The 135,189-nt window shown below is 43.0% G+C and overlaps 4 protein-coding genes across 16 annotated transcripts; 2 read left to right on the forward strand and 2 right to left on the reverse strand.

Moving 5' to 3' along the window:
* Positions 1–1,701: 1,701 nt before the first annotated feature.
* Positions 1,702–7,790, reverse strand: rcn1 (reticulocalbin 1, EF-hand calcium binding domain). The gene is made up of 6 exons (XM_071907073.2): positions 7,298–7,790; positions 6,005–6,198; positions 5,713–5,891; positions 4,152–4,212; positions 3,437–3,636; positions 1,702–3,263 (listed from the first exon to the last, which is right to left on the reverse strand). The coding sequence occupies exons 1-6, from the start codon at positions 7,516–7,518 to the stop codon at positions 3,156–3,158; spliced, it is 963 nt and encodes a 320-aa protein (XP_071763174.1). The 5' UTR covers positions 7,519–7,790; the 3' UTR covers positions 1,702–3,155.
* Positions 7,791–37,852: 30,062 nt separating this feature from the next.
* pax6b (paired box 6b) lies at positions 37,853–49,599 on the forward strand. 12 transcript variants are annotated; one of them, XM_071907050.1, is made up of 12 exons: positions 37,853–37,877; positions 38,721–38,750; positions 41,300–41,430; positions 41,783–41,824; positions 41,914–42,144; positions 42,528–42,693; positions 46,324–46,482; positions 46,946–47,028; positions 47,134–47,284; positions 48,155–48,267; positions 48,642–48,783; positions 49,514–49,599. In XM_071907050.1, the coding sequence occupies exons 1-12, from the start codon at positions 37,865–37,867 to the stop codon at positions 49,597–49,599; spliced, it is 1,347 nt and encodes a 448-aa protein (XP_071763151.1). In that variant the 5' UTR covers positions 37,853–37,864. The 12 variants fall into 12 exon arrangements, with proteins under 12 accessions (XP_071763151.1, XP_071763139.1, XP_071763140.1 ...); XM_071907038.1 differs by having other exon boundaries at positions 38,727–38,750; XM_071907039.1 differs by having other exon boundaries at positions 38,727–38,750; positions 41,914–42,129.
* Positions 49,600–54,950: 5,351 nt separating this feature from the next.
* elp4 (elongator acetyltransferase complex subunit 4) lies at positions 54,951–105,493 on the reverse strand. Its single transcript, XM_071907086.2, has 10 exons — positions 105,316–105,493; positions 103,229–103,264; positions 99,281–99,402; positions 98,182–98,316; positions 96,569–96,705; positions 93,713–93,797; positions 91,141–91,329; positions 86,681–86,789; positions 84,480–84,586; positions 54,951–55,794 (listed from the first exon to the last, which is right to left on the reverse strand). The coding sequence occupies exons 1-10, from the start codon at positions 105,491–105,493 to the stop codon at positions 55,666–55,668; spliced, it is 1,227 nt and encodes a 408-aa protein (XP_071763187.1). The 3' UTR covers positions 54,951–55,665.
* A 126-nt stretch (positions 105,494–105,619) lies between these two features.
* On the forward strand, positions 105,620–121,119 carry immp1l (inner mitochondrial membrane peptidase subunit 1). 2 transcript variants are annotated; one of them, XM_071907088.1, is made up of 7 exons: positions 105,620–105,675; positions 113,023–113,133; positions 113,245–113,333; positions 113,518–113,644; positions 119,959–120,069; positions 120,679–120,771; positions 121,008–121,119. In XM_071907088.1, the coding sequence occupies exons 2-6, from the start codon at positions 113,029–113,031 to the stop codon at positions 120,757–120,759; spliced, it is 513 nt and encodes a 170-aa protein (XP_071763189.1). In that variant the 5' UTR covers positions 105,620–105,675; positions 113,023–113,028; the 3' UTR covers positions 120,760–120,771; positions 121,008–121,119. The 2 variants fall into 2 exon arrangements, with proteins under 2 accessions (XP_071763189.1, XP_071763188.1); XM_071907087.2 differs by lacking the exon at positions 121,008–121,119 and having other exon boundaries at positions 120,679–120,835.
* Positions 121,120–135,189: the final 14,070 nt, after the last annotated feature.

Here is a 135,189-nt window from a genome sequence, read left to right on the forward strand (position 1 = left end):
TTGTTTACCTGTTTCTGTGACTCTCTTTATGAAATATTCAACGTCAGTATTACTGTCATGTCACCCTATCGCAAATTTATTTAAACCTGGAAAACGACAAAATAATTTGTAGGAAAATAAAAATTCAGGACCAAAACATTTGAAAAATAGCCTTCCAGACATTTTTGGCTTGCACAGTCGAGGTCTGAGAGTAGATATGAGCTACTGGCAGTGTTGAACTGCTTGAAGAAGGTCCTACATTACAACTGAATAACACAGCCCACTCATACATCGCCCTGTCCCTTGTTCCTAATGAGCTTTATCGCGTTGGTCCCGCTTGACTTGTCTTGCTAACTGGCACACATATATCCATATGTTCCACATGAGCAGGCAGAGGGGACAGGCTGGGTGGCAGGGCCGCTTTCTCAGTTACATGTGAGAGTTTTACTGCAACAGCCAGGAGCAACAGCAAGTCAGCTTAACTCCATCTCTAGTGTGTGTGTATATGTACTGCAATTAGTCATTAGCAGTGTTAACAGCATCCCCTTATCCCTGTGTTTAATGTTCACTGAGTCAAAAAGTGGAATACAGATTTACAAACATTTGAAGAGCCCTTAGTTGACACCCAGTGTTCTGCTAGTCGGCTTCTCTGTTTCCATGTCTTGGTCAACCTGATTTGCTCATGTGGAGATAAGCACATATGCACACACACACATATGCACAGAGACAGCATGGGTTTAGGAGCACTTATCAAGTCAAGACAAAACACAAAGGGACTGACTATTCAAACCCTCAACGAAATGGTGGCTTGGTGTCTGACAAAGTACAACCTGAGAGCCAGTGAGAAGAGGCGGAATGAGTGTTAGAGCAGGAGCCAAAGAGGGAATTTGTGAGAGAAAGAGAGAAGCTAGCTAAATGTATACCAGTCCGGAGGGTTGAAAAGGTGTAAAGTGTGTGTGTTGTGGGCTGGAATCCGATTGCTGTGGCTCTCTGTCGGACCGTGAATGAACAGAGTACTGTGGCTTCTCCGCTCGTTCCCATGCCCTCTACAGGCAGGGAGACAAGAAAAGTAGGGCACTGCTCAATCTAGACCTGGGAAGGACAGCATTTCCACTACATTTATTTAGAGGAAAAAAAAGAAAAGTGAAAGTCACACACTCATGAGAAAAAAGGAACAAAATCAAAAAGGCCAACTAATGCAATAAAGACTGATGTTTATCTGCTAATTGTGAGGAACCTCTTGGCAGACATTCTTCTCCATCTCTGCACTACATGTATTTGAAATATACATTAATTTTGTGGGATTTGTAAGTAGTATTTGGCAGGATCAGCTGTCCCAGCCACAAGTGATAAGCTGCATTCCCTTCTCTGTCTACTAGTATTTGGCAGAAATCAGAATTTTTTGATGATGAAATGATGAAATAATGAATAGAAAACATCATTTTTAAAGTCCCTTTCCCTATGCAGTTACTTGAACAAAGCATGATATTGGGCAGATTCATACATTACAAAGAATCAGCTGATCACACTATTACACATAATAAGGCCTCAGCTATGTCCATGGTAATGATCAAAGAGTTTCAAAGGTTACTTGTTCAAGAGATATCTGCTGGTTTTCCAGGAAAACAAAACATTCTATGTGAAGAGACACTAATCATGAAAAAAGTGTTTTCTATCTCCATGCTTGAATATGCAAAAGTTATGAAATTGTTATTTGTTTTTATAAAAAAATCTTGACACAACAATTGTAATACTTTTTTCCACCTGTACTTAAACGTTTATTTGGACGCAGTTCTTCAGTATTTGTAGTGCACAATAAGATACATTTTGATGTGTTTGTGCTCATCTATGATGTGGACGATTATGCAGCTGAGCATTGGACAAAACAGAAAAAAAAAAAGAGTAAAAGAAGGAAGAAAAGGTTGAGAGAGATTATCTGATGGCCAAAAATGGAAATCATATAAAGTCTAGTTGTAGTTTGTACTTTTCATGAACTGCATAGCACTCCTAAACATCTGTCACCAAGACTATTCATTAAAACAATTAATTTATGCAAAATGGAATAAAAAAAAAAAACACAGACAAAAGAGGAATTTCAGAAAATGTGTCATATGTTCAAAAACATCAGGCTAATATATACAATGGCAAGTACAGTAAGTTGGTAGATTTGACACAGCAGACAAAGTGGGAGTGATGTAACGGGACACAGGACGTCCCATCATGTGAGAGGTGCATCCCCCTCAGGCCCTGGATTCAAGCACTTCCAAAGACAACATCTTAATTAATTTTGATAGTTAAAAGAGGGTAAAACTAAATTCTAACACAATCAAAGGTCAATAAAAATTTAATATGAAACATATTATACATGCTGGCCTTATGTCTACCAATAAATACATTAAAAACTAAAAACAAAAACAAACAAACAAACTTTCACAGGCTATACTAAAGGAAAAACACGTGCAAAGACCATGCCATTAAGGCATCATGTTAGTAACAGTTCTTAAAGCATTTAACTACAGGAAACTAACAATCAAAAAGTATTCAAATTATTTGGCCAGGAAAAAGTGTAAACCAAAAAAAACACCAATTGTGTCTGTAGTATAAAAACAATGTAAAAGGATCTTCAGTTGAACACTGTATCCCTCCCAGACCTAAAGTCCTCAAGTTATACGATAAATAAATAAAACCAGAATAAGTGTTCTGAGCTGTGCTTTCACATTAACATCACCAACAAAGAAGACGCTCCTGTATATCTGTTAATTTGTGTAAAGCTCAGTTTTCAGCTTTCATAGTTTTTGATAAAGACTATCTACACAGATCACTGAGGCAGCTAAGCCAGCAACATGGCTGCAAGGCACCATCGATGGCAGTTAGAGCAAGTCTGCTGGGTCTGGCTTTGCTCCTGAATGTCAGAAACACAACCAGGCCGATATAAACACCAAGATGGACCCTTAATGTTAGTGGTAGGACCATCGCTTGTCCCTCCTCTTGTTTGGTGTCTACAGTGTTGGGTGTGTATCCAACACTGTGACATCTGTCCCGCTATTGTGAGGAAGGGATGGAGTGGTGGTGGTGTGGTGGGAGGCCACAAGAGTGCGTGACTCTGTCTTCGAAGACAAAGCTGTTCGAACAACCCTCCTCACACACACACACACGTCAGAAGCTGCACTGAGAACTCAGAGCTCATCATGGTTCCTGGTGAGGTCCTCTCCATAGTTGGTAGCTTGACTTCCCACAAACATGTTCCAGTTCTCTAGGATCTCCTCTTTGGTCAGCATCTGGTCCTGAGAAGGGGGGACACGCATGTTGCAAGATCAGCAAGCCTTGTTTTAAGAATATTCGACATGTATAAATATAAGAATAACCAGATGAGCTTTGTTAAATCTTAAATACAAGATGGCAAGAAACAGCACTCGAGCAAGTTGATGGAGGTAAACTTGGTCGAAACATGTTCTACCTTGTCCTGGTCTGACTCGTAAACCAGATGTCTGGCCTCGGCCTGGGCGTGGTCGTAGTCTTGGGGCAGGATCCAGTGGCGGATCTCTTCCTGATCCATCTTCCCATCTTTGTTTAAGTCCCGGAAGTCTGAGAACTGGTCCCTCTCAGTCTTGACCCAGTCTGGCTCCGGACCGCCATCCTCATGGGCAAACATGTCAGCTGGAACAACAAAGGAGCACAGGGATGAAGACAAATGAGGACAATGGCAAATGTAAACCACAAATATAACTTGCACATAACCAAAAACTATTCAGTATTCAGTGATATATATGTGAACATCAGTCACAAATACAGTTTACACCTTAAACGTACCTTTGTGATCAGTTTCTAACAACTGACATAAAAAACAATCTGATTAGGCAAAGCAGATAACCTTAGTAAAGACTATCTGACTATTGGAAATGTAACTGGAAATTCTCAAGATTGGGGAATGGAGGGAGCAGGCTTATGTCACATGCAAGCTCACAAGCTTTCCCAACAAACACAGCTTTGATTCCATAATTAGGGCATCAAAGAGCATGAGGACTTATGGGATGCAGGTCCAAACGGATGAAGGAACCAAAATGTACAAAGAAAAATAATACTTGTGTAGATAAAACTCCTATGCTGCCACATACGAGTTTTAAAAATGCGAGTAAATCCGAGAACGGTCATGGCTGACGCTGACGACTCACCAATATACTCATCCTCATCCACATGTCCGTCGCCATTCTTATCAATGTCCTCCAGGGTTTCCTGCACGCAAAAGGAGGTAATGATGTCATAAAAGGGGGACACAAGGGTCAACAGTAGTGGGACTTTCACTGAGAGCAGTAAAACAAACACGTCGCCCCGGGCGGTACGAGTGAAACTATGAGGCTCTGCTTACAGCTGGGCTGGCAGAATGACACTACAATCACGGATCCACTGCTGATGCCAGCCAAAACCCCCCACGCATTAAAAAGATGCTAGTGTTCAGAGATTTACAACTTGTCTTCCTTTTAAAGTGCAGGCCCACGGTTTTCTCTGTGATTACCTGTATTTGACTATCTGCGGGATAAAGGCTGGCCTTGTGAAACGACCGTGAAACAGCAACCACTCACACACACGAATGCAATGCATACAGGCGCAACACATGCATGCAGGTACACACACATCCAATCACATCCTTCCCTGCAGGTTAGATGCCCTCCCTGAACCTTGATGAATGTTTAATGGCCATTTAGCTTCTCTAGCCTAGTGGCTGACTAATAATAAACAGGAACATGTGTTCATTAAAAATATAAAACCTATAGACCAATATAGACCTCTGTAAACACTGGCTGGTGTGAGAGATCTCCTGTACATCCCATGAGTGTGTGTGAGCTCTACCTACATTAGGCACATCAGATCATGTAGAAATTGAGGAACACTTTCGCTTTTAGGTCTATTTAGGGGCTTTTTCCCCGACGCACACATAACTTTAAGTCGTCGTTTGTCTTGCTGATCTATAATCATGCCCTTTCCAAAGCTGCAAAGTGTCTCTTTTTTTAGAATTACGTTTCTTCCCATGACTAGATAAACCATCAAGGACTCGTCGTAGCAAGGTTGTGTAAGAGATCTGTGTTAAAGTGGCTTTGGATGTTTTGGGAATCCAACCCCTGGCTCTTGTGAAACACGCGCCTCTTATTATCTTTAGCCAGACTAACCACAATCAATGAAGATGCGACTGCCTGAACGGGTCTTTGGTAACATTCGGTAACATCTTAAAAATGAACTATTAATAATTAACTCTGTCAAATGGGTTGTACAACTTTTATGAACACAGAGGCATAGTGCATTACTTCGACCGTTTGCCACGCAACTGTTCAGCACAGCCAAATTTATATTTAAAGATCGAGTCTTAAATGGGATAGTCGGTCCATCCCACTAGACCTGCTCCAAAAAAATATAAACTCAATCATTTCCGGGCCGAGTTAAAATTTCATTAGGGAGTTATCCAAATGTAGCACATTTATCCAAGCAGCCCATCAACTTAAACAGATAAATAGAAACTCCAATCTGTTCCTGGAATTAAATAATACTTCTAAAGGGGCAGACAAGTTGCAAATCCAACTTGAAGAAACTCTTTTTTTTCCTCAAATACAAATTTTAATACCTAACACTCCTCAGTATGCCTTCTATACCAATTCTGTGAGAAAACGAAAAAAGACTGACACCTCCCGGTCTGACTCTTTCTAATCACACTTAATTACCATGTGGTTACAGTAGGCTTACCAGAACCACGATATCCCTCATGTGGTCAAACTCCTCGGGGTGGAGGAAGGCTGTGAACTCCTCTCTGTCTGCTGCCTGATCCCCATTCGCATCAGCTGTTTTGAACCTCCTCTCGTCACGAGGAAGCATCTTCTTAAAGCTGAACTGGTCTGTTGCATCCTCAAACTCCTCTGGGTTGGCTGTGAAGATGAATGAAAGACGAGACAAAAGATTACAATAAACTTGCAAACACTGTGCGTAATAAAGACATCCTAACAAGGTCACTACGTGCCAGAAGCGAAGGAAATCGTACCGAGGTAGTAGCCATACGTGGCTTGCTTGTACTCATCCCATGAGATCTTGTTGTCTTTGTTCAGGTCGTAGTCTGTCCACACCTTGGCCACGTTCTCATACACGTAACGCTTCTGCACCCGCTTGATCCAACTCTTGAGTTCACTGGTGGTGATGTAGCCATCTGCGTTGCTGTCTATCCGGTCCACTATCTTACTGTGAGGCAAAGGGAATACACACATATAGGGCCTTGGTTAGTGTCGTTTATTTAAAGGATTGAAGCATCAAAAATCTGACATCAAAGCAAATATGGATCTATTTGGCATATTCTGAAGAAATGACAGAGGACATGACAAGTGTTGAAGTGGCAAGAAGCATTCATTCACTCAAATCTCTGCCATTTCACTTCCAGCCCATTGATAAATTTAGAAAAACAAAGTGGGCTACTATAACTACTGACAGGCAGAATATAAATAAATATTTGGTAGGCCCATTTTTGCTGTAAGGGACCTGGACTCAATGGAAGAGTGCACTAGACTAGTATAACGGATGGGCTAGTCCATTTAGGAAAGATGCAGTGAAGTTGTAGCGTATTCTTAGATCTCGGCTGCCACGTTGTGATGTTACAAGGATCCTCCCACTCACAGCACTACAGGAAAGGGATTTCTTTGGGGAAAACGCCCATTTAGCCAACGTGTGTTACATGGTGCCAACTTGTCATCCAAGCAGCGGCGAAAATATCACTTTGTTGAGCTACACTAGAACTGTATGGAAAGGCACACCGACGTCAGGGACACGTATATGCAACGTATAGGCTACGCTGCAGTTTGCCACAGCAGCACTGTATGAAGATGCTGACAGCGCCTCTCACGACTTCACTCCAACTTTCTCACCTACAAATGGTTCTTTAATGAGTGATCTATAATTAAGACTAGGCAATTAACCCCGCGAATGTGTGCGAATGGCAGCGGCATAATAATGCACAGTTATATCATGGAGGTTTGCTGGCATGCACACATGTTTCTCAGGCAGCACTCGGGCTGAAGTTGTGAAACTTTAATATCCTTAGCCTGAACAGTTACACGCAATAGGCTCCAGCAGGAGATAAGTGGGCGTGCGTGATTTACGAAAACAAAAAGGACCAATGCAGACTAAATGTGTGACAATGTAACACTGGCTTGGTCCCAGAGTGTCAACTAACCCCCCTGATGATATTTACACGACTGTTTGCTACAGATAAATGAACCCTAGGCACTACACAGCTTGTCTAGGCCTACATCCCTGGACTAGTGAGAGTAATAATGTTTTTCCTTACCCAAGCCTGTCCTTGCTCTCCTCAGGAGTGAGCTGGTCAAATGTTGTGGCCTCCTCTTTGCCAAGAAAGGCCTCATGGTCGTATTGGTAGCTTTTATTGTCTTCGTGGGCTTGCCTGCTCAGCTCTGGGTCATGATGAACCCTTTCCTTTCTTAACGTTGGCTTACCATGCACCGCAACAGTGCAAAGAAGCAAAGCACAAACGCAGCTGTAGACGTCCATCAGTTAGGGCTAAAGCTGGGTTTTTCTGAGGTCAAGTCAGCTGTTTCTGAATAGGCCTGTGACACTATGCAATGCACAATGAGCAAGCGGCAGATGTAGCCACTTGGACTGCTTGTACCTCTACACACTAACCTCCCTCTCTTCAACAGCGGAGAGCAACAATGTTGCAGCGGCGCCGCATCCAACAACCAAACCTCTGAGCTGTGCTAAAAAGCCTACAGGTCCGGGGAGAACAACTACAACACACCCGGGGACGGTTTTTCGGCAGTCCTGTCTGGTTTGCCGAAATAAGGATGCAACCAAACCGGGTTTTCTTACCGCCTTACGTACAGCCAGTCACAGTGTCCGTTTCAGACAGGGTTCAGCCCCGTCCAGCGGTAGTGTCTCTGCCATTGGTTCAGGGGCTGTCCGTAACACGAGAACACTCCAGGCGCCACGTTGCAAGCTGACACGCAAACTCACTGGCGCTGTGGAGTCGAGCGTGGATGTCTGAGTCCAAACCGAGACAGAAACACGAGTAGTTTCTTCTCAGGTGTCCTGCAGCTCCACGGCCCAGGAGGTTGGTTTCATATCACACACCTAAGCCTCACTTACACCAGTTTACAATTGAGACATTGGCCGCAAAGGTGTATGACTGTGTGTATGTGTATGTGCGCGTGCGCGAGTGTGCATAGGACTTAAATAGGGCTCAAGCCCTTGGTTTGCCCTGCCACTGACAAATATGCCACTCCCCAGAATGTGGTCACCCACATAGTTTCTAAACTAAAAATAAAAACAGCGTATCCTTAGAAACCGGGACCCTACTCAAAACATGGCACCCCGACCATCCTTAAAATGGTTTTAGGTGTATCCTCCCCACCCAACAGTTCTGTACACAGTACAGTGATGGTGTGTGTGTGTGTGTGTGTGTGTTTGTGTGTGTGTTTATGGCAGTTTATGGCAGTAATCAAGACCACCCCAGCAGAGACAAAGACCTTTCCTAGACCAAATCAGGAGCAAGTTGTATCTGTTTCAAGACAATGAAGTGAATACTGTGCAAGTAGTTATATTAATGATACTACAGTAGCATACATTTATTTTCTATTTGGAATATACACAGTATAGGCTCAAAGCTGCACAACACAACCTCAGAGTTAGGCGAGGGATAATATTTGGATTGTTGAACATCATACAAAGCCATTACATCATTCCTCAGTCATTCTGAGAGTGGGAGAATGAATTTCTTTGATCCAGTATATTATGATGACTCTTTAGGTTTAAGACTGCTTGCTGCCTTGTGGAGGCTTGCAGCCTGGTTAGTGCCACAGAAAGTTGCCAGCCTCTAGTAGCTATTTCTAGTCCAGCAGAGGAAAAGTTTTGACCAACTCCTGCTTGTTCCGGTTTTTGAAATGCAGGCCGGCACTGGCGGGAGAGGGATTACTTGAAAAAGACAGAAGAGTGTGTGTATAAGCGTGTGTGTGTGTAGTTGTTTGACTTTGTATTGTCCATGCTTGTAATGTTTTGTTTAGAGAGAGAGAGAGATACAGAGAGAGAGAGAGTGAGTGAGAGAAAGAGAGAGACAGACAGAGAGAGGGGGGGGGGGGAGAGAAGTGCGATTGTATCTCCATTAGAAAGACTAAAAGAATCACATTACTCAGATGCATCTCAACATGCTGTAATATGGAAGAGCAGAGTCTGTACCCTGGAAACAACTTGCTGACACTGCCATGCCTAATCCTCCTTCGTGGGCAGGAGAAACATGTATTTTGCCATTCATCATTAGCATAATAAGCCAGCACATGGCACTTTGCTGTTTTGCATAAACTGTACACCCCAGTTTATGATTATAAAGGGACCCTGGGGCTAACTAGCCTTTTTATTCAATTAATGAATAGTTAATGTATTTAAATTAGTCTTGCCTGGTCAATTTGAATCAGTGTGTTGTGCAGACATGAAGAAATACAAATGTGCTTTCCCAGTGAGACACATCTCCTTACAGTTACTAAAAAAATGGTATTAATTGACAATATATACATACTTTATAAAGTTTGAGATATGTTAAAATAGTAGTTCTGTTGGTATAGGAGATACATCTCATGACTTTGAATTTCAAGTTGAAAAATCCTTTCTGTTAACATTATTATTATAGATTTCTTTTTTTTTTTCCGCATAATGTCAGTGGTGCTAATCTCACCAGGATTGGTTCGTACCATATTTGTTGGCTTTGGACCGATCAATACTGCCACTTTGGGAAGTTTTTGAGGTGTATACACGGTAAAGGTAATCGAGAAGTTAGAATTAATCTCAGACAATAACTGCATGGATGAACAACTCTGGGCATTAACATGTTGGAGAGAGTAAGTGGATGGGGGAAGAGTGGCTTTCAACATGAATATTTCACTGAGGAAGAGAAAAGGGGAGGGGGCTGCAGCTACAGGGGTGTTCAGTTAACCATGAGATTACACACACTGCAGAAGGCATTTGGTTAATGTGATTAAGAAAACCCTATGGTGGGAGACACAGAGCATTAGTGTCCAGGATATATAGTTCTGTTGTGGCCTCTTCCTGCCCCAGACTTTATTTCCCCAACATTTACTAATTCTTTTTTTTTGTGCAAAATATCTTTATAGTTTGTTTAAGCATAAAAAGAGTGTATGAATGTCTAAGTGCTTACTTTGGATTGATATGTGGATAAATAATTGAGATCTTGCACTGATATATGGAAGTGAATTTGCTTGTCAGTAGAAAGTGGAATGCGTTTCAAGATCTTGCTTATTGGCTGTTGGTGGAAGTATGCAAATCATTTACCTGAAGGGAAGGCCTCCCAATTGAAGAACTCACACGTTTTATTCCTATAGTTTATAACGGCCCATTAAAAATTTGTAAACATTAACACTTCTCTCCTTAAAGCTGCTGTACATAGGTTTTATAAATTGACATGTGGTTTGAATTAAGCAAAAGTAATCTCCATGTTGGGTGAACATGAATGAGTAAGATTATATGTCAGAATCTGTGTGATATTGATAGTGTCATTGCTCTGCTATTTGCATCTGACTTATTGAGTAAAACTTTAGAGCTTGAGGACTTCACTCCGTGTTGTCAATCAGCTGCAGCTCATAGCCACTGGCTGGGTGTGTAAGGAAGCGAGGGGAAAGCGTTCATCTTGTTTCTCTCTCCTTTTTTCCTTCAAATTTACCTGCTGCGGCTTTAAGCCAAAAAAGCAGAGAAAAATGCTTCAAACTTGTGGCGTGATGACAATGTAAAACGGGTTGCCTCATAGATAATGAACTGGAGACACAGAGACTTTGAGTATTATACCCAAATGTTATGTTAGTTATATCTGTTCTGAAATGTCCCCTTACCCATAGAAAATCCCCTTTGTCCTCAGACAGAAGAATATGTGCTTTTTTATGTATCAATGGAAACCTGTAAACTTTCCTGAAATGGAAACTCTTGAGAAAAGTACCTCAAAACTTCCCTTAGATACAGTACTTGAGTAAAAGTGACTAGAGTGAGTAGAGTGACTTTCCACTCCTGCTGGTGGCTAAAAGATGATGCTGGTGATTACATTACCATTTGCTGATTTCATCAAAGCATCCCAACCCACATCATCTATTTGTGTAAAAAAAAAGGGCATTTAGTACATGGTTATTCCAGTCAAATCTGAGCCTTGTTTTATGACCCTTGAAACTACAATGAGATTGTCTATTATTGTCTACTATTCACCTTTACTCTTTATTTTCTTCAGGCATGCTGAGTTCAATACCTCCCTTTTTTCTTTCCCCCATAATCGTTGAGCTTTGTCATAATTTTGACAAAGACTCCTGTTGAAATGCATCAAGCCTGGGTATTTTAAAAGAAAAGAGCACCGTTAAAAGAGAGCAGTGGCTTCAGTCTGTTCTTGGGGCTGCTGTCATCCCACAACAGAATTATATTAATATTAGGATTTTGTCTTTTTGGACGAGCACCCCTGTCCTACATAACCCTTGTGTGAACTGCTGGCATGTCATTCTATCAGACTTACACAGACAGTTTTGTGTCCCTTTCTTTTTCTACAACAGTTCTCCTTCAGGTTGGCGGAGGAGTTGAAGTAGAGAATGTGGATCTGACTGAACAATAACAGAGAGTATGGAGTCTCTCACCATACAATTACTCTCCACTTTTTCCCCTCTCCCTTGTGAATTTTCATAGTTATAATAACTCACCGCCCCTACTATTCTAGATAGATTAATAAACTTCTCATTGCTGCCGCGTAGGAGAAAAGAAACCTTTGCTCTGTTTAATGACAACTGTAAAGTGGAGGCAATCATGGGATGCCTCCCATGACATTTCCCCGTTCCTGTCCGCTCCACTTATCTTAGACAAATGGCCATGCCAGGCCACTATCGAGATGAAGCGTTTTCCCCGAGTCATTACGTCTGTCACTGGGGCCATTTCCATATTGAAAAATCTGAAACAATAAACGACGCCTGAGCCTTTAATAACTGTGAAGGAATCATATTTGGAAAATTGCATTGAAGCAATAACCTTTTCTCCCTGTAATTAGATGACAGAGAGGTCCTGGTTTTAATTAAGTCAGCAATTTATAGTCACACAGCCATACCTCAACGTGCTGATTAGTATAGGAGGGATCACAGAACAGCGTTGCCTCAATTTGAACAGATTTGATCTAGTAATTACTGTGTTATATGGCAAAGGCCGCAGCAAGTCTCAGACTCAGGACTCTGTTGATGCGGTGCTCTGTGAAGCATAGCCCTTCCCATCGTTACTCGAGCTGCAAATATGTGGCGAGCAAGTGTCTGTCTGAATAGGTCTTCAATGGGGGTCATCAACAGAGGACATAATGTTTGAGGAGGCATATTAAGGTGGAATTGTGGTTGTGACGCTCTGTGGATGTGTGTGTGTATGTTAGGGGAGGATTTGTTGGGGTGCAGCATCATTTTATGCGGGATCTTAATTTATCCTCCTGGTCATTGTTAACCATTAACATTTGCGCGAGGGGGCAGAGCAGTTAAGGTTGCTGTTTTAGTACTGTGTTAATAAACATGGCAATTTACTCTCAATTTATGTTCTGACAGGTCGTAATGAAGACCATGAAAAGAAGATTAGCTGCAGACCGTCTGGGGAGCGTCGTCATGAGACTGTAGGGACCAGCGTTTGTTGTGCTAGCTGGCACCCTCCAGCTTTCCCTAGCCCTCCACATGATTGACATTAATGGTCGGGTTTTAGGAAAGAATGTTAAATTTGTGTTCTCTCTGTTGGGAATATGATATTTATCACATTATAGAGACACGCATCTATAGCTGATCAGAACAATAGCACATGGCAGCCCCCTTGACACATCATTAGTGACATCAGACAGATGCTTGTGATCTGTGCAACTAATTTCATTGGTTTCTCTGGCTAACCATGGCAGTATCTTCACAATGTGGCAAAGGGCTATGTTGTATGTATGGAAGAAGCCCACCTATAGGGAAAAGATTAGAGAGATTTGTAAGTACTGAATTGTATCCTTTTGTTTTTCTTTATGTTCCAAACTCATCTCTTTTTCCTTGTGTATTAATATTTGTGGCTTACAACATTTAAAGTCAGAGTCATATCCAAAGTCATCCCTGATGGGGTGCAATGCATACATAAGCGCAGGTTTGACCAATGCTATGACACACCTTGAAAAAATGGTCTTGGGGTGTATGATGTCTTTAAAATTTGAACAGGAAATGCACACACCTGGTAGTGATCGGAGCAGCGGGGCACGGCGGCCCCCTGCAGCACCTCTCCCAATCTGAGATGCAATCCCACAGGCCTAATGGGAGAATAGGGTTAATTAATCCCGGAGGACATCTCAGATTGACGAAGGGGCTCCTCAGCCCCCTAGATCTTCCCTCAGCAAAGGTCATACTTCGCAATAAGGGAGCGAAGGATGTGTTGCCCCTCTGAGGACTTCCCATCCCCTCCCTCAAAACATCTCATCTCATCTCCTCCCTCAATCAGCGCAGCTAAATCGCCTGAGAACAAACCCTGGAACACAGTTGGATATTAAGTGCTAATACTAAATGCCGTCCCCAGGCCTCGAATCATCCATAGATCTGTGACGAAGTGCCCTCAAAGGCGATGGGGTCTGGTGCTAAATGTCCGCCATTGGCTAATCATCATTTGTGTGCTGACGCTAGATGCTAAACACTGTCTCTAGGCCTTGGCTGCGTGACTGTGGCCTTTGATTTGTGGGTCATCATTTGGGTGACATTCTCCTCTGGTCCAACATTCCAGTCAGTTGGCATTACAGTACATCCTTTACACCTTCTCCGCACTGTGGCGTGCTTGAGTGAAACTACGCACAAGCGCGCGAACGTGCCACACACGCCATGCCCAGCCTTTTTGCCACTGCTGCAGGGTTTTCCTGTGGTAGCAGACACTCTCCTAGCTAAGAGAACGACTACAGAGCCACAAGGACTTTAATACCATGTGATGTGAAGGGGTTTGTCCCCATAGTCTAATGACCCTATTTCTGTGTGTGTGTGTATGCGTGTGTGTGTGTGTGTGTGTGTGACAGAGAGATTGACAGATCAATATACTGCTGTACAACAAAATCAGTGTGTTACATAAACAAATGAGTGTTCAGCTGCATTGAAATACTGGAAATGAAGGCATCCATTATGTTCTTAAGTATCTGTATTTTCTCCCAACATCTCCTCTCTACTAGGCCTTCTGCTTGCCCACTGCAGGTTATCTACAGCATCCACATACTGTTGTTTGAATTGTCTGAATTGATTCCCCACCTCCATCCAACAGATAGGGTGGTGGAGTGGTTTTGGCTGCAGAAAGAGTGTCTCCCCTGGGCTGCAGCGCAGCTCCTGTCCCCTTCTCTCCCTGCAGCTGGAGCTACCAGAGCCAGATGCTCCATAGCTGCACCACCCTCTGTCCCCCCTCTCTCTCTTCCAGGAGGATGGTGCCCAGAGAGGAGGATGACAAACGCCTCTGCCTCCTCTTACTGACGGTTTTGGACGACCTGACTCCAGCCCCGCACTGTTCCAACCGCCAGCACAAGATGTTGACTTAATGGAAGGGGGTTGGCCGCGGATGGGTCCATATGCGTTTGTATTGGGAAAATATGGCAGGGCGGTGTGTCTGTGTATCTGCGTATTCAATAGGGTTGTGTGTATGTGTGTGTGTGTGTGTGTGTGTGTGTGTGTGTGTCTCTTCACCAAGCCCAGACTGCCTACATCCATCATGCCATGCCGCTCTGGCAGAGAGTGGGACTCAGACAGCTTCACTAACACACGGTCAGTTAAATTGCCTGTTAAATTGTCCTGGTCCGTAGCTATCTTAGGTGTAGATAAAAACACTGCACTTAAAGCATGCACTTAAAGGCAGAAATTGTCAAGTAAATGCCAGCCTCCCTCCATGCATAGAGAGAGAGAGAGAGAGAGGGAGAGAGGGAGAGATCCTCTAAGGGGACCACATTTCCATTACAAGACAAAATACTGCGGTAGACTAAGGGGAATTTATGTGTGTGTGTGTGTGTGTGTGTGTGTGTGTGTGTGTGTCTACTGCAGAAGCCACAACTGTTAGCCTATTTAACAAGAGTTTTTTGTCAAGCTAAAATATCAGTAATCTTTTTTATTTTCATCAATTCATGTATTTTATATTCAGATTTATATTACATGTTATAAACTATGGGATACCGTATGTTCCAACACTCCTTTTGGATATTTACAAAATAATCCATTCAGCCAGTAGGCCGGCCATATAGGCTGTGGGCCCACCTGATCCGTAGGCTAAATTATGCACGGGCAGCAAGACCCTAATACCTTTTCATCAACCTTCAGTGTGCTCCCTTAATGAGGAAAATAACGGTCCCAATCCGATACGTTTGACATTTCTCTCTATGCAACCAGATGGAAAATTAATTCTCATTCTTTTAACATTACTGGAATATTACGGATAATAGCCTACTTTTGCTGTTCGGCTGCAGAATATCACCTGGAGCAGAAAGCTTCTGAGAAGTGCTCTGCTATAACCAGTGATGTAGAGGTAAATACAAAAACATGGGTAAACTGTGACTTCCAGTCAGGGATTATCATAAGGCAAAGATCCACAAATACAAACAATATTATACTTTAAGAAAAACATTCATTTGTTAGAAGACGCTATCCTTATATAACTTACATCAGTTTGATACCACTTACTGAGATGCTATGAATTTATACCATAAAGAACTATGTCAGACTAAAAAGGTGGCTAAAATCTAGGTGGGGAAACTGCAAGTTCAGTCAACACACCTGACACACACAGTCAAGCAGAGCTGAAACTACACTGTACTGTATAAGGTTAAGCACTGGATCCAAACACCCACATCCCAGACTTGGAACGACTTTATGCAGTGAAATGATTTTAGTTTTTTCTCTCCACCTTTTCTCTGTAGTCTCTTAATTACCTTAAGTTGTTGTTTTGGGCCTGGAGTTTGCCATTTGTGACATTTACATTTACTTCTTTGAAAAACTTTATTTCTTCTTCAATCGTGAGAATTGTGATTTATTAAATTTACATAGCCATCGAGACTGTAAATGTGAAGAGTTACTGACACGTGTAGGCCTATATTTTCCACTCTGCTCAAAATTATCATAATCATTTCATAAATAATCATAAAGATAGAGTGCCATTTTCTCCTTCTGTAACGCATTTACCATTTTCTGAGGTTTATTGAAACAAATAGTGTGGAAAATGTTATAAACTATTATATTTAAGGCCATGTACAGTGGCATTTGTGGACTTATAATAAGCTTGATAAGCAGATAGGGATACAGACCCCCAGTGTAAATTCAGTGATGTGAGGGGTCGTCCCTATTGACGCTTCAGGGAACTAGATATTTACATTAACTGCATCAAAGGACAATGTATGGCAGTCATCATAAAAACATCAATATTTATTCGCTGGTGGAAATAATAGTCACTAGGACATTAGTGCTTGTATAGACCCAGTTAGCATCATTAAAGCTGAGAAAATATTTCTATTTAACACCATCTCCAAGGTGAATGAAGATTATAAAATCCTCAGATAGAGAAAAAAATTACACATCTTGTCATCACATCAGTTGTAAGAGTATTATTTGGCAACCATTAAAGATATACGTCTGATTTTCCCATTCTGGTGGTCTTGATTTAAGGTGGGAAAACCAGAGAGATATCTCTGATGAATTAGCCAGTTTTTTATCAGCCTGGGACCTGTCCATAGTGACCAGTCAACAGTAAAGCCAGGATTGGGTGAACCTCATTGTCTTTTTCACTGAACTATACAACTCTAGAAGATTGCTTGTTTGATACAGACCCCGAAAGTCCTTCGCTGAATAGATAGTTTCCTGGCAAGTGTTTGCAGTCTTTGAATGGCCAAAAAAACACTGTCTATATCCTCAAAAAAATAGATTTGGTTACAGATGGCAAGATTCCCTGTAGGAAGTCTTTCATGTATTTCCAAGTAAAACTACAATCAGTGATTATTCTGCATGAGAGCCACAGTGTCAACCTATTACTAGGCCTGTATAGGGTAAGTTGTAGGTGATGGCGCCTTAACATACCAAATGTTAACTAAGCATTCAGGTTTTCAGTTAATTACATAATCTAATGTCAGCATTGAAAGCACAGCCTGTGGACTGGCTTGAACAGCGATATGAGTCAGTTGGCCCAGTCACGTCTACCTGACCGGGGCACCTGAATATAAACAGTGCAAGGTCACTATTGTTAAGCCGTTTGTAAATGAGCCCAGCAGCATATATCAATACGAGACTACACAACAGAGGTGACAGGATTCTTGCACACAAAGCTTTGTGTACCTCTAAGTCGGCGCTAGGGGGCAGAAAAGCTCCACAAGTGGCGATGATGGTGCACAGTGTGGTTGGCAGTGGGGACCGCAGCATGTAGGCCAAGTTTTGTACTTTTTTGTCATCATCTAAGTCCAGTTTTGTAAGACAGTGGCTCATAAATTTTGTATTCCAACTTCGTTTTAATTTAAAAAGGGTTGTATTAACTTGTGTGCAGCAGGTTTTGCTATACTGGCGATTTATTCTGACCCCATTCATAATTACCTATTAATTAAAAGCACGCCCCGCCCACGAGGTACGCAGAAGACAAATTATGTGCGTGACAAAGAGCTATAGTAATCGTATAATACATTTTAGAAGGATACTATACAAAATATTACAACAGAATTACAAAATACCATGCAGCTACTATATCACAAAAATATACCACAGAAAATCTTATAGTAACACTATAGGAGATAAAAAAATAAAGTTACTGTAAACTCACAATTGAGTTCCATAGACACAACATACGACCCTATAGAAATAGCCTATTATAGGAATATTTCGTCAAAGTATAGGTGTGTGTGAGTGAGTGCGTGTGTGTGCGTGTGCGTGTGTGTATGAGAGAGAGTGACAGAGAGCGAGAGAGAGTGGGAAGGACTTCCAATATATCAGTGCTTTACTCTTAAAATTGTACCTTAGTTCCACATTACAACAGTTTTTTTTCTCCCTCTGTTTTTTCCTGCCATAAGAATACCTCTCCCAAATCATTTGTTCAGGTGAGGACTAAGGACGCCATTTGTTAAAAGGAGAGGCGGCGAGGTCGAGAAGCCAAAGTGCAACTGCCTTGCAGGCCCGCTCCGCTCCTCTCCAGTGGTGGGAGAGCAGGCAGGGAACTTTGCGGGGGATTTTGGCTAAATGTCTGCCCATCTGTTTGCCCATCTGAAGAGGGGCAAATCCTGCAGTAAACTTTCACAAGGCAACTTATGGAGGAAGTCTGGGCGTGCGTGTGCGTGCGCGTGCGTGTGTGTGTGTGCGTGTGTGCGTGTGTGTGTGTAATTGACTATGAGAGAGGGAGAGAGAGAGAGAGAGAGAGAGAGAGAGAGAGAGAGAGACAGAGCGGATGAGTGGGGACTGACTGGCTGAATGATGAATATTCATAGCCCCACTTGACACACAAATCTATTGTATTTTGTATAATATGTAGGCTGTGGTTGTGTACTGTAGGTAGGCCTCAGCAGTGGGTAAACTACCAGGTGCAGATAGGCAACATATTTCGTGCAGCCTATGGCATTTGCAGGTTTGAACCAGCTGCATGAGCAAAACTATAACTTCCATTATTTGCTACCTTGATTTCTTGCTATTCGGTCCGGTGCCAAAGGTGAAGTCGGTTGTTTACCTTGGAACATTTGTGTGCGATTTTTAATCAGGCTGAACTACTTGAGCATTACATCTAATCTAGAACTTTTTTTTTTATTTTGTTTTGTTTTTTGTTTGTTTTTTCTAATGGGAACTGCTTCTGACCGAAATGCTTTCCCTGAACTGAGAATCATTACATGACACCAAGATATTAGACTAGAAGACATTAAGTAGACCTATAAACTTTTAGTTTTTTTTCCTTTTAAATAATATTTCAGTTTAAAATCCAAACACACCTATAAGCCTTTAAGTAGGATTTATTTCGTGCTCAGTAATCCTTTGAACAGCAAGATAAGGACTATGGAACATGTGAAATGATTTCGATATAGTAACGTGAAGTTGCGTTAAATTGTAGGCTGTGGGGCTGTTTTCAACCATTAGCGCGCGTGCTCGTGTGTGTGTGTGTAATAATGATATTGTGTCCCTTATTATCAAGTCTCCGTGGCTGTTTGGACCCTCAGATGTCGGGCTAGTGCTCAGGCATCACACTAATGCAGGGTGACCGGGGGCTCTCTCCTGCGACAAAACCCTACAGCTGTCCTCAAATCAATAGATGTCAAAGAAATATGAAAACAAGCATCTCGACCGCCGCGACTCCCCTCACTAAATGGGAATGTGCTTCTGTTCTCAGGACGAGGGGTTAACCCAAACACTATGCTCTATGCACAGTAATGCAGTGGAGGGTAAACCCACCTAAACTTGGTGTACCTGCCTTTTTATTTTTTTTACAGAAATAGAGTTTAGTCACATTTTTATAGGCTGACATAAATCTTTATGACATTAATTCGTGGTACAAGTCATAGTAAGTAGTATAAAACTTTAGTAAGTTATATGGGGAAAGAGACTTTAGAGGAATATGTTTGATTTGTGTTTATATCTGTGATAGTGATGCGTTATAATGATCACCAACCGCAATTAGTCTAACAATCTTTTTCTTATTATTCACCGTTACATCTATGCCCAAACTTCTGTGTGCGTCTTGAATTGTGAGGTGCCTTTTTTTTTCTTCCAGCAACGCAGGAGGAGGGTTGCATCTGTTAGGGTCCAATGTTAGTCTTAATTACTGGCCTTCATGTTCTCCATGGCCCTCAACCGTCTTTAATTAAAACCTTGATTAGGGGGGAGGAGGTCTTGGGCAAAGACTATTACCAGATGGGTTTCCAGCAATAATAATAAAGACTTTATCCTCTGCCGCCGCTGCTGCCTGGGCCATAATGCGCGGGGCTCGCTCCCCGTTCATATCAAAGCACAGCAAGCTGAAAGGGGCTGTTAATTACGCTGTTAATTACTTGTCTAATTACGGTTCGTTTGTGATTAGATTTAGAAACGTTTCATGGCCTGTACGTAGGCTATCTGAGAGCAGTAGGCCTATAGCATTGTAGGATGAAATGTAGGGTGGAAACACAGTGGGGTGCCGGTGAATGACCGAGGCCTAAGGGATGGAGTGAATAAAATCAATAGTGAACCGGTGACCCGAAAAATATTACACGTTTTTTTTTACGGAGAAGTTCTCAATGTTTAAGTTACACGTCGGCTAAGAAAGTGTCTTCAAAATAAATCATCTGCTAAGACAATTTCACTGGTTTCTTTCCTCGTCTTCTTTGTCTCCAAGCTATTTTCATGTGTAATTTTTCTTAGATTTTCCCTTCCTTCTAGAGTTTGCTATAGGCCTTAGTGAGCCTATTTTGGTAAAACACAAGAGGTCAGCTCGTAGGCTATCATAGCTTATCATATCTCACGTTTCAACGACGAGCTCTTTCATGACCTTTCAGATCCCAGAGATCCCCATCTAACCCATATTTTCAGTTTAAAAGAACATTTGCAATTTGTAGGGGGGGGGGGGGGGGGGGGGAGCCAAATCAATAATGCATCGTGTCATAGAACGGAGAATTGCATATTAGGGTTTTAAGATTCACCACATTATGAATATATCTTGCCAATGGTCTGAAAGTCATTATGAGTGCGCGCAGGCACGCCGCCGCCCTTTTATATTCAAGACAGAGGAACTTACAAATAACAATCAGTTCAATTATCCTCAAAATATTTACTCCAGGATAGGATTTGTCATCCAGACAGAGAGAAGGAGGGAGGGAGCAAAAAGTGATTTCTTGCTGCACTGTGCGTCCATTTTCCAGACGGTTTGTCGTCGTTATTGCCTGATTTAGTGTGTGTTGTTTTACATAGCCCAGTTATCTGTGTGAATTCACATACAGCGCTGTGCCGCTGCATCCATTTATACATATCACCGAGATCTGCGCTGAGTTTGTCACATTTGGTGTTTTATGTTCCGTCTCCCCTTTGCTCGGAGCTATAGGCTCGTTTGTAGACGCTCTTAATGGCCTATGCGCCACACTTGCGTTTCATTTTAACATTTTCTGTGAAGACTCCCCCTTTTTTTGGCGTTGTTTCAAAAAATAGTTTGGTGGATCTCTCTCTCTCTCTCCCTCTCTCTCTCTCTCTCTCTCTCTCTCTCTCTCTCTCTATCTATCTATCTGCTCATAGCCTACACACACACACACACACACACACACACACAGAGAGAGAGAGAGAGAGAGAGAGAGCCTATTTTGAATGGGTCTGGGTGCTCTGTGGCCGCTGTGGTGCCGACAGTGTAATTACCTCTGCTGTGTGTCTTGCTCGGAGACTCCAGTCGGATCCGTGCAGCAGGTGCTCTTCCTTCCCTCTGACCCTGCGGAGACCGACGCAGAAAAGTGCCAAAGGGCAGGTGATGGCATTAGTGAAATTATGTCTATTTTTACTCGTACATCCCGCCCCCTCCATCAGCACAGAAATGAGCAGGGGTGAATGAGATACTTCACAAAAGCCTCGCTGTCACCTGTCACTTACACCGGGCTTATTGAACCGTTTCGAGGTGCGTGCGGATCCATGCAAAGTATTTAATCATTGTCATCATGTAGGCTAGTGGAGGCTAGATCCAGCTAAACTCTTATTTATTTGCAGAGGAGAGTTTTCCCACCTTTTTGGGCTGAAATAAATCTGTGTGATTTAATCCGTGTGATTATTTTAATAGACTATTCATGTTGCGTATCAAAGTGATTGAAGTTATGTGAGGATTGGGTTTAAAGAGGGAAACTAATGCTTTTCTGAATTTTTTTTATTGAATTTTGTTTATACTGGTGGTTGTTTGCCTTATGATGATCACAGACTGGAAGTCATGGTTTACCCACCTGGCCGTTACTAAGTCAATTCACAACAGTTTAGTTTTGCGATTCAAAATTCTGCATGGCGTGTTACTGTTTCAGCAGCTCATCAGAACATCACGTTTGCAAGGCTCCTTATGTTTACCACGAAAAACAAAATGCTGATTGTAGCCTAGTCACCCCGTCTGGCTCAGCTGATAATGTGATCATGCATCATAGTAATGATCATTAGATCCTGGCTTCACAGAGCAACCAGAAACTTAGAGCGACATAATTTTGCCCATAATGGGTCTTTACAAAATGGAAAACTTAAATGTTCTTAATAGATAAATCTCTGGAGTATTATCAAATACCCGAAACCCGGTTAGACAGCCCACCTAAGGGGTCTCCTACAACCTAAAGGACCTTTAAAGGTTCTCAGTAGTAGCCTATGTTTTACTTTGAGCATAGCATTAGCCCTAGGGATTATGTATCATGACCATAACAACCATACCGTGTGTTGGCAATATCGCACACCATGAATTACACAGAAGAATGCACATCCTCAGCGCTGAAAAATGTCCTCAAAATCATTTAGTCGAAAGCCCCTACAGAAGTAATGGAGAACCCTTTTCGATGTAGACCATTTCCAGAGGTGTTGTCACCTACAGCCCTTTATGTACAAGAAAATACAAATGAAAAATAAAAACACGAAAGTTGTGTTATTACATGATTCCAATTTTATAGTTGGATTTGAACTCAAACCCTGTTTTCACTTCTATAGGCTAATATTAAATAAGCTACAGAGATAGCAGCAAATATTCCTATACATGATGGAGCAACAGTATTGGCTTTCTGACTCACAGCACATTTTCTTACAAGGCTTTTTATCGTTATAGTCTATGAGAAGACATAATGTTAAATCGCTAATATAAAGCAAATGAACATAGATCAAATGGAGAGGTTACTGATTATTATTTAATCTTTTGGCTCTGAATCTAACAGGAAAAAATATAATGGGGAAAGGGTTCGTTTCATAACCCCTTTAGAACCAAGAATATATAAATTAGTCTTAATATATGGCAGGTCTATTTGTGAATTTCTTATTTGATATGTAGGATATTGGCCAACTAGTGGGTGTGATTAGTAGAAATCAATTTTACAAGTGAAAACTCAGACACCCCCTCTCTTAATTGAGTGATTTCTCACTCACTAAAATTATGCTCAGTATGATTACATGAGAGTGCATTTCCCAGTTGTCGCTGAGATGGGAACACTGGAAAAGAGCTCTCCCCAAATTGTGATTGAGGCTTCACATGTTGAAAAGTCAGTTTTAATTTAATTGTGTTTGTTAGTCTACATTAGTCTATATTAATTACTCGTTGAAGGCAACAACAGAGAAAGTCCAAGGTCGAGATGGTCAGTTAACTGCAAATCATACGTGTTATATAGATACAATCCTCTTTGGTGGTGCTGAATCCAGGCCAACACCCTTTAGCTGATGCGTAATTTACCTCGCCGTGCGTAATTAACTGCGTCGCCGCCAGACCCCGGTATGTGTAACACTTTATTTTGAACGGTGCAATACGTTTCCATTAAACGTTATTAAAGCGCAGGGAGTGACGAGCTCTCATTTGTCTTGTCAGGACATCTGACAACCTCGTTAGCTCCCATTTTCCCCTGTCAGCTCACAGCGCGACACGGACACTGACTTCAGCCACTCCTGGCAAGTGAGTGATAAATGCGCCTACTCAGCCCTGCGCAAAACAGCAGCATTATTGTTGCCAGCACGAAGCATCAGAATCAATCACAGGCGAGTCTGCTTGGCAGGTGTCAATCTTGCGTTTTTAAATCCAGCCCACTGTCAATCTTTAATCTAATTTCAAGGGTCATAGATCTGGAGCATATCCCCTCGTTAGGACTTTCTCTCTCCACTCTGGCTAGGCGGAGTGACCATGTGCGCCATCACAATTACAGCATGCGTTTAGCTTTAGACGCAGGCCTCACTAGTAGATTAGAGGTGTAGCAAATGGAATTGTTATGAATATTTGTGGGCAAATGGAGGATCTTGTTATTTTGCAAAAAAGGGAGAAGAACACTTAATGGCATGGGATCTTTCCGCTCGCTGCACTTTCAGATGCAATTGTAGATCGAAGTCAGACTTGTCACGTTGAGCCAAAGTGAATTCCTAACATCCAGGACGTGCCTGTCTACTCCGGACAAATTGCATCCAATCACCCCGGGGGAATTCGGCTAATGTCTCGATCCAGGGCCGGGGAGCATGGGGAGAAAACAAATCAAACTCTGCACACAGAGCGTGTAGGGCTTATTAAAACATTTCACACAGGGGGAGAGAGAGAGAGACGGGGTGTGTGTGCGCGTGTGTGTGTGTGTGTGTGTGTGGGTGTGTGTGTGTGTGTGTGTGTGTGGGGGGGGGGGGGGGGGGGTAATTAGGCTATACTCTTTGGACACTGTATCTATCTTAAACTGAACTGAAGAAACCAAATGATGAACCTTAACATCTCTGGACCCACATGCCTCTCTCAGTCAGCAGTAGGCCTGTAGCAGTTAGTCACATCATGCCAGATCCGTTGCTAATTCGACTAATCGAGGCCTTCCTTTACATTATATTGAGGCTACATGTCACATGATTTTCGACGAGAGTAAACATCCTAACAAACCTCAGTCTATTATTTCAGGTACAGATAACAAAGCACATCGGAACCTGTAGGGCCTATTTTACAGCCAGTTTAAACTTGTTGAGGTTCAGATACAACTTACCTCCTTGTCTCCATTGCAATTAATCCTAATTTAGATGGATGAAATGCCGCTTTGAACGCAATATCTGCTCCCTGCATGCATTCTCTGCTTTCTGGTAACGTGCTCGGTCCCCTGGACATTTTTCTCTGTGTGCTACAGCGGCAGTAAACAATAAGCTCATGAGGCGTAGGCTATAGCAGCATAATGTTCTGCATGGCTAGAGAGGGGAGGTCGATCATTACACAATTTGTTTTAAATTTGATCAGTCAGAGCGAGCAAGAGATTGGCATTCCCTTGAAAGCTCGTGCAGGGCCCCTAGTTTTAAAACATGCTCCATAAGCCAACTTCCCTATATACTGTCTAGGCCTATTCACATCCAGACCAACATGCAACGGGAAATTATGTCATAACTTTAAGTTTGAAATTCGCTTACGGTGATTACTAAATAAGCAAAATTAGCAATTCAACCAGGTATTGCAATATGCAGATATTTATTCATTCATTCAGTCATGAATGTTTAGCTTCAAATTTGCCATGCTTTTAAGGATTAAAATAAAATAAAAAAAAGAACTCAACAATAACTGTTGTAGCCTGAGGAGAGAGAGAGATTGAGAGAGATAGAGAGAGAGAGAGAGAGAGAGAGAGAGAGAGAGAGAGAGGGGTGGGGGGGGGGTGGTGGTGGTGGCGGCGGCGTAGTGCTGCATGCATTTTGAAGCGTGGTGACGGCAGAGGGAAAACCGGCTGGACAGATTTGCGTTTACGCCTGATCTGCTTCTGGAGAGCGGGGCTGTGTGGGAAGGGAAAGGGAGCACCTGGCTCGACCGCTGTATCCCATCTCGTTTTATTGACAGCCTGATAAGCGGGGAGCAAGCCGTGCGGTTTCCAGCGCGGATGTCGAGCACCCTGCTGCGTTGCACAGTATCAAGGCCCCTTAATGGTTGTTTCTCCAAATAATGGCCCAAACACAGCCAGTCCTGACTGGCCCGTACCTGCGCTGCCCCGGTCTCTTCCTGAGAGACAAGCGGTGGCGCGGTTGCCCATTTACTCACTGTCTTGTTCAAATTGACACAAACATCAAAGGTTGTGAAATGGGATTTGAGGCTTTTAGCCTGCCTTAGTAAAAGGGAAACTAAAGCCCCATTATGAGGTACGGATGACAACTTTATAGGGCTATAGAAATAAAAAACGTTTTTAGAAATAAAACATGTTTTTATTTCTAGCCTTTATACAGGGCATTTTGTAATGCAGGCTAAAACAGTAGAATTGTATACCCTACATAACTTATATTTATGATAACAGTTTTTTAATCCTGAGAAAGGACGGCAGTAAAGACTCAAGGGGTTACACAAGTCTACCAGGACATGCTAATGTTTAATACCAGACCCTTGGAAATTGGCCTATAGCCGAAATACAGCGAGAGTAACCAGCGAGAGTCATTTGAGTGGGACTAGCCTGTACCCATTCTGCCGACACCTGTTGCAAACTGAGCATGCTCAGATCCTAAAAAAGAAATCGGACCTATACAATGGCCGTGCCTTAATCCGGTGTGGCCTAGCACCTCTGTCTAATAGAGGGTGGAGCACCGACCCATAAACTACCTCCACACCTGTCCGGTGTCAGATCCTCCTGCTCCACAGTTTGCCCCCTATACCTATCAGCCAGGCTACACAGTAGGCTGTAGGTTTGGCTTCATCCAGATGAATTTGGATCTACATAAACTTGGCTGTGTAGGCTTGTAAAAGACTTATGCATCCTTTTCTTCTTGCCTTTGTTGCCTTGATTTTTTTCAAACAACTGGTCCCACAATGCAAGATTTAGAGAAAAAGAAGAATAGCACTTGAACAACTGAAGTGAACAATGTCTTAGTTACATTTATTTTGCAGCTCAATTTCCATCAAAGCCCCAAACCGGGGTTTTTTTTTTTTTATTATTAATTTGATTGGCATGTTAACAGTGAGGACCTTGAGAAGATGTGAGAAAATAGTAATGGCTATGTCTTCATAAATCTAATATTCATAAACAATACCAACTTGGACAAAGCTTTTGCAAAGTCAAAATGCAGTGTAACACACCTACTATTTACCTCATGCCAAGAGTTCCAAAACAAAACGCCTCAAGACCATGACTGGATTTTACTTAGCGGGACCAGGCAACACCTTTGTTTACATTTGGATTAAACATTTTTGCCTCGAAGTGTACTATTCAGTATATTCAAATCCAGGATAGGCTCAGTGAACCTCTTACAGTAGCCTTATTTGTTTCTCGGCTATATCACTGAAAAACACACCCGGAACAAATGGCCTAGTGGTTGAGGAAACCGTCCTTTAACCGGAGGACCTGCTGGGTTCAAAACCCCTGAACGGCAAGCATCGCCCTGCCTAAGTGCTCTTGAGCAAGACACTGACTCCCTACCGGCTCCAGGGGCGCTGTTCTGTTAGCTGAGCCTATGATCTGTGGAGCAAAAGAGAGCTTCTCTACCTATACAGACAAATAAAGTATAAAAATGTAAAGAAAATAATAAACACAGAGAGTAAATAGCGCAGCCTATCAAGTGTCCCAGAGTGAAGAACTGTTTGCTGTCCGTCCATGGAAATATTAGACTTTTTGGGTCAGTGTGGAACAAAAGAGAATTTCCTATACAGGGGTCAATAAAGATATGACAATATAAATAATACAGTAAAATGAAATGAAATGAAAGGACACACATAGACACAGATTAAATAATAAAATAAAATAATATAAAATAATATAAAATAAAATAAAATAAAATTTGAAACAACACACATACACACAGATCAAATGGCCCCGAGTGAAGCCGTGTCAGCTGCCCGTCCATGGGAACAGAAGACAGAGTGGGACAGTGCGGGCCGGTGTGCTCCACATGTACCTTGTGCACTTCCCCGTTCTGTGCGCCGTGTCCTGTCCAAGGTGTGACGTCGACCCGTCGCTCCAGCCAATCACTGCCAACTTTGAGCCTGATGCTGAGGGAAAGTTGCTGGTAAGAGCTGCAGCTTTTTTTTCCCACTCTCATTGACATTTCAACTCTACGACGGATCGAAACGTAGATAGGTTATAATCGGGAGCTATACGTTTCTCTCGTTGTGACACAGAAGACAGATCTGGAGGGAGAAGAGACGAAGCGCATTTATACGCACAGGATAGCGGTCAGTGGTCTGCTGCCTTTCAGCCGGTGAGTTTTGACGGACGTTTGAATCGGATTTTTTAATATTTAAAGCACTGACACTTATACAAAATCTTCTTGTGAGAATATTTGACATGAGAATCACTGTGAAATTGCATGCTTGTGCTTTGCCAAAGCGCTCCAAACTTTGACCGGTGCGTTGAAAATGAGGTACAGACTTGCATGTGGATGTAAATAGAGGATAATAACCCACATGCACTGGCAAAGTTAGGTACAAATGACTGGTTAGGTGGTTCCACGTTACTGTGTGTAACCACGGCGAGGTAGAAGTGACTTCTTTTTGTTGTCATCTATCAAAGACTAGCGTGCAATTAGCGATCTTCACTGAGGTATTAAGCGCACGTCGCTCCTTAAAAAGCGGCTATTATTCTGAGATTTACGCCACGGATCTAAAGGCGTCGACCTATACAGTAAATTGAATGTGTAGGATCTACTCAACTCTACTCGACCCCTGTGCGCATTGGAAATTGCGTTGTCCATCACCAGTGGAATATCTCAATTTGTAGGCTACAGTTTGAGACCAAACTGCGCTTCTTCATCGCCCTGAATTCCCCATGCTGTTGGAAAAAACACCTTGATATTTTGTCATAACACGTTAAAGTAAAGCAGTTATGGATTATGTTATGGTATAAAATCAGAAAAGTGTCAACCTACAAACAAAACAGAATGTCAAGATATCAGGTATTTTTTTCCACACATGCAGGGAAATCAGAAATCATCCCCTTGGGCTTCTCAGTCAGATTGATTTATCCCTTTACAGGAGCTTGGGCCTGATATCTGTATAGGCTACTGCTATATATATATTTAGACTATTTATATTTAGATATTAGGTTTTTATTTTTCTTGCGAGAACATAAAAATGCAATCTGATTTACGGACAGTAGTTGGGAGTCTTTGCATGCCTCAGGTCCAGGCGCTTATATGTTTGGGTCCAGTGTTTTCTCCTGTCATGCTTGCCGAGCAGCCTGTGACACCATTAGCCCCGATGATTACCCCAGCCTTTTGCCAGGAGAGGGCTTCTGTGGACCATAATACACCTTCTCTGGGCTACATAAGAGATCTCCAATCCTCTCCATATCCCCCCACAAAAAGGTCAATGAAGGATCACGCCCTGTCGAAGTTGGACAAGCAACCTAAAAAAAAAAGAAAAAAAAAAAAAGAAAATGCATGAACTTATTTGCTGCACATCCCACAACACATGGTCTAAAAACAAACTTGCCTTCACACAGTGGAGGGGAGGGGGGCATGTAAACCTAATTCAATTGACAATACAGTATTTGTATTTCTTATATGCTTGAGATATTTATTTTCATGGGACATTGTTTGAAAAGCTCCTCTGAACCTGTGAGTTTGTGCGTGTTGTGTATGTGGAGGCTCCTGTTGGCAGAGATGACAAGTATTTTAGGCCTTTGGCATTTAGGCCAGGCGTGATGACCATCTGCAAACATTTCCTCGTAAGGACGTTGGATTTGTTCATTTACGCCGCGATGGAATTATGTTTTCTTTTTTTAATTGAATGTGCAAAGAAATAGAGGAGCAGACACTAATAGAGAGCTTCTGTTGCGGTGCGCGCTCCAAGTGCAGCACGCCATAAAATAAGCAGATTGATGAGGTTATCTGTGCAAAACTCGTGGAAGCATGTGATTGTTTAATTCTTGTTGATAATAACAGAATTATACATTTCGTAGAAATCAAGTGCAAATAATGATTTATGCAAATAAACCGCAGATATCCCCATAAATCTCTTTGAAGTTAATAAATCTGACTGTCCAAGGCTTTTTGATGAATGAGATGCCATTTCACCAAGAGTTCAGCTTCCAGCTATAGGCAAATTTAGATCAACGTTTTCACGAGCATTTTAATTACAGTGAACAACACACAACACAAAATATTATTAATAATAATAATAATAATAATAATAAGAAGAAGAAGAAGAAGAAAAAGAGGAAGAAGAGGAATTGTGATAATAGCCTAATAGCAATAATATTAGCAATAATAACAATAAAAAATAAAATTGTTGTTGCTGTTATATTGCTTTAATCATATAGTAATAATTTAATTCAACAATATAATCCGATAGCTGATAGCTAAAATTAGCTAATAATAGCATTAATAATAATCAACAATAATTATAATAACAATAACAACAACAATAATAATAATAATACCAACAATAATTAATATTAATAATAATAATCGTTGTTATTATTATTAATACAAGTACAAGTAATAATAATAATCTAAAGTAGGCAAGAAGGGGAAGACAGTTTTGAAAATGGATTTGTTAATTGGCTCAGCTCAGTTTATAAACCAGGTGAAGTTGTTGTTAGGCCTATAACTATAATCACTTTTAATGTGCCACAGTCAGCTGTCTGACACTCTTTCTGCTCAGGAGGTGATTTGTGGGAGACAATAACTGTAAGTCATATTATAAATGTGCATGGAGCAGTGTCCTGCAGAACAAACAGGGGGTTGTGTCCAGTGGTGGCACGTCCTCCCTGAAGACTCTTCTGCCCCAATATTACAAAATGACAGAGATGATAAAACTCCCTGGGTCATCTCTTTTTCTTCTGATCTATAAATCAGAGGGACCCAGCTCAGTCACCTTTCATGTTTTGTAATATTTTCCAGTAGACCTCCCCAGTGATGTCGTGCTAAATCAAAAGGTGTGTAAACTATGACCTCCAGTGGGTGATCATCACAAAGGCAAACAACCACCAATATAAACAAAAATCAATCATGGTTTTCAGAAAAAAAAAACATTTTTTTTTCTTAAAGGACCAAATCCCTATAGATTCAATCAGTTTGACACCACTTACTATGTAAGCTACACCATGAATTTATCTCATAAAGATTTGTGTCAGTCTGTAAATGTGAATAAATTGTAATCCACAAATAAAAGTTAAATTTGGTGGGTTTACCCTCCACTACATCCCTGTCCCTGTCCAAAAACAACGTCATTGTTTTCCACCCCAGCTCCCTCCCCTTATGATTTTTTTTCTCTCTCTTTTTTGTGTTTAAAAGTTTTTAGAGGGGTACAAATACCACTTTGCCTCAGGGGAAAATAGCGACAAGATTAGGGTTTCCTTTCAGAGCCTGTGACATTAGTTGCTGCTAATCCGAATTGGGCTAATTGCTTTTCCAACATCAGCCTATCCCGTTTTCAGACACTTTTACAGCTATCGAGGCTCCCTTACAGAAGCTAAAACAGAGGAATAAGAAAAAATATATGTTTTTTTCCATCAAGGTTTTTATCTGAGTCAGAGGATAACTGCTGATAAAGCTGTAGGCCTGCTTGGCATGCAAGTGAGGGCGAGGAAAAACAGAAATCTCTTGAGAATAGAGACAACGAATTAGCTCTCGGAGCGGATTTACAGCTTAACTAAAGAAATCAATAACCTATTGGAGGTATTGTTTCCAAAGAAAACTACTTGACACACTCATCGGGGAATCTGTCTTTCAGTGAAGCAGGTTAGTGGTGTGAATTTTTGACAGCTGCAGTCTGTAACAAGTGAGTGGCAATAACATTTACACTACAAAGTGATGAGCAGGCTATTGCTAATACACGAGCATTTAAAGAAAATCTACTATGTATGAATCCAGGCTGTTTTTTTTTTGTTTTTTTTTACAGATCACATTCCCATTAGCATTTCATCTGACGAGATGTCATGTGCATTTTAATTTCTTTGCACAAAACAATTTCAGCATGCAGTATCTTTTTACACAATTGAGCTCGTGTGAATGTGTTAATGTCAAGTAAAAGTGTGGCGTCGAGAAAAAAGATGATCATATTTCGATTAACACTTGTATTACTTATGACTAAAAAAACAATAATGTGACTACAGAGCTTTGGGTTGGTACTTCAGCAGTCCCACAGCTCACATGCAGCTGGCCATGCCACAGTCACTATGGCTGACTGACGTGAGGACGCATGTAGTGAAACTAAACACTGCGGGGGGCTGCAAGTTTGGCTCTGCAATCAGCACTCCACTGGTTGTGCTTTATTGTGTAGATCATGCCAGTCTACCAGGCATAAACTCAGTCCAGGTAGGTTACTTTTTTTCTGATCATCTCCGGTGGGTAGAACATTATATAGGGCAAGTGGTTCCCAAAGTGGGGTCCGGGGACCTCCACAGGTCCTTGAGGGGGGCTCCAGCACACCGTGGAATAGTTAAACTTCAGTATTATTTAATTGAGACTGCATAAGGATGACTGTTTTGATTGGAGGTTTCACTCTCACTTTAAGTATTGACAGTTATGCAGTTCTACTACATCATAACCAACCACAACAATCTTTTCAGATGGACAAAATCGTATCAAATGGAGCGGGGGAGGAGGATGGGGAGGGGGGGGGGGGGGGGGGTTGTTGTCTAACGCATAGATGCATAGCCCATCTATTTGGGGGTCCTTGACGCGAAAATGTTTGGGAACCCCCTAGCTGATACTATAGGCTGCGGCCATTCAAGGTAGGCCTATAGGCTAAGCCACCAGTCTAAGTGAGTAGAAACAATGCAGAAGGAGAAACAGATGAATGTGCTCGTTTAGTTTACGGGTTGTTTGATGGAGGAGTATTGGCCAGAGTGTTGTTCCTCACCGCGGGACCCTGGGTGACAGTTTGAGCCGGTCCTCTCAGCTCATTATCTCGCCGGCCCACTGAGGGCCCCATTCAAGCCGGGCAGTCCCTCTCCCTCTCTCTCTCTCTCCCTCTCTCTCTCTCCCTCTCTCTCTCTGGCAGCGTCGTTTGTCTACTCATTGAACCCATAGTCAGGAATGCGATGGTTGTTAGGGAGCCCTCTTTCACCTCCGAAGTGGTTTATTGATGAGCTCTGACTTCTCCTACTTTTTCACATGTCAAAGGAAGTCAAGTGTAGGCCTCCATGACTTCATTTCATGCCCCCCCTACCCCTCCGAAAAAAAAAAAAAAAAAATCACAAAAAAAAAACAAGAGCTCTTTCGCTCCCCTCCCCCTGCTCATGTCGTTCCCTCTCTCTGCCCTTTCATGCACCCCCTTTTTCTGCTTTAGTTTGGCTTCCACGTCCATACAGCCCTCATTCTCTTCCCTTCGGTTCTCCTCCTTTGGAATGAGCGGCGGGGATCCTCAGTGCGGAGACTGGTGCTGCCCAAGCTCCGGGTGTATGCTCAAACACGGGCACAGAGGGGTTGCTTTTGGGTGCGTTGAGGTGTGCATTAATAGCCAGTCATTCAACCAGCGCAGTTTGGGAGCGTGTGGTCATGGCTACACAGTCATTTGCTTTACTTTATTTACGCGTGCTATTTGCTGTCAGGTCGCAGGAGTGACGTTGCCTCGCCTCGCAAATGTGTCCATAAAAAGCAGCGGAGCTTGCCTAAACGCGGCGCTCTTTAGGCATGTTGGTGTGTGTGTGTGTGTGTGTGTGTGTGTGTGTGTGTGTGTGTGTGTGTGTGTTCTTGTTGACAGGAGGGGTAAGTCTATTCAGAGAAGGTGATACCCAAAAGAGTCAACAAAAGCACGTGGTGAAAGTTTTCATTGTTTTTAGTGGGTGAGAGCAGCCATGCCATTTTCAAGTGCACTAGATACACAAAGTAAACATGTTCCCATTTAGAGCTTATAGGCAGCGAGGAACTCTTCCCAGCTCAACTGTCTTTAGTTTCCATGCAGCAGCAGAGGTCACCTCGCAGGGTGTAGAGGAGCCTAAACCCCCCTAAAAACTGTTTAACCACTTTTTTATTTGCGTAAATAGAGTTTACCCACCTGTTTAGACTGATCTAAATCTTAATGTCATAAATTAATAGTATAGCCTACATCATAGTGAGTAGTGTAAAACTGATGTAAGTTGTATGAGGACATGATCTTTTTTTAAAAAAAGGTGCAGAAGTTAATGCCTTTCTAAAAGATATTATTGTTTTTTGTCTTTATTGGTGGTGTTTTCCTCATGATGATCACTGTCATAGTTCGACATGCACCTTATTATTTCCCTCTACATTAGACACATGAATGCAGGGCCATAACAAGAAAGCAAAGATGGCATTTGCACCATTTCGCAAAACTTTTAAACACTATAATTATCTTACTTTAGATGCAGCTGTGTACCATTAGACATATAAAGCATCGACTATCCTACTTGGCGAAATACACACTGCAGGTCTTCGTAGTTTTAATTTGGTGGCATTAACTCGAACATTCACGTGTGCATTGCTCCACTCCTAGTTTCACTTCCCTAGCAGCGCAGGCTTCCCTCAGGTCGGAGCTGAACATGCCTGAGATTCCCTGCGCGGACCCAATTCAGCCTGGAAGAATAGAGCTTTCCGTCCAATGGGCATTTCCGAGGCAGTTGCTTTGCATAGGGCAATATTCAGCAAGTGAGCGCAGGGTATTTGCATGCGTGGGCTGATTAGTGGGTTGGGAAGACGAGACTCCCTCTCGCTCTCTCTCTCTGTCTCTCACTCTCTCTCTCTCTCTCTCTCTCTCTCTCTCTCTGTGGCTCGGCCCCGTTTCCCGCTTTGGCTGTGGCGCAGGGGGAAGTGTTTATATGGGGGATGATGACAGAGGTCGGGTCGCGCTAATGGGCCAGTGAAGAGCGGTGGAGGGAGGCGAGGCGAGGCGCACACAGCAGACTAGGAACACATACATTAATACACTTGTTCCATCGCCAATCAGCATAGGTGTGTTCATTCTCTTACCCCCACCCTCCTTCTACCACCACTCTCCCTCCCTCTCCCTCCCCCCCCCCTCTCTCTCTCTCTCTCTCTCCCTCTCTCTCTCTCTTTCCCACTCTCTCTCTTTCCGACTCTCTCATTCGCTCTCTCACACGCCAGCGCACATCCTCGCCAAACTCCGTGCGTCCTGACATCTGAGTTCACTGTCAATCTCTGTCTCCTTCGCAGGGATATCCCCTCCGTCTCCGCCGAAGACCACTGGAAACTAATTTTTCCTCTTCTAAACTTCCGAAAGAGACTGATCCTGATCCGCATTTTTTCTCTTTCTGTGGCGTGGAGAACTATAGGCTATAATTTGCCAAGGACTTTGACAAACGACGCAGGATGCCCCAAAAAGGTGAGATCCTCTCACTAAAAGTTTGTCTGTGCTGCTAAATCACAGCATTAATATTTGGTAGCCTACATATAATACATTTCGGATTTATTATTATTATTATTGTTGTTATTAATATTATTGTGATTATTATTATTACTGTAGGCCACTGACTATCGGACAGGCTCAGGCTCAGTGTTGAGGTTGGATGTATTATCGTTGGGAGTGTGCAGCCTATCTTCTGACTGGACCCTCAAAGTGCGAACAGCCTTTAGCTTCTCTGTCTGTTTTATCTGCTCGATTTTGTTGTTGTGTTTAGGCCTACGGATAGCTTACCGCTTATTTATGACAGCAAAGAGTAAAAAGTCACGTTGGGCCAGGACAGTGATCATCGTGGAGAATGGGGCGCAATGACCCGTTGAGGAAAGGTGTCAGATTGATTCATGCAGGCGAGTCACCCAAGCGCCTTCTCAAAAAAGCTCCAAGAACCACTTGGGGAGGAGGAGGCCCTTTTTTTAGCTGTTTTGTTTGTGTGTCAAACACAACTTATATTTTTCTTCTTTCTTCAAGCCATTTCAACCTATGACAGCGAATAAAATTACATTTGCATTTTAGCGGCTAGGCTATAGTGTTTATTAGAATAGTGAGACTGCCATCATGACAGGCCTATAGTAATCAAAACCTTAATTTAATTTATTCACACGTTCCGGTGTTTTAGTGAACATAAAATATGGCTAGATATTTTGGCTGCATTTACAATATTTTGTCAAAATATAAAATAAAACATGTTAATTTATTTACTTTTAATTGTGCATTATTTAAATGTGTCAATTATAAGATAAATTCAGTATAGTTCAGCTAAACAAAATAGACTGATAGCCTAAAATATGTTGAAATAAATTTAGAATTGTTGATCTTCTGAGCTGAGACTAAATAATTCTTTGTTGGCTACATACTCCGAATAATTACAACTAATAATAGCAAATAAATAGGCCTGCTTATGAGTGGGAAATGTTTCAAGACAACTTCATGTCTGCCCTGTTAGCCTGTAACTTACCATCGTGCTGTTGCAGAAGCAGGGCCTAGCCTATATAGACTATTTCTGCATATGAATGTTGTGAGCGCAGGACCCAGCAGCCAGAATAACCATGTTGAATTAAGACATTGTTGTTACGGATTACTAAAGGAAAAGAAATGCAGATTAGATCTTAGTTAACCTCAACGACAACAACGTTTGAGCTTTCGACCTTAAATAAATGATTAACCACTTGGACCTTACGAGGCTAAAAGCTACAAACTGGACTCCACTTTCTCCAGGAACTAAACGCGCCGACATGATAGATATTGTTACTTAATTGGCTGTTAGTGTGTGTGTGTTTTATAACTGTCCGTTTACGCATAGATACTAATAATATTTGAATTCCTTGTTGGTTGCTTTCCGGGCATTTTAGGTTATGCTAAATAGGCTAACTTAGGCTATGTGGGCCAATGTGATGGAATCTGAATTTGATTAATGACCGAGCAGCCTATTTTGTTTAAACAAGAAAAAGGCTGCAATCCAAACGCAGTGCGGCCCAAATGCATCTCACAAGACATTGCTTGGACTAAACACAGTGTGTTAGACTCAGTATTAGACTATACGACTCAGCACACAACACAACTTTGCGTGGAGGGAGAAAATGAAACTTCAGACTTTTCCCTCCCTGGCCCCCTTTTTATCTGTCCCCCATTCAATAGCTTCTTTATTGCATTTGTCTTTTCCAATTGAGCGCCCTACTGAGCTGTTGTGTCTTTAAAACCGCTTTACAACCCGCACCAGCAACACAAAATAACTACCAAATATTTAGAACAAGAAATTACTTTTTTACAAATTTTATTTCTAAAAGCAGGGCAAACAAAACCCACATTCACGCACTAGTAGCACCGGGGTCACGGTCGCGTGTGTGTGTGTGTGTGTGTGTGTGTGTGTGTGTGTGTGTGTGTGTGTGTGTTCCCGGAGGGGGTGGATGCATGCCTCCGGCTCTTTGTATTAATCTGAACTTGTTGGTGTGTTTAGTGGGGAAGCTGTGTGTTTCTAGTCGCGGAGGCCGAGTTTTCGCCCCGGGTTTGAGGTATACGGAGGCAGAAAAGGGGGAGCATTGTTGGAGTCCAGCAGGCTTTGTACACCAGCTCTCTACCCCCTCCTGGTTGGGACTTTTGCAGAGCAGTGAGGCGAGGTAGACAGCGTGTGTCACTGTACAGTTTCCCCGATAGAGTCCACAAGAGGAGGGTTATCTAGTTAAAAAAAAAAATAAAAAAAAAAAAAAAGAATTTATAAGCCTCTTGCTGAGACACGATGAGAGTTGATTGCTGTTTATGAGCCCGTAGAAAACAAAACAAAACAACAACAACAAAACCTTTGAAAGAAACCCAGGAAACGGTGCGTAATGCTATAAAGGAGTTGTAGGCCCAATATCATGGCGAGGCTGTTTTGTTTGAATTTATTTTGCCAGTTGCTTTTGGAAATAGGCCTAACAGAGATTAAATAAGTCAATAAATAAATAAAAATAAGTGTCCCGCGTCAATTCTAATTCATTAGTTTGGCAGCAACATTTAGGTTAATTCTAAATGTAGGGCACACATGCAGATAGGTCTAAGTAGGCTACATCAGTATAGCTGTGGCTGTACTAATATATTGTTTTGCTTTGTCCTAGGGAGACATTAAGTAGTGAAAACGGCAGATGATTGACTAAATTGTTATAAAGTGGACAGACAACTCTGTTTCCAGGCAAGTTTAATACTGAAATACATACATACACTGAGGATTTAACAGTTCTGTGAAATTGATAACACACCAATATGGTTTAAGCACCAGACTATCCGCAAAATTGCTTGAAATTCAAATTGAACGAGATGAGAAATCTTTGTAAAAATGTTGCAAATCATTTGACAGTAAAGCTTTTACATGTGGGTTTGTGATTTGATGCTAACCAGCTTTGTTATTTCCCTGTGATGCTTAGAATACCACAACCAAGCCACGTGGGAGTCTGGCGTAGCCTCAATGATGCAGAACAGTAAGTTGTTTTTACATATTTTTTATTTTTTTTGTTTTGAAACTGTGATAACAACCGCAAGTTCTAATATGATTGCATGGAAGCAACACCCACTGACATTATGCACTGGTTGTTAATACACAATAACTTATATTGACAGTGCTTTTGGAAAACTTTGGGGAAAAAATAAATAAATATATATAGATATATCTAGGCTTATATTTGCATGACTTTGAGGTGGGGCGAAATATTCTCAGTTGTTTGATGGCCGTTTCATTGCTGTTAATTTATTCTTTGCAATGATAGGTAGGCAAGTTATTATTGAACAAGTTAATCATATGTCGTCCTGTTCGAGAGAGAGAGAGAGAGAGAGAGAGAGAGAGAGAGAGAGAGAGAGAGAGAGAGAATAGAGGGGGTTGGGTTGAAAGGGAGATTTTTGTTTCTGCTTGAGTTGGTATTAAATAATTGCACAGCCGTCTGCATTAGCGTTAGAGCTGGCTGCCAGGCTGCATACAAGATTAGCTGCGTAGAGAAGCGCCCTGCATGAAACATGAGGAATAGCAATAATGTCTTATGTAGATTAGTCCATATTCTTCATGGACAGACAGCAGGAACTAAAAAGAAAATGCTCATATTATAACTGCAGGCCTCACTGTTAGGTGCAGACTCAACTCAGCGCTAGATAAATATTAACAACCATATTGTCGTGGGTGCCAATCAGGAAAAAAAAACAAACATCGTAGATTCAGTTGCTTTTGCCATAAGGCCTCTGTGTTTAAAATGGCCCATGAGTTTAATATTGTCTTATTACTGGCGTATTGAAACAAAAAGGATAAACATGAAACATTTTCTCTCTTGCTGCTGGACAAGAGGTGTATGACATCTGTGATGAAGGTGTGTGGAATGATTTCCTCCTATTATTCTCCTCACCTTGATGACGTGTCTGTGCTGTAAACTGTGCGCATTAGTCAAATTCTACTGTTTGAATCCAATGTTAGACCATGTGACAAAGTTGGACTGTTTTGATGTCTGGAGGTGTGATTCATTTGGGAAACATGTATGAGGTGATCTATGATGAACAGCAAAAATACTTTTTTAAAAGCTGGTAACAGGCAAGCCTAATTCTGTGGGCTTACAGTCTCTCAGTATCAAGGCCTTAGCACTATGCTTTGATTGCGCAATCACGGAGGATTTTTGCTTGCCAGTTGTCCATTATTGAGATGATGGGGCCTTATCAAAGCTGCGTACAATACCCTCTGCTCCTGCTTTGCTGCGGATTGATGTTAATGGGATGCTCCCCTGGCTTGGCGTGTGATGTCTGGTGCGAATTGCCGAGGAGATATCATTGGGCCCGGCCCTTTGGGTTGTCTAAAGGTCGCGACGGCCTCGGTGGCTTTTGTGCTAATAACTCCTGGGTGTATATGGTGGGGAGCGTCCAAATTGACACCATATGTTTTCCTATTAGTCGACTTGCAATAGAATACAAGGCGCATAATCAGCGCCAGCGGGCGAGATCGACTCTGGGCACTTTAGGGAATTGTGCCATGATTAAGACTTAACCTTAGGAGAGTTTGATTTTTATGTGATGTCCTTATCTGACGGCTTTATCGATCTGGAGGATTTATATGATAGTTATAAATCAGAGGTGATGGAGCAGCCCTGGAAAACCCGCAGAGCACGACTGCTTAATGCGGGCAGGCCAATTTCAGCGTAAGAAGTCTATTAATTCCACTTAATCCTGGAATTACCAAAGAGCAAGAGGGATGATAATGGATTTACTATTAATCAGATCCACGTTGGAAGATTATTACACGTAGTGGCCAAAAGGGATGTGTAACTCAGTTAAACAGATTTATTTTTTTACTCCAAACAGCTATAGGCCCACATGGCTCGTGCGCATATAGGCCCTTTTGTCCATTTATAAAGAATAAAGTCTACAGTTTAAAGCAGAGTCCTGTGACATATTTCTGTGCAGAGACAGCCTACCGATTGCACACAACAGGACTGCAGTGGCTGTGAGCATTTGTTGTCAAATACAAACAAGAGGGGAAAAAACTGCATGTCAGTTTTAATATGTTAAGAATCTAGGCGCGCCCTCGTTTCTGTGACCGCGCGTAGCCCCTGGCCACCTTAAAACGAAGTCTCCCTCGGAGGGTAAACGAGTAGCGTCCAATTTTGTCTGAGTGATATCCAAATGCAGACAGAAAGGGTCGTTTTATCATGCTACTATTTGTCGTGACGATGCGATTTTCAAAAGCAGAGCGGTGTCATAAAGTGACATGCCTGCCACAAGTGCTCCAACTGATCTTTTCAATTAGCCTCCCATGCATGATCCGAGGCGACTTCCGCCTATTTCCAGAAATTAAGCTCAAACTTGACGTGCAGCTAGCTTTATTTTAAAGACAAATGTCAGGCAGGCTCATCATATTTTCCCCCTCTTCTATATTTGGAGCTTATTTATTGCTAAGGAGCCTCTGCTCCCGGAGTCAATGTACCGGGCGGCAGCGCAGGGGAAGGGAGCGGAGAAACAGAGAGCAGCTCAGGCACTCCGGGGAGTCAGCTCTCCCATTTGGCTTCAGGTTTGCGGGCTTATTCTGTGCTTTGCAGGGCTACCATAGTAAGATTTACGAATACTTTCCAAAAACGCATACTTTTAGACGATAGCATATTATAAACATTGTTATTTTAGGGCTTGTATCCTATGTGATACCCGTCTTGGTGATGCGTAATTATGCTGTGCTTTGCAGAACTATCATAGAAAGGACTTTCCGATTTACAGATATTTTACCAAAAGCCACATTTTTGGATGATAACCTATTATATTGTTATTTTAGTGCTGGTGTTATATGTGGTGTCCGTCTTGCTGATGCGTAATTATTATTTTGGGGATAGTTTATGAGTGAGGTGCCCGTCTTGGTGATGCGTAATTGTATGAAGGGATGGATAACGGTGCAAACGTTTTAATTCCGAAGTGTTTTTTTGCCGTTTTGTTAAAGGCTTGTTAGAATTTCCTCGGGGCAGAGGATCGTCTGAATTGTTGATTTCATTAGTTGAATAGAGATGTTTTTGGTCCAGCTCATTTGAAGCTACTGACGCTTAATCGATGTCCTGCATGTGTTATTGAATTACTGCGCAGTGATTGTCTCGAGTGGAGCTTGTACCGAGCGGGATTAACAATTTGTTAAACTATTCGGTTACTTTTATACCCCAATTTAAGACGCTTTTTATAATTATACTATATGACAGTTTAACTTTTTTTTTTTAAGCCCACTGCAATTAACCTTCCTTTCTATACTCCCTCCATGTTTCATCTTTAACTCGGTTATCCTGAACGCTTATACCATTCTTTTCACCATTAAATGAAAATCATTTGCTTGATCACATATGCTTTTATTGGACTCGTAATATGGTGTGATGACTGCGATGCTTTTGTCTCCATTTAGGTCACAGTGGCGTAAACCAGCTTGGCGGTGTGTTTGTTAATGGTAGACCACTGCCGGACTCCACCAGGCAGAAAATAGTTGAACTTGCACACAGTGGTGCTCGACCCTGCGACATCTCCAGGATACTGCAGGTGACAAGGACACTTCTCTTCTTTTTTGCATAGGAAATTGACTTATATAGGCTTTTTCTTTTAGATGCATGCGTTCCAAGTTCTGTAGGCTTACTTTAAAAATAAAGCAAAACAATCCAAAATAGGAGTGGCATTATGGTATAATATTCACATAAAATCCATGTTGCCTGTAGCCTAAATGTTATATATTTTCTGATAGTTTTTTTTGAAGACAATAAAATTATTCTTAAGTACCGCTGTAAATGTAATGAGGCCGAGAAAAAGGAAAATAGCCTGCCTGCTCTTATCAAGAACAGGTTTATTGTAGAGAGTGCCTAATATACCATTCAAGGCATATTTTCTGTGTTTATAGACCCATGATGATGCAAAAGTCCAAGTGCTGGACAATGAAAACGTAAGCTGATAATTGTTTGAGCCATCTTAAAAATTTCGCAAATAGTCCTAAATAATGTATGTGAATTGTGTCTGTTGTTTTCTATCCAGGTGTCCAACGGTTGTGTGAGCAAGATTCTTGGCAGATACTATGAAACTGGCTCCATAAGACCGAGAGCAATAGGCGGCAGCAAGCCCAGGGTCGCCACTCCAGAGGTGGTCGGGAAAATCGCGCAGTACAAGCGGGAGTGCCCGTCTATCTTTGCGTGGGAGATCCGTGACAGACTTCTGTCGGAGGGGGTCTGCACCAACGACAATATACCCAGCGTAAGTGTATTGACTGTAAGTTATGTGCATGATTTAATTTGCCACATGAAATGACTTTTCTCGTGCAGTGGAGGAAAAAGTGATGGGCAACCAACCATTCAGTCTTATTATATACACTGCATTTGAAAGTGTAGGGACACGTATTACTGCATACATGTGATCACCCAAACATTAGTCATGAGGAACCCGTTGTGCTTTTATTTATTTTTTTTGCATCTTTCTGTCCTGACCTGCTTATTTTTAAGGTGTGTGTATGCATGACGTGAACCTGTGCGCACACGCATACCCACATCTTTGTGTCGGTGAGAGGTCGCGTGCCTACAGGACAACAATGCTCTGCCGTTGCGACTGAGACGAATCCTAATCCTCACTTCTATCGTGTTTTATTTGTCATTCAGGTGTCATCGATAAACAGAGTCCTCCGCAACCTGGCTAGTGAAAAGCAACAGATGGGCGCAGATGGCATGTATGACAAGCTGAGAATGCTCAACGGTCAGACAGGAACTTGGGGGACCCGGCCCGGCTGGTACCCCGGAACATCAGTGCCAGGGCAGCCCAACCAAGGTGAGCCTCATTATCACACAGTGGCAATAAAGACACCTTGACGCATGTACAACTGTATCGATATACACATTTGCTTAACGCATATGAAAGTGGGATACATGTGAACTGTGACTGGGCCTTTAGACCCCGCTCATTTGGCACTTGGGATCTCCACCTGACACACAAGCGTTTAAAACCACAATTACAAATTTGTTAGACTTACATGTTTAAAAGCACAGTCTCAATTATTTTGAATGTGACAAAGCGGTTGTTTTAGGCTGGATTCATAAGGTCTTCACAAAGGTCACCATACAGTGGCACATATGATTATTAATATTTTCTGGTGGGGTAATATTCCAGTTGCACTGCTACATTTAAGGTCCCGGTCCACGGCCCTTATTTCAGGAAGGTATTGTATTGGCATGCTTTGATGAACAGAACAAGACCCCCAATTAAGACTAGTCGATTAGAGGATGTCATGGGCCATGCATGCAGTCTGAATGCCTCTACTGTCCCAGACATGGATGTGCGTGACAGCGGCTTGTCCTTTCAGCGGAGGTGTCCATCCAACAGCCTGCATTTTCCTCCCCTCCTGATGGGGAATAGCGCTGGAAAGCTGTGTGCGGGGATATTAGTACAAAGGAATGTTTTCCTTCACACGCAATGATTGGTTATGGGAACGGCCCGCACTACGTGTAATTGCTCATTAGAGAGGGCTTTGTCTCTCATTATGGCAACATGCAGGAGTGTGGAGATGGTAAGGCTGCTATGGAAATGTTCCACTTCAGGGAGTTCCTGTCGGCCTACTGGCCAAATACAAGCAGAAATTAGGTTTTCTTAAGAAACCCACCTGCACGTTTTCTTTGCTTCTGAAATTCATTCATGAAACAAGTTTCACAAGGAAGCATTATGTCTGCTTTATATTCATCAGGACGGGAAAATGCAAGTGCTGGAATTCATTCGTTGCAAATAATAATTTGCATTTGTTTGATGACCATTTGGACACGTGGGGCTGTTATCAACAAGCAGTAAAGCGGAAAGGATATTAACAGCTAAAATGATTAACTTCATTTTGGAAACACATTACTACTTGGCTACTAAAAATAAAATCATTATTGTATTACTATTATTAAGTTATAATAATAATATCATAATAACAACAACAACAACAATGATAGCTATTATTATTATTATTATCATTATTTGTATTATTATATTAATTATTGGATATTAATTAGGCCTAGTATTAATTGTTAATATTAGTATTATATTAATAGAATAACATCTATCTTATTTATTTTATTTAGTTATACTGTTGTTGCTGCTATTATATCAGCACAAATTATATTAGGCCTAACTCTATTCCCTAAATACTGCTACTACTAATTAGGCTAGGCTACTTGCTATTTCTTTTACTATTTATTATTACTATTATTCCTTATTACTTACCATCCAATATTATTATTATTATTTTTATTATTAGTAGTATTATTGTTACACGTTTGCTATTTGATTGTTGTTTTTAATTGAATAAGCATTTAGGCAAGCCAGTTGTCTCAGGGGAACGAAAATATGTTTTCCATGCGACAACCGAGTGAGCAGATATAATGGATACATGGAGAGTGACAGGGCCCCAAAGAAGACAACTCTATCCAAAGAGAAAAGAATAAAACTCTTTACCGATTTTGTCTTTTATCTCTTTCTCTTTCTCATTCGTTGGCTATATGGCACTAAATCCCGTCTATAGGATTTAGTCTCTCACTTTCTCTTTCAGTTTTAAGCGGTTTCTCAAGAGTGTTTTGATCCGGTCTCAGCAGCTGAAAGGTGCCGCAATTGGTTCGGTATCTCTTTTGCTGCTTTTCCGCCTCACTGGTTGAGACATCGTGATACTAAAGAATGAGTTTATTTCCCAGCGCTTTTATAAAGAAAACAAATCCCAACCTAGCGTCAGTGGGTCTGGCAGACGGATAATAGGCTGCACATTCACTCCTTTTTATGGATTATCCGCAGTGAAGAAACAAATAGCGTGGACGCAAACTATTGGCCTATAGAAAAATACTTTAGCCTATTTTGCAGCCAGAGAAAATTGTCAAGAAACTTGTCGTATCTACTTTCAGGTTTCCCCCAATGAATCGACAAGACTTTTACATTTAGCTACACCAAACCTTTGTCAGGCCTACGGCAAGCATGATGCACTTTACCCTGCAGGAGAATTATGAGCAAATGTATAAATAGTGCAACTTGTGTAGACTGTGCAAACTATTCCCATAATTTCTAACTATTTCCTAAAATCTGGAAAAAAAATTGGAAATTTAGAGAAATTAAGTTATTTGAGACTAGTAAATGTCTTTGCTCTTCAAGAGGCGGCGGCCTAGTCGCAAGCAGCAGGTCTGAGGTTCAATCCCAGCCACAGCCTTGTGTCCTGGTGAAGTGTCCTTGAGCAAGGCACTGCACCTCCTCACTCAGAGTGCGTCGCTCTGGTTAAAAGGGCCTGCTTAAATGCCTAAAATGCAAATGCAATCTGCACACAAAAGCAGAAATGCCTCTTCTTGATTTCGACCAATCGCGCGAGACATCAGTCAGATATTACATAAACCACTCTGTGACTATCAACGCACCCCCTGCTTAATTTCACATTAACTTCTCGGTGTGATAATGATGTCCAACAACAAGACAGACATTAGTCGATAAGCCTCGCCCTGCAACTGAAGGGGCCTTTGGGCCCACCGCGGACAACCAGGAGCAGTGAATAGATTGGCCTTATTTTGGTTGTTCAGGGGGTTGCATGCTCTCTCCTCACTCATTTGTTTCCAATTGAAGACAGAAATCCTGACTGGCGTGTAGCTGGCCGGGGGACGTGATTAATGATGGTAGTGGATAAGGGTTAACACACTGGACTCAAAGCTCTGTTGACTGGGATCCTCGTGTGCACAATGCCAAAGTACTATAGCCTGTGCGCCTCCAGAGAGAGAGGATCCTTTTGTCATCTCCTGCAATAGCCCCCCCCCCCTCCTCCTCCTCCCATATATTACACCCACCAAGGCTCGCTGGTCGTCCCTGGCTGTGTCCATAGTTTAATGGTTTCCCTTACTCCTGAAGGCATTGTATCATTGTGAAAAGCGTCTTCTCCTATTCAAAAGTTGGTGGTCACCTCAATGGCTATACCAACGCCCATATGGGAACGACCATTGAGGCATTGCTCTGCTCTAAAAAAGGGGGCTAGAGAGTTTGGGGTTTTAATACATTTCATAGGCTCTGAAAAGGGGCTCGCCACATCTTGTCACATTTCTCTTAACCTTTTGAGAACATACGCCATTGTTGGGAAGCGATAAGTTTGTGCAGCCTCTCCCTCGCCAGGCTGTTTTTCCCACAATATTTTATAAACAGTGTTAAGTGCACAGCCATTTTTTTTGGATATTGTTTCTCTTTTTTTGTAAGGAATCGCCTATGTGATCTTGAAACATTAACACACATTAGCAATCATTTCTCAGATTTTGAATTAAATCAACCACGATAGGGGCTTTAATCCCGGTAATTAATGATGTCGCACCACGGGCTACATAATTTGCTGTAGGCTGATAGAACATGAGACGCGAGAATGAATTATTCAATTAGCCTAATTAAATGTATATTGTTATTATATTTTTGCAGATGGCTGCCAACAACAAGACGGTGCAGGAGAGAACACAAACTCCATCAGCTCGAACGGGGAGGATTCAGATGAGACACAGATGCGACTCCAGCTGAAGAGAAAACTACAGAGAAACCGCACGTCCTTCACTCAGGAGCAAATTGAAGCACTGGAAAAAGGTCGGGACGCACTAATCAATGAATAATTTATATATTTATATCGGGCATATATTATCCACTGTTCTTCCTCTTCTTAATGTTATCACACAGTAGGGTATTATTATTCTTATTAATAAACCACACACACAGACATACACGCACCTTAGTCCAAATTGAAAAGAAACATAAAATTCCCTTTAAGCTGAGTGAGATAGTTCAGTGACTTGATAGGTCAAATAATTTATCACATTGATCAAATAATAATATGTTGTCAGTCATCATCAGTCATTGCTCCAATTTGTTTCCAGAAATGCAGTTTATATTAGCGGGTTAAGAAGTTTTGGTTGCAAATGATATTAGATGCAGGAGCTTTGCCTTAAGGTTTAGTCAACTGACGCCCCTGATATATGAATTCATTTAGCCTCGACCTATAATTTATTGCTTATTTACTAACACTTTTATTGTGTGATTTCTTGCATTACAGAATTTGAAAGAACTCATTATCCTGATGTTTTCGCGAGGGAGAGACTAGCAGCGAAAATAGATCTGCCTGAAGCAAGAATACAAGTGAGTGAACACACTTTTTTTCGGGCTGCAAACAAGCGCTCGTAAAAAAAAAAAATAAAAAAAAAAAGTGGTTGTATTGAAACTAATTGTTGTGATTTCGTGTAGGTATGGTTCTCAAATAGAAGAGCAAAGTGGAGGCGAGAGGAGAAGCTGCGGAACCAGCGCCGGCAGGCCAACAACTCCTCCAGTCACATCCCCATCAGCAGCAGCTTCAGCACCAGCGTCTACCAGGCCATCCCACAGCCCACCACACCGGGTAGGGACACCGTGTCTCCGTTACACCCCTCCAACACACACAAAAAAAATATCTTATAATCTTAAAATCTCTTGCCTTAAAAAAAACTCAGTTAGTCTACATTTCCTGTGGACGATCAGAACAAAATAGCGCTTTGACAGCTTTTTCTCTCTCAAAAAAATCAAAGTAGTGGAATAACCTGCTTGTCTAAGCTGTCGGCTAAGAGGACGACGACTAATTAAGACGAAAACGCATCGGGGGGTGGTGATGGAATATAGTTTTTGGAAACTTCAATATGATACTTAGAGGGGGTGATAACGGTAACGACTTGTTATTTTGATTGGTAACTTATCTTGCTACTCAAATTGAAACTAATTTGTTAGCCCACACAGCTGGGAAAAGTAGCCGAATATATGTACTGTAAAGTAGGCTAGTAGCTAACAAGTAACGCATTGCCACCCAACACTGTTCATGAGATCGTCTGACAGAGAATCCATATGGAAGATTTTTAATTATTACTATGTGTAGCCTACATGTTAATATGAAGTGAAAAGAAGAGGCCTTGTTGGCTGTGCGCTCTAGTTCACATGAAGACGCGCTGCTCGTTTTGTTTTCATGGCTTAAGCACCAAAGATGGTTGGTTGAACAAAACTTCTCAGCTGACAGCTGATTTGTGTAATTAGCGCGTCAGGCGCGAGGGCACAACGGTAGAGCTAAGACGCATGCTCACAAGTCAATCACCTGAGCCACATATCTGTCGAGGCCTATCAGTCTGTCAAATAAGGCGTCACTTTACGCACGCACTACTTAACGCTAATGAAACGGTCTCTTACACTGAAGCACTGTGTGATTTCAGCAGCTCTAATCACATTTCTTCCCTCATCCTTACAGTGTCTTTCACTTCGGGGTCAATGCTGGGCAGACCTGACACTGCACTCACAAACACCTACAGTGCGCTGCCCCCCATGCCCAGCTTCACCATGGCAAACAACCTACCTATGCAAGTAAGTAAATGACCATGATCCTTACTAGTCATGCTTGTCTATATTAACTGTGTTAAAGATAGATGTCTTTTAAGTATATTATTCTATGAAATGTGAAGAGTGGAATCAAACACAGCATGAGTAAATTGAATTGAATTGCCTGGCCAAACCAAAGTCTTCCTTAAGATATATATTTTTTGAATTAAAGTTTAGCCTTTATAGTCCTCATAGGATCATAAATAAATCTGCAAATAAAATCAAGTCACTGTCATAGGTGTTGCTGACTGACAGGCCTGCCTATGAAAGCTGATAGCATTAAAGGCCCTGCTGTACAGACTACTGAGCTGAAAACTATGGTTGGCGAAGCTAATGTAATATTCTCTCCCCATCTATAGCCCAGCCAGACCTCCTCTTATTCCTGCATGCTGCCTACCAGTCCGCCTGTGAACGGGCGGAGCTACGAAACATACACGCCCCCTCATATGCAGGCACATATGAACAGCCAATCAATGACCACTTCTGGTACCACCTCAACAGGTAGGCAGAAAGTTCATTGTTTACCAACATGCTTGGCAGCTAATGCAAACAAATAGCACACTTATGGATTTATTGATTTAATATCTGCCACCTTTCCCGTAATTAGGGGGTACTGCATAGCCATGCATACATGCCTTGATTCATAATCATTCATAGCAATCCTCCTTTTCCTTTCCTTCTATTTGAGAAACTTCATGGCTTAATAGATCTGCGGATCAATATCTCTACATAGCATGCCATTTTCCTTCTCCAATTGCATGAACGAAGCTCATTTCATCTCAGCTCGATGCCATCATGTCAATCCAACTACTCCAGCCCATAGTTTAGTTCCACCCCATTAGAATGCTGTTACAGAGAGCCATATATACCGGTTATAGTCATGAAGAGTTAATCATGCATAGCCACATTTCCTCTGTGCTAAATTGCTAATTAATTTGATTCATTTGCTGTTGTACTCTCTCTGTTTAAATGCCATTGCCGAAGCCTCAATTTATCGAGCTTGCAAGCATTTTACTGTGTAACCATGTGCAGACCATTGTGACTCATTGCGGCTCCACTGCTCCTCTACCTATTTGCAAGCCTTTAAAGTACAATGCTCTGTGCTATAAGGCTAAGTAGTGGTAGCTGTCACACTAACTGTGCACAGTGCATCCACTCATTTAATTTAGCATGTGCTCCATGTTGACTTCTGGGCCATTTTTACTGATGTCGTTCCTTTTTGTCTCTGCAGGACTCATCTCTCCTGGAGTGTCTGTCCCTGTCCAAGTCCCAGGGAGCGAGCCTGACATGTCTCAGTACTGGTCAAGACTACAGTAGAGAGAAGAGCTACTTCACCCTGTAACTACCCACTCCACCATCGCCCTCCGGCAGTGTTCCTCACACATACACAGCAGAGGAGAGTAGAGAAGGCGAGAGAGGGTAGAGGAGAGAAGAGGAGAGGAGAGGAGAAGAGAAAAGAGAGAGACTCTGGGAGAGCCTTGGGACGTCTGGGCTTTGTTTTTCCAATGGGACTGTGTGCTGTTCTGTAGCTCTAGGCACATTCATACGAGGACTTGGAAGAGAGAACAACGATGGAAAGACAGACAGAAAAAATGGACCTCTGTAAAGTGCCCGGTGTTAAATTTTTATGGAACAAAAACTTATCTGTTTTTTTTTTTTCTATTTCCAACTTCAGTCATTGTTTCCTTTTTTCTCTGGTGTGTTTGTAAATGGCCATTTGTATGTTAATATGAAAAACCAAGATCAAGTACTGATAGATGGACTGCTAGAAAACCATGTTGGTCTTGCGTTTGTTTGAGAGAGGAGAACCTGAGAGATTCTGCCATGACTATCTTTTAATCTGCTTATATCGAGACTTTCTACCAGACTTTGCATGGTCTCTGGACGCTGTTGCATATCATTAAAGAGGAAAAGCTGGAGGGAAGACTCTTACTGTGTCAAAAAAAAAAACTATTTATTGGTCTTATTCCTTACGAATGGATATTAGCAGAGGAAGTTCAAACTCGATCCACCCACTGAGGCCGTGGTCTTGACTCCTCCAAGATCAGACGGGCTGACTGGGCCTCGGTTTGTAGGCGTATTTGACCTGGATCACTATCGACAACTAAAGGTGTGCAAAGACGGTGCGACATGCAACACTACTTGGACCTCTGCTTCGGTGGTTGGATTGACTCTAGATTACCATGAAGAACATTAAATGTGGAAAACAGGTGTAAGAAATACCTGTAGTCTGTAAATGGTAGACTGCGTCTTCGATATAACCCAGTTTGTTTGTCAAAATGTAAAGTACTTGTCTTCCCTAGAAATCTTCCAGAAAGATTTCTCCAATAAAAGTTGATTTCATTTATATCCCCGAGAATATTCTATAAATGTTTCATGCATCATAAAATACATTTCTTTAGGGTCAGGTACAATTTGTCTCTTAGGTATAGTTGTATTATAGTGTCCTATGGTCAAAAAAAAAAAATTGTGCAACTAGAAATATTTAATTCCTATAATTATGATTAAACATTGCTTGACAGAGTTTTAAACATAAGTGTTTGGCAGTTGTTTACAAGTACATATCAGATTTAATCATTGTTGATTGTAAAACAGACCAAAGCCTTTGTATTTCATCTAGTACACAATGTTTTTTTTTAAAAAAAGATATTAGTCTTGTGTTGCAAAATTTTGTAAACAAGTTCTGTTCAATTACATTGGCTTCGAGTTCGTAAGACTGCAGTCTAACCCAGCAGTCCTTATTTATAATTGAAGACCATGGGAGGGTTTTTCTAGCATCATCTGTCATGCTCTTTTGAGTTATGCATTTTTATTTCAGTGTGTACGTAGAACATGGACACATATACTGGGTTTACGTCTGAGCAATGCTTCTGAGATAAAACGTCTACACGCTGTCTCTTAAATATTTCAATTTAATTTTATTTAAAATGGAGCTTTCTAAATGTATTTTGTGAAAACTATAAAACATTTTGTACAGTAAAATTGTGTCTTAAAGAAAGCCTTTTTGCCTGTTCACTGCTGTGTCCAATACAGTCTGTCAGTCTTTAGTGAGTGGGTAGAGACACGTCTTAAAATTGACAAGATGCGTCATTGCTGCCAAGTTAAAATCAACTTTTTGTGAATCTAATGCTGAAAACAAAACAAAGCAAGATCTTCTAATACACAAACAAGACTTCCAATTCCCACCAAACAAGGTGTCCAAAATAACAAACCTCTCTTGATGTATGGTCTGAACCAACTCCACACAGACCACACAGCACAACACCAACACACAATGGGAAAGGTCAAGCAATTCACCATCACTGGCCCTTGTTTTAGTAGAGTTACGATGGTATGAAAAAAAAAAAAAGAAACACAACCAATGAGGAGGAGGAGGGAGCAGGGACGAGAGAAAAAAAAGTCATGGAATAAAGCAGTCAGTGCCTAGAGCGAGGCAGAGGAGCGATTGTGTGGCAGAGTGAGTTATTTTGCTTCACTTGCTGCCTCAGCAGGGGGGTTGTGTCTGTGTGTGTATGGATTTGAGGGGGCGTGCAAGAGAGAGAGAGAGCGAGAGTGTGTGTGTGTGTGTGTGTGTGTGCATAGAGGAGTGCATCTGAAAGGAGTGGGTGTCCAGGAGAGAGTGAGGTCAGGTAACATTCACACAGCATGCCTAAACAGCAACATCACCAAATATCTCCAGGTCTTGCTAAATTGATTCATTCAATCTACACGTCCCACTCAATATTTAATAGTCCAATCAGAAGTTTAGGTTTGGAGGTTAATCAGATTTTTAAGAGGAAATTTCCGTGGGCTGATGCAATTTCTCTATTCGCTTTACTCAGGTTATCACAAAGACGGAGGAATAATGTTTTGAGAGCAGAGGGGGGAAGAGAACAGGCTAGACAACTGTGCCGAGACAGAGAGGGAACATTAATAATTACAGAGAGCAAGCCAGAGAGAGAGGGAGAGACACACAGAGAGAACGAAAGAGAGACTCAACATGCAAGAAAGACAGCAATTAGTGGAAGTCTAAATAATACACAGCTTCAGGATACAAAGGTTTAAGTGTAATTCTTGCTCGGAACAAAGTCAAGTTAAGCAATATAAGTTCCTGCAAAAGTTCCTGAGAACTTTGCACTCTTTGTTCTATCTTGGTTAGAGCAGTGAGACACATTAATCATCAGCCTGGAAGTCTGTCTGAAAACCCACAGCAGCAGACAGAAGGTGACACTCTCCCATTCAGAGGCGTCATCCAAATAAGACAATATTATCGGAGCAGTTTTACTTTAAAGTTCTACTTTAAAGTTCTGCGCTGGGTGTGTGTGTGTGTGTGTGAGTGTGCCTCATTGCAAAGATGGGAAGTATTGCCCCTGCATTGGAAATACATATTCAAATTAATGGTTACTCTGTTTTGTTTATTGTGTAAATTGTATTTGACAGGTACGACAACCTCATAAAATCTGTTACAAAACACTTATGTAGGCAGTATTTTTATATTAAAACAAAAAAATATTAAACTACTTTCTGGCAGAGATAAGTTTTTAATACGGTAAAAATAACCAAAATGTATTGTCCCATATTGGTGTTACTTAGCTTAGTGAGGCCCATTCAATGTTATTAACTGTAAGAGCCACTGTGGGAGGACCAGCATGGGCATGGTATTATGGGTATTCTCTACATCAAATCCCATGGCCTTCCCTTCAGCTTTAAAACCTCCTGCTGTTAAAACAATCAAGACCTGGGAAACTGTTAAAGTAGCTCACGCAAATAGAAACAATATTTGTGCAAACGCCTTGTCTCAAGCCCTATGGTGAATCTGTGCACAGATTCCATGACTTAAGAATGCAAATGACTTTAAAAAAGCAATATGTATTAATTACATATTTATGCCTCCAGTATATACTAATATATTTTGAGAAATGTTATTGAGACATGTTATTTTGATACATATTATTGATATTTTTTCCCCTTTCTGGTCCAGTGTTAGCTGCTAAATATAGTGTAGAGAGAAAAAGAGAAAGAATAGGAGGGAAGTTGATCAAAAAACCACAATTGAGATGTGAGAAGTTGTGGTTTGTTCACTGACAGCTGTCTCTTACCATGGTCCGGCAGGTACGGGGAATAAGGGCATCCAAAGAGGCACCTGTGATGCGTGGAAACACAATCATTTATTTAATAAATTATTATAGCAGAGTGGCTCATTGAATGGCAGCAAATGGACAAGGCATCACTATCTCTACCTGATAGTAAGGTTACAGTTATTGTGTACACACTTAAATTAACTTAGATTTCCTGGTACTTGAATCAGTGTTGAAAACCATCGGTCTGTATCAGAAGCATGCATGGCTAATCATAATCACAGCAACCATGTATTAAGTAGCAGGACACTTTGAGAAATCCATTGTCAATCATAAGAATACATACTTTAAGCTGTTAATTGAAAATTTTAACAGATATAATGAACTGAATGTAAATAATTAAATGTATTGTGCATAAAGACTGCCCCAACATATGTAACAAGGTTGGGATAAATTCACTTTATTTCACTAAATTCTAAATGTAAATAGAATCTGCAATTCACATAAGAATGTTTAGCTTTTGAACTTTTAAGAAAATCCACTTTCTGAATTGACTGAATTGAAAGTGAATCAACCCTAACGCGAATATGCAGACATGTACAACTACAGCATTATGTAAAGCATGAACATCATAGTCCATACAAAGGAATTATCCAACCGCACACTGTTAGACTTTGTTGTTAACTTACATCTTTATTTTCTTTAGAAAATTAGGCTTGAGAAGTGAACAATGCGTTTCGCTAGTTGCTTCCTCAGGTTGGCTCATTTCCATGATTGACATCATGTTTACATCATTAAAACAACTTTCCCTGGAGTCGAATAAGAGTCTCTCCAACAGCAAGTGTGAAAACAGACATATAGATGGAAACATAAACAAATGCCAAAATGAATCCATTTCATTTTAATCAAGCTCAGGATACCCTGAATCTGTCAGCTCTTCAACAACAATAACTTGAATGACTGTTTTTATCTGAACAACACAAGCTGTTGTTTACCTGTAAAAGTGACCTGTGTCTCTCTCTCTCTCTCCTCACAAACGTACACCCCATATAAGAGGACTCCAATCATGCATGAAACTGTCAGGTAACACACTACCCTCTCCCACACGTGTGTTGCAGATGGTTACCAATACTGCCAGTTTCTACAGACAAAAATATTCAAACTGACAACCACAACAGACAAAGGAAAACAAAAATGAAACATTTAATTCTTCATGTAGTATATTCTGTATTTCTCTGTGTCACCATTTGACCTAATTTGTTCTTTTGGGCTTGTCATGGCAAAGCAGCTCATCCAGCAAACATGCCTGATGAGGTGTGAAGCCTGCACCCAAATCCAGCGCTCCTACCCTCTGCCCACATTCCTGCTCTGCTCTGCTCTGCAGCCCACTGGAGGTAGACATCACTCACCGGCAGTCTTGGGGTCAGATGCAGCCATCGCTATTCCAACCTGAAACCAGTGAGGCACAGCAGAGATCATGACAACACACTTACCTTACATCCTATCTCCACAGTCTCACACATAGTCAGCTCTGCTTTCAGAGCTGGTGTTGAGATGCAGTAAACAAAGTAATAACAAAACATAATGGAAAAAAGACCATTTAACATGTACTGGATATTGATAATCTTTTATTTAACTTAACAAAAGCATGTTTCATTCCATTATCCTGGAGAATAACTGGACATATTAGACCATGGTGCATGGCGGAGTAGGCAGTGGACACTTTGGGAGAATGCAATTCAAATTGAGTGTGAGCACAAATGTAAGCCAAGATTGAGAATTTGTAATGCTTTGAAAAATATATAAAGATTATACGTTACTTGTAAACAAAGACTCAAAGGCCAACCAAAAAACTAAAATAATCCTCCATCTTGGGTTTCGACTGGGTTAAATATTCGTCGCCCTGCCATTCATATACCAGACACATTTCAAGACACACTTGAGTTCGCATTCATTGCAGCTACCAGTGAAGAAAAGCAAATCACGGGGATAACAACTTGGCAAATAAGGTTAAATGAACTTCTGATGACAGCTTGGAATGCACATTTATTAGCTGTCAGAGTTAAAAAAAAAAAAAAGTACATGTACTGTAGATTAATAAAAAAAAAAGGCTTGAAATATATGATGAAATGTGTCCATTAGGAGGGGAGGTACTGTGGACTTTTAGATCTTCACCCCTGGCTGGGACAGTTGGCAGGTGGAAATGGCTGGCAGGGTTATTGTGGTTGACATTACGTGGGTGAGGGAACAACCTGGTCGCCACGGTAAAGAGGACAACGCTCCGGAGTTCCAGGTGTTGGTTGCTCCTGGCGACTGTGTGGGAGCTCTAGAAGTCCAGGTGTTTGTTGCCGGAAGAGCCGGAGCCACAGGCTGAACCCGCCATGGACGCTCCTGCCAGCTCCCCCCTGCTCACACGACTCACAGTCTCTGACAAGTCTGGAGGCAAATGCAGTCTCTACAGAGATGAGAGAGAGGTAGAGAGGGAGAGAGAGAGAGAGAGAGAAAGAGAGAGAGAGAGAGAGAGAGAGAGAGAGAGAGAAAGAGAGAAACAGAGAAAGAGAAAGAGGGACAGAGTATTAGATCAGCAAGTATGGGTAAAAAAAAAGAAAACACATAGATCAACATGGATGGTACACTTCAGTGATGTTCATTCACAGAGAGCCATGTTGGGTTGAAATTGCATTAGATGCTTCAGCACTCCCCTCAGCACTGGCAGTGTGGAGTAAACCTGCTAGCGTGCTGCTAAATGCCTCAGAGAGCTTTAGGTCTGTTACAGCTCACAGGGAATATGCTGTGTGTGTGTGTGTGTGTGTGTGTGTGTCGGGAGGGGTGCGGTGGGGTGTTTTGAGAAGTTATGTATGGGACATGAGAGCGTGAATTTATGTGGAGGGGAAGGAGAATGTGTGTTTGTGTGTGTGTATGAGTGTGCGCGCGCATGTGCCTGCTCCGGATGTGTATGTGTTTGCATTTGTGGAGATTGCAAAAGTATTTGTAACCCAGATGATTAGGTTTAGCTAATACCAGAGTCATTAGAATCAAGCGTTTTAGCTGAGTAACTTGTTCCTTAGTAAAGCTTATCTGTGGAGCCGCCCTGTGCCAACTCGAAGCACAAAGACGCAAGGAGGTTAATGAGGGCCACTCACGTAAAGCCCCCTAACGCCAACACGCTAACTGCTGGAAAGCTTTAGAGGGGCTACACTGCAAGAAAGGCCGCCAATGGCCCTCCATGAACAAAGTCCTGAAGAGGTGTTGAGAGCGTGAGAGGAGGTGAAGTATCTCCTGAGTCAAGTGTGTGCCTGACAATGGTGGAGAGCGGCATGAGTGTCTATAGAGGAAATAAACCAGAATGCAGGCATCCCCGGTACAAGGAAAGTTAAACCCTGTAATTTGCCCCTGAAAGAATCTGCCATGACATCTGAAACCCACTGGTCAAAACCTCCACTCCCACCCCACCCCACCCCAGCCCTCTAAACCTCCCCTGCCCACCACATCCTTGCCCCCTCCAGCCGTGCAGCTTTACAAGAGTCCCTCCACTCCCACAGATACTTATCTCCTTCCTAATGACTAGGTGTTTGGGTACAGGGGTTAACAGCGTCATTACTAGGAGATAATTCACAAGGACTACACAACACCCCTCGCCCCTCTAGGGTAGACAAGACTACTTCCTACTTTTGCAGCATACTGTTTTTTTTAGGGATTTATGATGTCTAAATATCTGAATTTGAATTGCAGAATGTTTTCCCTTCAGTAATCTTCATGCCTGATATGAAACCTCCTGCTCTTGCTGCTGTGGCTCAGAGGTCAGAGGTGTGTCATGCCCAAGTGGTCTCCTTCTGTCTGCTGAACTCGTTTCCTTTGTGTGTGTCAGAAGACCGTTTGTCAGGCAAGCGGAGAAAACAAGAGGAATAGCTGTCATGCAGCCCTGCAGATTATCTGGGAGCAGGTGAAGCCTTGAGACATTGTTAAAGACCTATAATTTAATGTGGGATGGTAAGGTAAGGTGACAGAGGCCTTAAAGGGGCAAGAAGATTCCCACTGGGAGAATAAATGGAGATACATAATGTGTAGCTGGGCGTAAACTAACTCCTTGCGACACAAAACCACAATAAGAATTAATAGGTTGACAGAAACATACATGCTAAATTCGATTAAGTTTACTCTGTATGCAAATCTTTCTCTCTCTCTCTCTCTCTCACGCACACAAAATTTCAAACATCCATGCAAACTCATATATTGGCCTTGAGGGGGCCTCCAGAAGCTCTGCTTCCACCCCTGCCAAAGCTCACCTGTGTAACCTTTCGTGTCTACAGCTCACTCGAGTGTGATTGAAAAAGAAAAACAATGCATTGATCAAGCCTGGGCTCAGTCCTGCTAAGTGCACTGCAGCGGAAACACGGTAGAGAGAGGGTAGGAGAAAAATCAATCACATATACATCGTCCTCGGTGGGTGAGTAAAAAAAGACATCACACCGTTGTCTGGCTGTCACGCACCCACAGGCCTGGCTACCCCGTGTCTGTTTGGCTCTGGGCTCTGGGAACCCACTGAGCATGTGCAGAGCGAAGGTCAAACCAATCCAGAAGTGCAGCTCGGCTCCCCTAACCTTTGAGTTCAGGGGCAGACCAGAACAATCAATGGCAACATCAAAGTTGGAGGGAGGAGCAGACAAAACCAATCGATAGGTTTGACACACAGAGGGAAAAGACAGCCCAGTAACACTGTCAGCAACCATCCCAGGACATTCAGTGACGGCAGATATAAGAAAAGATGACAACACAATGTCCCACTGTGTCCCATGTCCCATTAACTGATGTCAAATTTAATCTCAAGTCAACTAAACTGAATGAAGACCATCCAAGTACAAGATTCAGTTCATTTCACCCTGATTTGAAATTTACACCCACATATAATGTAAAGCTTAGACCGATGTTTGCAGTGCACCATGGTACATTCAGCAGTGATAGGCCAACTGCGGGGTTGCCATGAACATATGCATTGACACCAAATGAATGGAGGTCAGTGTAGGACTTAGACAGACATAGCCAGGGAGGCTCTGAGTCTGCTTCCCTACGACCTGCACACTCCATGATGTAAACAAGGACATCCGGAAAACCCTCAGAGGCATAGTGGGGTGTATGTGTGTGTGAAGTCTTTCTCTGCTGCCTGGCAACCTTCAGGGGGGGCGGAGAAAGAGAAAAAAAAAATAGGAGGGGGGGGTGTGGGGTGGGAGTGGACGGCGGGAAAAAAGTCCATTGGCTGTGGCACATGGGGGGATTGTGAAAATGGGTATGTGCCACAATGTTAGCATGAGACTGTGTGTGTGAGAGTGTGTGTGTGTGTGTGTGTGTGTGTGTGTGTCTGTGTGTGTGTTGGAGCTGTGATGTCAGTGTTCCCTCCCTGGTGGCAGGCAGGAGTAAAGGTCTGTGGTTCAGCTCTGCTCCACAGCCAGAGGGGCTGGGGCCATGCTGGCAACAGGGTGAGGGGTGACAAAGCCCCAAACGAGCGCTAAGCACTTGAAATGAGCCCTCAGGGCCGGCCCACAGACTGGCTTTGCCTAAGAGGGTTACTAATATCACCCCACAATGGACAATTCCCTTCAGCTTACTAAACACCCCAAAGACCAGGTGCTTAAAGAATATGGTGTTTGACGCTGGCCGTAACTGGTCACTCACAATCTCCACATACAGCAGTGGTTGCATGTACATATCGCGTCAGTGGTTGATGGGAAGCAGGGGCCAGAAAAGGCACCAAGTTAAGGATTTTAACATTTTTGTTATGCTTTTGTTTCGAGTGTGACAACTTGATATAAGTGCATAATTTTCCAAGATCCAAATAGACTAATTTTCCCAACTGGAGCTTAAAAGGAGCCCACTCACACAAAGCAGCCCCATCAAAGGCATTCCACTGGTGGTAACGGCTTGCTAATGACTGGAGTATTAGGTGCTAATTTAACGAGTCATTTCTTCCATAGAGTTTTAGCCACACTTTCAAAAGGCCCGTGTCACTGTACAGCTTAGAACTCTGGGAAACCCAACACCCTGTTGGAACACATGACGATTGGTCTGGCTGTTCCAATCAGATTAGCTGATGTTGGAACATGCTCATGGAAGTGACACGATATTTACCATAAACACCTACTTAACACAATCATTCTTGTAATTTTGTCAGCATATAAGCTCTATTAAGTCAGTGAAATGACAGAAACAAAACATAGTAGGCTATCACTAAGTTAAAATCATTACAACCGCAGAAGAAACAATGACCAAGCAATCTGTCTATATGCTGTGATGCATGAATAAGCAATTCCGGTAATTCCACTGATGCCAAACAACACATGAAGCTATTTTTCCTTCACCATGCTGTAGTTTGCATGGATCTATATGCTATACGTCCAGTATTCATGGACAGTGGTCACATTAGGGGTGAAACCTTGTGCCAATTCCATTTCCCCGAGCAGCCAAGCTGCAGTGCAGCCACTGTAAACTAATGTCTACGTCTGTCCATGACACCAGGTCAATGTCCTCCATTTCCAATCCCATTTCTACCACAGGCCAAGGGTCAAAATGGTAAGAGAACGTTTCCCGGCTGAAATTGGTAGAAATTTCCCAGACTTGCTGCTCTATCCAGTCACTAAAACCAAGCTAAATCACCTCCCAGCACCGTAATCCCTCACACCTATAAAGTTACACTGCATTGTGTGGGAAATCATTTGCTGAACCTATAGGAACTAGTATTAACTTCAGCAAACCAAAACCCACATAATGAGGTGATGTTCTTTTCTATTCTAGGAACAAACTATCATCACATTTACGCTGGCAATTTCAGAGAATACTTCCGCTACCCTGCCAGAGAAAATGCAGAAACAGCCCAGCATAAATCCCATCACTTTGGTAATTCTAGCCCACCTGCACCTAACAAAGGCTGACAAGAAGCTCTACCTTCCTCTTCTTTTGTGGTTACAAAGAGAGTGCAACACGATCCCTGGCCTTGCCCTAAGAATAACCTGTTGACTGGGAAGCTTTTCATCCCTCGGATTTTGGTAATTCTACAATTAAAAACAAAAAAATCCTTCTATCGCTCTTATTTAATTCCCCCCCCCCCCCCCCCCTTATATTTCTCTCTTACCTGATCACTCTATTGTCAAACAAATATTGTCAGGGCACTATGGACCTGATCCTTGCACTCCTCACTTTTGGTCACATGTAATGTTGGTGATCAAGGAATTTATGCTTATTCAACCATTGCAATCATTGTAAGTCGCTCTGGATAAGAGCATCAGCTGAATGCCTAAAGTATAAAATGTTATATGTAACATGGAATGGCAGGTGCATCCCTCATATGCATTTCCTGGATGTAATTTTACTGTTTTATTGGCAAGTGTGCGGTTTGAAAATCATGCATGTGAATGAGTGTTGTAAGTGAAAGAGAGAGACAGAGGGAGAGGGAGAGAGAGAGAGAGAGAGAGAGAAGAAGAAGAAGAAAAAGAAGAAGCAAAAGTAGGCTCATCTCATGTTTCTTTTCGGTAATTGGGTGATGGTCACCTGCTTGCCATGTCACCTGCCGTCTGACCCAGGATAATCCCAGAGGCAGGCATACAGACAGTCAGGCGGACCGACAGATAGACAGATACAGACACAGGCTCCACATCTCTTCTGCTTCATGGCTAATGCATCTGACAGAGTAGGCAGGCAGGAGAGGGATGAGTAAGCATTCTGAGTGTAATTATATTCCCAAACATTGAAAGAATGGGAAGGGACTAATAACCCACTGAATTTCATTAAAACTGAGCATGTCCAAACAGGAAATTGATTAGCTGACAATATTTCTAGGTTTTTAATACCTAATGGAATGTTTATTCTTTTTCTCTTGAATAGCCAGCTCCTCACTTACCCTTCACGCTCCAGAGGCTGATGTAAAACAGCGTTTGATAGTATCTGTCATGTTACCGAGCACGACATGCATAGGAATCAGTGAGCTCCGACGATGCTTCTGAATAACCAGACGGACAAACAAGGGCCAAAGTGTAACTGTACTGTAACACAACAACTTGACTTGTTATCTCTGTCGTCATCATCATCTTCTTCAGCTGCAGCCTCCGCTGGGGGCTTCTGCTCCGGCCTGTCAAGAGCTTTGACAGGGAAGGCAGCGTGGGGCCATTTTGTCTCTTTTCAGTTTGGTTTTGTTTCTCTTTGGAGGGCAGTGTTGGTTTGGACCGTGGGCATTGTAGGGTGAGGGGGGCGAGGGCACGTTGACCCTTGTGGGGGTGGGGAAGAAGGGTGTGTGTGTGTGTGTGTGTGTGTGTGTGTGTGTGTGTGTGTGTGTGTGGGGGGGGGTTAGTTGGTGTTATGGACTTGGGCACAGCCAGAGAGTGCTGGTCCACCCCTGGAGTGACACTGTGCCTGGGGAGAGAGGGAGAGGGGTAGAGGGCGTAGAGTACAAACATGTCTAAGTGCTGCCTTCACTACCGATAGGCCCATAGCAAAGAGCACGGCTGCATGGGTTATGACAGCATATCTGGGGGACCTCTTGTGCCCTCCACCCCTCAAACACACATTTTACCCCTCAAACCATGACTCTGATATTATAGTCCTCGGGTTAAAACACCCCTGACACTTTGGGTAAGAGCTGATTTTCTAGTGCAATATAGATGCCCTGTTACAATAATCACACTCAGATGAGAAAAATTTCCTAAACATCCTGGTCATAATCTTATAAAAATGCTCTGATAGCAACAGCTAGAGCTGAATAAGGCTATATCTTGCCCCACAATCCAATTCACCATAAGCAACGTAGCCCAATTATTCTCAGTAATAAAGTTACCACATTATTACAGAAGCACACAGTATGAGAAATCAACTGACTGTAATTCCTTGGACAATGTCAGATTATGGCTTAAGATCCTCCTGCTAACTGGCTCTCTCTCGCAGCATCAGTCACCATGAATAAAAGCCAGAGTATTACCAAGGATATTTTATCATGCATTATTCATGCTTTTCTCTGTTGCACTCGCTCTACAAATGCACACCCGCATACACACACACAGACAAACAGACACACACACTGCCACTTCCGTATGCGTGTGTCACACAGAGGTATTTACAACACAAGCGCACAAAGCTGACTAGTACGACTTGGCCTTCCTCAAACCCAGCCTTCCCTCCTACAGAACCTTCAGTTTCTTCCTCTTCTTTTGCACCGTGACGGGGTTTCACACAGTTTACAGGCATAACATTTGGCAAAGCGAAAGGTCGTCTGGAGGTTACTGTGTCAGCCTGGGTAAGAGGCTGACCCCTTGGGAGGGGTGGCGGGGCAATCACTCTCGCACAAGCATAGTCTGTTATTGTGCTAGATAAAGACCAGGATGGAATGGAACAGATCAGAATGGGAAAGAGTAGCAGCGGAGGAGGTAGAGGAGAAAGATGACAATATATTATCTGCCATTTTAAATATTTCCAGTGTTGTCCATGATGATGTTAGTGCTATGGTTGTCACCACAAGTTTGTGAACATCTCTCCGCACTGCCTGCTACAACTTGTACTGTGCATTTAGAGTTTTGTTGAGTTGTAAGGCACCGGACCCGTGAGGAAAAGAGAAAAATGAAGCAGTCTGTCTTTCTCCCTGCTCAGCGCCACAAGGAACAGCCCAATACGGCAGCACATATGTTTACTCCTTAGTAGAGGAGGTGGAACAGAGAATAGACGAGACAAAGGTAGAGGTGTGCGTCGGTGCTATTGCCACGTCAATGTTCTGCAGTGGGTACTGCTATTACAGGACTATGTACTGCAAGTCAACCATCTTGAAATCTTCAGGAACTATCCAAGCAATCGCATGGATACTGACAACATTTACCTGCATCCAGGAGGTAAGTGTGTCTGATTTCTTGGATATTCTCTGAGGATTCCAACGTTATTTGCTGGCAAAACAGAGGAACAGTTTGAAGGGAGGAGACAGAAAGATCGACAGAGAAAAGTTGAATAAACGGGGGTAAACAGTAAAAGGAAAAGACTGATTCTTCTCTGTAACTCAAGACAAAGAGAGGAGATTAATTGGAAAGAAAATCCACCTTCATGTCTACGTGACGTGAAGGGGACAGCAGGTCAACGTGTGAAAGCGTGTGATCTTGACCTTTTGTGAGTATACCTAAGAGAGATGTGTGCATCTTAATTGTGGATGACACAATTATGCAAGATAATGTGCCTGCGTGTTTGTAATACTTATGGTGTCTGTGTGTGTACGTGTTCATGTGTGTGTGTGTTTGCGCGCATCCGTGTCTGTTAGACAACCCAGATGAATAAAGGGGGGTGGGTATAATCCATCACCAGTTGATAGTCCTCACAAAAAAGGAGCCCTTTTTGCTGAGAGGACAGCCCTTGTGCGGACAAAGACCACCATACTGGGGACTTCATAGGACCCAGCTGAAAAGGTGTTGCCCAGAGTAACCCCATTCACATTAACAGGCATGCTGGCCAAAGCCAGTCATTACTGCTGACTTGGACCAGCCGGGCCACACATAGACCAGCCTAGAGCCTCTAAGGCCATTCACTCCACATCAGCCCACAGGCAAAGAGCCTGAACTCTGCCACTGGGGAGCATCAGGAATTGTTACCATTCTATTCGACTGTCCGTCTTGAGCGCTTGAATATATGCAGCTTTTGAGCGAATTTATAAAAAGCTTGAATCTACAGTTTTACAGGGCAAGCCTTGAATCTTTGCCTATTCATGAAAATGTGGCAATAAGGGATACAAGATGATTTACTATCAGAGAGGAGGTGAAGAAATGTTAAGATAATGGTTCAGTATCAATCCAGTCTGGGCATTAAACTAAAACAGCTGGTCCAATATAATAGGTGGGGTAATAAAACACTGGTTGCTAGTAAGATGAGACATGTGGGAACTTCTGGTGCTCAGAACGCCTACAACACAGTTGCACAAACTTTTTGATGTGGACAGCCAACAGCCAAAAAGTAAACTGTTAGCGTTCTGCAGGCCACACAAGTGCTACTGGAAATAAGGTAATTTACAATTTTAACAACTTCCCAAGTCTTGCATCATTATAAAGCTTGTTAAAACGCCTTGTAATAAAAAAAGTGTTCTCAAAAACACAACTCAAAAGTAATTAACTTGCAGTAGAACAGAACAAAGAATCGCTTACCGCTTCCTGGAACACTTTGAAGGCTAGAGTTTCTTATGAAATGACACATTTGGTCAATAGGCTCTAGTTGTGGTAGCCCAGCTCTGGCCTAGAATATTGCAATACTGTGGCATACCTTCGCCTCCACTCATCATCGCACCACCACTCTCACTGTGACACTCTGAAATGAGGGTCAAGCCTTTCACAGTTACACAGTGGAATGCTATGAGAGGAAAGCTGGTGTACTCCCAGTTGAGTTCCACTGGAATCGCTGGGGGCTGAAAAGCTTTGCTCCACTAACCTACTGAACTCCTAACAGCACTCTGGAAAAACCAAATCTGACCTATTCACCATGCATCTCCACTCTGCTGCAAACTCGCTGCACTATAGAAGAGAGATGCCGAAAAGACAAGCCGAAGCTAGAGGGATAACGTACTAACTGCAATGCCCAAATATTAACTTGGCAAAATTCTCGGATCCAAAATCTGGGGTGAATAATGCTTGACTTAATTTGCCAATTACACCGAATGTAGATACTTAAACATGTAACCTTGTACATTGGATCATAGGACACACAGACACCTGACAGTCTCCCTCTATGTGCCCCCCACTCAGCCAACCCCACCTCCACCTCTCCTCTCCAGCACCATCCCTGTGGGCAGGTGGTTGTGTAAATTTAGCCACAGCTAGGTGAGGTGCATCCTGGGTAGACGGTGGGCAAAGCCACCTTTAGGGTGTTCAGGATGTCAGAGGGAATGAGACATCACCTCGACCGCCCTGTCAAAAAATTCACCACCTTCCATTTTCCCCATAACCCCTAGGTCCAAAAAGCACCATGGGTGATGGGGATTCTTGTTTTGTGTTTTTTAATTTAGCCTGAAACACACCAGCCATTATCTAACCTAGAGCACCGGCTGAGTGTTAATTGTGAAGCATTACTAAGGCTATTAAAACACTGAGCCAGGGCCTGGGGAGAATGCATGCTAAAGTTAAAAATCAGACAGACAGTGCTAAATGCATGTGATACCCTCTCTGCAAACGACCCCTATAAGAGTTGGCACTACAGAGACCGTTTGGAGTTTTAAAGCAATGACAACAAACATAACAAAATAATATAAAAACTGTTTTTTTTACACAAGAAAAAATAAAGCTGGCGGTTTGCAGCAATGTTGCCAAACGTTTGTGGTAATGACTTTTCAATTGGAAATTTATACAGATTAGTTTATGGAGACTGGAAAAACCAGATTGGATACTCTCTCCATTAAAGATTTGTAACCACAAGGCTATTATAAAACATGATATTCAATATCAGATGTCTGATAAAGACTGTAGTGAAATCCTGGTGAGGCGTTTTCTTCTTAATGAGTGTCACGCTTGGTCACTCCAGTGGATCTACTAATTATCTACAGGCGCTCCTCTGCTCCAGTTGTTCGAACAGAAGCTCTTGTTTCACACAGAAATTTCCATGAATGCCAAATGTTTCCTGTAAATTTACCATTATTGGCTAATATTACCAAACCTGTTCCAACGTCTTGTGGCATATCACAAATAAACCACAAGTTTACACATATATCTAAATTGTGTAAGTGTGAATCACAAAAAATACCATGTAAAGCTGAACAATTAATCATAGATAATCGCGTGTGATTTTATGTTCCACGATTAATATTAATGTAATTTGATGTTATTGAAATGTTTGTTATATTTTCAATTCCTCTGAAAGTCCCGGTGTGGTATATCAATGTCTTCCATTATGTGAGACCAATCACAGCCTTTGAATGTGCAAAGTGCGCCCATGGGACAGAGAGACCTTAGTGTGTGGAAAATGTTTTAGTTCCTAAAAGTGGTTCATTGTCTGTCATTTGGAGATTGAAGATTTGGTTTTATATCAGATGAAAACAAACAAGAAAAAATTCTGTGCTAGGTTTGCCTTAGGATTGCAGCAAAGTAATAAAGCAGTAATTATTCATTAATTGAAGTTTGTAAATAAGGATCACTATAAGAGTAAGCGGTAAGAAGCAAGAAAACAAGACATTCTAGTTGCTGCTACTTTGACAGATTCAGCATTGAAGAAGTGAAAATGTAAAAAAAAAGCACAAAAGTGCAATAAAAGATTTTTCCCCCCCTGAAACCAAGACAAATAATGGTAATCACAATATATAGCAAAATTATCAGGATTATAATTTTTGCAATAATTGTACAAATTATACAGAACCTCAAAGGTGTAAAGGTCCAAGGATATTAGTTGTTCAAAAGTGAGGAAAAACAGTAGCACCATCCCAGCTCCAGGTGGGGATGTATTGGACGCACAGGCAGCCATTTTAACTGATTCAGAGGTCATTGGAGCTGGAGGGATCATCAATGTCAAAACAAAGGTTCAGTCTGAAGTGTGCTGTATGTGTATACAGGGTATATCTGCAGGTAACAAGCTGCTGTCATAGTAACTTAGTTAGCAAGGCGACTGAAACTCCACAGTCACAATCAGACTAACTAAAGATAACAATCCCTATCTTACAAAACTGTATCTGACAAAATAAACAAATTGCTGGGATTTCAGTCTCTCTAAGATTTTGCATTCTGTAATTATTAGAGACAAAGTGTTTGATTTTGCAGAGGATTTTCAGAAAAATTGTGAGGCAAAAGGGCAAAGTTGTGATCTGCTGTTATCTCCTTTGCTTAAGAGAATTTGTGTGATTTGAAGTTTTAGGCTATCTGATTGTTCTAAAAGAAAGAGAGAGCTTTTCTGTGGATAGGGTGGAGAGTGGATAAAACCTCAAAATGCTGGTCAGGGAACTGTTCGTTCTGCCAAAAACCTTTGATCATAAAAGTGCAAAATCCTGAAGGGACTGATTAGCAAGAATATTGGTTTGATAGTGTGCAATTATTGTCCAATTGTGTTGTCTTAACTATAGTTTAAAATAAAAAATAAGGCTAAGCACAGAGACAGATACAGAGGACTGTCGAGTTGAAAAGAATAACAAAATTGGGAGGCATTCCAAATGTGACTATCAGCTTCTTCATTCTCCCTGATGCCGAGTTAGGCGTTTTGCTGGGAAATGGGCGGCCTGCCAGATTGGGGCCAAGTCAGAGTTGTCAGGGGATTACAGTTCTGCCTTGCTCACTGCAGGGGGTGCGGAGTGGGCCTCAATTACCCTGGAGCGGCTTGTTTGATTTGGCCCGGCACTTTTGGGGACAGACCAAAAGCTGAATAATGCACCATTAGCAACTCAAAATCCTGCCCTAAAATGAGTCCACTTATGCATCACATACAGTAATTGTGTGTCTATCAAAGGCTGGCAGGTCTACACCAATTACTCTGATAACAACAAAACAATCTATGCATAATATTATCAGCCGAACACCTGTGGGCAGGCCCAAACATCCAAGCTTCCTCGTCTAAAACTTCTACATTGCATGCAAAACTTGTCACCGACACTCTGCAGCGAAATGAACTGTCAACTTTAGACTACTAAAATACTAAAATGTAAGGTTGCTCGGAAATAATATGGAAGAAGGGTGCGATGGTGGAACTGTTTATATTTGTATTTACAAATACAGCAGAGGGGGAGAAGGAGAGAGAGAGAGAGAGAGAGAGAGAGAGAGAGAGAGAGAGAGAGAGAGAGAGAGAGAGAGAGAGAGAGATCCCCCTGCTCTGGCTACAGTTGGAGCTGTGCAATTGAATTTCACAGGATATGAGGCAGCAAATGGCATGTAAAGGCTGAAGCGTCAGACGGTTGCTGCTCCACGGGCCAGCCAGATAAGGGAGGTGTAAGTGAAATCATTAGGTAACTCTGCAGGGCATCGGGGGCAGTCTGGGGTTGGCAGGGGGCTGTGAGAGCCAAAGGTCCTCCTTGAGCTCCATTGAACACCCACTCAGCCTGATATACATGCACTTACAAACACACAAGGAAAATCACTTACACAAACACAAGCTCCAAGACAAATAAGGACTCAAGACACACACACATGGGCAAACAATCGCACACTGTTTTTTTTCCACACACACACACAAACGCGTGCACACAAATACACACACGCAAGCACACACAACACACACACACACACACACACACACACCACTTCAAACTGCAGACGCCTCATTGAGGTATCAGCCCCAGTGATTGTGTTTGTCCACCTGGGTATGAAAGAGCCATTCTGGCCTGCGTGGCGGAGACAGCAGTGTGGTACAGCTCAAGCCGGAGCCCAGCTAGGCTACGTCTGTCTCAGGCTCTCAGGGAGGGGAGCAGCCAAGTGTGGATGCACCTCATTACCTCACTCATCCACACACCAATTACCCCTAAATAAATACACCCAGCCCACAGGCAGCAACAATGACATCCAGCCTGAAAGGGAAGAAAGGACGCCGTTCAGAAAGCATTTGCACGCACAGAAAAGTCCTGTTGGATAATGATGAAAAAGAGTACAGAGAAAAGAAGAACATGCAGGGGGCTCCAAGTCTTTTAAAGAGCTCAAAGACGAAATGGGGAAAGAGAAAGAATGAAACAAACACCAAGCAAGCAGAGTGAAGTGATTCAGAAAATGATAATTTCTTGCTAAATTTCACCCAACACATCCGAAAATGATTGTTGTGTGGGGGGAGGGGCAAAGTTTAATTGTTTTAATGCAAGCAGCCATGAGATAGCTCTGGCGCAGACTAAAATGGTGATCATTGTAGAGCCGACACATATTTGCATGTAAGACGGACCGCTTGGGGTGACGGTAACAGCAGTGTGTCCACAGGCCAAAGAGGGCTCTCTGAAACATCAGCTAAACCACAGTGCATCTACAAAGAGAATGGACCAGCACTTGTGTCCAAAAGGCTTGATCCCCAGAAAGTTTTACAAAATATGGCAGGTGGTATGTGATGAGAAACAAGAACTATTTTGCCTCCCTAAATATGAGAAACCACTTTCAGCAATAAACAATGACAAGCCTCTGGTATAGGAGTGAGAATAGCAAAGGATTTGAAACATGGAGAAAAGGTGTGTGGAGGAGAAAGGAAGACAGATGTGGTTTCAGGGAAAGGGAGGGGGGGGTATAAACTGGGAGAGGAAGCCAAGGGAAGTCCAGCTCCTCTCCCTCCTTCATGCACCCCCCCTCCACCCCCCACCTCCCTCCATGTGGGATCTTTCTGCATGAGTGACTCTGTCGTACCTGGGGGACAAACAGTCTCTCTCTCTTTCTCTGTCTGTCTCTCTCTCTGCCCCAATTCCTTCCTACCTCTCCTCTCGTGTGGCGGTGCTGCGACTGTGGTCTACAGAGAAAGACTACGGCGAGCCAAGTCTAGTTAGTCCTACGGGACTGAGAGGCAAAAAGGGCCTGAGGACTAAAGGAATAAGTGAAATATCAGAACATGAACATGGGGACTCGGTATTTAATCACAGCTGTGTATCATAGAATAATCTGGACCAAGAGGTATTCAAATGATATTTCTCAATCAAGGCACACCTTGTACAGTAGCTCAACCATTTTTCTCATGGCACCCAAAGGCAAGGGAGGGATGATTCACTTCCCCCTCTGACACCTGGACATGTCAGGTGATGGGTGGATCTGTACAGCGGCGGAGGGCGTGCATCGGGACGTCACCCCTGATAGGCTGTTCTCCAGTCACCAGGACGCATGATCGCATCCCGACCGCATAACACACCCACACGACCTGAGCCGGCCGGTTCACCTGACCAGAGGCAGATTCCTGTTCAACAGAAACAACGGCTGGGAACGTGTCTGTTTTCCACGCTGTTGGTTCTGCGTATTAGATTGAAGGTGATGGATGGAATGGAAGTGAAAGGAGCAGGTTCATTAGGATTCCGTCCTGATGGAGGGTTAATTGAGGGAGGGCATGCTGGGCAGGTCTGGTGCCACAGGTAGGTGGAGTAGCGTCGACATGCTGTGGCAGCATAGTCGGGATTCCTGGTGTACAGAACAACTGCAAATGCACACGCAGCGCTCAGTATGAAGTCTGTGAAGGCCTCAGTCTGGCCTTTCACTCACCACTATCTCTTTAACACAGGTTGGGCTCGCAGGACCAATGACTCCTGGTACCTGCGGCTGGGTCTATAAATAGAGGCGTCCCTTCACCCTCTCTCTCTTCATATTCCCTGCCTGATGTGGCCTGGAGGCTCCTTCTGGGAGCTGCAATGTTTTTGTTAATTTCCTGCACTCTACAACACCCACACATACTGTTGTCAAAGCCTGCAACCCCATTCACACACACTGTTGTACTGATGAACACATCCCATTCTCTTTAAGGTTAATGTTTGTGGCTGTTTTGGTTTGATTAAGGAAATGGTATGATGCAATGATGCCCCACACACACACACACACACACACACTTACACTTCAATAAACAAGACATTCAGAAAGTGTGTGAAACATGGAAGTGATGTGCAGCCAAACAACAATGTTCTCTGGAATCTAACTTCCTTTGTAGAAAGGTTTGCGTGACCCGAAGGTTTCACAAGGTACCTACGCCTGGAAGGAATGTACAGAAGCTACGCAGGATCCCAGAGAGTACACACCCACAGATGCTTGGTGATGTGAACGCTCCACAAACACAGAAACAAAAGGGAATCTTTCTGCTCCTGTTCCTATCTATCACTCTAATATGGCCACTAGGCTGGATCTCACATGCCAGCCGGTTCTGTCTTTTACAGAACAAATGGAAAATGTTTTATGAACTTTCAAATTCTATATTTCCTGAAGAATGCTGAATTTCAAATACAGGTGGATTGTCGCTGACACTAACTTGTGCAGACTTTTTAAAGCCCTCTGGTTTTCATGAGGATGCTTCAGTTTCACACTTATATTTATATTTTGCATACACTAATGATATTTTATTTTCATAAGGGCCCCACTATTTTATACTGTATACATATTGATGTTTTTATATTTTACATTATATATACAGTATATACCTATATAGCAAATATGTTTATTCATACCTATATTTACATATACATATATGTACTGTTATTATGGACACTTAGCTTGCGGCCACACTGATTCCGTACAGAATTACAGTTGGGCTTTTCTGGAACGTCGACAAGGTGCGTCAAATACCCCCTGTTCCCCAGAGGATTCTTATTTGGATATGCAAATATGCAAAACAAACAAGGCAAATGTACAATAATTGCAAGACAGATTTAAAATTATCAAAAAACTCAACACACATTGCAAGATCAGTGGCCACTGTCCATCCGTCCACCTCAGAGAATTATTTTGAATGAATTATTGAATTTATCATTACCAATGCAAATAGTGAGTCTCTTCTTGCTATATAAAATCATTCATTAAAATCATTGGATGTGGGTTTTGGACAAGTATAGTTTATTTAAATACCCCTATCTGAATTAACATACAGGGTTTAAGACTACAGTAGGACATGAACTTTCGAACTAGTCAGTGGTAGTGCAATTAAAGTGAGGTGAAGTTTTCCTGTCATCCTCCATGAAAAATACAGTAATTATTCATTCCAACATACTGCAATGCATGGCGCTTGTAAGCCCATGTCTATTCAGCTTGGAGAGATCTTTTTTTGTAGTGACAGAGCCATCAATAATGAACACAGCAGACAACCTGATCCAAACATCACACTGTTAAAGGGGAGGAATATATAAGGCTGTGATAACGTAACCTGACTGTGTGCTTAAATGTCTGTATCTCTACTGTTCACCTCTCATTGCCCTCTCTGTTAAGGGCTGACCCTCCTGGCCCTGACAAGTCACACACACACACACACACACACACACACGAAAAAGCAGACATACTGTATATACACAGGCAAGGACACAAACACACGTATATAGTAAGTACAATCAAGCATGATGAAATCCTTCCATGATCAGGAGACTTGTCACTTGACACTTGACTTGACAATGTTTGAGAGGGGGAGAATTTTATACGGGGCCAATTTAAAAGTAATTGGCTCTCACTGTCCCATATCAGGATATAATCTCACAATCATGATCGGACAATCCCAGAATCAGACAGGGAAACAAAAAAAGCTGCATCCCAATACAGTTATATGGGCTATATATGTTGGCAAACACACTTACTTCATCTGCCAAATCCCTAAATTAACACCTTTTTGGTGAGAAAGCTCAATTTGGAAAATGTCACACCAACACCACAGCTGGCATTCAAGGGTAAAATTAATTACTTCAGATACATGTGCTTCCTCTCAAAGTGGCAGACTTATTTGCATTGAGGAACATTCAGCAGAAGTAATCGATGCACACGCAAAATACGGCCACCCAATGACCCCGGCCCCGTCTCAGAGTCCCTCCCCGTCCCCAAAGCCCTGACGGCTCAGCCATGCATGGAGGAACAAACACAGGTAGCGAGAGCAAATCAGACTGCAACAAAACACAGAAACATGAATGGGGGGCATTACAATGACGGGCTGGACGCAGGACAATGGGCCCACCATTAAACAAACGGCAAATCCCAGGATGGGCTGCGGGAGAATGATACAGATTACAGGCACCTAGTCCCTAGCCTGGGGAACAGGGGAGAGAGAGAAAAAAGGACACAATATTGCAATCTGACAGCTGACGTCTTCATATAAATGTATGAATTTACATTCCAATTAGAGGAAATTTACATCTTAATCACGGCGAGCAGTGCGTCGGTCCCTCGGTTAGCGTGTTGCTACGGTAATGAGGTGGGATGCTGCTGTGCTCTCTCATCCAGACAGTGATCTGTCAGCAGACGACACCTCCCTGTTATGAGGGAGATGCACCCTTAAATCCAACCGCCGGCACGATCCAGTAATATTCGTTGAAATCTGTCTTAAATACCAACAAGGTGTGAGCTGCCACCCGAGGATAATGTGCCAAATATGGAGTTTGAAAAACATCAAACATATCTTAAATACAGTGCACTGAACCAGGAGTGTGTCTAACTGTCATTCAAGTGACAAGCTTTCAGTACTCTATGGCATTCCATTTCTAATTTCCATACTAATAATGGGTATATCATCTTTAATGGTTTGATTTTGTTTTATGGCATTTGAAATGGATGGTGAAGCCGTCGGTGGTATTACTCAAACATATCATGTCATCAGATCACATGCTGTTCTGCTGCTAACAAAGACAAAGCGATTGGGTGAGATGGAAGGATTGTGAATGCATCATCAATATTCCTGGTCACCATTTAGCAGTAATGTAAATGGTAGCATCCAAGCTCACCGTTTAGGAAAGCACTGCCATGAGTCGGTGTGTGAATAGATGTGAGGAGACAGGGAGAGTAGCAAACATAGTTGGGGGGGAAACAGTAAAAGCCGTAAGCAGTACGGCCGAAAGCAGTAAAAGAAGAACTTCTTACTCAACTTTGTAAAGTATGATTAAGGACACTATTGTGGTTTAGTTCAATTAGCAGACAAGAGCTGCTGGTTTGAGGTTTTGGAACTGAACTCTGTATGAAACCGCAGAGGGAAGCCTAAGGCCTGGGAAGGGTCCTGCTTATTAAAAAGAAAAAAAAATCTTTTACAGGTTCACAACACAGACAGATTGAGTATGAGTCACGATGCACTGTACACATCAATTTTAATGAGTCCTGAAAAGGGACCGTTTAATGAAAACTTGAGCATTCAGACTTTTACTGCTCCGGTCTAACTGAAACAACTTCTATTCAGTGAATCATTTACTTGTACAGCGCTCCGATTGCTGACAATGCAGTCAGGAGGAGCAGATTAGCTACCACCACATAGGAGCGCACATAAATCAGTTTAACACAGTCCTTTGCCATCTTCACGCTTGACTTTAATACAGAGATGTGTGAACAAAGAATTGGAGGTAAATGAGGCATGGCTTCTTTATCACCTACCTCGTAGCCAATCAGGCCTCTCCCGTCAGAGACACCACTCTAATGGCTGATATCTATGGGAGCAGCCTATTACTGGATACTGCCTGTAATTAAGACCAGTCAGATTACAGCAGCCCAATGCCTGCTCTCTGATATGTAGGCGGCCATCAAGGCCAGAAGTGGCCGTGCACTTGTACACTACACTGAAAAAAGCAAGAGGGCTGCTGTAGTGAAAAAAAAAAAAAAAAAAAAGACTCATAGAACGATGTAGCGTGTCAAATGCATCCCAAACCATCACATGGGGTGATATGCGGGGCGTGGCTGGGATTCCACTTTAGCCTGCGGGGTGTTTGGAGAGGGTGCCGGGAAGCTGCACACACCCCCTTTGGCACTTGTCTCACATATTCTAACCTCGCAGATTGATTCCCACAACAGCGCTGCCGTGCCGAAGCCTTTCTGTTCTACCACCCAAATGAGATCTCTTATCTTTTTGGGAGGCAAATGAGGTTCAGCAATTGAGTTTAGCCTGAATGTTCGCCATGATTGCAACATCTTAAAACAGGCACCGGCTTATAAAATGCCAGGTTGACTTTGTGTCTAATAGCAAATGAGGTGAAAGGGTGAATGTGAAGGCTGTTAAGTTGGAATAAGGGCCCTGAGTGTAGTGAGAGTAGCACTCTTAAAAAGCTGACTATGATAAAAAAAAGAGGGGGGAGCAGAGGGAGAAAGCCTGCGAATAAAGAAACAGAGAGAAAGAGAGAGAGTGAGAGAGTGAGAGAGTTGAGAAAGAGGAGAAAGAGGAGAAAGCACTCCTGTACGCAGAGCGACCTTGCTAACACTCTGCCTACTCTAATATTCACCACTACACATGCTTTTGTGCTCTATTCCTCGCCCATCTAAGCACGCAAACCCTCCTCTCAACACACACACACATGCACACACATACACACCACTCATTACACAATTTCGCTAGTCAAAGTTACCCAAGACTTGCACGCGCATCCACTCTCTTTTACACACACATTCAAAGACACACAAACACACCCACACACACAAGGATGCACAATCTATTGAAGGGTGCAAGAAATTCACTTTACTGATTTAATTATAATTTTGTACATTACATCTCCTCTCTCTGCGAGAGTTTTCTGTTGATGCAGAAAGCTCAAACGACGACTGCCGAATGTGAGAGTGAGTTTAAGGCTGTGCATCAAAGCAGGCTGTTTAACTTTCAATGTCCTATGAGATTCAACTGTGGAAGGACGTTCACTGGGATCTCTCCTGTTGTGGAGCAAAGCAGGTTACTTCTGAGGAGATCAGAGAATCAAGTCACTCACTGAGTCAAGTCTTTGATATCTACCACAGAGAACTGAAATGTTCCCATCCAATCTGATTTGGCAAAGGCAAACAGTCACACCTTGAAGTATACACACACTGTTTAATTTCCTCCAACTTTTTGAGTCTGGCTAAATAATAAAATACATGATGAAAGTGAGCTTTAAAATAGAATTCACACACAACTAATGTTATAAAACCACAGTGGTATGCATGGGTACACTGTCGGGTGCAAGTGCACGCTAAACACAGGCACACGCACGCACATGCACACACAGACACACACGCACGCACACACACACACACACACACACACATACACCCGCACGTGTACACAGAGGGAGATGAAGCTAGCGTACATGACGTCCCCATACAAACAGGCTGTGTAAGTGAGCGTACAACATCAGGCCATCAGATCACTTCCCTCTCCAAACATGAAGGCTTTAATAGATGTGAAACTGCGGGCCCTGGATCTTTTCACACCACTGAGTCGCAACTCACACAGAAGAACAGGAGGCACAGGATGACAGAGCAAAAAAAAAAAAACAAGGAGGAGGGGGGGATGAAGGAGACTCCATACTGGACAAATATACTTATGATGAGGGGATCAAACGGAGATATCCCTGATTTGATTTGATTCATACAAAAACAAAATCATTCTGGACTTAAATATACTCCTTTACGGGAAAAAAACCCCAAAAACAAAACAAAACAAAAAAACCATCATAAGAATCCTCAGACTAACATATGGAGTAACCTTGGTGCCCTTCCGGGAGTTGGGGGTGGTAGTGGGGTTACGCGGGGGGGTCTAACGCTCCGAGGACCGTAGGCACGCTAGGGAGAGGTGAGCTGTCACCCCCCATTACGATCACTGCCTGAGCTCAGAAAGGGGGAGGGGTAGGAGGAGAGGAGGCAAAAAAAAAAAAAAAAAAGAAAAAAACTGGTTCCTCGCTAACCGCCATCTAGAGCCATCCCCAGGCCTCAGAACCCACAGTCTACAACCGCCTCCTGGGAAACACTTGCACGCAAACATTAGAGTCCTCCTCATCCCGAGCTAGCACTGGGGCAGAATGTGTGTGTCAGGGTAAGAGGACGGGCGTGTGTTCGGTCGGGCTGCGTAAGCACAATGTATGGATTTCAAGTTAAAAAAAAGGACAACTGTACATGTTTTCACATTTAAGAGGGATATACTGATACGTATTTAGGTTGGGGCAACATAAGGTGGTGTTTAAAGAGATGCTGCTGACAATAGGAGAGCATCTTCCAGTTACTACTGCTGTTATTAAAGTTTGAAGTGGGGTAAAAAAGAAAAGGCAGGGAGTGTTTGAGGGGGCTGAATGTTGTGCGTTACTATCAAAGGGCTCAACTAGCACACCATGCAAGGATTCCATGATCAATAACTTACATCTGTATACTTCACCAGTATTTTAGATAAAGACCTTTGGCAGATGATAAGCCACTTTTCAAAATGACATATCAGAAAAAAAAAGTGCAATTGTATTAAATTCATGTAAGCTTACTGGCAAAGAGACATCCTGAAATGTTTTGGCTTCTTGTATGCTGCACGAAATAGCTTAATGCAGTTATAATGTCGGTAAATAAGAAGCTTGCCTCAGATTTGACCTTTTGCTGCCTTTTGTGTGAGCTTGGGTGCGCACTGCTCAGGCACATTCTGTTCCCCAGATCCCACTCCTAACACCCCTGTCACTCATCATCACTCATCATTGTTAGGGACAAAAGGAAAGTTTGGTTAAGCCACACACTGGAGTATTCTCCCACCCCATGCCTCCCCCACCATCACACATTGACGTATGTGCGTTAGCTAGCACGCACACACATACACACACACACACAGATAAACGCACACACAAAGTTGTTCTATTTTTGCTGCATAAACACAAGACCACTGACTCAAACTCTATGCACCCTGCACCCTAACCCATAGATGGGGTCACAAACGCCCCGATAAAGCTCCATCACCTTGCCCTCAAACTTGCCTTTTGAAGTGCAGGCTTGTCCTCCGATTGGCCCTCTGAATAATCTACTGAGTGTAATTAAAGTCTATTCAGAGCTCTATATGTGTCCTAACTGTCCTCCTTCATCTGGCCAGGCCTTTCAATAGCCACCTGTGAACTCTGAAGGACGGGGACACTGACCCTCATAAAATTCATGAGCGCCGCTACATTCAGCAGCGGCTCATCTTCCCTCAATGGCCAACACCACTTTAAACAACTCATCTGTTGATTGTTAGGTGAATCCTTTTTAAATACAATTCCTAACCATATTCACAGTAGCAGGGGTTAAGTGGCTGCCGTGATTAGCTGAAACAAATGTCTTTATGGTCTGCTTGGAGAAAGAGAGAAAGAGAAAGAGAAAGAGGATCAAGAGGCCCAGTTTGTTTTCTTCAAGCAAAGACTCATTGAGGGATTGCTCACAGAGAAAACATGTAAAACAGGCTACGTGTCAAACTGATCTAGCATAAACTTTCTGGAGCAAAGTGATATATTCTGTTGTGATGAGTCAATCATTTCTGGCTACAGCAGAGAGGTGAGCCATCCTCCAAAGTCAGCTAAACAAAAACAAAACGCTCTCAAAGGCATGGCGTTGAAATCCATGGAGTTTTTTTAGACTCTCTTTCTGTTTCCAAAATACACACACACACATACGCACACACACACACACACACACACACACACCTCTCGACTAACATACACAAATGCAGAGTGCACACACAGACAAACCCCCTCGCACACTCCTCCTCCTGACCCCCCAGGACACTGAGCGCTGAGAGTGTGGGAAAGTTATTTTTAGGACCCAAGCAGAGAGCGTTCCTGAGTTCGACGCTCCTGCTCCGGATCAACATTCCACCTTTGAACCACTCCGACCATGGACCTGTTTGTGCCCATGATGACAATTTTCGCTTTCTCTGTGGACCAGCAGCAGTGAGGGGACTGTTCCACTTTGTTGTCTGGTTCGATTCTCCTGAATGCCATACTGACGGGACAAACTTTTCTGACTATTAAGTGAAGTGAAGATGATCACTGAACTTCGTTTATCACAACAACATGCATTGTTCAGAGCACTGAATGTTGGGATTATCGAGTATTTGGATCATTGAATCTAACCCTACTCTCCAATATCAAGCCATAGCTTTTTCAAAATATCAAATATGCATGCTTGCAGATCCTAAGATGTCATGTACACTGTAGTCTAATTTGCAGTGTAAATACTTTTATTTGCATGTCTCTCCAAGGAAATTCTCAACAGCTACAATATACAGCTAAAACAGCTAAAATATAATATAATAGTTACTCTTATTTTGCATGATCATATGTTTATTATACACTTTTGGTTAACTAGTCATTTAAAATATCTAAGGCTCTGATAAACAAGGTTTAAGATTTAAGATTTGTGAGTTATGCCTGGTTATAAGAAAGAATTGTAGAGGTTTAGCACAGGACTTACGAACGTCTTGCGAACAGTTCTTCAAGACTTACACAAAAAGCTGATGGACCTAAGGCAAAATTAGGCACTATTTTACAAAGGCCTAGGCAATAACAATAAAATAATTCAGAACCCAAGGATACAGCGAAGACCCAATCTAGAAGCACCAGGGGGCTTTGGCTCCCCAGTCACTACCATTATGCTAATGAAGGGCCCTTTCTGAACACACTTACACATACCCTATAGTACCACAAGACCCCATGGATGTAGGGTGGCATGCATGTAGAATAGCCTCTCTCTCTAATGGGAGCTGAAGACAACTAGGGCTACTTTAATCAGGTCTGAGTCCAATGTGGCCATGCTAAGCCAGTCTAGTCTGATGGGGGCTGAGTGGTGCACAGACCATGTTAAGGGTTCACTGCTCACTGATGAAACAGCTTCACTTCCAGGGCGAGTGCAGGCAGACCACACTCTTACTCAGTCTGGCAGGAGGGGCACATATGCCCTGTTTTGTTTTGTTTTAATACTGTCCGTTTGTAAGAAATGTTTCGGCACTGTGTTGATGTTGCATAGAGGGCAGCACATTTGGCAAAGTCCCCGATCTTCTCTTTCTGAGCTTTGACTCGGCTACAACAATCACCACTGCTATTGCTTTTGCTCCCTAGGCATCTGACAATGGGGAAAAAGGGCTCATGGGGATTGTTTTTATCCAGCGTACTCACTGATCTCTGAACCTTGACCTTGTCAGGATGAACACATCCTCTATCCCCAGGCTACCTTGAATTCACATCAAACCACCTATGCATGCCAATGTAGTTGGTCTAATTTGCTCCTCTAACCACACAAACATAAAACTCACAGCGGATCTGGGTGAGGTGTGGCATTAGGTGAGGTGTGTTTGGTTTCGAATTCAACAGAATTAAAAGAGATCGACATTAAGCATGTCAATTTGGGTTTGTTGTACAAGTGCAGCAAACCTGAAACACATTAGACAGGTATCATCACAAACAAACACAAAAAACATGCACGTGTGCGCACACACACACACACACACACACACACACACACACACTAACAAACACAGGCATAAGAGTCCTTATGAGCTGGTCCCTTTCATACACACATGCACATTTGCAGAATAGATAAAATCTCTCTCTAAATAATAGATGCAGATCTGATGTATGTTGTGAATATTGTTTGGCTGAAGGGTCCGATCGCGTGCCGTGGACTGGCCTGCACCAAGCTCTCCCTCTCTCACACACACGCACAAACCATACGCACACCTCGTTCCAAAATGCGACAGGGGCTGGTGTGCGCCGAGGGAGGAAGTATAAATTATTCACTGGGAATATTATTCAAAAAGGTCCATTCCCATCTGATTGTGATTCCCAAGACGGGCGATGGAATCACAGGCAGATGTATGGAAAACCTTAGGATTTCTTGTGTCCCATTAATAGGTTAGGGGCATCCAGAAAGGCTATTGTTTTTATTCTCAGTCAGTGAATATTCATTGCGATCCTCTTTTGGAAGCAAATATTGAATGACCCGGTTAGGTTCTGTCTCCATATGGGTTCTTTTCAACATCGGCTTTTCTCTGATCTAGTACCACGCATTAGTTGAGAAGTGGGGAAGCAGATATACGACCAGGCATGGAATACAAACCAACATATAAACAAAAACACAAACAAGCCCTACGGACTGGGTCTCTGTCTAACTCGTTCTCCATTCCACAATTCTCTCTTTCCCTCCCTTTTTATTTCTCTCTCAATAAGGCAGTTTGGTGCCTCTGAGGAAAAGCCCTCATTTTAATTAGACCTGACCTGAGAATCACTTAACTGCTCCTCTCCGCTTATGCCTCCCCCCTCCCCTCCAAGCCTTCGCTCTGTTCCTCACATAGGTCCATTAACACCCTTCCCTCGGCACCCACAGGCTTCAACAGGGGGCAGACACAGGCGTTGTCTTAAAGACGTTTTGAGGACACGCCAAGGAACATTAACCTACTCTACCACTCCTCCCTCGGACTCCTTCAGTTCGACTTCCTCTTCCCCTTAACTCTTCTTCTCCTCAACACCATCATCATCTTCCTCTCCATTTTCCCTCTCTCTTCGCTTCTGCTCCACTCATCTTCAAAAAAAGCTCAGTTTGCTAAGGCGCATACCATGTAACTGTAACGTCCTGGGTTCGAATCTGACCCGGGACATTTGTCGGAACTTATCCCCTTCTCTCTCCCCCTGAATCTTTCTTGTCTCACTCCACTGTGAACTCAAATCCCCAAAAACAATAAAAAAAAACACAAACCAAAAAGAAAAATGCATTAAGATAAAGCTATGAATGCAAGTCCTCCACACCTTCACTCAAAGAGTAAAAGGTTTACCTTAAAGCCAATACACGTGCATAGACTACCCAGCCATCCAACTGACAGAGCTTGTGTCAGTCCCACAGATGCCTTCCAACAGCCTCTCTAAAACAGGACTAATTTGACACAAATCCCCCTGTCTTATACTGTATTTGACCCCTTGACCTGCCTATGGCACCCCAGTACCCCACAGGCGCATTGCCTGTCAGTTTAAAGGGTCAAACAAAGGTAAAGGGAATGTAATTGCGTGCCTTCTGCATTCTTCAGACCTTCGTCTTCAAAGCATCTTGCATTGTGAAACTAGTGACAGAAGTGTGTGTCAGCTTAATATGAGGGAATGGGAAAATTCTCATGAGTATGAATGCGCTTGTGAATGTTTCTGTCACATACGTGTATGTATGCGTTTCTCAGTAAGTATGTGCCTGTGTCACCCTATGAATGTAAATATCTCCATGTGTGGGAGAAAGCCATGTTTGTATATGTGTCTGTGAGTATGTGTTAATCTTGTCCAAACACTGAACACTCCTCTACCTGCTCAGACAGGGCCATGGGTTAATTCTGGCTTCAGGCTTCATGGCTAATAACTGCTCATCAACCGCAGCCTGAACTCTCTGAAACTTCAGCGGTTACTATGGTAACCTTATCACGGAACCAATAGAACCATTTAATGCTGGTGCTGGGCCCCGGGTTGGGACTGATGGCAATAAAAATGAACAGATATATATAAAACCTGAATTATTACAAATAATTAAATATATTTACACATGCCTTTAATGACAAAACCTGTCAACATGTACCTGTACATGTTGGCAAACAAATACTTTTCCGCGTTCCTAAGGTGCTAGGTGATATAGGCGTGAGTCAAACAGCAGTTAAGAAATTAGTTAGCATCATGACTCCATGTGCAGTTTGGGTGACATGTAGCTGCCTGACCCCACTGACGAGGACGTAGCGCTGTCAATCACCTGTCATTCACCACCTCCACATCACAAATGAATACAGATGGAGAGATAGAGAGAGATGCAATGTACTGTACTTCAAATACGGAAAAGGAGTCGAGAATTAAAAGAAGCGCACAGCAGCAGGAAAGGTGCGCCATGAAAATCAGACACTCTTCAAACGCTTACACTATGATGGATGTGTAGAAGAAGAGAGAAGTAGGGGCACAAGCTGTGAGCAGTGCAAACCTTGAGAAACCCATTGAGAGAGTGCTGTATGTGGCCCCAGGCATAGGAGTCCTGTAGCTAGAGTAAATGAGGTGATTAGCAGGGCTGGTGTGGGCTGTCACACGTCAGACGCTGGGCTGAGAATCCGATCACTATCTCATGTGTCAATCAACGGCCCACCGAGACAGTTGACCAGTCGGTCACACACAGCTACGTTGAGACACGTATAGTCGGAGCACACCAGTAGTCATGCACACGCGTACACATATACACAGGTATACTGACATAAACCGATGACTCTGCAGCGCTAGACACGGAGCCAACATGCACTCACTCATACCCTCGTGACATCTCCAACTCCGGTGATATCTGAACTGACGACACGACAGCCAATCACAGTGCCACAGAGCTGAACACAAGACGGTAATAGTGTATTACAATGGATAATCTGTGTTTTGATTGGTTTGATGCGTGACTGGTGATGCGATGCTATGTTCTCTGGGAAATTCCCTGACGCACAATGATGATCTCTGTCAGGGATCTTGATTGACATTTCATATAATCTATCCTCTTATATCAACACTGTAAGCTATTTTAGAATTTTGAAAAGTCCTCTCTCTCTCTTTGCTTTTCTTTTAATTTTCTGTTCCGTGTGCTATACAAGAGTATGGTCCCATTCAACAGAAAACTCCAATAAAGCGCCTTAAACAAGGGAGGCAAACAAAGCCTGGCCCCAACAATGTGCTGCTGGGATATATGACACACTAGCCAGGCCCCACGGAGCTACAGAGGATGCTCTAGGCCGCAGCCCCCCGGCCTGCCCAATACAGAGGCCTAATTAAAAGACCATTGAGGATAACCACCTTGACTTTTACGAACGTTATAAATCTATGCTGGAGTGGCCTATTCAGGGGGTCAGGGAGAGGAGGAGAAGAGGGGCAAAGAGGAGAGGAGAAAGGGTTAGAGAAGGATGGTGAAGAGCTGGCAGAAAATGAGAAGGGGTTGACCGTGGGGTGCAGGGAAGGTTTGGGGGGGGCTGGCATTCCTCTCCTCCCCCTCACCTCCTGCCTGAGACAATAGGACCCACTAAGAGCCCAAGGAGCAGAGGGTGTGATAAGGTAATGATAATGTAATGAGGACCAATCATGAGCCTGAGCTAAGAGGAGGGCCCCTTAATTTGTCTCTGGAGTGGTAGTTCAGTGACAGATTGATTGCTCTGAGTGAGAGTGATGATGTGTCACAGGCAAAATAGATGTGTCCGTGACAGGAAGAGAAAGAGAGAGAGGATGAGAAATCATAAATCGAAATGAATGTAGAAAACGGGAAGGCTATAAATTTATGTGCTGTGTATATAACCTTTTATCTGAACTTTATAGGCTTAACTTAAAACTACAACCGGTATTTTTCCATTGCATATTCATGGCGATAGATGCACATTTCTCTCACTCTGTTGCCTCTTGAAGTTACACTGGGGTAGGTGTGACAGCAACAGTGTATAATCAATAGTTTCACCTTTCATTTTGCCACCCGATAGCAGACAAAAGCAAACACAGTTCGGCAGAGCGAGGCTAACGTGAGACACTCCTCATAATCAACAGCACTTAATGTCAGTACCACAGTGAACGGGATGAATGCTAAGGTAACAAATGTAATGGCTCTCTTAATAAATTATTACTTTACATCTAAATGGAGCTCTTGTTTTAGGTTAATGGTTGCATGACATCCTAACAAGTTGAGAAAAATGCATTGTTTATACATTAGAGGAATAGACTTAGTACAAAAAAAAAAAATCAGACTGAGTGACAGCATTAAAAATACAGCGAGCATGAGAGGGGCATACAACCACTGAACCGATTGTTTGTTTACGAGTAAACCCCGGGTATGCTGGGTTGCCATGACGACATACCTCAATGCTGAACTGTTTCCTCTTGAGTTTGAAGGCCAGGTCCTTGTGGTCAGGGAGTTCACTCGCCAGACAGTTCAGGTGAGGTACCTGGCGCACATGCAGCAGGCCTGAGGAGAGAGAGAACGGATTAAAGATGGAACGCCAGAACAGGGCATAAAAACTACGGCATAACAACTAGCACAGCTACATTCCTACCCACAATGTGCTCCAGTTGCGCTTTACTGTGCCAAGCACTAACAACCTTGAGCCAAAGAGAAGTGTGCTTGCTTATTTCAGTATAAAAATCTCTTTAAAATGGTGCAACTTATGGACGATCAGGCCCCCACACTAATTTTTCCTCCCTCTCTTCTTCCTTCCCTCTCTCCCTCCAAATCACAGACGGTGCAAGACTCAGCACTTGAAGAACTCAGGCGACATTATTATGCTCATGTGATGAAGCAGAACAAGATAAAACAGTAGCATCTATTCTCAAGGAAAAATTAATTGCTCTCTATTTTTCTTACACAGGCTGGAATATCTGAGTATGGTGTGTGAGTAGAGATTTTTTATTGTGTGTGTATTGTAAAGGAAGTTTCTCAGCTATTTCCTCTCACTGACTATACGGTGGTCATAATGTGAGCAGGATGCATTAAGGGATGGGGGGGAAGAAAAGGAATATATAGGTTAGGGCTTTCTACAAAAGGAGAAAAGGAGACTCTGCTTTTTTTTCTCTTCTTCCCTCATTTCTTTTTACCATGAAGTGACATTTTCATAAAACTGCAAAAGTACTGTAGAAGTGGGGTGGTATAAAAAGGAGCGTGAGAGAGAAAAGGAGAGAGCGAGGGAGTAATGGAGAAAGGGAGACAGACAGAGAAAGTGGGGGATGGTGGGTTCTCTCCTCTGTGCACTTGGGTGATTTCCCCTTGCCTGATTTGCAGTGACAGGCTTCCCAGCATGCTTTGAGCAGCCCTGAACTGCTGCCGCAAACACACACGCACGCGCCACCGCACACGCACTCACACACACTCGTACCAGATGCGTTTGCACTCATGAACACACATCAAAACAATCATACACATAAATGTATTTCATAACCCAACCAGAATTTCTCTAGCTGGTTAAACAGAGGGCACATATATTTCTGAATGGGAGATTCAAATCTCAGAATGTGCGATAAATATTATTTTTCGAATACAAAATGATTTAAAAAAAATAATGTGCGATACTAATATATTGAATGGCCTTGCATGCCGGCCGCCTTTAACATGCGTAGGGATGTGATCACTATGGGATGTGTTATCTAAATAAAACATGTTGTTGGATGAAACGAAAGCTGCCATTGAATGTTTTCACTCCTCATCCCTTCATCTGTCACAACTAGGGCTGTCTAACCCGAGGAGAGGAGAGGGGGGGAAAAAACGAGAGGAAAAGAGCAAGAGTGAGTGGGAGAGTTCGAGAGGCACGGCTAAAAATACCCCACTCGCTTAAACTGACCTTTATGTGTGGAGAGAGTGTGATAGAGTGATGGAAAAGAGGGAAGCAGTGCGGGGAAAAAAGAGGGATGGGCAAAACAGCAAAAGAAAGTGATGGTGAGGACCGGGAGGAGAGCAGAGTAAAACTACGGCGCCCTCTCCTCCCTTTTCCCCCCGTCTCCTTCTCCCCGCCGTCCCTTACCGGTGTCCTCTCCCCCTACTGAAAGCCTTGTCCTCCATTTATTACCAGGGCATGCTGGCCGTGGAGACATTGAGCGAGGGATAGAGGGATAGAGGCAGAGAGGAAGAGAGAGTGATGGTGAGAATATCGATTCCCCAGTGTTGGTCTGCTCTGCTCCAGGCCTCAGGGGTATGGGACTGGGGATGGAGAGGTGGGGGGGGGGGGAGGCGAGAGGGAGAGAGGGAGAGAGGGAGAGGGGCTCTGCTTGGGGGGGGGGGGGGGGGGGGGGTGAGGGTGCGAGGGAGAGGGGGTGCGGCGTGGCAGCTGAATCCCCCCCGGCCTGTCTACTGAGGAGCACGTCTGATTGAGCAGCAGCACACTAACACGCACTGACAGCCTGGCCTGCAAGGGGGCTGCCCTGCCTCCATCCACAGCCCAGCCCCAGCCTTAATGCACTGCCTGTGTGTACGTTTGTGTGTCTGTGTGTGTGTGTGTGTGTGTGTGTGTGTGTGTGTGTCTTTGATGGAAAAGAGACAGAAAGATATGCGAGTGTGTGTGTGTGTTCTTACCATGGTAATCTTTGTAGAGTGGGTTGGTCTCTCTCTCAGAGCCCTTGAATGATTCCAGGGCGATGGCATTGTCACATAGCCTGGTTATGCTGCCCATTAGAGCTCTGTTCTGTAGGATAGAGTGAGTGTGAGAGAGAGAGAGAGAGATGAGAGAGAGAGAGAGGAGAGAGAGAGAGTGGAGAGAGAGAGAGAGAGAGGAGAGAGAGGAGAGAGAGAGAGAAACACAGGCAGGTAATTAAAAACCTCCTGACGAGCCATCAGTGCTGCAATTAAATTAGGTCATCATTACCCGTCGCCAGGTCATTTCTGCCCATGGCTTAGGTGAGGGTGGCGAGGTACAGAGCGGAGAGAGCACTGATGGGGGTCACACAGGTGACGGAGGGGCAGGCAAATGGACACACACCTTAGGCAAACATCTAACAAAAGTGCCATGGGATAGGCCAATAAGCAACAGTCTGGAATTATTTTACTTCATCAAACAATAATGGTATACAAAGGCTAACACTTTGTGCACACTCTCACACCCAAACACAGCAGGGGAGGAAAGAGGGAAAGTGGGAGAAGGAGAGGAGAGGCTTGAGGAGGAGAGCTCCCCCTACTGGTTAGGTCAGTGATTTGACAACAGAGAAGACGAGAGAGGGCTGAATACAGTAGACGGAAAGAAGGAAGGAGAAATGTACAAAAGGGGTGGAGGCAGCAAGAGAGAAAGAGAGGGGATAAGGGGAGTGGAGGGGGGAGAGTGAGAGAGAGAGGGACACTGGGATGGAGGGAGAGAGGGAGAGAGGGAGTCCTGCATTATTCATCCCTTTACCTCTTGAATCATTCACATCCTTCTCTCTGTGTTGGCTGCCACAGCCTAATGCAGTTTTCATGCCTTCATGTCTTTTCCCCACTCTTTCTTCTTCCTTTTCATTTTTGTCCTACTTTTAAAGTATGCATATCCCACCAGTCAGGACTGCCAGCACTTACAGGGTATCTGAGGTCAGTCACATGCAGCAATTAAAGCCAGTGTAAGAGTTTGGCTTGACCAAATTATTCAGGACACGTACTAGCGGAACAGGATGGCCAAATAGTGTCTGTGTGATTGAGGCGGCCGACTAAAACTCTACCCTTGTTTGTCTGCCGAGGCCATGACGCTTCTTCTATGCTTACTTAAACATAAGATGAGCCTCCTTGGCCGTAGACTCAAAAGTTTAAAAGTTGCTGAAATCCAAAGTGTCCACACAGACCCGTTAGGTACAGTGGTAGTATAGGGCAGAGTGAGGTCAGGTATACATGCACATGCTTCACACAGTTGCCTCGAGTTGGAGGAGGTGGTCAGCGGAAGATTCACCTCAACCCAACATCTTTTTTGATGTGCGATCTATAATTGATAACGGGCTCAAGCAAGAGGCAGTTCAGTTTAACTGCCAGCTCATTATGAAGGGCTATGCTGGCTCAATGAGCTCGGATTCCATCAGTGTAAATCCCCTGAATGCCCTGAACCTCAGCTGACTACCACTGACTGACAGGGCACAGGAAGGGCCAGCCTTCATCTTACCCAGTAATAAGAGAGGCGTGGGGAAAGCCCGGCCGTTTCATCTAACCGATCACTGATGGACGCCAATTTGTTTGGCTTTGACCACGGTTGTTTGGCACAGTGGTTTATTTGTTTTATTTTTATTTGTTTGTTTCTTTGACAACATGTGTGCCCTTGCGTGTGCATGTGGTCAGATTAGGTGGCAGATGTAGCAATGTACAAGTGAACAGTCCCAGAATCTGCCCAAGATTCAATCCATTACTCTGAAAGGAAGGAGGAAGGGATGACTTCTGTGTTAGTCTAAAGCCTTGGGATAGTACAGTCTGTAAATTAGGATAATATACCTTAACTCCACAGCTAGAAATGGAGGCAAGAGTCTTTCCCCTACCAAAACTGTGATGTCATCAGAACACAGACATTGTCACCCCATTATGTTACCCCATTAAAATGAAAAAGATGTGATATATGGCAGTTTCCATGATGATTATCTTAAGACATGGTTCCTGGTTCAGAACTAGTTATGTAAAGATATAAAAAAAAAAAAGACATTTTGCAATACAAAAATATTAAACAGATTGAGATGGAAAAATAAAACTGCTGGAAATTCACAATTAACAGCTACTAAGTAACATTAGCAATGGTAGCTAGTTATCTAACATTCACTACAGTCAGCCCACTTTTCTAGAAACATAAGCTACAAAAAGCATCATACAAAATGTGGTAAAACATTCATATTTCACAATCAATGAGAATTGTTCTGAAATATAAGATATTAAAGGAGGACATGGCAAAAAGTTGGACTAAGTAGTTTAAAAGGTAATAAATACAGTTTATCCATATCCTGCATGTGTTATGCACTTATTCTTTATCTCCTCTCATAAACTATTGCATGTCTACATTAAGTGATACTTTCAGACTTAAGACATATTTTCTTATGACAATGCCATTACATCACCTACAATTAAGCTGTCTTGACCGTTTTATTATCCACAAGAATGACATATTTGATATCATTGGAAACATGGGAGTTTCTAGGTTAATTAAAAATGCACTGAGGAGGTTGGGAAGGTGTTACTATGCTAATCATTATAACACTATACTACAAGTACCTGTTCAGGCCTGGACAAAGCCTGCATGATTAAAGACAAAACAAAAGTAAACAGAACAGCGATGGTTTTGAACGAGCCCTCGCTTCCAGCCTCACCAAAGAGGGCTGTGGTCCTAAAACTGCCTTCCTGAGGGCTCTGACTCTAAATATTTGCATGGGGAGACTCCGCAGACTCAGCAGGTGAAGTGCATATAGATGCATTTTAGGGAGGACTGTGGTTTGTGTGTGTGTGTGTTTACTTATGGGGATGGGTGTGGTAGCAGGAGATTAGTATGATGGAGGAGAACTGGGCTAGGACAAGCCTAATTAATGTTTCAGATGGACTGTGGCACTGGGCTGCTGTGAGGAGGCTTTCAGTGAGTTGCTCAGCTTCCCAAGCTGCTCAATAATGGATGGGGAGTCCAGCGCAGTCTCGGCCAGCTAGCCCACTGCTACCAGTCTAGACAGTCTTCCAAGGGCCAGACTAACTAAGCTAATTATCTAAGCAAAGACACTGGCAGAAAGTAGCGCTACTCGCATGTCTGTTCTTAAAATACCAGACACACGGCGGTCATTAACTTAAAGTGACTGAGCGCGTGCACAGCAGCATGCACACGGCAGTGACATCAGTCGGTCAATTAGAATCTTTTCTTATGACAACAATGTCAAGTCAGATTCACTATGTTAAACTAATAACACGGTCATTTTGTAGATGCCCATCTTAACAGCCTCTCATTACCTCCATGTTGGCTTAATCATCCAACACCTGATTCAGTCCAAACTCTCCCCCTCTCCTCCTTTTCTCTACCCACTCAGGCACTTCTCTCCCCAGGGTGGCGGAGGGGGAGGTGACAGATTAAAGGGTTTGGAGGCCAGGCCAGAGAGGGACAGGGGGACCGCTCCCACCACAGCTGACATCTGCTAGTTAGCTACTCTACCTTTTTTGACTAGGCCAAGGCCGCTGTGCACTGAACATATAGGCCTGGAGCCAGAGCATGTCGTGGTAACACAGCTGTTCTGAAAGTTAAGCATCGAGTTATATCTTTGCATAAAGGGATCTCAAATAATGCAGTATCCATGCCGTTGAGGCAGCAGTATGAGGCAGTTGGATGTTTAAACTGTAGGAGAGACAGAACATCTCGGAAAAGGTCTCAGATGGCTTTTCTGGTGAGTGTGCTTCTATGGTCGACCGTCTGGGGGAGGGACGCGGTTTGCCATATGCCTCAGCAGATGACTCCACCTTCACACTGAGAGGCCAGACTGGACACAGACACATGCACGCGGACCCGTACACACACACACACCCACACCCAAACACACACACAACTACAAAGAAGGATATTTCTAAGAGAATAAAGTGCAAACACAGGCACACAATCACTGTGTACAGTTGAAAGTAATTAAAAGCGCAAACAAACAAACATAGATTTAAAGGCCTTTGAATGAAGCGTGCACTCGACTGGGTCTGTTGTGGGACGGATGCTCAGAGGAAGAGGCCCCTCGCAGGCCTGAGTCATACCAGGGGCACACTGAACCACAGGGTCAAGAGGAGGCCCCTTCACAAAAGACAGAAACTTCATGCCCCATTAAGAATGAGACAAAGCAAACCTACATAGGCCAAACATAAACTCAAACACACACAAAATCCTAACTGTCCACTGTCAGAAAAGCAGAACCCTCTTCGGTTATGAGCTGTAGCCCAACTGCTGACAGGCTGTTCTCGCTGTAACTGAACTTATGAACACCGGTGTACATATCAGGCCAGTCAGTGGTTGTTTATCAGAAAAGTCGTATTCTGATGTCACGCTGATGGGAGTTGCATCAGCGTGTCCGATGTGTGAAACATCAACTTACCTGGATGAGATGTGAAGGCACAGTAATTACAGCAACAGAGAGCGATGACCTCAGCAAAGCACGCAGTCCGTAGAGAAAGGTGGTGAGGGCGTGGCTGTGCCTGGGGTTGTCACGGCAACACAGGTCGTCACCCCACAGAGCCGAGCCGAGAGAGTGAAGCCCAATTCGCAGGATATTCCTTGACTTTGACTACGAGAAAGAAGAAGAAATAGAGAAAGGGATCAAGAATATATCAAAATTTGGAAAATTGAAGTCATGAACACGTGCGTCATTTTCTTTTGCAACATACATATCTATTAATACAATAACACAAAAGTTTAATACATTTCAGTTAATAATCAAGTTCATGCAATACATTTGAACATTATCAGATTGCTGCTTTTGGATGAATTTGGAAAGGTGCTGTTGTTTTGAGTAGTGTTACCAAACTCTGGGAGCGAGTAACTGGACAGTCTGCTCACCAGCACAGACGATCGGAACACAGTGCCCAAACGTGACTGGACACAACTGCCCAATCACAGAGGCCATCTGACACACGCACAATGGACCTGTCAGACAGGCTTCCAATATGGCCGCCACCCAGAAACCCCAGCACATTCTTGGCACCACAGCGATGCTCTGCAGCCAAGGGGGCCTGGGTAAGGGTGGAGTGCCTTCCCTTGAAACCCCACCACCACCACCGCCACCACCAACACCACAAGAGATCAACGGTAACCTACACTAATGCAGAAAGAGACAAAGTGGTCAAACAGTGCTGGAGTGGGGACATATATCACTGAAACCGGGAGAATGGGGGAGCCTGTCCACACTGTGAGAGGTTTTTAACCTTTAGTACAATTGCCTTTTATCTCGGGTTTCTTCAGAACGGGTCCTGATTACTGAGGTGAGAGCCAAGAGTGATTAACAAAGCTCTGGCCTAAAATCTGCTCTCTTTTCCTTTTTTTGCCAACCTCTCCTCTCCCTGCCCACTCTAGCCCTCCCCCTCTATTATCTTGACCCTCCCCAATTCTCCTCCACCCCAATCCCCATCTCCTTGTTTCTCTCTTCCTCTCCCTACAGTATGACCTAAGCTTCGTTTGGGTCTGAATCAGAATCGCGGGCATCTAAGATAAATAAACCCCATTGTTTCTGGGAGTTTCCACAGTTGGCTCATAGTTTCCCCAGGGAGGGGCTCTCACACTGGACTCTACATTCATCCTCCTCCAGACCATTCACCCTCGGTCCTGCATCTCTATACCTTATCAAACTTAGGTATTACCATCATAAGTATGTGTTTGTGTGTGTGTGTGTGTTTGCCATTGTCGTTATTAGATGTTCCCTCTCTTTGTTTATCAGGCTTTGCCTACACAGGTCTTGGGAGCCATAGAATTAGAAATCTATTTCTATGTCTGGAGCCCAGCAGGGGGGGAACTGTGGTAACACGACTGTTGCCGTGGCAACATCAGGAGGAGAGGCCAAACTTAACTCCTATAGTTTAGCCTATAGAAAAGCCAGGGAACAGTGCCAGTAGAGTCCAGCCAAGGACCAGAGGCCAGCCATATAGACTATAGCCAGCCTGGGACCACAACCTAATCACCAGCCAGCCTCAGCGGAGACTCACAACCCTGCTGCCACTCCTGTTCAACTCATCTCAAAAGGCTCCAAGCAAATATGGCGCTCAGGAAGATTAAGCCTTGTTCGAATCTGTTCCTGAAATGCTCCAATCAATATGAAATGTGCGTCCAGTTAACGGCCCGCGATGGCAGATATAGCAAATAAACAAATAAACAAACTCACACACACTCACAATCACCCATACTGAGCATTCTTGTGCCAGTGCCCATGTCGCTCTGTGCCTGTCTGCATTCCTGGACTGTGCCAACAGCATGTCAGGCGGCCACAGCGCTTTGATGATGTCAGCAGTTAATCTGGCGTGTGAGTGACAGCACTTGGGGAGGGAGGGGTGCGTACTGGAGGTAAGCCCTGTGTGTGAGTGACAGGGGGAGAGGTGGCTCCAGGTGACGAGCAGAGGGGTCACAGAATGTAGGTGAATAAGACACACACACATACACACACGCACACACACACACCACACAGCGTTAACAGAAGTACACTTGGCCCTGTGGAAAACATAAATAGGAACGCCAAGAGAGACAGACGGGGCCAAGGACGTTTCTGGCATTCTGCAGAGGATTGATGATTATTAAAAAGATGTATGTCAAAGGTAAGACACACACAGCTGGGACACACAGGTGAGGCCAACCCAGGCAGGTGAGAGGAGAGGTAAACATAGTAGAGAGAGGTGGTGGTTGGAATGTGACAGTAGAGCTTGGGGTTAGAGATGCAGATCTACCTCCTTTTTAAAAAATAATGTTTGTCTAATGTATTGCACTGAACACATGGTAGCTTCTCCAGAGAGGTTTGACTAGACTATTAATGGTCAGTAAAACTAGGATTGCTGTTTATTAAAACGATGCGTAGTTTTGTTTAAAATGGCTGAAAATATAATGCAATACAAGATAAGAGAAATCTCTGAATTCAGACTGAAAGAGACACATCCAATACTAATATAAACAGTTTCCAAGATTCTTACCATGGGTGCTGCTCCATCAAAGCCCTCTCTGTGTATGACCTCTTGAAGGGACTTAAGCAACGCAGAGTAGGACTCAAGCATGGGGCTGGAGAGAGTACAGGATGGAGGAGAGGGTGGACGTAGTGGAGGAGAAGACGACGATCGGAAAGAGAAGAAACAAGGGTTATTTAGGACATGTAAGTTGTAATTGAAACCATTTTGATAAAACTGGGCCAAGCCTATCACCGCAGTAGCTTAATCCTCTATGACTGCAGCATGTTCCTCCTGACTGTGCTTTTCTGTAACCGCTGAAGCAGACAGATGATCCATATCAAGAGATCCAATTAATTTATTTGGTTGATTAAATTACAACATGACTGGTCCTCTGTCAGCTCCCTGAGGATCTGATTGTGCCGAGACAGACAGACAGACAGACAGATGAGACGCGCATACGCACAAACAGACACACGCACACACAATAAAGATGATAACTGAGAAGGAGGGGGGAATTAATGGGTTGATATCTAAAATTAGCAGGGAACAGCATTTTGGTGTTTAATCAGGGGTAAGATGTGCACCGCCGACAAAGGACATACAGTTCCATCCGACCAACGGTTAGCAACAGTCGAGAGATGGATTACTGCTGAGCCAGCCGTGTGTCTATAGCATGGCCAATAGGAATGTTAACCCCATCATTTTACACAGGACCCTCCACTTAAGAACACCCCACCATTGTAATGACCACTCTGTAGCAAGTCACAGTGGGCTGCTATGTCAGTTGTCAATTCGACCTGCGGGCTACAAAAGCTGATACACATAGATTGGTCACACGCCAACAGCCCTGCATAAAGAACAGTGATACGCGCTTGTGTTGCTTACACTTGCGCCGAGCATATCCATGTACTCTATTTCAATTATTCAGCCAAACAATGGTGCCTCCTGACCCCGCTGAGGCTAATGATAGAGCTGGTTTGGTGAATGAGGGACACCTACCCTCCTTGGCCTCTCTGCCCCTGCCCCTGCTCTGAGGTTAGGGGGCTGGGATGGTTTGACATGCGGTTGAGCGGGGAGGCTGCCCCTGACTGGTTTCCTCTGGTTGGCGGCCATTGTGTAGGAGGGCATTGTGTTTGAGCTACCCCTACTGAGCACCCTTCATTCAGGTAGCAATAAGGTCTAGGTGCTTAGCTACAGGGGCTAGTGCGTCAGCTAATTAGGAACATACACGGGGAAGCTCCTTTAGCTCAGTGTTCCTCTTTCAGTAAGGGAAGAAAGGAGGGGAGAGGGGGATGCTTGGTCTTAAACAACAGGATCTGTATCACCTAGAGAGCAATTTGTGCCAATTATGCCTTCAAGTGAAACGGAGCAATTTAACAGCTAGGGTATCAACATGGGGCTGTGGACACGTGCAAGGGGGAGTAGCCTGCTTAGGAGTCTGTGTGGTGTATGTGTATGTGCGTGTAATGTGTTGAGTGTGTGTGTGTGTGTGTGTATGTGTGTGTCTGTATTGGGGCGGGGCTGGGGGCACAATGGAGCAGTGCAGGTGTAGTTTCCTGCTGTCAAAATGTCTGTCAGATCTATAACCCATTCAGAGGCCAAGACAGCACAGCAGCACCACCATGCCATTGACAGACTCTTCATCACTAAACCACTGCACAATACTGGATAAGACAATGGAGAAGATATTTGATTATTTAATTTGTTCCCAATGAATAAGCATCATTAAGTTCTAACTTGATGACCAGAACAATATCAGCAATGAAAGGCTGTCCATTCCAGGGACTACGTTTGTGAAAATGCATACTTTAAACTGAATATACACAGTATCTAATGTGTTTGCATGGATGCTGTGTTAAACAGTCTCTGTTTGCTGAAATAAAAGCAGAGGGGTTCTATAAAGCCTTCTCCTCATCCTCTGTGGTCCAGATTGCTATATTTACCCAGTGTGTGTGTGAGTGTGTCTACGTGTGCCCTTGTGTGTTCAGCAGCGCTCTCTAAGTAAAGAGCCTGCATGACCTCTGAACCCTAAGTACACTTAACACAGGAGAAATCAAACACTCTGGGCAAACAAGACCCTTATTTGAATAGACGTACACAACCTTTCCAAGAGGCTGAATGTCTGGGGCCTGTGGCAAGCTACTCAGAATGAAGGACGAATCAAGCCGATTTTTCTGAAGCTTTTATTAACTGATTAAACCTCATAAAATCATACAACCCATGGAGCCTGTAATGATACTGGATTATTCAAGAGTACTACAAATCTACCAAAAACCTGTTTTGTTGAAACTGGACGCTGCATATAAATATGTTTAAAAATTGGAATGTTTTATGCTTTCATCCTTGTAAGCAATCAGGGAAATGAACAGAGTGACTGAAGTTTCAGTTAATGACTGTTAATGATTGGTACCTTTTTTATGCAATTCAATGTAGTGACAAAGGAAAGACATCTCACTCATTATTTATACAAAACTTAGAAGTTGTATTTGTCTTTTTCAACTGCTAGGGGTAATGAATGCAGCTCAGTCTCACTGTTTAATCCATGACACAGTTTGCTAAACTCTTATAATGGAGTATCCCTAGCGAAGGGCTGCACATTACACCAGTTTAATCTGGAGTTTCTGCCTCTCGGATTGATTCTTGGCTAATGCATATGCTGGTTGAAGGGTTTATATGTGCTCTTTAAATTATGGTGGTCAATCTGTATTGTTGATTTACCTGTATTCTGTGGATTATGTCACGTTTGCTTACCTGTGTTCTGCGGATGATGTCTTATTTGTGTAACTGTGTTTTGCGGATGATGTCGTGTTTGTGTACTTGTGTTCTGCGGATGATGTCTCATTGGTTTCCCTGTGTTCTGTGGATGATGTCTGGTCGTTTTACCTGTGTGTGGGTGATGACTGGGCGGGATGCTCTGGAAGGTAGAAGCGGTGGCAGTTGGCTGCCTGGCGAATTTCTGGCTCCATCGTCTTGGAGACGTCATAGTAGTGCCCGAACCTAGATGAGGACGCCAGGGCGCTCTGAGGGGTCAACAAGTCAAATTTGTGTTAAGGCGTGAGAAAATTGAAGCCCTAGCATTAAAGAACATTTAAACAAATTTTCAATCACCCTTGTACCACTCAACTGCTCACTTTCAACTTCTTACAACAAATGATGTGCATTCAAAGCTAATTCCAGAGAAGAACGAATCAATTCATCAAGAAAAATAATCGTATTTGCCTTTCTAATATGTTAAATGAGTGTGCTTCACAACACTATGGTAATGCAATTGCATTGTTTATGGGTCATTCCTCAACATTCCTACAGCAGAGAAGTTAAATAACCACTACGACCATGCTCTTAATCATTTCTTCACATAAATGTCCACTTCTGGCTGTGAAAGCAAACGTGTCAGGGACGCAGGGGAAGGCGGATGTTTTCCTGCAGCTGAAAGAGAGAGTTTTAGCTCTTCTCTCCCAGTGAAAGCAGGGACTCCATTGTCAGAGGGGCCCTTAATCTACTCCTAATCTGGATTAGGGCCCCCGGTGTGTCCCTCTCCTGGCGGGACGAGGGGGTCAGCAGGGCAGGGGGGTCAGGGGCTCATCTTCTCTTTGTGAGCGAGGCAACCCGCTTAGCGTTCCATCCCCGCCCTGACGGCCTCACCTTTGATCTGATGTCTTCATCGGGAGAACGACACAGTGGGCAAAGGCAGGAGAGGTGTGTGTAAGGGGAAACTAAGCGTGGACTCTAGGGGTGAATTTGGGATGCAAATCCTCTGGTGGGGCTTACTGGCGGTTTGTAAAGACGATTTTACAGGGGAAGGGGGAGAGGTGAGGAAAGGACACAGATATAAAGAAGTTTCCAGGGAGAGAGAAAGAGGGAGAGGATCCCCAGGGACACACTCTGTGTGCTGTTAATCCACATAGCGATATGGATTATAGACTGAAGGGGGGAGACTGCAGAGAAGAAGAAGGGGAGGGCCACCTTTCCTCAAAGCGGAAGAAAGAGTGTAGGGCTGCCGACCCTAGCAGGGGGAAAGGCAGGGATTTGGGGGAAGACAGAGGCGCAGGTCTGGGTCATAGGGTTGAGCGGGCAGACATGTCAATGCACAGGCTGCAAAGTACTCCTGTTTCCCAGGCTAAGCAGGGGTGCAAGCGTGTGTATATGTGTGTATGTGTGTGTTGGGGACCAGTGAAAGCCTACCTATTGCCAGCTAAGTGTGAGTAATCTGGTCCAGCTCTGAAAAGAGAGGCTGAAGCCTCATTCACTCCACAAAGGAGTTTAGAAGCTGATGGATTTAGTGGTGGAGACAATTGCCAAACCCCTAAGACCTGAGAGGCAGTGCTGTTCTTTCTCATACCGTCATTAACAGAGACACACATTGGACCTTTGAAAAAATTATTAAGATTCTGCCTACATTCTAATGTGTTGCCTATACTGTAGTACAGGGATGCTACAAGACAACAATAATAACTGATTTTATGAAGTATATCATGTTAGACACCCTGATTACTTACCTGCACTTTTGGAAGATTCTGATAGCGCCAGGCGATCTTCATGGAGTCCAGACTGTCCTGAGGGCCACATGGCAGCCTGTGCTGCTCCACTGGTTTGTGGATGGCAATGTCATCCAAGATGGGAGCAGGGAGTTCCTGCACAGAATGAGACAATGAACATAATCCGTAATCTGATACAAATTTTTGTTTACTATGTTAAATTAAATAATGTTTGTGAAAGGTCAAAGGGACATTTTAGTTATTCTCACTGCCATGTAAAAAACAGAGCTGCACAACAGTGCTGTGCAACTTGCCACAGTGGTACAAGACAGTACAGTCTCCTTCATAAACTACAACCACGGCCTCTAAAGATTAGCATAATGTGAACCTAGCTGTGAAAACACTAAACGATGTGATATATCCCCATAGGGAGTCCCCCTCTCTTAATAAGCCTTTGATATGTAAAGAGAGGGTGAGGTGGTGACCCCTCCCACTATCAATCAGTGGGAGAGAGGCCCACCTCCTGTATGCTGGGTGGCAGTCAGCTTCTGGGACTCCGCTCCTCTTCACAGAGGGAAGCATCTCAACAATGCCACTGCCATGCCACCCTCGACCTCTCAGATACCCCCACTGACCCTCACACACCCTGGGGAAAGCTGAGTGAGCCTCTAATACCTGCTGTATCACAGATCTGAACAACATAAAATAGGCTGCATACTGTACAGTGGTAGCCATCGAAGAAGCCCCCCTTTGATGCATTTTAATGTCTTATTGAATATATATTTAAAAAAATCAATAATATATTGCAAAACAAAACTGCCACTTCTTAAACAGATAGGTGTCAGAGCATTTCCTATATCTTCTGATGGCTAAAAAGAGACACAAAAAAGTTTTTCAACAATTTGGAGCAATAGTACAACAGTACTGCAGCAAGCATGCAGTAGATATTGGGATTTCTATGATAGCTACATCTGTACATCATTTCAACTCAAAACAGTAAAAAAGGGGACAAAGCAGTGGGCATGATGTTAAAATAGACATATTGAGGCCATTTTCACTTCTTTATGGATTGTTTGTTGAAGTATGTCGCTACAGGAGTGCACAACACTTCCTCTCATACCTGTAGGATGTCATCTGGGTTGTCTTGAGCCGCCGCCACGAAGAGTTCATGTCGACACACCACTCCTTCTGCCAGGAAGTACTTTAAGATCATACGAGAGTAGCTATCATATCGGTCCTCCTCTGAGAAAGAATAAACAAACAAGTAAATAAATGCTAAATCTGAGTGTTAGTGGAAAACACACACAACCACAAAACACGCAGCCAAACTCTCTCTCTCTCTCTCACACACACACACACACACAGAAAAAACTGTCATACAGTGCCATACAGCAAACATCGTATGTAGGGATCTAAGTACAGGCTTCACTGATCAAATAACCAAAACATGTTCCCTCCAAAGAAATATATCAACCTCTTGTCTCATAACCCTAACAAGGATCAACAAGTCCATCATATAGTGTAGCTTGTCTCTCTATTCTGTCCGTTCAGTCACACACCGCAGATCCAGTGCTTCATTACCACATCACAGTGGCTGACTGTAATTGATATAAGGACCACATCCTGGCTACCCTTTGTAGGAAGCGATGAAGTGGCAATCAACATGGCACAGGAACACAGGTGTCATCTTGCTACCTGGGTATCAAAGTAGGGATGACACCTCCACCTCCCCTGTCAAGGTCTCAACAGTATTCCCATTCACTTTCACCTATCATATCCCAGGAGGTGAGAGGGAGACACCTGTCTGGAGCATTCACCTGACCCCTCCCGCTGAACCCAAAGGTATAGCCCAGCTGTCAGGCCAAATGACAGAGGGAGGCGGAAGTAGGATCGGATAGTGACTCTCCTCAAAATGCTCCTTGACATCCAGCTCACTTTTATCTACCTGTGTTTCATGTGGATTCTGATGGCAATGGCATCCTTTCATTGTCATGTGCTCCTTGTATTTTTCACATCTAGATTATTTATTTACAAAAAACAATATCTGAGGCGTGCACAAGTCATAAGAGAGATTTTTAAGCACGAGAAGAGAGGGTAATTCTCAGTGACATCCGGGAGGTGTGCTTGCCGCATGTTTGTTTTTATCAGAACACACCTTTGCTCTGCCAAGAAAATTTTGCACCTTCATGCCAAAATGTTGGCTTGGTGAGTGCACATTGCAATCTCATCTTGACTAGAGTCACAGACTTAACTGGCATGGAATGGGCGGGTGAGTGATGCAAAACATCCAGCTCATTCTCCTAAAGGTAGTCATTCTCAGACCACACAAAGTAGCCACCCGGCCATTCCAGACCCCAAAACCACAAAAAAGCCGGCATCATCACTATGAACCCCCTTCAGCTGGCCACATAACTCTACACAGCATGCTACTGCTGCTTCCTGTCACAACCACCATTTTGTAAGGATGTCATAGGCCTCTCCACACAATGACAAACAGTGGGCACAAGGACAAAGGCAGCAGTGACAGTTTAAGGTAATGGGTATGCAGCCGACAGCTTGGGAATGACATCCTGACGTGTCATCCCGAACATCCGGAGAATCCCCCCCTCCCACGTTCCCGGTCTATGTCCTCACCTACGGACTTAGGATGGCCCAGGAAATTCCATGGCTCTTCAATTTGTTGTCGGTGGGGCTCCCTGTTCTCTTATTGATGGGTTTCTAGGTCAGCAGGCCTTTGTGGCTTTCAGCAGGCCCCACAAAGACTCCCAGATGGGCCCTCTCAAGATGGGGCCTATTGTGGCTGTGTTTCTATGGGAGCCTTACAAATGGAACCTCCAGGAGTCATTAGGCTGTCGAGGCGGGGGGTAAGGGGAGGGTGGGGGGACGGGGGGGTATAGGAGCAACAGGGGGTGGGGGAGGGTCATATCTTTGAGGTAGATCAGTCACTCTGGACAGTCATGGGATGATTTTTCTTTTTTTGCTTATTTTGACTAAGGTTTAGTAAGGGGTGGGAGGTGGGGGACGCCTCTACTTAATTTGCCTTTGAACAGGAGAGTGGGAGTGCGAAAGTCCTGAATCATATCTGCTAAAGCTGCAGGGGGAGGAGATAAAAAATATCTAGGTCAGAATGTTTTCCCCCTTTTATGACTCTTTGGACTACAGAGTCTTTTATTATTGCTACTAAGCACCTCAATTGCATTTAGGCTACATTTTGCTATACTTTCTCATTGCATGTCTTGTAATTATACTAGGGCTTAAATATGTTGTATTTGTCCAACTATAAGGCCTGATTGTTCAGTCACAGCGTGAATCATAATGGACCAAAAAACTTTCTATCAAATTGTCCCTTATCGTCTACTACATCAACAAAATTCAAACTTTGGTTAAAATTCTTATTCAAAGCACATCTGAAAGCTGTGAAAAAACGCCACATATGTGAGACAATTTGTTCAAATTTTATAGTAATTATCATGAATGCATTTAGGGAAAAATACATTCACCTCAGTTAATGGAACGCAACCATACATGGTCAACCTAATAAGAGCTAGCAAGCTTTGTTCCTTCTCTTATAAAAACACAAGAGATGAGAGATCTTCAGACAGCAGCCATACTGGGCTGATCCCCCTCTGGTTGACAAATCTGGGTGGACAGCTCAAGACACATCAAAGGCAGACAACGACCAGTCTGATAATTTTATGTCTGTGTCTCACAAACAGGCCATCACAGCTAAAGGGGGAGACTGTAGGAGACGACCGCCTGAAACTAACACAAACAAATACACACTCCAAACTCCCCCGCACACGCAACAAAACAGACACACGGACAGCGCACGCACACGCACGCACACACACGCACACACACACACACACACACTCACAACACGCCACTCTTTTGGAGACAAACACAAGAGAGTGCGCACACACATTTCACCTTTACTGTGTCTCTCATTACCAGATGAAACCAACCGTACATTGATTCAGAAAATGGAAGGGAAGAACGCATTAGTGTGTAATCACTGACTCCTGCATCGATTGGGGGGATGAATTAAAGGGCAAAGCAATATCATCAGTTGGTATAGGCCTTGGCTACACACAAATTACAGCTTCAAGGGGAAACACGACTACCTTAACCTTACTGTCTACCAGTGCATATAGCCTAGCCTATGATGAATGATAATAATAATAATAATACAGTGGAAGACATTTATGTCCCTAGAAAACCACATTTGCTTTGAATGTAATACCGCAACTTCTATAATACATCTGGGGATGAGCATATTAATTAAGGCTCACAGTAGAAGTGTGAACACCTGGGATTCTAACCAGTGACCCTCAGGTCATTAGTCTATTTGCCATTCTGCTAGAGAGTCCCACACTGTAATCACAAAGAGCAGACAAATATATCACATACTATAGCATGCTGTAAAGTGCAACTGAATTCAATTGAGGGAACGTGTTGGATTTTTGGTTGGATTATGAATAGTAGGCTACATCTTGTTGATTCGTTAATGCAGCATCATTCCAGACCTACAAAACCAGGAGTTAAGTAGTATCTACAGCTGATGACTCCAATGCTTAACAAAACTGTAGCATATTAGTGTCTTCCTGGCTACAGTTTTTAATATGCCATATGATGTAGCCTCCTGGACACCAATGTTGTGTTCCTTCAGTCAATGTCAATCAAAGCAACAGTTAACAGTGTTTCACTACTGTAAGGTTTCCTCCATCGCTCCACCCAAAGAAAGAGGTACTCAAAACAGACCTTTCACCACAATGAAAACAAACATCAAAATTGCTCAAAAAGCCTACGATGATGAGGCTAATTGTAGTTCAGTCGGAGTCAATTGTTTTCTGTTATACAGTGTTGGCTGTGTAAACTGAGGTGTATTTTTTACTCAAAATGAATCTTCACAATTACCTAGGGACCCAGAAAACAAGACTTTTGGGTAAGATAACTAGATAACAATTAGCCAATAAATATACTGCATCTGCTATACAAATAAAGATATGCTAAACATCTGCTATCAAATTAAAAATTGCTTGCTTCATTTGATAATTGTAAGGCTCACCTATGAGAAGTAGTGTTCCAACTGCTAACCCTCCACCTGTTTGTGAAGACAAACAAAACAATAATATCACTGTAGCACATAACACAGATATAGTTGTTCCCTCAAGACACAGGTTACAGTAGGCTTAATGGCTTTATGTTGAATAAAAGAAGGCAGGTTGAACAGAGTGCTTATGTTGGGTTGCAGTGAGTTTCAGTGGCGACTGGTGAGCAACATGTAAAGTTTAGCTGCAAGCTAGCTAAGGTACAAGCATGTTTAGCCATAGAGACTAAGCATATAACAGGTTCATAAAGATGGAAGCTATAAGTTTGCTCTCATCTGACTCTCCCACCACACTCCACAGTGAACCCAACACCAGACATTTGCTCCACAGGTATAAAAAAAAGTAATGGCATGAAACCAGGGGTTTCATCAGGTTTCTGTTGCAGTGTTGTCACACTGTTGCCCTTCAGAGCTCCTTAGAGATCCCGCTATAAAGGGGCAGGCGAATTCAAATGTTAATAACTCTGACAGTTTTGCTGCAAGAGACAAAACACTTGCACCAGAAGAAAGTAGTTGAAAGTAATAGTCCTTGTCAGACATGAGATTCATATAGGATTACTTTTCATGAGCATCTCTGAGCTCATGGTATGTATGTACTACCCAGGGGTGCAACATTTACGTCTGTAGGATGAGGGGGCAAGAGTGGCCAAAAAGTAGGCCTATACCCCATTTGGATACCCAAAATGTCTTGCTATTTTGACCATACGTAAAAAAAAAAAAAAAGGTCTAGAAGCTGTCAAGAGTGTCCCCAAACATATTGGGGGTATATATATAACATCCTATTTATCCAGGATGGGGATCATTTTGTTTAAGCTCATTTTAAAGATTTCCAATGGATTTCCCCCTGTAGAATGATTAGGGTTTGTTTACACTCTTATTTTTCCCTGAACACTTGGAGTGTGTATTGTTTGAGCCCAATCTACAAGCTTAATATCATACTTCCTCATTAAACATTTGCAAAGGCATGTACTGCAATTGCACAGAAACTATACAATCTAGAGACTTCACTTTTGTAGCATGGCAAATTTGTAATATAATGAGGCAGAGTGCAGCTTGCATGCCCCCCAGGTATAGACCTATCTCTAGAAGGAGTGCTGATCCAGCTTTATCACACCCACACACTCACACGAGTTGTGTCCTGCTCCTCCCTGTGCTCAAGGCATGCCAAATGTGTTCCATCCATGTGTCACTACAACTTGTGATACAAAACTTTTGATGCCCACTTTTATCTTATTGGTCAAGTCGTAACTACTGGACAAAACTGTCATTATATATCTATTAGTAGGCCTTTGGGGGCCTTGAAAGTCATGAACAGGGTTTTCCAATTCTGACAAGACATCTCATCAAAAAAAAAAAAAAAACCTGACATGAAATTTTGATTATAACATTTACCTGAGGAAATATAAACCAATCTCAAAACTCTTGGACCATTTTGGTCACTTCTAACTGGCCTAAATATACAGTCAGCTGGAGTGGAGAAAGCTGTCTTTGAGCTATCAGCATAAAACTTTACCTGATAAAACTCTCAACAACTTAAAACAAGGTAGCTTTCCTTGGGCTGGGGAACAATGCAATACAGATTTTGAATTGGCAGCCTTTTCAAGTTTGTGAACAGGGCCCTAAAATGCTTACAATTTGTAGTAAACTAGCCACAATGCTAGCTCCTCCACTTTTATAACATAATTTATATTTTACCATGAGAATTCGACATTTGTGAATATAAATAATTTCCCAAAGCAAGATTCAATGTCTGATGTCTTTCATCTGGAGGTGAGCACAGCATTGGCAGTTTAAAATGGACTTTATGGGTGGAATGTGCAGAATCCACAGCATCAGCCTGTCCTGTCCCACTGCTCCAAAACCTCCCATTCTGTGTCAGTGGAGCGGGTCGACTGTATCATGGTTGTTAGATTTCCCCTTTAAGACATGCAGTATCAAAACACTTCAAGCTTTCTAACTAACTTCACTATATCTAACGTTACACTGATAAATATTGTCGCTAAGTAACGCTAGCTACACAGGCTATATGTCAATAGCAGACTGACCGAGCAAATAGTCGAGTGACGTGACACCCGTCGAAACTATAAGCTGTCCATTTTGAACCGAGGGTCTGGTGCCAGGTATCGAAACTAACTTGCTTCTTGTTTTCTTCTGAAAACTAGTAGCACTGAACGGCGAGCGTTCAACTGAGAGTTTACCCACACTCTTCATGGGAGCTGCCATGCTGCTTGTAACGTGGTGACGCTTGTCGGTGTTTTGGAACGTCTTAGCCAATCAGAGATGGATTTGCTAAGAGTCGACCAATGAGAGCAGCGATTGTTGCGGGGCGGCGTGTGGGAGCTGTCAGAAGGAAGTTCCAGTTGTCATGGTAAGTGCACCGGGGCATTGAATCAGACAGTGAATAGGTGAGTAAACTCAGTTGATTACCGTAGCCACTCTCGCTGTAAGAATGTTCCTGCTTTCTACAGAAACGTGAACTTGATGATTCTGGTTACTATCTGCATTTCTGTCCCACATCTTGCTAATGCCGAACCAACCAGCCGACAATCTCATGCCTCTGAAAAATCGTCTGACGCCAGTCTCTGTGCGATTACAGACATGACCTTGCTGGTGTATTGCATAGTATTACATAAACTAAATCAGCTGCTTTATTTACAAACACAGTTCATGTCTACTTCTTGAACGAATAGAGAAGAATAACAGATTACACGTCGTTGTCCACTCTCGCATCATAGCCTACTTAATAGTTTGTTCATTATATTTAGTAATAGTTACCCACACAGCAACTACATAGGGATGGTGAATGATTAGTGATATGAGATGAGACAAACCATTGAGTAGTTTGAGAGCAGCTATTTCTATTCTATTCTATTCTATTCTATTCTATTCTAGTCTAATCGAGTCTAGTCTATATCTATTCTGTTCTGTTCTATTCGTCATGGCCTTGTCTACAGACAACATGAATGAATCTGAATCTGTCAAAACGTATCACATACAGTAAGCTACATCTTTAGGTCATGTAGGCCTAGTCTTATGTAATGTAATAACTAGGTCATGGATGGCAGTGGTGAAATGGTATCATGATATAGACTGGCTTCATGTGCCTGCGCACGTGTATATTGGGTGTTTGGGAGGGTCAAATAGGTATTAAGATGCAAGATTTGTTATTGTTGGAGAACATTCCTCATCAGCAGCTCTAAATTGCATATGTACTGTAACTGATGTATTTATGGTTACGTACACTGCAGTCATTTTAAGTGAATGTCAGTGTAAATCCCTTTGCATCATTTCCCTAATCACATTCGGCTTGGAGAACTCGAAAGGTGTAAAAATGAGGGGAAGACTACAAGCAGAGAGAACACCGAACACAGAAACCAGGACTAGCTGTGGATAGGTCAAGTGGTGAGCACCAGCATCCCCTGACTGGTGCTCATGGCCTGAGCATTGTGAATAATGGTTAAAGGTTAATGAGCGCTAGGCCTAAATTGGATAATCCCTACACAGGGAAGGTAGCAATGAACCAGTGAGGCAGTGAGTACAAGCTGATAATGAACCTGCTGGTATCTTTGTTTCCAAACTGATATAGATACACATTTTTTAATTAGAAATACCGCCAGTACTGACAAGATTGTTTTGGGGTTTTTTACCCCCAAGACATAGGCCTACTGGATCATTTTCTGAGCTAGTTATAGTAGTCTACTCTTTGAACAGGAAAATGGCTAAATGATTTACTTTAGGGCAAAAAAAAATTATATCCATATTTTTGTATTTGTCTCCATTTTGAGTATTAGCCTATACTGTTTTACAGCTGCATCAATAATAGTGGAGATTTTACCACTGTTAAAAAAGGAAGTTTGATTTCAGTAATTACATTGTATGTGTTGTTTTACATAATTTGGATTTACAGTTGTCCAGAATGGATTAGATCTAAATTATATAATATAATAACTATATATAGAATTCATTATTATACTAATATACAAATACCAATGGTAAAAATAAAATATGGCCCTATTTTACAACACAAAATCAAGACATATTTTTGAGAATTGCAGTAGTTGCAGTATTGCAATAGTAGAAACTGTTTCTCAAGACAGTCAATCAGATTTTGGCTGCTTTAGTGTATGGTGACGTCCCCAACAGTAACCAAGCCTAAAATGCTTTGAATTGATATGTGAGTAAATAAATGAGATCCTGCACTGAATATGGAATGCAATGCAGCTCACTGCTCAGCGGCTAACAGATGATGAAAACCTCTTATAGCCTACACATACTTCACAAACTCAGATTGAACTGTCAGAGTAGGTCAGTCGCTGGTAGGCGAATCACCAATCTCTAAGTAAGAATGTCCACTATTAATACTGTTTGATGGTTGATTGATCAGAGTAATCCCTAAGACAGCTGCAGCAGAGCCTTGTGCAGCAGGGATTGGCCAGGGGCTGAGGCAGCACAGGATACAGTAATGCTCCAGAGGAAGCAATCGCCCAACTGCTCACTTTACAAATGCTCTCAGCAGAGGCAGTCCTGTTGTTTTGACAGCACTGTTGAGTTTTACATGTGCTGACAGGAGACCAAGGGAATATATCATGACTGACAACGCTGGGCATTGTGGAAAGCCTATAAGAGACAAATAAGAGGCTCTGACTGACCTGCATCTCAGAAGGAGGATAGCCTGCTTCAGCAGTGAACATGTGGGATGCTCGAGGTCATTACAGTGGAAAGTTTCACCTCATCTACTGTACAGTGCCAGTCACCTAATTTCCACTACTCTTAAATCCCAATTTAACCCCTGGGCACAATACAGCACAATTCAATGTGTGGCAGTGTAAACACGGCAGCCTAATTTTACAAAAATAACATCTTTTCCCCTTTTTTCAATGTGTCATCTGTCCATGTGTATTTTTCTGCAATGTTAGTTTTATCAGTCTCTGTATCTGATTGTGCTATATAATGGCAGCAGTCATAACATGTCAGACTTTTCCTGGTCAGATTGTTTTGGTTTCTTCAGTCTAATTCTGCCAACAGTGTGGAACTGGGAGAAGCAGTAGACGTCTTGTGTCCGGGGGATGCGAGATTATCATCAACATGCACCACATTTGTTTTGTTAGCGTTGAAAAGAAAGTTATATTCTAAGGGTAAAAGTACAATAAGACTAGGATGGGTTTTGTACTCGGCATTGCTAATTTTGACCAAGGATTTGACTTTTTCCATTCCATGGTTTGAATAGCTGTGTTTTGGCTGGATGTCCAACAGCTGTTGTGTGAAACACAAGAGAGCCATATTTAGCTTAGCCTTTAAGATATCTCTACAATGAAAAAGGCTATAGAAAAAAATATATGCACGGTTGAAATGAGAAGTAAACCTAGACTAGTCTTCCATATCGTAGGCTTGCATTTCAGTTGAGGTGTCTGTCATTAGCTAGTGGCTTTGTTATGAGCTGTTCAGGGCAAAACACAAACTCTTTTGTGAAACTGATACAACACCCGATAAGATCTCTCAACTCTCTCAACACCATGCCAGCACCACACATACGCCTGTGGTCAATACAATAAAGCTTAGTGCCTGATTTTCCATTCAATGCAATTGGCAGGGGACTCAGTCGGCCCACACTTCCTTTGAATTCATAGCAGTTGTATTCATATCACTTGGCCATTATTTGCTCTGGCTGACCCATTGATTGTAGGTTTAAACCCTAGCTCCTCAAATAGTAACCTTGCTCAGCTGTTTCACGGCTGTGTTGCCGTTAGCAACAATGAAAAGAGCAATATGGAGATCAGTCGCTTCAATAAAGCCTCTGATAGAAAGCAGGCCTAGTGGAGAGAAGTATTGGTCTGTGACTGGGACTTTTACATCTGTCACTCTCCATCCAGACAGGTGTCTGTGTCTAAATCAGCAGGATTATCTCTGATTGGACTGATAGTTGCAAACAGACCCCCCTGGTTGCCAAACCTCCCCCTTTTTATAGCTCACATTAAGATCAAATCAAGCTCTGCACAACAGGACTAATGCCCCACCCTCCTCTGCCTTCTGCTGCCCAGAGGAAGACATCAGAGGTGGGATTCATTCCCTCTCTGGTCCTGCCTGCTCCTCCAGACTCCCTTCCATCTGGGATCCTCAGGGAGAAGAAGCATATCTGACAAGGGGCTTGTAAGCCTCTTAGCCCCCCTGTTGCCCAGCTCTCTCTCAGCCCATGTTTTCCTAATTTAGGTGTGTAAGGAGTCTACTGCAAGGCCCTTGTGAGCTGTTTGGATTGAGATCCTCTTTGTGGTTCTAACAGACTGGGCATGTATATCAATTAGCACTACCAGACCAATGGCAGGCCCAAATCTCTAGAGACAAGGAGCAGTGATTCTTATCCGAATCTTTCCTTATGGCCTTAATAATGTATCTTTAATTGGGTATCAATTTTGCTATGCTGTTATCGGGGTCACTTTCTTAATTCCTTTTTTGTTTACTTTCCCCTCATTAGCTGGAATTCCATCCAAGCATTTTTATGTAAATTATCAAATCATGGATCGAATTAGAAAAGCTGTATGGAAATGTCAAATTTCTATAAAATATCCTCAATATTGTTAAAAACTTTTTATGCTCACTTGAAGCAGAAAAGTTTTTTGTCAGTGAAGAACTAACACACTGGAAATGCTTTTATCGAATTAATAATGGCATTAGCAGTAGTTATCTGTCCACCACAACCTTCCAGAAGTGTCATACGTGTTGTCGCTCGCATGTATTAGCCATCAGTCATAGTTGTATGGCCTTTTGTTTAAACATTAGAATACTGGCAAGTGCATTTCCTTATTTTCGTCTTCAGGAAGCATCAAATATGGCCAACATTATCTGAAATGAAAGAACAATAACAACTGGTGGGCCAATGCTTATCCATTCTTGACAGACTATTTCCATTTTCTCGTGGATCATGTGTGTTTTCTTGACATAGCAACATTCAGGAAGGCTATTTATTCATGTCAGCTGATGGAAATACACGAGATTCACGTTTTGTTGTTTGCGACATTTCAGGAGTTCACTCGAAATTCTCTTGACGGCTGGATGGAAGCATCTAGTGATACCAGATGGATACACATTCCCACTACTTCTGCTCTATCGTGGGTTTTTTTGTTGATATTGCAAAAATTTTCAATTTTGATTCAGCCGCTTGTGATTGCTGAGGAAGTGTGGCCCGAGTGAATGGGGCTCCCCTAGTAAGAGGATCACAGAGTTAAACACACAACGGGGTGTTTCCATCGGCAGCTATTCATTTGGGATCCCCCTGTCCTCCCCTCTGCAGCGCTGTGCCGTGACCATGGGAGGCCGCTGGCCACAGATGGTTGTGCAGAGAGGGCTGCGCTGACTTTCTTTGTTTTCCCATGAACATGTTTGGCGTGTAATCCTGGATTAACAGAGAGACTTTGTGTTAATTTACAGCTGTAATGCAGCATTCAATTAATGTTAGTACTACCCAACACACACACACACACACACTGGGTATTAGGGGCAAGAGATAGTGTGGGTTGCTCGACTCTCTACTCAGGGGAATTAGAGGTAATAGAGATCCAATCAGAGGTCTCTGTGGATGTCCAGCTCATACTGAATCCCAAATGAGCCACCATAGCTCACACACACACACACAAACGCTTTCTATGAAACACATAGGTGACACTATTGTTTGTGCGCACACTCACATCACACTGCACGCACCCACACACACACACTATCAATGACAGAGGGTGCCACAGAACACTAGGCGGCTGCATATGGACTCTCTCTTGATATCAGTCACTGGCCGTGTGATCTTGTTATGCAAAGTCCCTTAATCCCTACCTATGATGAATGCACACAGGAATGGAGGAGGAGGTGGGGGTGGGGGGGCTGAAACAGAGATATGAGGGCAGCTGTATGGGAGGCTGTCCACTGTGCCTTTGCGAATGAGCGCTGTAATGACGGCGAAGATTCCTGATCCCAGTAGAAGGAAGAGCACATCTGAGATCATGTGTCTGAGAGTGCATTACAGTGCCGCAAATGGAGGGCTGCTGGAGGAGGAAGATGAGAACCAGACAAATAGAGCCGAACGTGTCGCCTTAGCGCAGACCCGAGATTCACATTAACCTTTAGACCACTTGCTTCCCAACAGAGGAATTATAGGGCCAGAGGTGTTATTGTACCAGCTGGGGGAGGACTGAGACCATACAGTTCCCGTGGAAGAGAACAAGAGACCGGAGCAGGTCCGTGGCTGGAACGGGGCACTTCAATTGGGCCCTGCGCTGTGCATATATATATGTCCCCTTCCACCTGCTTGCGCATTGTCATTCACAGCGGTGGCGAAAAACAGAGGGTTGCCGGGGGTGATCAAGGGACAGAGGGGAGAGCGGGGTAGTAGCACACGGGGAGGTGAAAGGATGAAGTCCGGGGTTTTTTTGGATCAGAGAGGTTGGGGAGTGGGCCAAAGAGATGAATCATGCTAGGGATGAAAGAATAGATAGAGGGTGTAATAGGTGGAATGTAGTTGGCATGAATGATGGAGCATAGCATGTGTGTGTGTGTATGTGTGTGTGTGTTAGGAGGGGGGTAATGGGATTAGGGGTAACACCTTTGGCAGGGCCGGGAGAGCCACCTGACACCCGGTCTGTTGGGGACCTGGGGAGAGCGGGGGGAGTGGGAGGAGGTGGTGGGGTAAGGGAGGAGGTGGTGGGGCAAGGGAGAAGTTGGGGGTCTAATCCGTGTCCATCTTTGGGAAGTCATTCCCAGAGCTCTGCGGATTTGGGGCTTTGGTTTCCGCTCTGCTTGCTTTGGTTAATAATACCCTGGGAGGGATAGAAGACATGGAGAGAGAGAGAAAGAGACAGAAGGAATAGGGAAGAGAGAGAAAAAGAAGATTTCTTTACCCTGTGGTGGACTGGCAGGACAGGGGCCTAAGCCAAAAAAATGTTTTGAAGTGTAGACTAACTCCTGTACCTGGGTGTGATATGAACTTCTCATGATATACAGCATTAATCCTGCCTAGTTCATTATTGTGCCAATATGTATCTATATCCTCTAAGCCACGCTGTATCTATACCTTCTAATCTTATAGCTTCAATCTCTTCTGTGTATGTATGTTCATGTGGGTCTGCATCCATACTGTGCATGACAGTGTGTAAAGATTGACTCACTTTCTTCTGCCCGTCCGGCAGGTTGCAGCCTGAGTAAAAGTCAATAGTCTGAGTGTTGCAGTGATGTTTGCTCAGAAGACACACTGTTATAGTCAGTGTGTGTGTGTGTGTGTCCGTTTGGGTGGGGGGGCTCATTGTGTTTCTATGGTGCTGACAGAAGTTGATAACCGCCCTGATGATTCTGGTTGTAGTGGAGGCAGCACAGTGTCAGTGACTAGCTGTAGACAGTATGGAGCTGCTTGGCTGGAAGTGTCACAGCTTCTGTGTTTGTCCATCACCTGAGAGCAAGGTGTTGATTGGGCCATCCTACGCAGGATCAAAGTTCAGGGCGGTTTTCTGGTGTGAACTGGCTGCTGAGCCCCTGAGAATGAAACACCAGGGAATGTGCCATCTTAGCATTAGGCCAACTGTGACAACCTTGTCCACACCTTTAGAAATTAAACCCTGAAGAGCTTTTGTTTTTAGAAATCCTGCAAAAGACATCGGCCTACACTAACTGGAACAGATACTATATGGCTTCCTCACCACTGTATGATGCATTTTATAACTATATAGTATCCATATGGTGCTGGAGGCCTAACTGATGATTGTGCTTTGTGACTGCAGGTGGAGATGTTCCGCCAGGTGCTGGGGAAGACCTTTGGGTTTGTGGGCTACACGATCCAGTACGGCTGCATCGCCCATTGTGCCTTCGAATACATTGGAGAGTTGGTGGTGGTCCGTATTTACTGAGACTACATTGTTAATGAGTGACTACATGTCTCCACATTCATATCAGTCCTTCGAGTTGGAGTAGAAATAACTGTTGCTGTGTCATTCATTTGGCAGTGCTCCGGTCCGTCCATGGAGCCCACCATCATCAACCATGACGTCGTCTTCTCAGAACGGCTGAGCCGTCATCTTTACAGAATAGAAAAGTGGGTTTCATTTTATGCGTTCACATTCAATATGCAAAGAGGGCAACCGGCAACCATGTTGGAATATGTATTAACATTTTACTATTTACATTTTTGATGTACCATGAGATGTCAAGCATTATTAATGATTTAATGCACACTGAATTGTTGCAAAGTAAGTGACGGTGTTTCTGTTTTCTTTCAGGGGTGATATAGTGATTGCAAAGAGTCCATTTGATCCACATATGAACATTTGTAAAAGGGTCATTGGGTTGGAGGGTGACAAGGTCTGCACAAGTACCCCCTCAGATATATTCAAGACCCACACATATGTGAGTATGTATGAGTTTATAACATAAAAGGCCACATTTGTTGAAAGAGTCTAGCTTTTCAACTATTTTTTCTTATATATCCTTTCATTACCTACTTTACCAAGTAAGGTTCCTGGTGGCAGTTTTACCTTTCAGCCGTCAACAACCACAACTCAGAGAGGAGTCTCTTTGGAAGAGAAAGGTTAAAAGGATACAGTGAAGTAGTGAATGAATGAAGGATTAGTTCACAACAAAACACTTGATAGTTTGTTTCACACTCTACTAAAATGACAGCCAGAATCTCCATGCATAATGCAAAACCGCCTCCGAGTTTGTCTTTGGTCTTCTTTGTGTGTGTACTCCAGCCTATAGACCATTGTAGTTGTTTACATTTTAGACCACACACATCCATTTTGTGTCATTGGTCAAAATATCAGCTTTTGACAACACCTATATTTCCTCAGAACAGTGATAAAACCAGAGAGTGAGCAGGGGTTCTGCCGGTGAAACCACTGTCATTGCTTTTCTATTACTACTCTCCCCAACGCCCACAGCTCAGGCCTGCAATCTCTCTGAAGCCTGTTAGAGTTAGTGCCAGCCGAATGGACAGACTGATGGGTGGGCGGAGGTGTGTGTGTGTGTGTGTGTGTGTGTGTGTGTGTGTGTGTGTGTGTGTGTGAGTGTGAGTGCGCAAGTCAAAGGTTGTGTTTATGTTGCATGTTTCTGTATTTATTGTGTATTGTATAGACTTTATGGGTATGCTATTGAATGGGTTCAGCAATACACAGCATAAGGCCAAGCCTATAAGTGTCATTCAGCAAATGAAATAGGAAATAAAAAATGTTTCCTATGCTACAAGCTTCACCTCCACATATAGAGGACTGAACTGGTAATAGGTGCCATCATTGTTGTAGGTTTGATTCATATTCCAGTGGAGCAAAGGTCATGATCATGTAGGCTTTAAGTTTAGATGTAATTTTTAAGCTCGCCACTAGGTGGAGAGCTTCAAAATGATGGTTTGTCTCTCAGGAGGACATATGGGGACAATGTTCATTGACTTCCATTCATTTTAGATGCTCATTCACTTTCATTCTCTTATATCCGTGGCAGTTGCCTGTACCGGTCAGTAGATGGCGCTGTCTCAGTAGTGTTTAGCACATTTCATGCTCTCCAAATCTTCCGAATGGGCCAACTTTTGTGTTTTTAGTGCTTGAGACCGGCTGTCATGAATAAGATATATGTATTAAGGATGGGCCAATCAGGTTTTCTGGAGCCGATACAGATTGCTGATTTTGTAATGGTGTGATCGGCTGATCACCAATCTGATCGCTAATTCAAATGATGCATTTTGACATAGCTGGCCTATCCATATGTAAATAAAATATAGGTTTTATCCAAACATAGTAATTACATGTTAGTGTGTGCTTGATGACTGAGGTGCTTACTCACCTATTGCCACTGGTAGCGCATGAAAGGTTTTGTCAGATATATATATATATAGGTTTTGTCCAATATATTAAACTGGCTGTAAACTATGATCATAGGATGCAAAATTCAAAACACAGTGTCAGAAATGAACTGTCAATATTTATTAACATAAATAAAATATCTCAGATATTTTGAAAAATTGCCAGATGAACAAAATTCATATGCTACTAACATTCTGGCAAATTGGCTCATACTAGCAGCATATGTTTGACTGCTTGAAACTTTTTTTTTATCGGGCAGTTCGAAACGGTGATCGGCCGATCATCAATTACCTGTTTAGAACATTTATCGGCCAATAATGATCGGTGGCCAATTGATCCTTGCACCCCTAATCTTTATATATCATGAGCTGACAGATTGTGGAGTTTATCTGCAGATTTATTGGTATCAGTGATGTTGGTGGTACAGAGTAAGGGTCACATTCTCCAGAGACTTCTCCAATACTCCAGTCTTTTTTAAATATATTTCCTTTTCATCCGAAGTGAGGTGAGACGTTTGCTTGTTCATGGTTGCTTGTGCTTTTCTGGGAATCAATGTGGCGGTGTCAACAAAACACTGATGTCACTGCAAGTCATGGATACGCCTAGACCTATCTCTGTGGTATTTAGGCTGTTTATTTTATGCCAAAAAATACTGATTGTTAGATTGTTAGATTTATTTTTTTATATGGGCGATTCATTTTTATTTTAGGTCTGTTGCTTCTGTTGTAGGCATGTTGTTGGTTGAAGTCTTGGTTGATCAGGCATCCTTATATGAAAAACACGTCACAAGCTTTTCTGAAAACGGGGATCGTTTTTAACAGCAGCCTCAGCTAAACAGGAATCTCAAAACATGTAGCTTTTCCAGTTTAAAAGGTAATTTTGTATTACAAAAAAGAGAGCAAATGATACGTTTTGCATGACGTTGTGGAGATGATGCATTAATGGATGATTTCCTCAGTCAGCTATAAATAGTATTCTGATTAACATACCAGTCTTGAGGAGACTGTGGCAATGCAAAATGTTGAGCTGGGGGTTTGCAGTTTGATCCCCAGTCAAGGTAAAGGCATTGATGCAATGTGGCTGACTGACATCCTAAAAACTCTTTCTAATAGGATACATTGTACACAAGTAAGCTACATCTTTGTTGCATTCATTTTATTAGTCACAATTTTTACATTTACACTTGCTTTTCAAATATAGAAAAGTGGAACAGAGCTGACTGAGTTCCCTAAGCATTCAGAATCAGAAGCAGAAAACACTTTGCCAATATAATAAATGTACCTGAATTTTCCTTGGTGCCTGGTGGGTGGAGGTAGTGCTGAATATGCAGTAGGAATACATTTGCAAATGGAAAACGGTGGCCCTGTTTGAGTTGAGTTCAATATGAAAATAGGTCTGAATGAAAGAAGATGATCACTTATCTCTATCTCTCCTGCTTTCTGTCTGTATTGTTGTGGTTTGTGTGGTGTTGTCCTCAGCTCAGCCTAGATGTTGGGAATTATTGGAAATTGTGAATGTACAATTGATACAGTTGGATTTGATACATTAAGCCATGGATAGGAAGCCATGTGCCATGGAGGGCCGAGAGTCTGCAGGTTTTCATTCCAACCAAAAATGAAACCAGCTGATTTCACCGATTAACACACCTTCAACCAGAGAGGAAGAGCTAATCAGTGAAATCAGCTGGTTTAGTATTTGGTTGAAATGAAAACCTGCAGACTGTCTGCCCTCCATGGCACATGGCTGCCTGTCCCTGCTTTAAGCTGTTATTGGTCAAGATTCACAGACAAAACAGGTGGCAAGCTTGAAACTAACACTAAGCTAGTTTTCACTTATTAAAAACTGGAGGGAAGCCAGGCTGATTGTCACCTTAGGCGTTGAGTTTATTTAATTTAGCCTAATATATGCTTTGCCCTCTTGTTTTTTTTTCGTGGTTGTTGTTGTTTTACCTCCAAGAGCAAAATGGTTTTTCAGGTTTTTTTTTTTTTTTTTTTTTTTTTTCTAGTTTTTTAGTTTTTAGTGTTAATGAAATGGAGGCATTGTGTGACAGCATTTTAGGCAACTGAGAAAATACCCGCTGTTCGCATAAATGTTTAGCCTCCCTCGGGGAGCTTGTATTTGGGAGTATGTATGTGTTTGTGTGTGTGTGCATTAGCGTGGTGTGAGGCATTGTGGGTGGACCTGTGAGAGGGTACAGATGAATTTTGGAAGGCGGTGTTAGACCCTGTCATCACCTCCTCTTCTGCTCTGACAGACAGGCAGGTCCTCTCCGCCCTCAGAGATCCAGCAGCAGACTAATTGCCCTGTCACCTTTTAGGAATCATTTCTGTGTCTGAGCTGTTGTGTCAAAACAATGCCACTTGATCCCTAATATTAAAGCAGAGAGAGAGACGGAGAGAGAGAGAGTTGAAACGTCCGCACACATACTGTACCATGTAGGAAAGATAGAGGAAGCAAGATAGTGAAAGAGCAATTCCAGTATGTATTTAAGGTGAGCATACCTCTCCACCTCAATCATGTTAACATAATGAGCACTGTAATGGTGTGGCTGTTAAACAACACACCTCCGCAGCGAGGTGAGCTCCAGTTTCAGCGCCGCTCCCCGACACGTCTCTCTGACAGGTACACAAAGCCTCGCGCCGGCCCGGCCCGGCCCGGCCCACAACCGCAGAACAGGTTCCATCGCCGCCGTCCATCACATCACAGCCGCCGGCAGCGCTGATCAAAACAAAATACTACAACTGGGCGCCGGGCCCGCTTCTCTGGAAATCTGTGTGGTTGGAAACAACGTCGATTGATTACAGCTTGGCTGGCTGAGCTCATTCTGTTCCAGTGACTCAAGAGGGAATGAGGAGAGAGAGCATATTGATGCCGTCTGTGTCGTGAAATGATAAAATGATTCAAGTATGCCTTCATCACCCTGTCCATCACGGAGAGGCCTCTCCACAGACGCAACCTTGATATACATGCAAGAAATCAAGTGAGGCCCGTGGGGTTACAGCCCAAGGGGACGTTTGCAGGTGCTTGAAACAGCAGTTATCTTTGAGGGAAAGTCAAGGATGGCACATTTTCTGGCCACATTTTTTCAACCATCCAGTTTTAGTTCAGCGGTTTGCCTTTGACTGTTTATATTTTTTTCTCTCTCTTCCACACACCTGCGACCTGCAAGGTGATATGCATAAGCTTTCATTCTCTCTCTGACCACATTATGACAGGTCAGGTTTCAGGCTCCTTCTAAACTAACCACCTCCACTACTCTGAAATACTGCCTGGTTGATCTTTAAAGTAACCTTGTCCTTACTGAGGCTTAAGTTTCTCCATAGGGTAATCTGTTTTATTAGACTAAAAATCAGTGTGTTTTGTTTTGTTTTTGGCAGTTTCTTTATTCACCCACAGATCGATCGGATTGATCGACTTTGTTAGTGGTTTCACTCAAGCCAGATCCTGAAAAGAACTGAGTTAATGTGAAGATGGGTTATGAAAAGATTCCCCCCCTTTTGAAGTAATTAAGTGTGTTTGTTGTGGCTGTCCTTTCTGCAGTAGTTTCACAGGATGATGGGCAGAACGCTTGAAATGTTTGTCTCACACCTCTAAGCTCTTGAATGAGGACAAAGAAAATTATGTTTTTAAGATGGAAGATGAGCAGAAACAGGGGGTTCTGGTTTGGCAGATGACAAACGGTGGTGTTTCTCTTTCCTGTGCTTGGGAGCCAGCATATGTTACCATGTTAATGAGGTGTAATGGTGGGAATCCAGCATGCTGACATATGGTTCTCAGATGACTCCTTTAATGATATTCATTTGTGTCGTCGTTATTCAGCGAGTTGTTTACCTCATGTTAGGTCAACATGTCACTGCCTCGTGATTATGTCACATCATCTGTCTCAATTATCGAATATGAAACGAAACACAGCATCCCACAGTAGAACTAATCAGAGAGCCGGGTGATCGGAACAAGGAAGACGAGGCGAGGCGAAGACATCTGTGACGTCACCTCAGTTTGGATAATATTCTGTTTCTTTATTCTCTTTATCCTCTTTCCTCCAGAGGACTTTTGCCGTTAAAAAGTTAGGCAACACAAAAATAGACTCGCGGATTGTGATGCCCATTATGACAATATAATGTGTTGTTGATCCTGTCTGCACATATAGGGGGGACAGCGTACTTAATTAGGGCCTTGACAAGCCTACTCTCCTAAAGTGATGAGATTAATCATAATTGGTGTCACTGTGAATTAGAGCTCGCTTGGATGACCGCCCCACTGGCAGGTCGGACCGTGGTGGAGACCCTTGGACACTGCTGCTAGCCGCAGCTTAGGCCTCTCTCTCTCTCTCTCTCGCTCTCTCTCTCACTCTCTCTCTCTCTCTCTCTCTCGCTCTCCCTCTCTCTCTCGCTCTCTCGCTCTCTCTCGCTCTCTCTCTATATGCCTGGCTCTCTCAGGCCCCTCTCTGGCTTTGCCCTCCCTGGGTAAGAGGGGCGCAGATCTCAGCCAACAGCCTAATGACCCCGTTTGAAGTTCCTCTAAATCCCCCTCGACCCTGCCCGTTACCCATGACCCCTCTCCTAAGACGGTATGGGGTTAAAGAGGGACAGGGAGGTTGACGTTAAGTTAGGCTGAGGAGGGAGGGATGGCTGAGGCGACTTGGGAGGGGTTAAGGTAGATTCTCACTACATAATAGATGGGGGGCGGGGGGGGGGGGGGGGGGGGGGGGGGGGGGCGCTCACTTCTACATGTAAACAAAGTTAAATTGTGCGATAATCTCTGACAATGGTTTTGTATTTGACTCCATTGTTTTGTGGGGGGAAAAAAATATATTTTTTTCATAGATCGTTTTTCCCTTCTTTTCCCCTGCGGTGATGTTTTCAGGTTCCAAAAGGCCATGTATGGCTAGAAGGGGATAACCTTAGGAATTCCACTGACTCCAGGAGCTATGGCCCAGTTCCCTACGCCCTCATCCGAGGCCGTGTTTGCTTAAAGGTAACAGAGGAGATATAAGCTGGCACACATTTTAACCCCTCAAACAGATTCAGTGGCTGAGTGTATTCATATTGGAAAATTTCGTTTCAATTTCATCGGGAAACCAGTTTTGATGAAACATATATGGGTTCTGACACTGCACTCTTAGGTGTTGAGGTGCTTTCTTTTTCTCTGTCTTTTTTTTTTTTTTTTTTTTGCATGGTCAAGTACGGACATTTGAAACACAATTCAAAGACGTGAGTCAGTTAGAAGTTCAAAGCAAGTCTGTCTGATTGACCAAGGCCTGGACACCATATTGTCTAGCTTTCCATTCTGCTGTGTTGTCATGTCACTGGATGTCATAGCAACCATGACCCTGGAAACAGGTCAGCCAACCTTCTGTCCATCTGATTGGACAGCAGCACTCCACTGGAGGCCCTATTACGATGGCTGACGAAATAACAAGATATTTTACGAAGTCGAACACTTAATTAAAAGCCATATTAGCAAGTGCTTCCAGGAAGTGAGATTGTTAGAATAGTAATGATAAAACACATCACAATATGAAGGGAAGTCGTTTTGTCCTCCTGTTTTAACCCCACGTTTCTCTGTGCCCTTTGTCCTATCCAGCTCTGGCCTCCACATAATTTCGGCACCCTCGACGAAAGCCCAACCGGACGGATCATTAAAACTCAGAGTAACTCGGACTGACTCATACACCGTGTACATATGTTACATTGTTTTTAATCGTTTATAAATAAAGCTCATATTTATTATAAAATGGTTATTCTTTGCCTGCCTACATTTTATTTCATCCCTTTTAATTAATTTGGCTTCGGCCCTGTGTTTGGAAGGTATGTTTTTTGGGGGGAAAAACACTCTGGAGCCATACATAGTTCATCTGCAGGTTGATTTTATTATTTCATAACTTACAAGGCCTTGTCTTCTGGGGCTTACAGTGTGTTGGCTGTAGCTGTGCAGCACCGCAAGAACAGCATTGCGTGAGCAGTGAGTAAAGCTGCGTCTCCATGGAGCTGCTAATGGCAGAGAGTGGGTAGAGGCGAAGACGGGACGATGCTACTCTCTCCACAGGTTTGATGATGGGATCATGCTTTTTTAGGAAAAGGACATAAAAAGAATTATGTTTCCAAAGAATTAAACAACAAATCATACTTAACAGTTCAGATATTTGGATGGTTTATATGAGTTAGTTTATTACTGGTTTATTTGTGGTAGAATTTACATATTTAAGCCTCAAAACCTATTATGTGTTGTACTAGTTCTGAAATACATTTAAAGCACATATCTGCAGGATGTTTGAAGATGTGCTTTCAAAGCAGGGATAAAATGAGATCTACAAACATCAACCTCGGCAAAGACATGTCTCATTCCCTCAAAAAAGACGTTATTAATTTCATGTTTACCCTTTCTTACTCTTATGGCAAAACAAAAGCTCTCTTAGTGTTTAATATTTCATTAGGCTGCCAAGGCAATTGAAAAAATGTTAACATTTCCCATTTAACCATACAATATTAATAAGCACTTAGTAAGGCGACGCTCGCCACTGAATAGATTGTGTGTGTGGAGCCGACCCTTTTGTGTCTCACAGGCAGAGGAAGCGGGATGGTTTGAAAATGTACAAAAGTGACCAGAGGGAAAAACCAAGCTGTTCGTGACATCACATTGTTTCATCACCTCGCTGACTCCCGCAAAAATGCCCGGTCCCCGCTGCCATTTTTCAGGCCCCCGTTCCTCCCGCTCAGACCGTCCTGGACGCGGGGACGTGACAGTACATTCACACACTGAGCTGTGGAAGCTCAGCTGGTCATTCTCCAAGGGAAGAGAGGGACTCTTCTCCTTAGAGCTCCCCGGGGGAAGTGAGTTCCAGGCAGCCGTGGGTCCCTGTCCAGCTGCTTCCTCTGTCTGGAGGGGGCCAGAGGGTCAGAGACAAGGCTCCCTGTGACACTGAATTATCTGCCTGAGTGTGATCGTGCCTGCTGGGAGGGAAGCTCAAGATTGTGTGTGTGTGTGTATGTGTGTGTGTGTGTGTGTCTGTGCGTGCATATGAAAAATATTTATGCAGGGTTTTGCTTCAAGCACATCTTTGTTTCTCAAGGTTTAATGTTCATCTGCTGCGTGTCAACACAGTGTCAGTGTTCAGCTGAAATGCTGACACAAGTAATCTCTCTTATGTCCCTATAAAGCTTGTGCCCCATAGAGGGAGCTCTGACTGTTTCCTAATGTAACTCAAGCACTGGCGGACATTAAGATTTATATGGTTCAAGTAATGCGGGTAAGATTAAAGTTGAGGACTGTGTATTCACACCAGCTCTTTTTTGTGTTTAACGTTGAGTGGTCAGTCAAAGTCTTTGTTTTTTGCCACAGTTAGAATGGAGGGAGACAGAGTGAGTACAGTGAGTGAGTAAAGCTTCAATAGCATAACATGAGCTTCCTAGTCACAAATGTGGTATGTGCAGGCTGCCCAGACCTCCCTGATACCAGAATTTACGCTCCATATCATTTGGTGCAATTTCTTGTATGTCGCCTACGTTGATACTTAAGTTCTCCAAGGAGACTTGAGTTCCAAAGAGATGACCGGGCAGAGGTGTATATCATTATTATGCTGACTGGGCACAAGGGAGGGAGTGAGAGAAGAAGAGATAGAGATCGGAAGAAACGGACGATAGACAGCTGTGCTGAGCTATGCAGCAGCACAGAGTCAGGCTATGGGCTGTCAGCAGCGCTGAGGTGTGTCTGCTGCCTTTGTAAGAGAGGATGGGGGCGGGATGAAGCAGAGTGTCATGCCCCTGTACTCTGGAATAAGGACATAGCTGCAAGACAGACATATTCTGCAAAATGTGTGATGTCATATAAACATTAAAATTATGCAGATTGTTAAGCTTGTTTAATTACAGTGGCAAGGGAAACTGATCTCTGTGATTTTTAATCAAATAATATTTGATCATGCTATTTTTTTATATAAATAAAGGGTCATATGAAAAAGCAAATTGCACAACATTTTTACAACTTTTTCCTTATGCCAAAAGAATTGCTAAACTTTAGAGTATCCCTTGCAGAAAAAACTAATCAAACCGTCTGTTAAGTATCAGGTAAAATGTCTCGACGTCAACTCAACTCAGTAAAATTGCTTGCTGTCAGAGGTTGATCAATCACTTGCAATGCCAGAGAGGAATTTTGAGCCATAATTGTTTCAGGTTTGGCAAGTTATTTTACACTGCACATGTTTTAGCATTCGACTGTGTTCTGATTCAGCGTAACAATACTTTTCATTTGGTGTCCAAGTCCTAGGCGAGCCAATCATTGAAAAATCACCTTTTTTGCTGCTTTGCTTCAGTGTGTGTACAGGTTTTTCAAGAGAGTCTTTCTATTGCATTCAGAGACAAAATTAACACATCAAATTACCCTGATAAATTACTCAGTAAAGTATGATGGCAGGTAGTTATGGGCTTATTTTCATATGTTTACCAAGGGCTTCAGCATTTAATTGTGTTACCGTGCTGTGAAACAAGTCATCAGGCTTTTGCTGAAAACTTGCTGATATTCAATAAAGAAACCTCATGAGTTAAAACTAAAGTTGGAATAATTATGGTCCTAAATTTCTACTATGTGACAAATTCAACCTTTTCATAAAGTTAATACTTTTAAAGGATATATTATAGACTTTGGTTTACTGTTTCCAAAAGATGCACTATATGGTTAATCAGTTTTGTTGACTAAACAAAACGTGTTAAAAATATGTCAAATCACATCATTTTTTTACAATTCTTCACTCAAAGTTACATGATCAATTTTCACGTTAATTCAAAATAAGGCCGCAAAACAACAAATTGGCACAGGGTCCCCGTACTTTCCCTGGCCACTGTATTTTCCTAGAACTGTAATGCAAAGGAAATGAAGGAGTGAAGTAAGGAGAGGAAGATAAATACCTGGAGGGCAGAAGGGACAAGAGGAAAATGAAGTGGAGAATAGTTGTGCATGGGACAGAGACAGAAAGAAAGCTTGTATCTGTTTGCTTGATTCCTTAGTTCATTTCAGGTTAATTGAATTCTTTAGAAATGCAGAGACACTTCATAGAGGAGATGGGGCGGCAGGGCTAAAGAGAGTAAGAGAACCGCCCGTCGTTGGTAATGGGTTGTTTGTTTTCATATCCATGGTAGAGAACCTGACCCAAAAGTAAACTTGGGTCAGTCTCTGCAGCATTGCTGTATCTGACAGCCAACAGTGTGACTGCATCCCTCTGCCTGACAAGCAAATGTCTCTCTCTGTAAACAAACATATCTTTATCCTAAAGATTCCACCAGGAGGAGGTCGCTACTGAAAGTCTGTGTAGCCTTTATCAAACTAAACTTTTGCTTGTCAAACCCTTTAACAAACTTGAAGCCATATCAATCACACTGCTGCATGAGTTACATCACGCTTCAGTTCTCCTCCCTCTCTCTTTGCATATTTCTGTTCTGTTGATGCATCCCGTTTCCCCCTACACATACACACACACACACACACACAGCTTTCTTCCTTCGCTTTTGCTTTAACTCCCCCTACTCCTCTCCACTTGTGTTTCTGTTAGCTGATGAGGGAATTGCTCCTTTCATTGATGGATCCTTTCATTCTCTCCTTTTAATCAAGCCTGTTAGTACTTCTTAATTAAGACATCACAGCTGCGTTTGATCACGCTTGGTTTCTGTGTGTGCGTGTGTGCGCGTGTGTGTGTGTGTGTGTGAGAGAGAGAGAAAGACAGAGAGAGAGCATGAGAAAGAGTGAGATGTTCTACCAGTCCCTATTCTGTGTGTAAAGATGACTGAACAGCTTCAATTGGGGGAAATACACCTCCTCTAACTCTGCCAGCCCTTGAGGCTTGCGGTGTGTAGATCTCCCAAGCCAACAGGCGTCGACCCCCAGAGATCCATACCAGACAGATGGTATCGGAGGCTGGGTAGGACGGCTATCGAGCTCCCTACCGTCAGTTTGTTGTGATGATCAGACACACCAGGCTGTCAATACTCACAGCCCAGCAATCAAAGAATAAACCCAACGCAACACAAAGACGATTTAGAAGGCGAAAACTTAACTTTGGCTGGATTTCATTAAAGAGTTGAGACCATGAACTTTCTTCTAAAGTATCGCACAATGTTTTGTTTTTTTTCCCTTTTTCAGTACAAATACGTTGTGTAAATGAGCACAACTGTTCAAGTCGATAATACAGTGAAGCTGTGGATTCTGCAGGACTGATAAACTGAGCCTCTAAGTGAGAACGTTAGCATGCCTGTGCCAGGCCTTGGTGTTTTTTCCCCCAAAGGCAGTCGACACTATTAGTGCTCCTTCTCCTTAATGGTGCGGGTGGGCGGGATTGTGTATATGTGTATGTGTATGTATGTGTATGTGCGGGGCGGGGGGCCTCTGCTGTACATACAGTCACCGAGGTTCCTAATGGAAGGCTATGGGACGTCTATCCTCAGGCGAAGAGGGATGCAGAGAGTGGGGGAGGAGGGGTGGAGAGGGGGGATGACAGCAGCCTTAGTCTGACAGGCCTGACCTATATCCCCCTTTTGCTTAATAGAGAGAGAGAGCTAGAGAGAGAGAGAAAGAGGGAAAGAGAGAGAGTAATTGGCAGATACACATTTGCTGTTAGGAGCACTCTCTCTCTCTCTCTCTCTGGAAAGTGTTTTCTGTGGCCGAGAGAGAAGAGAGACGCATGGTTTGGGGTTTTCCTCACCTCTTCGTTCTGTTTAGAGGATTTGTCTTGTGTTGTTTGTCCACTCTTACGATGTCTATCACCTTTGGCTCAAGACAACAAAGGCAAGCTTTGGCACAAGATATACTTATTCTTTGACTAAAAAGACAAAACAAAACAAAAAAAAACAGTTGGGCATCCTCTTCTACTGCAGGTTGTTGCGATTTACTTTTGGTTATTTTTTCTTCACTGTGTCGTTTACATGAGCATAAGTAAGTCTAATGGCTGTATTGCTGATACAAACAGAGGTGTGCGTGTGTGTGTGTGTGTACGTGTGAGTCTGTCTGATGGTCAATCAATTAGTCAGCCAGTTTGTATGTGTGTGTGTGTGTGTGTGTGTGAGTCAGAGAGAATCAGGTACAGTGTGTGGGTCTGTGTGTGTGTGTGTGTGTGTGCGTCTTTGTGTGTGTGTGAGTGTGTGTGTGTGCTCCCCCTGGCATGTCCTGGATCCTGCAGTGGGATACACAGCCCTTTCTGCCTGGTTTACTGATGGGGGCTGTTCGGCTTCCAGACAATTTAGCAAAGGAAACTCTGCACAACAAACATAAACAGACACAGACAGACTGATCTGGGCAATAACAGAGAGAGCATGCACAATGAAACACACACACACACACACTACTGAGACACAGACGCACGTGTAGATATGTACACAAAGGACGTGGTAATTAATGTGTGCATGACAGGGGTAAATGAATACATTCCACACTGTAATATGAAAGCTCAGAGGTGTTTCAGAGGGCAGTCTCACTTCTGAACTTTCTTTGCAAACCTCTTGAAATATTTCAGCTGTAGTCCGTGTCGGACTGTGGACTGATTGGTATTCGGAAACGCTGGGATGGCCTGAAGCAAACTCCCTGTCCTGCTGAGTCTGATGGATCTCTCTCACTATCCACCCGGGTCCTGTCTCTCATTCTCGTGCAATCTCTTTCTCCCTCTCTCTCTCTCTCTCTCTCTCTCTCTCTCTTTCTCTCTGTCTCACTCTCGCTCTGTCTGCCCCCCATTTTCCCATCTACAATCTGAAGATTCGCCTCTCCCTGTCAGAGCTTGCAGCTTCTCTTTCTCTCAACAGGCGATTCATTTGCCCCTAAGGTAGAGGAGGGCAGGGGAAAGCGCAGGGCATGGGGAAGAGCGAGGGAGAGGAGAGAAAGACAGAGAGGTCAGGATGGAAAACAACTCAGATCCTTAGAGCGGGGCATGGGCCCGAGTGGTGATGGAGAGCTGGCATGGGGAAGCAGAGCATTGCGTGCGTGTGTGTTTGTGTTCCTCTTCGATCACTGTAGTTCAAAAGCTGAACCGCGTCCAAGGCTTGGTAATGATGCAGCCGGCCACAACAGACTACAATAACCAACAGTCTATGGCTGGCCAATTACTGTCCGCCGCAATTATATTTCCAATTCAGAGGTAACGGGGGAAAGTGGCCCAACTCAACTAATCATTTCGAGCAATTACTTTTAAAACTAATTAGAATGTCAGGGTTGGCTGTGCGTGCCCGAGCTTGGGGGAGGTTTTTGTTTGTGTTTTTGTTGCTGTTTTCACTTTGTCAAATGGGTGGACTTGAAAGGATGGAGCAGGAGGAGGGGGCAATATCAGCGACAGTGCAAGCCAAACATCAACCCCATCCATGGATTGAAAGACATGGTCATTATGGGAGTTCGGTGTGTTCGGGAATCCATTGTGTAAAAGAGGATGCTGTGTTCGTTCTGTCGGTGCCAGGCCACTTTGCGAGGAGTTCTTGGTGATGTCAGCTAAAACGGTCTGAGGGATCAAACAGTCCACAGAGCTCCGGAGCCAGCGGAGTGAAGGGAAAGAGGAGTTTGAAGGAGCCACTTTATGGTAGAGCATCATCAAACTCTCTTGTATTGAAGAGTTTTAGACTTTTCTTTTAATTAAAGCTTAATGAAGAGGGGTCTCACAGTCACAGTTAACCCACAGCGAAAGTGTTACTGTTGTATCAGCTGACCTGAGAAGATGTGGGAGGATGCCCTTCACAGAGAGAATGACTGAGCCAAGCAGTGAGGGTGGAGATCAAGAGGGATCTATGAAGTCAACAGTATTAAGACACATTAACACTAACTAAAATCAATTGGCCGATAAGTCAAAAAAAACAAAAACATTTTAGTCAAATGTGTCTTCAACCCCACATTACCAAACTGATGGATAAACAACATGACCTTTTAAACAAGTAAAAGTTAATCAAAAGTAATACTGTGCAACTTGTAATATAACAGATTACTTTCCATAGAAAATGATCTTGTGATGTCACTTCGTTCATTGACTAAGAAGTAATGTATTATATGCAGTATTAGTATTTTTTAATTAACACTCGGAATGAAGATGGCATTTAAGTGAGGCAACATTTCCCTTGTTTTGATTGACCATTTCCAATAGATAGTGAAACTACTGTTTTAAAATATCATACTGGTGTGTGTGGGTGTTTGTGTGTGCGTGTGTGTGCGCCAATGCCAATGTTTCCAATCGGAAAATCTGCAAGATGGGGTGTGTTATATATTTCATGAGTCTTGGGGTTTCTTTTTATACCATACCACTCTAAGACACGCACATACCTGCTATACATGTAGCTGGTTAAGACACACATACACTGACTTGTAAATGTAAAAAGCCTGCTTATAAAAGAAGTGGACACTCTGCCTCAGTAAGACCGATCCATCCCATAATACACAGCGCGCTTATGGTGACACACGCAAGTCTAGTACACGTGTAGTTATTTAACCTAGATAACCTCAACGTCTTAGCAAGGACAGATTGCGTGGTTTCACCAATGAAGCGACCGCTGATGCTACAATTACGTTTTTTGAGTAGGAAAGAAAGTAAGGAAAGAACGGTCACAATTTTGGGGGAAAATAGGCACAGAATCAACATATTCTAGAAATCTATACTGATCTGAAAAGATTTGCTGATGGTCTGAGCTGGAAGATCTGACTGGTTGACCTATGATAAACATGATCAAACAACTTATATTATACAAATCATTGCCAATAATTGACTTGTCATTTCTCCCCTGTTTTATTGTAGGCACAGTATTCTTTGAAAACTGCTGTATAGTATCAGTACTTTCAGGCTTGCTGACAGACACCATTCAGTGTTAATGTGCAGCAGTTAGAGGAGAGTTGATCCTTTATTTTAGCCTTGCATTCTGTTGGATGATGATGTATTGATCTCCCCGCTGAATATGTAGTATATCACAAAAGACTGTGATTAGTATTCATGCCTCTTCCCCCAAATTATGATGCCCACATCCATCATGACAAATACCATACAGTAGGTCTCACTACTTAAAAAACATTTCCTGGAAATCTGCATTATTCAGTGTTTTGATTTGGGCCATGTGTGCCAACCCTCCAAATACACACAAGCACACATTCACACACACACGCACACAGAATGCCTCCGGTAGTTGTCATAACAGACCACCCCTGATGGAGTGATGTCTCATTAATAGACAGCTTAAAGCCAAAGCATGGCGTTATCTCTCCCAGTTTTACAGGGTGGTGGTGACAGTTCTGCTTTTATCAGCAAGCATTCCTCACAACTTCAGATTGGCATTTAAAAGCGAGTGAGTGTTGAATGAGTGTCTCTCTGTCTCCCTGGTCCACAAGCTCTATGGCTCTGAAACCTTCCCATTGGATATCTTGATATCTATTAGAATACAACCAAAAATAATAAAGGTTTTCCTAGTATTTGGTAAAGTCTAATTTCTATTAAATGTTGCACTGTACTACACAGGAATCACTGATTAAGTTGCAGTTTCTATGATTTTAGGTTTTAAAATATCATATAACATCACTTCCTTTTATTTCCTTCATCACATCCTTTTACAGCACTGTCACAACCTGATTTCCAAGTCAAATTAAATAAATGCAGTGTTGCAGAACATTTTCAATGGGCAGCTAGCGACAATGTTGGACAAAAAAACGCGCAAACTTCCAGCAAAGGAGTAGATTCCCAAGAAACTGAACTGTGAATTTGTACTTAAATAAACATAGATAAATGTCAACAAATGGGCATAATCATTCTAGCTTTTCTGCCTGCTTCCTTCCACACAAAGTTGCCTTTCTTACATTACTTAACATTAATATCTGGTTATCCAGCTGGTACCATCTCCCTGTGATGCCATCTAAACCATTCATAATGAAAAATAAAAAATAGAGCTGGTAATTGGTAAATAGCTGTGCAAATGGGAGTAGTGTGGTGTGCAGACTCTATTTTTGTTGTTTTTCTTTTTTTTTTTTTTCATTTGTCCGGCACCTATGAAATACTTGGATGTGTGTTTGCCTTTACACTTGGATGTGTGTGTATTTTTTAATCATCGAAGCCATTCATGTCATTCATTCAAAGTTCATACTAGTGTCTGGGAAACATCATTACTTTAAAATCAAGGTATTTTGTTATATTCCAATATTACTTTCTGTAGAAAATGATGACTTACGTTAGCTATTTACAAAGGCCTGTGTTGAATGTTTTTCTTTCCATTGAATTTACTCAAAGCAGATTAGGAAATGTGGGCTGACATGAAACCTGCTGTCTTTCATAGATTCTGGCTTTGCGACCCCAGGAAATGAGATGCAGCATAAGTTTAGTAGCGTTTTGTCTCAAAATATGACATGCCACAGGAAATGTGATTAGAACTGGTTTCCTCTACAAAAGTGGAATCCTTCAAATGTGAGGTTGTATCAGTTTATTGTTTGGAACGTCAGTCAGCTTTATATGATACTGGCAAAAGCTCGTTGCCTCCATCAACCCAAGTTCTCTGTTAATCCTCTTGTTCTTCTCTCTTCCAAGCAGCTTCTTTTGTTTTTGTTTTTGTTGTTTTTTTTAGAAATGATGGATGGATGATTTAGACTCAAAGTTACAAATTGAACAAATTGAGAGGGGAATGCACTTTATCCTCATAACAATTTGTTTCATGCCATTGCACAGTAGTGTAATTATCATTGTGGTAATTACTAATTAGGTATAAGGGATCCACAATTGTTGATTGTTATTTGTTATCTAATGCACTAAGGGAAGCGATGGAAAGTATAAATAAGAACACTAGTCGGACAGAATTTTCTGATGTTTTTTTTTTTATTGTCTTTATTTTTGTTGATGTCCTTGCTAATATGCAATTAGCTGACCCATTAAAATGGCTTATTATTCACAATTATGCATCTGTAATTGATGTTTGTCTTCGTCGTCTTCATCTGAGCCCCAACAAATTCTCGTCGTAGTCACATGCCTATTATGTTCACTGATATTAAGTATCTCCAGACTGGAGATCTGGACTGGAGTGTTGAGGAGTGTACGCACTGCGAGGAAGAGGAGCTGAGATGGAAGAAAGAGAGACACGTAGAGGGGAGGGGCAGCGGCGACCAAAAGTGGAGAAAGAAGAGAGGTACTTTGATTGACAGTTGTCTGGCCTGGTGCCTGCTGAGGTTGTTCCCCCCGCCGACTGCTATTATCTACAGAAGGACTTCCCCATCGCCTTGGCAGGGACTGTGTCACCCCTCTCCCCTGGAGGATGCTATCCCATTTGGGAGGAGATGAATAGGGGTCCCCTCACCCCGTATGAGGTCTCTGTGGACAGAATCTTTACAGAGAGAGCACAGTGGAGTAAACAGGCTTTATGTCAACACTCTCGCATCTCTGACATCTCCTTAAACACAGCGCTTCACAGCCACTGCCGGCCCTCCTATAGTTGGGTTTGAAGCCGGTTGATTTGGTGAACTTGGCTTTGATCAGTATGCAGGAACGTTGTGGAGGGAGAACACACCTAAATTCATTTCCTCCACATCTCTTTATTTGAGTAAACAGAATTTACCCACACTTTTAAACTGATATAGTACTAGTACAGTGATTCTCAACCTTTTTCATATCAAGGACCCCTAATTTAGTCCACATTAGGGCCACGGACCCCCATATGATCTGATTTTGTCTCTCGGACCCAAATCTGAGAATATTTTTATTGTCAGATATGATTTTGTCCAGAATTCCATGACTGTCTGTATTGTAGGTAGAGAGATAACAGTGAAACTATGATCAAAACAGTCATTCTTCTACATTCTCTAATGGTGTTAACTTCTTGTAAATTAAATAATGGTGAAGTTTAACAATTTATCAATTTGCTGGAGACCCCCTGGAACCCCCTCAAGGACCCCTGGTGGTCCCCGGACCCCATGTTGAGAACCACTGGGCTAGTATACATAATATAAGGTAGTACTGTGTCTGTCTGATGCAAGTTGCATGAAAATAAGATATTTTCAAGGAAATTATCCCAAAATGAATACTTTTCTGAATATATATATATTGATTTATTTGTTTCTTTGTTGTCGGCCTATGGTGACCACTGACTGGTGTTTATACTGTAGTTTACCCACCTTTTGATTCACAATTTCATTATTGCAAGCATGAGTTCAGAACCAGAATTACAACAGCTGTCTGTAACTGTAAAGTCTGTGCATCAGCTAAGCTTAAAAGGTCTGACATCTTGGGATTAAAGCAAAGAATGGTGAGGGAGTGTGAGACTGTACAGTAGCAGTGGATGTGCTTATTGTGTTTGTTTGTGTTCTGAATGAAAGTCGTTATAAGTATTTCTCTTTGCTATGGTACAGTAAGCGCATGACTGTGGTACAAATGACATTTTTAAAATTTGAGTCAGCATCGCTCATTTCGATTATGATAACTAAAATCGATTTGAGCGTCTTTGACATGAAAATGATGGAATAGTGTGTCATGACATTTGTCCCCACTTCACGATTTAAAGAGGCGTGTCTGAGAGTATTTGAGGTGCACAGTTCATTTCTAAAGGAATGCAGACAGTTCACAGACAACACACAGACAGCTGCACTCTTGGGTGATTGGCATGTTCAATGTTCTGTGTGTAATAGAAGTAAATCCTTCACATGAGCAGGTGTGTGTGTGAGAGAGAGAGAAAGAGAAAGTGTGTGTGTGTTTGTGTGTGAAATAGAGAGTGTGTGTGCAGGTGTCATGGGCAGGTTATTAAATTTTGCTCTTTTGACAACGGCCCTCTGGCGATGGGTGTGGAACACCTCTCAACTCTCAACTTAAATTTACATGTGTTGTTCTTTCCTCCTCTTGGATCAGCTGTGAGCACTAGGCCACCGGGAGGGAAAGTCGAGCTCCTCTGGGCTCCAGCGGGCCACATGAGAGGGCAGACGCCTATACAGTGCCCAGTCCATTTCTAATAATATCTCACATATGATTTTCCTCCATTGAAGAGCCATCTGGGTTAATGGCGAGGCTTTGATCTGCAGCATTGTGGCCTAATGTGTTTAGTGAGTGTGATAAATGCAGGGGGCAGCTTCCCCGGTGAGAAACTATAGCAATGTATTGTACACCTTATGTACACCTAGACACCTGAACCCCGAATACACACACCTACGCTATCATTCTGTCCTTTAAGGCCCCTTGCAGCCTACAGTTGACCGTATTCGGATCATGGCACCAACCCTACCTCCCACATGCATGCACACACACACACACACGCGCGCGCAGATCTTCACTTCTTCACTCTCAATTTAACCCTGGTGTGTGATGGGGCCCGTGGTTAGGCTCCTTGCGGGTGTTAATGGCCAATGGAGCAGATATCGTAATGAGTGATCAATCTAGTTGCTTGCCGTCACAGCAACACATTAGCCATTCATACAGATTCAGTCCACTCGCCCAAGCAGAAGATCCGGATGCATATTTAATGTTTATCTTTTACAGATCTCGTTAAAGGGGACTTGTTCGCAAAGTCTTTGAAAGGATGGCAAAGTCCACGTGAAGCCAACAAGTTTGTCCTATCCCGAAGAAACGCTACTGTTCTTATTGTCAAAACAGTGGGATATTCTGCCTCTCCGAATGATAATGAGGTGATTGTTATTACGTCTTAGACTATTTTACAATCAAAACTAAAGCTTGCCAAAGGTGCACTAGTTCAGCCGAAGGTGACCCAAAAGATGAGGCAGGAGATGAAAGAGAGCTGATGCATATAATGTCAGGATAGAAGTGCATGAAGAGAATCACAGCAACCCAGGGAGATAGGGAGAGAGGGGTAGAGTTGCTGAGAGTGGCTGCTTTTAAGTACCTCAATCATGCACCTGTCACTCCCTTTCCTCACATAGACATCAGTGTTTACCAAAATGAGGGCTGACAGAAGACATCAGCGCTGGTTTGTGTGCAAACAGCTTGTGTGGACAGCTTTACGGAGCCAGCCACTTCTCGCACATTGATGTATTTTTTAAATTTTACAATCATGCACGATCCCATTTAAGGCTACTCGGAGCGGGAGAAACCTACACTGGTCAGGGAATAATCTTGTGTCAATCTGCTGAAACAGTCTTAGCACAGGACATTGTGTATGTAATATATGTAACAGTTACTGGTATCCTAAACCCTTACTATGCCGTAGTGGCAGGCTAATTGTCATTATTATCTCAGGCTGGCGAAATAGAGTCATGAAATGCAACTATCTTGGTTTGTTAAAATAACCTTGAATATATTTGCCACGGAACCCCCATTCTGAAAGCTCAACAATTGCAGCATCATGCATCCCAAGTCACCCGAACAAAGTCTGAAAGCAGGTTTCAAGCAAGGATGGTTCCAATTCAACTGTGATAAATGAGCAGATAAGACAATCAGTGCACACCGTGACACAGTGCACTGTTAGCTGTCAGACCCGCACTCTACTGGGGAGTCCAGGTGCACCCACAGTCCTGCAGCCAAGGAAGGAGGGAAAAACAAGGGTGCAAGGAGGCGTCTTGTAGCCCGTGTGTATAAATACCCAAACTATTAACGGTGGCTATTAGTTTGTGCTGCCTGAGATTCGCTATATCCGCTCTACTGTCGACCCCGTACAAGCCAATGAGGCCTGTCCACATCGAGAACGATCTCTTTGGAGAACTAAGGCCAGAATGTGCTCAGGACTTGTGTCTAGTGATGCAGGATAGCAGTGCCGCTCATATCCCAGTGTCCTCAAGCCTGGATGGAAAACGGGCCCGCAGTTGAGTGTCTATCTGCTGAGAAACCTGTACCTAGTGCAGGTGAGTTGGTGAGTTGGCGAGATACCTAAATATCATTTGACTGATGTGTGTAAACTGTGTGATTGATGGCTGGAGAGAGCATGAATAGTGCAGGCTGTTTTAAGTATTTCTGGTGTATTGTTGTGGGAGATGTGCACATGTGTATGTGACTCACCGTCTCTAAAGGCTGCCAAGTCACAGCGGGGGGACTGCCCACGATGCACTTCTCTCATCTCCAGGATACAATAATGAGTCTAATTGTGTGTCGCTCACTTGTACACATCATGCGTCTGCTGCTGCCTCGCTTCTTCGCTCTCTCTTGTTGTCAGAACAGGCGCTGCTCTGCACGCAATGCTCCCACCCACA

This window comes from Centroberyx gerrardi, chromosome 1, assembly GCF_048128805.1.
Source record: "Centroberyx gerrardi isolate f3 chromosome 1, fCenGer3.hap1.cur.20231027, whole genome shotgun sequence".
Taxonomy (NCBI): domain Eukaryota; kingdom Metazoa; phylum Chordata; class Actinopteri; order Beryciformes; family Berycidae; genus Centroberyx; species Centroberyx gerrardi.

Excerpts from the sequence above, each read along its gene's own strand:
- rcn1 (XM_071907073.2), bottom strand. The coding sequence starts at position 7,518 with ATGGACGTCTACAGCTGCGTTTGTGCTTTGCTTCTTTGCACTGTTGCG. Across the intron at positions 6,199-7,297 it reads GAGAGCAAGGACAGGCTTGG|TAAGATAGTGGACCGGATAG; the intron begins GTAAGGAAAAAC and ends TTTGCCTCACAG. Across the intron at positions 5,892-6,004 it reads CACGTATGGCTACTACCTCG|CCAACCCAGAGGAGTTTGAG; the intron begins GTACGATTTCCT and ends TCATCTTCACAG.
- pax6b (XM_071907050.1), top strand. Across the intron at positions 42,145-42,527 it reads CCAGCGTAAGTGTATTGACT|GTGTCATCGATAAACAGAGT; the intron begins GTAAGTTATGTG and ends TTTGTCATTCAG. Across the intron at positions 46,483-46,945 it reads AATTGAAGCACTGGAAAAAG|AATTTGAAAGAACTCATTAT; the intron begins GTCGGGACGCAC and ends CTTGCATTACAG.
- elp4 (XM_071907086.2), bottom strand. The coding sequence starts at position 105,493 with ATGGCAGCTCCCATGAAGAGTGTGGGTAAACTCTCAGTTGAACGCTCG. Across the intron at positions 93,798-96,568 it reads CAGTCATCACCCACACACAG|CCCCATGCTTGAGTCCTACT; the intron begins GTAAAACGACCA and ends TACTCTCTCCAG. Across the intron at positions 86,790-91,140 it reads TGCCTTCACATCTCATCCAG|AACAGAGCTCTAATGGGCAG; the intron begins GTAAGTTGATGT and ends TCTATCCTACAG.
- immp1l (XM_071907088.1), top strand. The coding sequence starts at position 113,029 with ATGTTCCGCCAGGTGCTGGGGAAGACCTTTGGGTTTGTGGGCTACACG. Across the intron at positions 113,334-113,517 it reads CATCTTTACAGAATAGAAAA|GGGTGATATAGTGATTGCAA; the intron begins GTGGGTTTCATT and ends GTTTTCTTTCAG. Across the intron at positions 120,070-120,678 it reads GAGGCCGTGTTTGCTTAAAG|CTCTGGCCTCCACATAATTT; the intron begins GTAACAGAGGAG and ends TGTCCTATCCAG.